At 40.5% G+C, this 121,644-nt stretch overlaps 6 protein-coding genes and 1 non-coding gene across 8 annotated transcripts; 3 read left to right on the top strand and 4 right to left on the bottom strand.

The window, feature by feature from the left end:
• The first annotated feature begins 9,266 nt into the window (after nt 1-9,266).
• On the top strand, nt 9,267-32,990 carry LOC137183267 (ETS domain-containing protein Elk-3-like). 2 transcript variants are annotated; one of them, XM_067590186.1, is made up of 8 exons: nt 9,267-9,497; nt 10,967-10,994; nt 11,143-11,414; nt 19,279-19,465; nt 27,810-28,018; nt 28,387-29,184; nt 31,122-31,244; nt 32,171-32,990. In XM_067590186.1, exons 5-8 carry the CDS (start codon nt 27,812-27,814, stop codon nt 32,267-32,269), a joined length of 1,227 nt encoding a protein of 408 aa, XP_067446287.1. In that variant the 5' UTR covers nt 9,267-9,497; nt 10,967-10,994; nt 11,143-11,414; nt 19,279-19,465; nt 27,810-27,811; the 3' UTR covers nt 32,270-32,990. The 2 variants fall into 2 exon arrangements, with proteins under 2 accessions (XP_067446287.1, XP_067446286.1); XM_067590185.1 differs by lacking the exons at nt 9,267-9,497; nt 10,967-10,994; nt 11,143-11,414; nt 19,279-19,465 and adding an exon at nt 24,759-25,090.
• trnay-gua (transfer RNA tyrosine (anticodon GUA)) lies at nt 9,856-9,943 on the top strand. Its single transcript is given in 2 exon segments — nt 9,856-9,892; nt 9,908-9,943. It is a non-coding gene; the product is annotated as a tRNA-Tyr (tRNA).
• Nucleotides 15,788-22,662, bottom strand: hal (histidine ammonia-lyase). The gene is made up of 20 exons (XM_067590182.1): nt 21,917-22,662; nt 21,648-21,708; nt 21,378-21,405; nt 21,201-21,275; nt 21,044-21,116; nt 20,842-20,908; nt 20,698-20,735; nt 20,448-20,573; nt 20,164-20,303; nt 19,928-19,975; nt 19,525-19,672; nt 19,300-19,395; nt 18,937-18,995; nt 18,632-18,712; nt 18,413-18,478; nt 18,139-18,304; nt 17,885-18,019; nt 16,591-16,699; nt 16,393-16,462; nt 15,788-16,260 (listed from the first exon to the last, which is right to left on the bottom strand). The coding sequence occupies exons 1-20, from the start codon at nt 22,161-22,163 to the stop codon at nt 16,129-16,131; spliced, it is 1,965 nt and encodes a 654-aa protein (XP_067446283.1). The 5' UTR covers nt 22,164-22,662; the 3' UTR covers nt 15,788-16,128.
• LOC137183266 (cyclin-dependent kinase 17-like) lies at nt 32,745-66,010 on the bottom strand. The gene is made up of 17 exons (XM_067590183.1): nt 65,561-66,010; nt 54,380-54,528; nt 49,007-49,171; nt 48,033-48,166; nt 41,518-41,643; nt 39,084-39,140; nt 38,801-38,915; nt 37,797-37,891; nt 37,492-37,554; nt 36,892-37,015; nt 36,517-36,637; nt 35,843-35,940; nt 35,573-35,678; nt 35,084-35,126; nt 34,770-34,860; nt 34,523-34,600; nt 32,745-34,419 (listed from the first exon to the last, which is right to left on the bottom strand). Exons 2-17 carry the CDS (start codon nt 54,504-54,506, stop codon nt 34,382-34,384), a joined length of 1,581 nt encoding a protein of 526 aa, XP_067446284.1. The 5' UTR covers nt 54,507-54,528; nt 65,561-66,010; the 3' UTR covers nt 32,745-34,381.
• A 1,923-nt stretch (nt 66,011-67,933) lies between these two features.
• On the top strand, nt 67,934-74,568 carry ucmab (upper zone of growth plate and cartilage matrix associated b). Its single transcript, XM_067590188.1, has 5 exons — nt 67,934-69,141; nt 69,329-69,391; nt 69,499-69,594; nt 73,208-73,306; nt 73,385-74,568. Exons 1-5 carry the CDS (start codon nt 69,084-69,086, stop codon nt 73,459-73,461), a joined length of 393 nt encoding a protein of 130 aa, XP_067446289.1. The 5' UTR covers nt 67,934-69,083; the 3' UTR covers nt 73,462-74,568.
• A 163-nt stretch (nt 74,569-74,731) lies between these two features.
• Nucleotides 74,732-98,685, bottom strand: LOC137183268 (calcium/calmodulin-dependent protein kinase type 1D-like). Its single transcript, XM_067590187.1, has 11 exons — nt 98,041-98,685; nt 87,659-87,790; nt 86,369-86,443; nt 84,138-84,276; nt 83,640-83,766; nt 83,293-83,368; nt 81,424-81,536; nt 78,614-78,692; nt 77,796-77,883; nt 77,491-77,653; nt 74,732-76,614 (listed from the first exon to the last, which is right to left on the bottom strand). Exons 1-11 carry the CDS (start codon nt 98,133-98,135, stop codon nt 76,463-76,465), a joined length of 1,239 nt encoding a protein of 412 aa, XP_067446288.1. The 5' UTR covers nt 98,136-98,685; the 3' UTR covers nt 74,732-76,462.
• Nucleotides 98,686-101,982: 3,297 nt separating this feature from the next.
• On the bottom strand, nt 101,983-115,009 carry dhtkd1 (dehydrogenase E1 and transketolase domain containing 1). The gene is made up of 17 exons (XM_067590189.1): nt 114,636-115,009; nt 114,197-114,349; nt 112,424-112,635; nt 112,116-112,310; nt 111,664-111,933; nt 110,617-110,788; nt 110,262-110,460; nt 109,010-109,322; nt 108,836-108,920; nt 108,605-108,744; nt 108,302-108,452; nt 107,981-108,087; nt 106,688-106,852; nt 106,525-106,607; nt 106,160-106,326; nt 103,085-103,170; nt 101,983-102,980 (listed from the first exon to the last, which is right to left on the bottom strand). Exons 1-17 carry the CDS (start codon nt 114,805-114,807, stop codon nt 102,879-102,881), a joined length of 2,772 nt encoding a protein of 923 aa, XP_067446290.1. The 5' UTR covers nt 114,808-115,009; the 3' UTR covers nt 101,983-102,878.
• Nucleotides 115,010-121,644: the final 6,635 nt, after the last annotated feature.

Consider the following 121,644-nt stretch of genomic DNA (forward strand, 5'->3'; position numbering starts at 1 on the left):
ATAGATATTTGACCTTGGAGCAGCTTTAACATCTTACTCCACATTCCTAAATGAGCACAGATAATGAAAATAGCACTGTTGATGGTCTAACACAATAAATAAGACTTTTAGATCACCTCCACAAACCACCCGGACACTCGAGCGCTGACCAACAAGTGTGTCATTGGGTTGCATTCCTGCCACATATCACCACTTATTTCTAACTGCCACTCATTAACCATGCTTTACCTGCCTCGTCAGACAGACAACAGCCCTGGACCTGAGGGATCGCACAACCCTTGACCCCACTAATCATCCAGTTGCATGCCCCCCCCACCCCCCCCCCCCCCCCCCCCCCCCCACCCCTCCCCGCTTTACCTCAACAGTGACATCACCTCATTTAGTCAAAAGAGACATTTCAAGAAAAGAAAATGGCTATATGATACCACAGCTGTTGTGCCAGTGGCTAACAAGATTTAATGTACTCATTTGATACCGTGTAAAAGCTTTAACATGTGGACAGAGTGAGAAAATGGAGTAGAGAGCAAGAGACAGGACAGGTTGATGAGTGAAGATGAAAACTGAACCGTGTCTTTGAGAGCATACATCATACCTGTGAACACATGAGGTCAGGAGTACTCTGCGCTTATTGTGAGTATGGTCTGTCATATGAGTCATCCTCTGCTGTCATATGCGTGTGTATGTTCAAGGAGAAGACGAGTGTCATGAGCATTTTCAGTCTCTTCCCTAAGGCATCCCGGCCCTGACGGATCAGGACATTCCTGGAATACTGCGACTCTCGTCACACTGCCGGCCTCTTCTGTTTTAGAGGGGACAGGGTTCATGTCTGTGTGTTTTCAGATTTGCATGGGTTATTTCAGTTGCCTCCAGATGATCTACCGGGGCAAGGGTGATGCACCTTGAGCTGTTCTCTTTGTACATCACTTGCGTGTTTTTCGATCCTCAAATCCCAGGAGTCACCATGAAAAATGCTGCAGGAAGGATGTCTAATCTCGGCCAGTCTGTGGTGTATTCCCCTGGCAGGATGAAAGCAACGCACATTACAAACAAATTCCTTTACTCTCTTTTAACTCCAGCTGTTTGTTGTTTTTCTCTGTTACGCAACTTGAATTCTATTGAGCCATATCCTTAAAGGGTCAGGCTGACAATCTTTTTTTCAATGTCAACCATAAAAAGATGAAAGCCAACAATGAACTGATCCTACTAACACTTTCGCTTGTGTAGCCAGAGGCTGACATATCTTATTCCTTTATGCCACGGAGCTCCATTGTTGTCCAAAAACTATTAAAAACACATCAATGAGCCACATCATTGCTCTGGGTGACACATTCTTTTTGTTAACATGAACATTGGCATTGTAATTTATTTTATGTCCGTCCTTCATGCACATTCTGTTGCCGTCAATATTCACAAATGCACCAACAAATCCACTATTTTCTCCTGTTTGAGTATTGTTAAAATACTATAGTGTCCAAAAATTAAACGAAATGTATTATGATATATAAGAAGAAACAGATGCACTTCCCCTGCACTGAAATTCAGTTGGGTGCTCTGCCTTTAAAAAAAAAAAAAGGAGTGCCCACATTCTCCAGAACAAAGTCAGACATTTTTTGTCAGATTTGTCAGCCTATTGTTTGTGACTAAACCTACAAAACAAAACATGAGGTGATTCCTTTTGCTGTTTTTTTTTTTTTAACTATGGAATGCAGCCTTTTTTCCTGACTTTGTTCTGGAGAGTATGTGACTCATTTTAAAGATGAAACAACCTCTTTGTTACTGCATACCACAGGCAAAGAGTCATGTATGTATGTATGTGGGAATACTGCAGAAAAATGTTATGAATGCGAGGTCAGTCGCTACAGTACAATCAGAAGAGTTACTTAAATATTCCTCCTCATATTTAATTACCACCTTGCCTGCAATAGTCCCAGTGCTGGACCTCAGTGGTACTGCTGTGGCCTCGTCATCTAATGGCCCAATAAGATGACAGACGTGGGGCTGTTCGACCGCTGCTGGCCTGTTTTATTTCCAGACTGTAAAAGGATATGGTTCCCTCCCCCCTCATGCTGCCATGTCACCTAGTACCTTCAGCTCAGTGAACCGTCTCAACCCTTGCAAGTAATCTGTCTACTCTCCTGTAAAAGCCAGACAAAAAGCCAGACATGCTTCAGGCAAGGAGGGTAGGTGCCTTGCCCACAGGCTAGGCATTAAACGGAGTGCTCCACACACCCTCTGTCACTGATTTCACTGCTTCCATTTTTATGATGTTTATCACTGCTATCTGTCTGCTTGTTCCTAGCCATAACATTGCCCTCACCCACATTTCATCAGATGGTTTTAGTTGTAGTGACCAAAAAAACAAAAAACAAACAGGGTCTGTGTAATGTAAATATTAGTCCTAAAAGGCAACTCCTCCCTGATGTAATTCATTTGGTATTAATGCTGTTAGTTTTTAATGTTATACAATGACAGCAGTAAGACTCTTGATACTACTTCACACAGCCAAATCCTCTCCTACCCCTCCTCTCAGACATTCCCCTCACCAGCCCCCTCCATCCAGACACTTCTGGAAGTTTATACTCTATATTTTGCATCACCTTTTGACACAGTCTCTTACTGCACAGGAAGAACTCAACAGATGACTGAGCACAAGCCTTGAATTAACAGCAGGAGTGGACACAGAAACAGGGGAAATGTGGGAGTTTCACCTTCATAAAAGCCAGGCAGGCGGATGTGTGCCATTTTTATTTTTTAGTGTTATGGGAAGGGAACGGAAGGCTCACAGAGTGCCCCAGATCTAAAGTGTACCTGTGTCATGTCATCTGCCTAATGACGTAAATAAGAGCAGAAAAAAGTATAATTGTGGGTATCAAAAAAATCAACAGTGGAAAAGGAGACAAGACACTTTGTAACACTGTATAAACTGCAGGTGTGAGTTCTTCTTTTGTGTATCTGATAGGTGACAGCTGAAAAAGCAGACCAGAAGCCAAAGAGGTAAAAATGACAACTATTACAGATCATTTTTCACTGTAGCTTGTCATGAAGAGTAGCAGGAGATGGACCCAAATGCAGGACACAGCAGCCAGAATGAACTGAAGAATGTCTCTTTAATAAAGATTCAGGCGTGCAGGCACAGAAAAACAGAACAAAACAAAACCAGACTGAGCAGAGCAGAACAGTACAGAACAAAGGCGCCAAAAAGACTGAAATGAAAACCAGGACTTAAATACAAACTGAACTAATGAAACAACAAGGAACAGGTGGCAAGAAACAAGGTCAGGCTGGGAGCTTGATTGGCCAGGGAAGACACAGGGAGCAGGGCAAGGCTTAAGAGACTGATGCAGGGCAGGTGTGGAGGGAAGTGTGGAGAGAAATTATATGCAACAAGCCCATCTAAGAATATACATGGATAAGCTTAAATACACAAGTACACTATAACCTGCAAACTCTTATTTCATAATGATGCAGTTCTTCTCACATGGCACATAGAGGCTGTAATTGAATAAACACCTGTCAGTCTCTGGATAAGAACGTCTGCTAAATGCCCTAAATGTAAATACAGAAGACATGTGGAATGAACTGCCTGATGTATAAATGTTTGCATCTTTGATGTCTAGCAAGGTGTGTCAACCTCCTCAGTTACATTTCACAACTACTGTGAAAGCAAACTTCAATTTCATATTCAAGGACCGACTGTACCATTCAGTCCAGTTCAACAAACAGGGAAAAAGTCAGAGGGCACCTGGTGGACTGGTGGAGGGACATAGAGCCAGACTGGGAGAGAACCAGTCTGCCCCCCAGGGACGGATTCCAGACGTCCCACCAAGCCAGTCAGGAACACTGAGCAGAGTGGGTGGAGGGGGTCCAGAGGAGGGATTCAGGAGCAAGAGTCCTGGGGGCAGAACAAGGGTGGAGCATGAGACCTCAGGTGGGCGGCCTGGTGGCTGGACAGGGGCAGAGCAGAAAACCTCAGGCAGGCAGCCTGGGGACTGGACAGGGGCAGACCAGGAGACCTTAAGACCAGAAGGCAGGACAGATGGCCGATATTGCTCGGGAGGGCGACCGGAAGGCAGGACAGATGGCTGGTGTAGCTCCGGAGGGCAACCAGGAGGACGACCAGGAGGATGACCAGACATTCTGGAGGTCCACAAGGAAGGCTGGGCCATTGTGGAGGTCAGCGATGAAGGCTGGGCCATTGTGGAGGTCAGTGACGAAGTCAGAGGCCAGGAAGGGCAGCCAGCACCAGAAGATTTGGCTGCAGGTCAGGGCAGGGTGCAGGAGAGGCAGACCACTGAAGTGCAGAGCAGGATGTGGGCAGCTGGAGATCTGGCTTGGTGTCGGCGAAAATGGCTGACTGACGATCTGGGAAGTCTAGCTGTGGGTCGGTGGAGACAGCCAACTGGAAGTCTGGTTGAGCATCGGCAAAGACTGCCGACTGGAGGTCTGGCCGGGTGTTGGCAAAGATGACTGACTGATGATCTAGGAGGTCTGGATGGGTGGGTTGGCGGAGATGGCCAACTGGAGGTATAGTTGAGGGTCGGCAAATACAGCAGACTGATGGTCTGGAAGGTCTGGCTGTGGTTTGGCTGTGGGTCATCCAGAGGTCTAGCTAGGCATCAGCAGGGACTATCAACTGGAGGTCTAGTAGTATGTCGGCAGAGGCCGCAGGTGCAGGTGATGGCTAAGAGTATGGCAGGTGAGCTGGAGGAGCCAGGGAAACAGGAGGCTGCTGCAACTCAAGAATAGGAGATTGTTGCAACTCAGGAACAGGGGATTGCTGCGGCCCAGCGGGAACAGGAGATTGCTGCAGTCCAGCAGAAACAGGACATTGCTGCGGATCAGCAGGGACTAGAGACTGTTGCAGCTCTGCCGGGACAGGGGATGCAGGAAACAGGACATCAGGGAATGCTGCAGACTCTGGAGGTGGGGGCCGCAGGGTATCCAGGCAAGGGGCATGGCAGATCAGGTGCAGGACATACAGGAAGGGTAACAGCCGAAACGGGATCAGCAGCAGATTAGGCAGAAGTTCCAGCAGCCACAGCTTGGAAGAACAAGGACAGAATATCAGAGAAAAAGTTGCATTCTTCTGCCTAATGCTGGAGGTCTCGCTCAGTGGTAGGCAGAGAATTGCTCCACAGCACACAAAACTTCTTTTACCTCCTTCAGCATGTCTACTGGGTCCATGTCTAGCCAGTTTGTACTATCAACAGTGTCTGTGGGGACTGGGGCTGGACTTCGAGGGGCATGATCAGGCTGGAGGCTAGCCAACTCAGGGGCAGCGGTAGATCGGGGGCTAGCAAGCCCATAGCTGGTAGATTGAGGTGTAGCCTGGGATTCACCAGTGTTCAAAAAGACCTCTACCCACCCAGGTAGCAATTTTTTTGGCCAAGGCCTTGAAGTCACTTCCTAGCATGCTGACAATAAAACTGCTTCTCTGTCCTCACTACTGGAGGTGTGCTTCCAATCATTGCGAAGGGACAAAAAATTTAAAGTCACCTCATGTAGTTCGTCTGCTGGGTCCATGAGTGGTTGGATCCTTCTGTCATGAAGAGAAGCAGGAGATGAACCCAAATGCAGGACACAGCAGCCACAATGAACTGAAGAATGTGTCTTTAATAAAGATTCAGGCGTGCAGGCACAGCAAAATGTAACAAAACAAAACCAGACTGAACAGAGCAGAGCAGAACAGTACAGAACAAAGGATCCAACAAGACTGAACTGAAAACCAGGACTTAAATACAAACAGAACTAATGAAACAACAAGGAACAGGTGGGTAAAGCCAGAAAGCCAGACTGGGACAGAACCATGACATACATATGTTCAAGTGTATATATAATGAAAATCTTAAAATTTTTTTAAGTATTGGAAAATGACCAAATACAGTGTTCCTCTTTCATTTTATCTTTAATTTCAAATGTAATGTAATTGCAATTTTAAAAATAAAATTGTAGGTTTTTGTTTCTTCTGGCTAACTAGGCTAACTTCCAATAGGGTGCCCTACAAAGATTACTACTAAGTGTATACTTCAGTATTGACGTGCAGTATGAAAATGGGACATGATGTGGTTGGCATAATGTCAGCAGGTTATGAATAAGTGTTATGAGTTGTGTGGGGCTCTATGACGATGTGACGGTCATGGCGACTTTGGCAGTTGTTAATAATGGTCATAGTGACCTTGGCAGTTGTTAATAATGAGGATGCCCTTTGGCTGTTCTAAGCAACAACTTTGCTGAAAGAAAATAGCATCATTACTTGGATAATAACTGAAACTTCTGTTCCATTACTGCTTTTAAACACACTTAAATGAAGAAAATAGCACAAAAAGCCATAAAACACTTGGAAAGTTTGAGCTAGATTGAAGATAACTATAACATGTGTGTTGAGAAGCTGTCTATTAGAGTGTATGTGATTGATGGTAATGTGTCTTGGAGATTCAGTTTTCAAACCTTTACCCTAGGCAGGTGAGTAGGGGCAGGGGAGTAGGGGTTAAGTAGTTCCCCTTTCGATGCTCAGTTGAGGGGCAGACAGGATGATAGTCTGAGTAAAGGATGGAGAAAAGCTGGGGTTTGGAGCCTGTGTTATGAGAGGAATGTCTGCTGCCTCACCAGCATGACCCTGCTTTAGGCTCCACTTCTGTCCCATGTTGTTGTAATATACTGTATGTAGACCCGACTACACATGTAACACATTGCTTTACTGTCTGACAGGTCAAGACAAGATGAATAAATCTTCATTCTGGGCTTGTGAAGATATACAGGGAGCTGCCTGACAGCAGCACATCCTATTTATCATTACCAGCCTTTAATAAACCTGACTGAAAGTAATTATTGTCATCACTTTGCTGTTTGACAGATTCGTTGATTTCGACATTTCAGCAACTTTGTAGTGGACTCAGATTCTTTAATTCAGTAAAAGTACCAATGCCACCATGTCAAAATACTCTGTTAGAAGTAAAAGCATTCAAAATTGTACTGAAGGAAAAGTACACTCACTCACAAGCTCATATTGCAGACGTTTTACTACTTTAGGTCAACAAAGCATAATATTGTATTTGCTGATCATATGTTTTGAATTGTAACATCTAAATCTGCAAAGTCATGAGCAACTACAGCTCTCAAATAAATGTAGTGGGATAAAAAAAACATCCTGAAATGTAGTGAAGTAGAGGTATTAAGTAACACAAAGTAGAAATACTTTGTTCTTGAGTACAGTATTTGAGTAAAAGTACTTTCCATCAAGTCCATTGCAATTTTGTGCAGCTTGGGGCTGTGCTGTCATAAGACACTGGTATCTTTCCAGCAGAAACAGATGGAGAGGGTTTTCTTTTCTATGTCTCATTCTTCTGTTAATGATACCAACATCTTCTCAGACTGTACTTTCCCTCCCTGGTGAAAGCACAATGGGTTTAGTGAGCCTGGCTAAGGGATAATTCTGCAGATGGCATATCCTGTGATTGGTGCTGGCATGTCGCAATGTGTGTAATTGTTGTAAGTTAGGGGATTCAGAGAATCACAAGAAAACTAACACATAAATCACATTACTGGTGAGCTGATATGGCAATGTGACAAAAATGGAAGAGGAATGTGATACAACACCTGAAAAATCATCTGAATAACATCTTCTCTCTGTCACGGTCACATGTTTATGAATTGGTTTAAGCTGGTTTGAGCTGCACTTTGTTATGTGTACAAAGCAGAAAAACTACCAGACCCACGAAACTGTGAGAGCAAATGGATTTTGGATACAGAAAGAAATCTTGGCATGGATGTGTTGTCTTAAGGAGACTTTTAAAATGTCTCAAAATGAGGGAATATTGCCACCTAGTGGTCAAATGTAGATGAAGTTTGAAAGAATAGTGGGTACATTGTAAATGACTTTATTTGTTAAAAAACAATGTAGTAATTTAGTTTGTGGAAAAGGCATTACTTATGAATGAAAATGGTTGAGGTTTTATTAAAGGTGAAAATATGCAAGAATTTACCATAGACTTTGTGTTCAAACAGTATCATCTTGTAGACAATCTGTAACTTACCTGTGAATTTGCAACTTTCTCTTTGGTCATGTACATCTCTGTAATAGGACATTCTCCTAGACCCACCTAGATTTGATATATTATGAATTTATTATGTAGTTATGAATAGGCGCATCAGGTCAAAAATGTAAATGCTAAATCTTACCAATCATGCTGTAAAATATTGAAGTCCTGCAGAGATCTGTCACCGCCTGCTTATTATCAGAGGAGTTTGCTGTTGCTCATTGTAACTGCAGATAAAGTAATCCTGGCCGAGAGGAAATTTCACCTTTCAGTGCGATTCTTTTGATGTAAAATACCAAAGCTTGTATAAAATAAATAATTCTACAGTAAAATGCAGTTTTCTTGAATTGCAATAAATTAGACCCATGGCAGCTATCAGCAATGCAGGGACAACTACAAAGTGTTTTCAGCTCTACAGAGATAAACTCTCAGTATACATAACAACAGTACAATTTCCTGTTGTTTAGAGCACTGCAAGAGATGGCAGTGATGATAAGAGGATCTAAATTGCCCAAATGTTCAGTTGCTTAACCATTCAAAATGTGTTCAAGGTGTGAAACTGATGCCTAATGGCTCATTTGTCCTCTAGAATCAACCCCCTGTAATCGCTGCTTTTAGAGGGATCTTGGACTGATTGATTACAGTTATTTTTTTTGTTGATTACAGTTACAGTAACTCCCAAATGATGCTGTCAGGCAAAAATAGTGATGCAAACTGATAATCAGTGACACTTGAGTGACCTGGGAAGGTCTCATTCTGTATATATTACTTTGTGCTGGCCTCAGACATGGAGTTTTCACCTTCCTCTTCACTTGTGTTAGCTGGAGGAGGTCCGGCCTCTTCAGTGCAGTACATCTCAGTTCTTAACAAACACACATTACAAAAGGCATACACACAATTATAACTATACTGTCGCACATATGCACAGATATACACAGAGGAAGAAATGACCTACTGAAGAGCCAGTATTGTTTCATTGCAGTAAAAACTACCCTTTTAAATTGTGCTTGAGTAAAAACTTGGAACCATCATAACATTTATGTGATCGGAGGATTGCGGGTTCGATCCCCGGCTTGGCAACAGACTGTGGATATACTGTGATTAGCTTCCAGGTGTGAATATGGGCGTGCAATACTTTGCTGACTCATGCACAGAAGATAAAAAGTTCTAATGAACAATGCCCCATGATTGTTTGCCTTCCTAACAACTTCTCAAATTACATCGGCCAGACCCTGCAGTCACTGACAATGAAATCTTTGTAGCCTGTATTGTTGCTGTTTTCTTTCATTAATTTTAGCTACAAGTAACTTCAGAGCGTGATTTTATTTATTTATTTATTACAAAAACTTTAAGAGTAGTTTATTTGGTGCAACGATTTACTGACATGGATCCTGCTCATTTTAGTCAACACGGACCTCGACATCCGTCACACACCTGTTTGTGTTTGAACAGAGGAGGGAGGTAGGTTTTATGTTGCTGATTTATTAGTTACCCTATCGTGCATAGTTAGCTGACTATGTGCTACTCTGTGCAAATTAGCAGAATTATCAAACTCTTTTTCTTCTTTCTTTCAGTTTTTGAAGCAAAAGTGATGTCGCTGATTGATAACCTAGCTACTGGTAACGTCAGGCTACTAACGCTTTGCTAGGCAACTGCTATTCGGTAGCACGCGGCCGCACTTTCGTCATGTAGCTGTTAGCTACATGTGCTAATGCTATCGGGGCCATATCACTAATTATTAGATAAAAGAAATATTAAAGTTGTGACTTGTATAGAGTTCAGCTTCGAATACAGTATTTTGATGATTGTGTTCAGCGTCCCTTCGATAGCTCAGTTGGTAGAGCGGAGGACTGTAGTGGCAATACGCTGAAATCCTTAGGTCGCTGGTTCGAATCCGGCTCGAAGGAGACATGTTTTTTTTTTCTTCCTTGTCTCAAACCACGATACAGATTTGGCAAATCACATCACGAAACCCATCGTTTGAAAACCAATCATGTAGCGTGGTCCATCTTTTACAAGCAAATCAAATGGCGAAGTTCATAATTTGACAACTAACCACGCTGCGTAGTCCATCTTTCTAAACGCCAATCAGATGGCGAGATCCAGGTTTGATGAGCCAATCAAATCACAAGTTCCATTTTGGAACGCCCAATAACGCAAAGCGCTGTAAATGTCTTCGTCCTGTTTTGGAAACGCTGCTGCCGCCATTTTTCGTTGAAATCTTTATGTCCTTTTCTGAATTGATTTGAATTTGATACTTATGAAACGGTCTGTGTTCATTTTGATCGCTCTTTTTACTAGTTTCTCCAGGTGTCCAGATCATTCTAAAAATATGTAAATATGTCCCAATTAGCTTATCTTGTTAAACTAATTACTTAAGGCCCCTTGTAGTTTTATGAATTATTACAGAAAACATTTAACAATGCCTAAAAATAGAGAGATCCTTAAACAGCACTAACAATTAGTTGGACTGAATAAATAAAAAAGTCAAAATTACTTTGCAGGAAACGGTAGAGCGGTAGAGTACAGTCATCTGCACCAGTGAGACTTTAGACTTGTATCAGCTATAGAGTTTGATTATACTGGGATGACTGAAGTGTTTTCATCTGGTGCAGAATGCAGTGGTTTAACTCCAACGTGGATCGTTTGTGTCGGTGTCAGATAATTGAAGCTTAAACTAACCAAAACACCCTAACACAACATATTTATTGTTTTAAAATATGTATAGAACAGGCACCAACTGGAAACTAACCAGGCACAGAAGGTGGTGGTAATCTATTTATAAAATCACTGGCTAATTATGCTTTACATCCATGTAAGACAAAAGGATTGTTAAAATGTATTAATGTATTCACACTCTACACATAACTTCAGTTAAATGTAAATGCACCCTGCAAATATTGATTATTGTATTTCCTGTGACTCCACAGGTTCCTCCTCCTCTTCCTGCTTGACCAGGTACTGCTGGCTAGAGCACACATTCATCCACCAGTGATGTGTTGCAATTCTTCAATTCAGTCTAAAGTCCATAATTCTATGTGTGTGTATATGTGTGTATATATGTGTGTGTGCTGCATTTTTCAAGTGCCCTCTGTCGCTCCGCAAGTGCCCCTTGCAGGTGACACATCACCTACTTCTGCTCCCAGTTGCTGAAGCAGATAGATGTGGAAGAGCCTATGGAGGAAGATGAGGGATTCAAGGAATATGTGGGAGGAGAAGCCACACTTGCAGATCTAGTGGTTTCTGATGACACCATAGAGGTCTTCTTCTCCCAAGACCCCAGTGCCTCCACTCCAGCCTACACCTGCAGTGCCTCCTCTCCAGACTCAACCTGCAGTGCCTCTCCAGCCTACACCAATGTGCTCTTTGCAGCAAGTCGTAAGTGATAATTCACTCATTTCTCTTTTTAGACCAGTAGATCTATGCATGAGCAGCAAACTCATAACTAAAGCCTAAGTAGACACAAGGAGACTGTGATGCTGCAGAGCTGGTCTTAAAGGTGCAGTGTGTAGAATTTAGTGGCATCTAGCGGAACAGACTCGGCAGAAATGGAATATAATATTCATAAGTATGTTTAAATTAGTGTATAATCACCGGAAAATAAGAGTGATTCTATTTTTGTTACCTTAGAATGAGCCTTTTAAATCTTCATAGGGAGCGGGTCCTCTTCCACGGAGGCCGACATGTTGCACTGCGATGTTTCTACAGTAGCCCAGAACGGACAAACCAAACATCGGCTCTTGGGAGGGCCTTTTGTGTTTTGCGCAAGATGACATTAAATCCTACACACTGGTCCTTTAAACTTATGTCCATAAGCCTCAGAGCATGCTGGGAAGTGCCGCCCATCTACCCCCAACATGCTACAATATCACCATATTTTCCTGTTTCTTTTGTTGCCACAAAAAACAGAAAAGAAGATCCCAAACACATTCACACTGTTAATTGTCTGTTTATGCACCTATTACTCCTACTTCTTGGTGCGTAGCTGTGTACTAGTGGAAGGTATCCAATCCTGCAGTTGTGTCCGTGCGTGTGTATAGCTCAGCTAGCGAGATGGTAGAGTTCACGTCGTGGAAGTATTTGCATTATCATGCAAGGAATCACAATGGAGTTTTCATTTTTGGTAACGCAAAAGTACTCTAACGAGTTACTTTTCTCAGCAGGTAACACTGTAACGTAACAAGTTACTTTTTAATGGCAGTAATGTTGTAATGTAACAAGTTACAAGTTACAAGTAATGTTACCCAACACTGATTATAAATAATCAAACCTTTATAAGACTCGTCATAGGCTAACTGTGTTTTAAATTGTAATGATTATAATTTGTTGCACTTATTAGCTAAAAATAAGTTTTCATCATTACAATGTTTGTGAATTCTGCCACCGAACACCCACAACCTTACATTGAAATACTGAATGGATATTAAATAATCGCAGTTATAATTAACATTTAGATCTCAAAAATGTAAAGGTTTCGTGTAACAGTACAGTATTGTAGCACTGCTGTTACCTGTAACAGATATTCCTCTCTGTTTAATCAGGCAGTAGTGAACTTTAGCCTGTTTTTGTGTGCGTGTTTGTGGTCTGTATAGGAGCATACTTTTGCCTTTGATTCAATCATAAGTGTTTGTTAAGGTCACAAGATGCTGCAGAAAAATGAATTTAGCGGTTGTTAAGGAGGTTGTGTTTGGGAAAGGCCTGAAATGGCAACAGCACAAACTGACCTGTTTGGTGTTCCTAACAATTTCAGTTGGGGTGAGCACAGAATGACACTATCTTTATTGTAAGGTTGAACTATTTGTGTGCACAATAGATTTCTGCCACATGTGCAACTATCTGTTATAAGTTGTTTTTGTAACCTTTGAATTTGTTGACAAAAACCTGCTTTTCCAGGTCTGTGACATACCAAATTATCTTCCTCAGCATTTTATTCACAGCACCTCAAGGTGGCAGAGTGGCTTCTCAACCTGGACAGGTAGGTGCTGTTTAACTTGAATAGGAGGTTTTTAAGAAGGTTTGACTCACAAACATCTGACTATAGACTTAAAAGGACATTCCTCCTTGTTTACATCGAGTGTTATTGTATTGTAGATAATGGACTGACAAAGACAAGGAAATGGCTTTCAGACTTCAATCTCTACATCACTGAAAAGGGCACACTTCACATACAGTACTAATGATGAAACCTAAAACACATAATTTACAAACTAGATGGTATATTTAGACAGACATCATCAGGTGTTTCATATCAAATAAGTTGTTTGATTTCTATATTTATAGGGGGAACAAATGAAAAAGAAAGTATTGACACTGTTAAAAATCTCAGGAGTAAGAAGACCACAGACCGAAATGAAATTGACATGTCCACGGTTAAAAATAATATTGAATGTATAGCAAAAACCTCTGACCCATATCTGTAACCAGTGTCTACAAACTGGTGTATTTACAAGAAAAATTAAAACAGCCAAAGTCATACCAATATATAAAGCTGGAGACAGGTATGTACTCTCAAACTACAGACCTGTTTCCTTGCTTCCACAGAGCTCAAAAATACTGGAAAAAATATTCTCTACAAGACTAAATGATCACAAAACATAACATACTGTAAGAACAGCAATATGGATTTAGAGCTAATAGGAGAACTTCGTTTACACTTATAGAATTTGTAGAAGAAACAACAACGGCAATAGAAAATAAAGAGTATGCAGTAGAGGTATTTCTAGATCTCAAAAAAGCATTTGACACGGTAGACCATGACTTATTATTGAAAAAAATGACAAAGATATGGAATTAGAGGGATAGTTCTCTCCTGGCTAACCAGCTAACTAGAGAATCAATACGTTCAGATACAAAATGTCAAATCACAATTAGTGAAGGTTACTTGTGTGGTTCCCCAGGGCTCAGTGTTGGGACCGTTGTTGTTTGTGTTGTTTATTTTGTACACAAACAAGATATGTGAAGTGTCCAAAACACTGAAAACTATTCTATTTGCAGATGATACAAGTTTTCTATGTTATGGGGACAACTTGGAACAACATTTGGAAAAACAACAGTGGAAGAGGAATTAAAAACGCTGAAGAGTTGGTTTGATGCAAGTAAACTAACACTGAATTTAAGTAAAATGAAATTTATAATTTTGGGTAAAAGAACTCAAGGAAACTCATGATATATGATGTCGAAATCGAAAGAGTGACTGAAATTAAATTTCTCGGAGTGATAATAGACAATAAATTATGCTGGAAGCCACATATAAATTATATTAAAATACCAAAAGTAGTTGCATTACTATATAAAGCCAAAGATCTTCTAAATCAAGCTTCATTATACACCTTATACTCTTCCTTTAGACTCCAATATATAACTTCTTATTGTGTGGAAGTGTGGGGAAATACATATAAAACAAACACTAATCCAACCTTCATCCTCCAAAAAAGACCCATAAGAATCGTAAACAAAACTACTTATAGAGAACCAACAAATCCACTCTTTATTAGGTTAAAAACACTAAAATTCAAAGAACTGGTTGACCTGTAAACTGCCCAAATCATGTACAGAGAGAGTAAAAAATCAACAATTACCTAACAGTATCCAAGGGTTGTTTCAAATGAGAGAAAATAAACATGACCTTAGAGGAACTTGTATGTCCAAAAAGCATTTAGTAAGGGATATGGGATGGACTGGTGACGTTTTGATGTTTTCAACATGATTGATTTGTTCTTGTGCTGTTTGAGTGTTTGGTTTGTTATTAATCTGACTGTTTTGATCTTGTTTTGTTTGAATTTTTGTTTTTTTGTTTGATTTGATAGAGAGGGCTATCATGGACACTGGTGGTGGATAGTTGAGTTTTCTTATTAATCATAAAAGTTTATTGTTAAAGCAAAAAAAAGAGGATAGGACTAGATAGGTTTTGAACCTCTTCCTGCTCCTTTTCGAACATGGAGTGCCTTATTTGAATTGTCAACTGGGATTTTGATTTATGTTTGCTGATGATTTTGTTTGTCTTGTTTTCTTAATTATATTTTTTTTCTTTTTTTTTCTTTTAACATGTTTGAAATAAAAATTGAAATTGAAATAAACCTGCTGGCATGAAATAGCTCACCTACATTAGATAAAGATATATCAAATAATGTTCTGTGCCTTCACCACCTATTGTTTTAATGATAACCCTTAAGAGAGTGGTGATTAGAGCTGCAACGATTAGTCAATTAATCAACAACTATATTGATAATCGATTAATCATTTTGAGGGATTTTGTAAGGAAAAATGTCAAAATTCTCTGGTCGCGGCTTCTTAAATGTGATTATTTTAGTTTCCTTTATGATAGGAAACTGAATATCTTTGGGTTGTGGACTGTTAGTCGCATCTTGGGATTTGGGAAACAACAATCTGCGTTTTTCACCATTTTCTGACATGTTATAGACCAAACAACTAATCGATTAATCGAGAAAATAATAACAGACTAATTGATAATGAAAATAATTGTTAGTTGCAGTTCTAGTGGTGATTTTATGGCATATAAGTTTTAAAAGTGATACTGGAAGATCATTTCACTACTGCTATAACAACTACTGTTAATACTACACTATCAGTACCACTTCTAATACTAAAAATATATAATGATAAAGAAATTAATAAACCAGGAATAAGATACTATCAATGTGAAGCCATATAACTGTCCTAAACAGACAGAAATAAAATCAGAAAGCCAGTGAACCAAACGCAGACTTACATCACTATCAAAATAATCAGAGTTCATCTTTAAATCATTTTATTGTTGTGTTGTTTAAGTTGTACAGATGACAGTCATTAAAGATTTCATAAATTACTCCAGAGAAATCTACATATAATGATAATAATGCTTGTGCTACATCATTAAAAAGATTTGATAGATAGGTTGGTACAATGGCTGAGGTAGTCATGAGGCAATAAAAACTCAATTAAGTACATTTTAAAGTGACAACAAAAGTGTCGATAAATACAACTCACACAGAGATGTGTGGTTGGTAGTCATCCAAATCTTCAAAAGTGTAAATAAATGATGGTTGGTTGGTTTGTTTGTTTTTTAATTTTAGCTGTTGCATTTTCATTTGATTCACTCATGACGAATGCGCTTCCTCGGTGATGCTGGAGGCTCCAGAGAGAAGGCAGTAGGAGAGCCGGGACGTGACTCGGGGATGTACTCTGTCTGATACTTGTCAATATAAGGTTTGGCCACGTTCCACACCTGAAAATATACACACGTCATTCAAAAAATCACCATTTCTCTTCAGTTTGGAGCTTATATGTACATTGGACACATTTTGCAGTAAGAATTAGTAGAATTAAAATTGCTTCTTTCAGAAGAGTCGGCACTTGCCTTCTGGTCAATCAGTAGACGATGCACAGCCTCAATGTCTGGGGACATGAACCTGTCTTTAATCCACGGTCTGTAAAAGGCAGAACAGGAGAGGGAATGAGAGAGTTAGAAGTGGACCAATGGATAAATATTAACTATTCAGCACATCATTTCATTGGACTGAAAGTTGTGTAACTTGGCCACATCTGTTTGACTTACTTGACCACACTGCGCACAAGGTCATAGACCTTCTCCAGTGGAGTGGTGGTACGGAGCGGGCGGAGGAACTCAATACCCTGACAGGCTGCCAACAGCTCTATCGCCAGAACTGATCAAAGATAAATAACATCAGTTAACAAAAATGCGTAATATTGCAAACTAATGTCTCACTAATTTACAGTTTGAGTTTATTTGCAAAAAGATACTTAAAAAATCTTACTTAAGTCTCTTTTTGGTGGTAATTATTTGACCTAATTATACTGATACATAACATCTGACGTCACTACTGTTGGCATATTACATGACAATCCTGTGTTTGCTGTAAGGTCACAATACGGTAGCCAGCACTGTATATTGGACACAAATATTGTAGGAATATCAACTCACAAATAGAGCTGTAGAAAAGCTTCAGCACTCTTGTTCCTCAAGGAGAAAAGCCTCCAGTACTTTGAGGAAGATGTACAGATCGTGAAGATGCTCAAGCTTATCCTGGGGTTATTTAACTGCTCTTGATTTTGTTTTGCAACAGTTGTTGTATATATGTTAATATGTTAAATAGCCACTATATGACACAGGTGGCAACTAACCCAGCATTGCACACAGTACTCTTCCAGTAAATCCACTACCATGTTCAACAGTCAGCAACAGACATGTTGGGGTGTTCTGCTACTTAAACACATCTGGATGTAAAAATGTAGATAGACTTAACTAAGATTATTTCTCTTTTTATAAGTAACACTTACTTTAGTTATTATTTGACCATATTTTATATTTTCCTGTGAATATTTCCATGAAAATCAATGCAGAGTAAATATATTTTGCCACAGAGGTGTTGTTGTAGTTTAGTAGTTAACCTCTATCTTCATGTGTCTGCCTGTTCCTCTCAGTGAGCTTTGATTTGAAGCCATGTAAATGTTTGCTGATTCAGTTTATCCATGGTTGGTTGGTGTACGCTGGCAGGGTTTTCAACACTGCTACCTTTGCACTTCGTTGCAGCAGCAACACCAGGAACAAATTGTTCAGCTTCTTTGAACCAGGGGCAGTTGCTTCATGTTGCTTTGAAGTATATTTGAAATTCAGTGATTATCTGAACCTTTTTTTTACGCTGTCAGTGTAAATAAGAATTGAACTTTAGATAACTTACCTGTGTAGCAGCTTATGTTATTGTGGTTAAGTTATCACTATAAAGTTAGTTATTTACATGTGGTGATTCAGTAATTTTGTCCTTTGTCCTGTTATAAGAACTTTCATATTAATAGTAGCAGTAATCCAGTCATGGCATGTATTGCCTTACCTTGCTCCACATGTTCCACAACCCTCAAGGCCTTCCTAGCAGCCCAGCCCCCCATGGACACATGGTCCTCAGTGGCAGCGCTGGTCGACAAGGAGTCCACAGAGGACGGATGGCACAAAACCTTATTCTCTGAAACTAGACACAGTTAAAAAAAAAAAAAAAATCAGCATGTTTATGCTCAAATGTTGTAATAAGACAAAAAATACAGATTACAGAAAAATAAAGAATTTAAAAAAAGAAGAATTCACACCGACCCAAGGCAGCAGCGGTACAGTGAGCAATCATGAAGCCTGAGTTGAGTCCTCCTTCATTGACAAGGAAGGCTGGCAGCTCACTCAAAGATGGGTTACACAACCGCTCGATCCTCCTCTCACTGATAGAGGCCAGCTCATGGACTGCAATGGCTAAAAAGTCCAGAGCCTATGAGAAAGAACATAATAATAAAAGAGAGGGGAACGAAATCTACTGTCTATCATCTAAAGATGTTTTATGAGTCACAAATATCTCAGACTGAAGAGTTGTACATACCTTAGCTGGGTATTCTCCATGGAAGTTCCCACCTGAAATAGTCTCACCTCTCTCCGCAAACACCATCTTTCACAGCTGTTAAGAAAAATGTTTCACTCAAAGCTCCAACAAAAAACAACATACAGTTTGTGGCAGAACGTAGAACTTGTGGTTGAAAAGTGTCAGATCTAGATTTACATGACAGACTAATCCTCTAGTCTACTAGTTAGCAAAGGATACAGGGTTGTCAGTGGCACTGTTGATTTCTGTATTGATGATGCTTTGGACAAATTTTATTGTGTCATTGGTGACTCCATGAACCTGCGTACAGAGAGGGAATAAAAAAGCACTCAGACACAGCTGAACAATACTTAAACATAGTCTCCAGCTCCAGCTCATATGGGATCCACACGAGAATCAACCACAGGGTTTTTCCTTTTCCAAATTGAGAGTCTGCAGTTAGAGGGTGCACAGATTGTAAAGCCTTGAGGGGCAGACTTGTGATTTTGGGATATATAAATAAACTTGGCTTCACTTGAGGTTACCTGAGGACAGCAACGCATGGTGTAGGCATCCTGGACTCTGTCACAGAAGCGGTGGCTCTCTGGAAAAACACACTATATTAGCAAAAGCTACACTTTTATTAATCCCTGCAGGGAAATACACCCTCTGCATTTGACCCATCCTAACTATTTATGAGCTGTGAAGTGCTCCAGCTATGAAGGCAGTGCCTACAAGATGGTAGAAGTATTCATAATACATGTTTTTGCATACAAACTCCACACGGTGTGATTGGTTTGAACACAATAATGCTGAACACTAGATGTGATGTGTATAACAATAATTACACTATTATTATGTAATGCTCTGTAACTTTTCTGTTTCAGAATATGGGTGTACCCTCAGACCTGCAATCTCAGATGGATGGTGATCAGAGTCCAGCAGCGAGCGGAAGCGTAGGGCCACCTCTACCTGTCCCGGGTGGGCCCTCAGTGCATGAATGTCTACACAGAAGGAGACCACAAAAAGAGGAGAGATGAAACAGATAATCTTGGAGAATCTTGGGAGTTGAAGGTAAATTATCTCATCTACGTTTGGGATTTTCGTTCACCACCACTGTGGCTGCTGCTCACCGCTGTCAAAAGCTTTGGTGGTTCCCTTCAGCACCTCCAGGGTGAGAGCAGCAATGATGTCAGCCTGTTGGGCGATCGACTGGGCTCGCTCCACGGCCTCCGCCCCCAAAGAAGTGATCATCTGGGTCCCATTGATCAAAGCAAGGCCCTGTGAGGGAAAAACATAGTAATTTGGCTTGTATTTCCTGGTTTCAGAAGCCACTTGGAGAATGCTGAGTGAGTTAATAAGTGCACGTAACAGCTGCAAATGTGATTAATTTGATGATTTATAGTATAAATGCTACCACTGTGCTTGTCCTGTACTTGAGAAAGATGATGCAACTTATTCCCACTTAACCCTGGGACAATTTCTCTAGTGCAAGCAAATCAAATATAAAAGAGCGTGGTGTGTTTTTAACATTACCTCTTTAGGCTTTAGTGATACTGGCTTCAGTCCATGGGCCTCCAGGACCTTGCCAGAGATGAAAGGAGAGAAAACATGTTAAAGGGCAAAGGGTCATCAAAAAGCAAACATGTTTTCCTATTGGGCCCTGCAACCTTTCACCACAAGCAAAAAACACAATTCCTGTAGCATTAAGCAAGTTGTTATTGTTGTACCACCAGGGAGAAGTTATGACAATTCTGTCTGTAAGTTCTTACATATTTGGCATCGGCCCATCCGCTCTTGGGAGACCACATTTTACCCTCTCCCATCAGCCCCAGGGCCAGGTGAGAGAGGGGTGCCAGATCCCCGCTAGCACCCACCGTTCCCTTCTCTGGGACAAAGGAGAGGCAGGAAGCTGCAGGGGCAAAGTAAATTGGAGATTAAGATTAGTCATATGATAGTTAGCTTCCCCAATACTGACCTGAAGTGAACTCAACTGAAGCTGATAGTCCAGGTCAGCCAAGGTAAAGTGAGGATGATGGTTCCAGCCGTGGCTTACCGTTGAAGGCCTGGATCATGGAATGAAGGGTCTCCAGAGAAATCCCACTATATCCTTTGGCCAGAACATTGATCCTCAGAGCGAGCAGCATGCGGGTCCTCTCCGGGCTTAGTGGGTTTCCCACACCTGCACACCACAACGTAACATCAGTGATGCAGGCATAAACACGGAAAAACCTTAAACACCTTGTCAGTAACACCAAATGTATGTGATCCTTTAAAATCTAGACCGAAAAGGTATCTTTTATTACCTGCTGAGTGTGACCGCACCAAGTTCTCCTGCAGCTCCCTGTGGAATAAAAAGTGCCCAAAAGTGACTATCAGCACATTAAAAAGCGTTCACTCTCCAACAGGAGATCTACAGTTAACAAAGGAAATGGAAATATTGTCTTTACTTGAGTTTGCTGACAGGAATGACAGTTCGGGCAAATTTGCCAAAACCTGTTGTGATTCCATAGACAACTAGAGGAAGGAAGAGAGAAAGAAAGAGAACTGAACACACGGTACAATTAATTTTAATTTCAGAAGTACTGTAATTACTGGTAGCTGGTTAACGATAAGATTAATCACATTCTTTATTCTTAAATGTATCTTAACCTTTGTTTTCTTTGACAATGGTGTCCAAAAGCTCTCTGGATTGCACAACTTTCCTTTCTGCCTCCGGAGTCAGCTGAAAATAATTGTAAAGGGAATGATTACGTCAAAGATTACCACAGAAGAGCCATGACAACAAATTCAGTGTGTTGATCATTACCTTTATCTTGTAGAGTCCTCTGCCTAAGTTGACCAGATCTGTCGATGTCAGGCTGTTGCCATCCAGGGCAATATACTGCACAGGGAGACGCATGTTACAAAAAAAACCAGTCAATATATATGTGATATGCATGTAATCTTCAAATTTAAACAGATAATGGTTGAAATATACACTTACTTCTCCAGGTTCTCTGTATGCTGCTGTCCTATTTTACATAATTTAATTAAGGATAACATTTAGTAAAAAATCAGTGTTGCCATTTTTACTGAGATTATAAAACCCAACAATTTAACCCATTAGGTTTTTTTATAAATAACACAAATTCTTATTTAACCTTTGAGAAGTCATTGTTGTGGCTTGTAGTGGTCTGAAGAAATTGAAAATCTGACTTAATTAGATCAAAAGTAGCCACTGTCTGTTTGGCACAAATAACACGTTTAAGGATACAGATGAGAAACTCCAGGCTCACACGGTATGAAGTCAGGAGACATGGTATCTCCTTCAATTGCTGTAAGTAGAAGATAATAATACACATTGAACACATTTCCTCTCATTTGTAGATAATGTAAATATAGTTGATGTCTCGTGTCGTCAGAACATGACTCCCCATGCAGAAATACGCACACATTACGCACAGCTAATGGTACAATATCTCCACTGTCTCCCAAACGTGATGCACAAATATATGTTATATGTTTGCATGCATACAGTCATACCAAGCTCGACAAAGTCATTATCCTCCAGTACATCATCGATGGTGTCATCCGCGTCCAGCAGACCCAAACCCTGGCACCTGCGCACAATAAAACGAGTGTCCTTCACAGCCGTGATGCCGCCGTTGTCCGGTTTGTTCTTCACGTAACGTTTGAGCGCCTCTTCTCCGAGCCACCCGATATTCCTGGTGGTATCTCGGCAGGGCACTGCCAACCACTCATCTCGGATGTGGACAGTAAAACGAGGCATTGCACTTCAACCGGACTCTGTTACCGCTCTGCTCTGCTGCTCTCCGCTCTCCAAGGTACCACCTTCAGCCGCCGAAAGTTCCGCCACCAATCAGGCGCAGCGCTCGGGGGCCACGCCTCACCGGTGTCACACCTTGGACCACTGACCTCCACTAGTCTGTCACACGGATGTTTGGACGTAATCCAAACGTGATGAGTGAAATCTGTTTTACTCTTTGACTCGCTGACTTTTTTTTTTTTTTTTACCCTTGCAGACAAGTAACCTATATTCACTGAAAGTGTAATCAAACCAATTACTGTTTTTCCAACAACAGAATCAATCATTTATTTGCTTGTTACCATAGTAATGATAAATTATAGTTACAAGATAACTTAATAAAAGTTTGACCTCAATATGTTTAGTAAAGAGTGGAGAGAGAGGGTTTATCATTTAATAGTGATGCTTTCACTTGCTGTCAGACATTTCAAGTGCATATAAATAATGCAACCTAATATTAAAAAAGGGGGGGTTGTTGATTCAGCAAAATGTTAGATAGTAGAGTTGCAACAATTTAATATCATGAGTCTATTTTAATCCAGTTCTTTGAGCAAAGACTAAGTGCATCATCAAAGCATCACATTCGACCCATGATTCACTGGATTTGTTTAAATCTCATTCTTCCAAAAAAGTGCTAAAATATAAAATTTTAAAAATGACTTTCACCACTTGCTTCCACACTCAGCCAAGTGCTTTACCTACACAAGTAGACAGGTTCTAAAATACACTTTGTGGGTTTACTACATTAGATCCTCGATGTAACATTACCTGTGGCCTATACTGAGAGCCCGTACTCCTATTTAACATACTGACCGACTGAGGAACAAATAAGTTCTGCAATCTAGACTGTAAATCTTTTGTTTGATGGAAAAAGCTGATATTCAGAATAAAACAGTAGACGCGTCGGATGCAATGCTACCAATAGTTTGTCTAAATCTTCAAACCTAAATATAACCATCTCTTGGAGTCCCCTTTGGACAACAAGACACAGATGTCAACTAATTAATGTCATCTCTGGTGCTCTTCTACTATGTTTCCTCTGTTTCTATTGTCAATGATCAAAATAGGCAAAAATGCCCAAAAAACTTTTAAAAAATGCAACCATCTCAAAGCTACATATTTAAGATGTCTATCATTGTTTGATATTATGCTCAAATGGGCTAATCAGTCTTTGTTCATATTGACAAAATATTTTAAATATCATGACAAAAAAAATAAATGTAAAACTCTAAATGTAATGCAGATTACATTGATCCAGTCAAAAGTGTTTCAGTAAATTTTAGCTGCTTTATTTTATTTAAACAGTTCCTCATCTGATCTGTTTTCATTCCTCTTAGTGTGTCACTTGTACTTCCCTCCCTCCCTACCCTCTGTGGATCAATAAAGTCTGATTACGAAAGCTGCATTTCTTTGTCAAGAAGTACAGAATTGGTTGGGTGTTTTAGTGTCAAAGTAATGCATGACGTGTCCCGTGCCCTGATGTGCCCTGATGTGCATTTAATCCACTTCACTTCACTTCACGTCACACAAAATACCCCAATTATGAAACATCCCTTCCACACATGTAATAAGACATACAAAAATACTCTGCATGGAATGTGTGTCTAATGTGTGTCTGACAAGGTTTTTCCAGAAAAAAAAAGCATTACTGCATTAAAATCCTTAGAATGGCATCGACTCCTTCTCCCTCATTAAAAATACCAGAATCTCTGAATATGCAATTATTTTTTCATTTCACAAGTTGAACTGCCGGACACAAGATGTCTCCAACTTCACTTTAAAGTCCATTCTCAGTGTTTGTGCACCGGAGGCTTCAAGTTTCCAAATCACACTTGTGTTAGTTGAATATTGGACCAGAATTGGCATCCAAACTAGTAATGATGTCTCAAATCCTGCTTGTAGGCCCCCCTCTTAAAGGACCAGTGTGTAGGGTTTAGTGGCATCTAGTGGTGAGGTTGCAGATTACAACCAACTGAATACTCCTCCCCTCACCCTCCCCTTCCAAGCGTGTAGGAGAACCTATGGTGCCCGCGAAACTTGCAAAAAACACAAAAGGCCCTCTATAGAGCCAGTGTTTGGTTTGTCCATTCTAGGCTACTGTAGAAACATGGCGGTCCGTAGAAGGGGACCTACTCCCTATGTAGATATTAAGGGTTCATTCCAAGGCAACATGAATACAACAATTCTTATTTTCATGGTATTATACACTAATTAAAACATGCTTCTGCCAAATCTGTTCCACTAGATAACAATAAAGTCTACACACTGCACCTTTAAAATCAGATTTTTAATGAGCACAGAGAAACTTTCCACTTTCAACAGATGGTTGTGAAAACAGCCTTCTGCACATACATCATTCTGCACAGTAAAGCTCAAACATCCAACTGTACGAACAAGAAGAAAAAACACATTTTTGACTGTAGGGGGGCTTTAAAAATAGATGAGACCTAAAACCGCATGACTTTTTTTGGGCCCGGGAATGGAGGTGTTTGAATTAACGAGGCGTACCTGAAAGCACCACAGTGGCCTGCTGCGGACTGATGATGTCAGTTTACGGGCTGTAGGAGTTTCTGTATCAACATGTGTGCCGACTCAGAGTAGAGTAGGCCTACTGCTGGCCGTCAGCGGGCAGGCGGAGAAGAAGAGGAGGGGAGGAAAAGTGTGTTTACACAGACGGCAAACTGCCTGGGGAATCGTAGGGGAGAGGAAGTCAGCCGGCTCTGTGTCTGCCTGCTCCAACTTCCTGCTCAGAAAAAGAAAAAGCCCAGGATCCTATTTCAGTCCAGCACAACTGTGTAGACCAGAAGTAAGCATGGAAAAACAAGGAATCACACAAGCCTCAACGTAAAGTTTCGCGGAGGGAAAAAAAAAGACCAAGTAAGAGATCGCAGGTAAGCTAAAAGAAACTGACATCTTTCTATGAGCTGCGCTTTGTTGGTTAATTGCTGGCTTGTAGAAAGTGAAATAGCGCACGATTAGTTGTATTAGCGGGGGCATTCACGGTTTATATGAATTGTCTAGGTTGTGAAGTTTTCTACTTGTGTAAAACTATTCGGATCGAGCGTATTTTCAAGTTTAATGCAAGAATAGTACAGATTTAGATTCGGACACCATCTTCCGGTCCGAGCAACATCTTGAAAATGAGTCAGTGGCTCAGACCTCTGTGCGTAAAAGTCGCTGCAACTTTTAACTGCGGATAAGACTGTAGCCTCCCCCCCCTCTCTCTCTTTCCCTCACCCTCACCCTCACCTCCCCCCAAAAAAGAGAGGCAAACAAAAGCAGAGCAATGCAAAAACAGCAACCGAGTGTAGAGATGCTTTTCCTATGGGCCCCTGTTGAATTTTCCACCGTCTGCGAACAGGAAGAGAGCAGATTTAGTCATGGCTAAGTAATGTCTGCACACACACCATCTAATCTCATTAGGAGTTTCCGTTCAGCCAACACACTGGATGGCTTTGTGCGCGCAGCGAGACATCTCAGCCCGAGCATCCGCAGCAGGGCTCCTCATCCCCCGACCCAAACCACCACAATGCTCCTGAGATATTCCTAGAAAGAGGACTGTGTGTGTGTGTGTTGTCGCCTCATTGTAGGGCTTTGGTGTGGGATTTTACCTATGTGTGGTAAACCTGTCAATCCAGTACTCATTTAGTGTATCATTAGTGAGGTTATTATCACTTTGTTGTACTTTGTGACATTTCAAAACCCCTGCCGATACATGCAGAAGGTGTTCCTGACATACAGACACACCGTGCTGTTTCAGCGTCTTGCAAAAGTTGAATGTTTATAAGTCTGACTGACCTAATTGTTGACCTGTCAGCTCAGGGATCATGTATTGGCAGACTTCAATATTTGCTTCAAAGTGTTTTAAAGCCGAACTGAAGTCTGAGTTGAAGGGGTGGAGCTGGGTGGTGGGGAGGGGGGGGGGGACGACAATGATTTGATCTTTTGACCCTCTCCCTCTGGGATTTTTTTGTGGGAAGTGTGGCAGGACTGGGGAAATGCTCCCCTGCTGTGGGATCCCCTCTCCTCACCATTTGTCCTTGGAAGTAGAATAGGAGGAAGTCCTGACTTTGACAGGTTTGTAGTTTCACATGGCAGATAGAAAACTCAGGGGATAGCTTGTGTCGGAAACGAGTCCAACCCTCCCTCTCCCTCTCCCTCTCTCTCTCTGTCTCTCCTCTCCGGACAGAGGCACGGAGAGGTTGATAGGCCGCTCTGTTATCATTGTTTTTCAGCATCAGTCACCAGTTACTCCGCACATCCACAGATAAGACGGCGAAGAATACAAGATGCCAATACAGTCCAGTCTATCAGTGTTTGGACTCTGTGTTTTTCGAAAAGTTTCAATACTGGTGTCAGTAATTGAGTTTTGGCAGCGATTTCTCAAATACGTTCTTCACTAGCTTGCTTTTTGTCAAATAAATCCTTTTTTTTATTTAACAAAACAACCCAAACTTTTCACACAAGCAGACAGACAAGAAATCTAAATAACATGAAGTCCAAAATCATTTAAAACAGTAAAATAGTACCTGATGAAAGAAGAAATATACAAGAACTGTCAGTTTTGGTACATCATGCGCTGACATATTACAGTCAGTACCATTAAAATATTGAAGTACAAGCCTTATCAATATGTGTCTCACTAGTGTAGGATTGCAACTAATGATTATTTTCATCATCGATTAATCTGTAAACTGCTTTTCAATTAATTGTTTAGTCTCTAACATGTCAGAAAATAGTGAAAAATGGCAATCAGAGCTCCTCAGAGCCTAAGATGACATCTTCAAATTGTCATTTTCCAATCAAAAGATGTTGAAATCACACTGATGAGAAACAGCAAATCCTCATTTCCTCGTTTCAGATGATGAAACCAGTGGGGGTTTTTTTGCCCGCTTAATAAATGATACATCACTTATCATAGTATTTGCCATCAGGCAGTTGACTAATTTGTGGTATTGCCTAATTGTTTCAGCACTACTCTGATGTTGCTTGTCTGTGGTGACAGAAACAGTCCCCCCCCCCGCCCCCCCCGTTAACGTGTGAGCTTTGAGCTGGCAGACAGGAGCTTCGAGGCTGCACATTCCTCTATTAAAGGAATAACCCACCCTGGGCCCGTCATACTTCCTGTGGAGAGAGGGCCAGGTTGAACCGCAGCATATTTCTGGCTTGAGCTGTTGTTCCTCCTTATATTTTTTTCTCTCTTCTCCTGCTGCTGCTACATTACACTACACTCTTTTAACACACACTGTTCTATTCATCACCGGTCTACTCTTCCTTACACCACATGTTACAGCTCAGACAGGCTGTTCCCTTCTCAGCCAGTAACCAAATTTAGTCTGTATGGAGTAAAAGCACACTGGCAAGACAGAAATAAGGAAGAAGGAAGGTATGTTTTATTGACTACTAGTTTACACAGGTAGAAAACATAGAAAGTCACGATCACCGAAGAGAAAAAGGCCAAAGGTGAAAGACCTCAGACACCATCATGAAGATTTTAAAAGATAACCAGCGAGGGCTTTGATGTTTCACGCTCCGCTCCGTTAGTCAAACTGTACCGCTGGTTTCACAAAATCTCTCGCTGACCTTGTCATCTGTATGTCTCGTTTCTAGGTATGGACAGCGCCATCACTCTGTGGCAGTTCCTGCTTCAGTTGCTGCTGGACCAGAGTCACAAGCACCTGATATGTTGGACGTCCACGGATGGCGAGTTCAAGCTTCTGAAGTCAGAGGAAGTAGCCAAGCTGTGGGGGCTACGCAAGAACAAGACCAACATGAACTACGACAAGCTAAGCAGAGCCCTGCGCTACTACTACGACAAGGTGAAATGAAAAGTGACTGTGGTTATATGTGCAAAGAGCTGCTTCCGTCTTAAGTAATCCTGCTAGTGCAGCTATTATAACTGATAGGACATGAAGGCATGTGAAAGTAGTCAAACGCCATAACTAAATCTTTGTTGTTCTGCTCTTTAAACCAGCAATCTCCCGTCAGAGACACTTCCACTTCCTCTTTCTCACACAGTAGAGCTGTGGCTATGATGTAGCACTCAAAGCTGTTTCAGTGTGGCAACTTGCCTCGGCTGGGCAGACTGAAATGCTGCCCAACATCTCTGTTATACTGTATGTGTTATATTTAGATTGATCAGCCTGTTGTACATAACTTAATTTACTTTGTTTTGTTTGTTTTATAGAACATCATCAAGAAGGTGATTGGCCAGAAGTTTGTCTATAAGTTTGTGTCCTTCCCTGAGATCCTGAAGATGGACCCCCAGGCGGTGGAGATGGGCCTGGCTTCTGGAAGGTTTCCCCTCCAGGAAGGAGAGGCCCCCGAGCTGGAAGTAGAGGAGGAGGAGGAAGAGGAAGGGGAGGAGGAGGCCCAGAGGAGGACCCTGGCAGCCCTGGGGGCTCAGCAGTGTCGGAACGACTACCTTCGCTCAGGTCTCTATTCCTCCTTCAGCATCAGCTCCCTTCAGAACCAGCCCGAGCTGCTCCGCGCCCTGCGGGAGCGCCAGGAGGAGCCACGCTCAGTCATCCGCTTTGGCACCAACGCCCACGAGAGGAGCTCCCCTCCATCTGTCAAACCCGAATCCTACGTCTCCCCCAGGCCATCCAAACTCCCCTCTCATTCCCACTCCCCGTCCTCCCCCCACACCCAACCTGGCCATAGCTGGAGCCCTGCAGCCAAAGAGGAGGAGGAGGACTCTGACCAGAGCGCTCAGCCCCTCAACCTCTCCTCTGGGCACAGGGAGCGAGCCCTGCAGCCTCCTGAAAAGAGGAGCAGCAGCAGCAGCAGCAGCAGCGGTAGAAGTAGCTCTACTTCTAGTAGTAGTAACCAAGGAGATGGACTCCCACCAAAAAGCAAAAAGCCCAAAGCTCTGGAGATCTCCGCCCCGTCCCTGCTACTTGCGGGGAGTGACATCGGCTCCATCGCCCTAAACAGCCCGGCACTGCCATCTGGCTCCCTCACTCCTGCCTTCTTCACTGCACAGGTTAGATGTTTTACCTGAATAATACGCAACTAGAATTCCCTCGGGACAGCACAGTGGACGCTGCACAGTCAGTTCAGTTTTGACACTTTCTGCATGAAAGGTTGAATATCCTGCTTGCTTTAGATTTGCTCCCTCTTTACAGACATGAGTCAGGCGGTTTAGAGACTCTAAATTGTGATTTTTATGAGCCTCTGGGGAGCATTTGGGGAGTGGTAATCATTCGAGGCGTTCCCACCCTTTTGCCCAATCAGCTACATCTTTTGAAAACGACAGTTAGCAACGGTAGGCCCTGCACACACCTGAGACTGCTCCAAAATCTGCTTCATCTCGATCCAGTCGAGACATGTTCACACACCCGACTGTTACCCTTTGACACATTTTTACATGTTCTCTTATTTCTGCTCTCGATAATTGAAGTAGTTGTAGAGACCGTGTCACTGTGTGCCAGACACAGCTGAAGCATATTGAGCCCGATAATAATCAATTCTCAGAGAGAGAATAAATCTGTCCCCTCCGTGCGGTGGCCTGGCTGGCCATGGGGAGATGATGGGATCTATCCAGAGTATGATGTCAGTGTCCCTGAAGCGTTCAGAGAGCAGCAAGAGACATCTGACACAGCCTGGCATGTGTTGGTGGAAAGACTACCACTATATTTATTTAAGTAGTTACTGGAGCTGAAATTCCCTCAAGAAATAGAGAGTGAAAAAAGGTATGAAAAAAAGGTAAACATGTATGATTTTAGGTTAAAAATTTGCTCAGGCACTTGAAAGTCATTAAGGCATTTTAAACAGCCTAAATTTGCTTGTTTTTGAAACTAATTTAGTGAGTCATTGTCTGTGTTTGATAAACAGTTCTGCGGGTTAAAGGCAGAAATTACTCCTAGAAATGTTTATGTGCTGCAAATAACAGGCCTTGTAGAAATATGTCTATACTTAAATAAAGTCTGAGGCATAAAAGTTAAGGTGAAATGTAAATTTGGTAAACACAAGATGTTATAATGCCTCGCTTTTTTACAACCATTTTTTGTGTAGTCTTAAATGCCCTGAATGACTCTAGCAGTATAATTTCTAGAGTACTTTCTGCCACAAATTTAGAGCCAAATCCACCCCGCTGTGACATTTTGGTTTGTTTTGATCTTTGCCATAACCCCAAAGGCTGTGCCTCAAGCCTCAGCTGGTATTTAATAATCTATTTCAGTTAATGTGTTTACACAGGAATTTTTACAAAGAGAAATTACTCTGCCACATCTGAAGTTTGTCCAACACATTGAGAAAGGCATTAATTCTGCACTCACACTGTCTGTTTATAAGGGTGCAAAAAAAAAAAAAAAGAAAAAAAAAAAAGTGAGATCAGAGGAAAACAAGAGATTAACAGAAATCTTCTGCAAGTTCAACCTATGAGAGAGGGGGAAGAGGCCCTAAGTGATGCCATATGCTCCAATAATTCCATTAATAATGGGAGCAGGGCTGGGTCCCTCCGCAACACTGGCTCACTTCTCTGAGGTGACACAGGGGAAAGTGGGGGGAGGGTGAGAGAGAAGACCAGGAGAGAGAGGGAGAAATTGATTTCATATGTTTTCTCTCGAGTTGGCGTTCCAAGTGCTTAAGGACCTTCCCCCCCCTCATCCCCCCCCCCCAATCAACAACAACCCCCACCATCCACCTCCCTCCCTCCCTCTCTCTCTCTCCTCCCCACGTCACCCCTGTATTCTCGGGGAGAAACCACAGACTTCCTTCCTGCTCCGTTCAGTTTGTTTTTCCAAACGCCAATACACGTCCATTTACCATTTCAGCATGTTTCGCATTACCGAATCCCTTACAGCAACACTCCGCAGCCAGTGGGTCTCTGCATTTCTCTTGTTGTCCTCGCTGGTTTCTCGTATTTACACAACGCCTCCTCCTTCACTCCATTTCTCTCCCCCGGTTTCCCCCTCGCAGACTCCTTCTGGTTTGCTGCTGGCTCACAGTCCGCTGTTGTCAGGCATCCACTTCTGGAGCAGCCTAAGCCCCGTCGCTCCGCTCAGCCCCGCCCGGCTGCAGGGCCACAGCTCCTTGTTCCAGGTAAGAAAACACACACACACACACACGCATACACACACAGGTGTAGATGCAAAGAGGAAGAAAGAGGGATTAAAATAGCTGATGATAATAGAAGGTGTGCTCAGAGGAATACTGGTGGCGTTTGAGAGCAGAGGAGGAAGTTGTGAGGCTGTGCAGGTGAAATGAGTTTGCTGCTGCAAAATCGCTGCTCTACTTAACGGTTGCTAAAAAAATCAGATGAATCAACATATTTGAAGAGATTTAACAATCACCACAGCAAATAAAAAGGATTGACTCCAGTTTTAATGCCTGTTATAAGTTATATTAAATATAAAAAATATGCATGTAATCTCCATTGTCCCTCTATTATGTTCTTAAAGTGTCAGAATGTATCTTTATCAACTTGATTTGTTGTTTTTCAAGCACATACTTGACAGAAATAACACATCAAACATGAAAACAATATGTTTTTGTGATTCGCAAAATAGCAGACAGCAGTGGTTGTGAAACTAGTCGAGACTTAGTAAGCAGGTCCAGCAGAGGTGTCCTGTTTCAGCGCTTGTGAGAGGGAGAGGAAATCCTGTGAATACTTCCTGTTTGAGCCCAGGGGAGCCAGTCTGAACAGGGTGGACTGGTTTGAGAGCTGCTCCTCATTTGTGAAACACACACACACACACACACATTTACACCACACCCCCTCCACAGGCATATACATACACACACACACACACACACAAACCATACCGGATTCTTTGTGCACAAACAGTGTTGACTTCTCCTTCTGTTGCGGAGGTACAGGGGACAGAGACGAAAAGGAAGAGGCACAATGAATAAAAAAACAGGAAACCAGAGCAGTGACAATGCTGTAGTTCCTCACCGGAAAGCAGCTTTCATAGAGCCTCCGTCCCCTCCTCGCTAACTCTCAGCCCCTTTCTCTTCCTCCACAGTTCCCCAGCCTAATCAACGGACACATGCCTGTCCCCCTGCCAAACCTGGAAGGAACACCCTCCTCCCTGCTCCTGTCCCCCACCACCCACAAATCCTGATCCAGGGTCTAGTGAAAACCCTCCCATCTTCACCCATCTCTTGTTTGAAAGTTTGTCACCGTCGTCAACATCATCAGCAGCAATCTCTCGTCCGTCTTGTCATTAAAAAAAAAAAAAAAATTGCTTCAGAAAAGTCCGTCGAGACAGTATGTGACCTCACTTTTTTGCACTTGAGTTGCTTCAGATTCCAGTGGTTGAAAGCACTTGGTAAAAGCCATATGCCACGATGTCTGTGAGACGTGTGGACCTTTGTGATAAAAGTACAGCACATTTCCACATGACCCTGTCCACGATGGACAGTAGCGACGTGTAGCTAGCTGTTAAAGACTAGCTAGCTGCTCCTTCTGCGCAGAGCTTGGTTTTAATCTTGTAAAAAAAAAAAAAAAAAACAGAAAAAAAACAAACAACTTTTTTCCTCCTTAAATGATCATCACAATGTGAAGCTGGTTGTTTCACTTGTGGGGTATTGTATGTATTGTATGCACTATGCTTCTCAGATAGTACCGGCTGTGCCTTATTGTCCTATTTTTTCTTTTTTTTTTTTTTTTTCCCAAATCTTTTAATGAAGACGAGATTATCAAATCAATGAAAAACCTTTGTAACACTTGTAATGTTCTTTTTTTTTTTATACTGGACTTGGTATACAGTATGTATTCTGTATAATTTTGTATTGTGAAGAATGTCTTGTCATTTTCAATAAACAAAGCATTGAATGCTTGAACGCAGCGCCTTCAAGTTTTACAGGAGCTGAAATAAAATGTGAAGCATCAGGAGAAAAAAAAAAAAAAAAAAATCAAAACCAGTTCATATAATTTCTGTTTAAACTTTAAATTTAATTTTTACTCTGGAAAAAAAAAAAAAAAAACTCATGGGAGGGCATCTGCAACGGAATCCCACACCAATAACAATTATCCACAAATAAAGTTAAAGAATATCATACAAAACATATCTTGTAACACTGTTAAATAGACTGTGACTCAGTATCGTATTCACTAGGGGCAGGACTATAGCTAGTTCTCCCTGAATTAGGAGTTCAGTGGCTGTGTGCTTCCTCATACAACAGAGCAGGCATGCAACACAATAATGGAGGCAATCCAGAAAAAAAGGATTTTTTTTTTGTTTGTTTTTTTTTAAACAGTTGATGGAGATGGGAATGGCAGCAAGGAGAACACCAAATTCACTTTGCACCTTTTCTTTGTAACAGATCGGAGGAGACTTGAGGTGGAAAAAGAACAAGGACGAGGAGGCCGGGCACTGCAGTTAAATATTTAGGTTTTCTGAAGAATTTAGGAGGCGTAACCATCTCTATATTGCCCATGTTAATTCTACTTTGCCTTCTTTTCCCCCTGCATTTGTTCATTGGTCACAACAGAGACCACAGCATCCTGGAATGATATGCCAGCGTCTGACAAGGATGTGATCTGTTTTCACCAAGCTTGGCAGCACTGCTCTCATATTAGCCTCCACTTAGGGTAAAATTATCAGTTACATCAAAGTTGGCCTCAAAAACCTTCAGAGTTAATGGTCACAAATGATGGGTGCCTGCTGAGAAACAGCATCGTGGCAACAGAGACAGAAAATCAAAAAAAAAAAAAAATCTTTTTGAGCTGCTACAGAAACATTTCTCTCTGTTTGTCTGTGCGCCTTACACACCTACACACACTGAAGAGCTTTGAGGTGGAGTTTTTATGTATGAAAATGGAAATAATGACAAAAAATAATCACTAAAAATATCACCACTTCAAAAAAAAAAAAAAAAAATTTAAAAATCTATACACATTGCATGTACTCATTAAAGTGACTGAGCCAGTTAGAATTCTAGACAGTAGTTGGATTTAGCAGCAAATTCTCTTCTCAATAAATATAGATGTACAGTATATAAATGTCTCTTTTGGGCCAGGTTCAGGCTAAACCTGGGAGGGGGTTCGCACTGTGGACAAGTACCCCAAGTGGTTGGGGGAGTGGGAGTGGTGGGAGTCATGATGATGATGATGATGATGATGGTGCTCCACGCCAACATCCATCTCAGGTTACTGATCCATCGGCGAGACTGTACAGCTAGGAGATCCTTCCCAAATAATAAAAAAAAAAAAAAAATACAGTCCAGAGAATCTAAAACAGCATGCTTTGCCTTCTGCTCTTTCCGTTGCCTGAAGGAGGGAAAGAAGAAGAAAATGTAGACATGAAGCTGGTTGCATGAAGTTTACAGTGATAACGAGAAATTAAAGTGTTGATTCCTGCGTTACTGCTCACCTGACTCGGGGTACGATGAGTTCCGGTAGCCGGGATCTCTCTGCAGCTGGACCTCCTTCAGTGTGAATATGGATATGTCTGCCAAAGACACAGAGTCAGTCAGTGCAACAGAAATCATCTTGCCAGGAGAATAGTGTCTTTGTTACGAGGCTGTAACTGATCCTCGCTGTACGCTGCAATATCCTTCAAGTTGTACCCAGCAAAGACTGCCAAGTCTGCATTACTGCGTTGCCATTTCATTACTCACTCTCTGGCAGTGTGTGCACACGTGGCCCCAGGCTCCTGAAGTACGGCTGTCTCATTGCTTCATCAGCAGAGATCCTCTTTTTTGATTCATACTGAAATTTAGGGCAGACAAAAGAAACACACACTCATTAAAGTATGACTCAAACAAAAAAAAAAACAAAAAAAAAAAAATGGGGTCAGCGATGAATGATTGCATGTGAACGTGTTGGCGAGACCTGATGCAGTTCTCTCCAAAAATGCAGTCCTAACATAGCTGCAAAATGTGTCACATCGCTTTTAACATCCCGTTAATGCGTGGCAGATATATTCACTCACTTTTAGGAATGACATCAACAGGTCGATGCCATCGGTGTCCAACCTGCAGGGGGGGGGGGGGGAGAGAGAGAGAGAGAGAGGGAGCGGGGGAGGGGGGGGGTCAGTGGAGGTGGGGTGACTCACAGATGCTGGCGAGTGTAAGGAAGGAAACAGAGTCAACTATTCCACAGGATTTCCTTACAGGAAGTGACAAAAAGCACCCTCTCCTAACTAAACAAACCAATAACACTAATGTCTAACTCTCTATAAAAGCTACAAAGCTTTACGTAGCAGCTCTTCTCATATACCTGGGTCTGATAAGAAATATTTGCTCATTTCCATCTCCAATGATTAGAGGGCTAACAGGAGAAGTGAGGGGGACATAATAGCAATACAAATAAAAGAACATGTTAACATTTGAAAAGCTCTAACACACTATGTCTGATGTAAAAATACAATCCAAGACAGAAAGTGGTAATAAATCCAAGAGTGTGAATATCTCAGCCGTACCTGGGTGCGTGATTAATGAGCGGCTGGGGCTTGTATTTGGGGAACTTGTAGGATTTGAACTCTTCGATAGAGGATATCCCAGGCCAGCTGTCTTCTGTGGGAGTGCCTGTGGAGGGACATTCAATTGACCCTGTTAGGAGTCTTGCTTTACCGCAGCAGCTGGGGAGGGTTTTTCACGCTGCCACAGGGGCTACATGCCAGGGTTAATGCGATTAAAGGCTCGTTTGAAAAAGTTTGACCACTTCCCCGTCAGCAGGGGGCAGCACTGACCTAGCAGCCTGAAGATGAGGTGCAGCTCGTCCTCCACCGTGGAGCCTGGGAATAGGGGCCTGCCGGCAGCCATCTCGTAGAATATACAGCCCACACCCCTGACAGGGAGACACAGACAGAAGGGGTTGGGTCATAAAAGACGTGTCAACAAGTTGTATCTATCTAAACTACCACTGAAAAACAGGGATAACTTTTTTTGGATCTAGCGCCCTGAATTCACTGATCGGTTACAATGTGTCCCACAAATGAAACATCAAAAGGCAGAAATTAATTGAAGAAAGCAGCAGGGCACTTTGAAGTTTAAGGAAAACCATCCATAGTTGAATTCTGTAACAGCGCGGGCATGTTCATCAGCAGCAGCCACATCAAAGTCTCTCTACTGTGGATGAGGACACCTGCCTGCTCGCTTCATGTAAATTGCTCAATGTAAGAGCGTCGACTAAATTAAAGAAGCCCCGAACACATCTGTACTTACCCCTACAAGTCACTGAAGCAGCAAGAGACTTCAAACAAGAACAAGAATTAGCAATTCATGACGGGGAATTCTTTGGATTATATTCATCTCTGCGCCCTTCAGTGTGTTTAGTCATATGGACAGAAGCAGAGAGCGGCCAGGAGTCTGATTCGTGTTTTCTAACAGTTGTAATCACCCCTGTTGAGTGAGGCCCACTCACCACATGTCTATCTGCGTGGAGTACTCGGAGGAGCCCAGCAGCACGTCAGGAGGCCGATACCAAAGTGTTACCACCTCGTTAGAGTATGTTTTAGTGGGCACAGACTTGGCCCTCGCCAGGCCTGTGGAGCAGAAATATGAGAAATAAGAACAGATCCAAAGGACACATTAAGTAGAGCTCACGAATAGTTTCATATTTTAAAAAAAGAACTGTTCAAACAATCATGCAGTGTTTGTAAAAATGTAGATGACTGCAGCTTAAAAGATTGAATTTCTAAATCCAAATGCTAGATAATTCACTTCGAGAAAGATCCCTGACATGCAAGAATCTTAACCAACGAAACTATTCAATCATGTTTTTATTTTTTTATTTTACCAAAGTCAGCCAGTTTGAGCTCCCCTCTGTCGTTGATGAGCAGATTCTGGGGTTTCAAGTCTCTGTGGAGAACTTTCCGTCTGTGACAGTACGCCAAGCCTCGCAGGATCTGGAATAGAAAAATCTAGAGAAAGAGATATTTTGGTGAGTAAATATAATCGTGTTGGTAAATTTACATTCAAATAGTGGTTCTGAATAAAAACAATTAAACCGTTAAATTCATCAAGACCTCACAAGAATATAGATAATTCAGGAAACTAAAATATTATGAAATAAATGAAATATATTGAAATTATAGACCGATGCTTAGATTAATATAAACATTATATACTGTATGTTTCGTCCACACAGCCGGAGTCAAATTCAAATATCCAGATTATGTTTTTTCAGCCCTGTTCAAATGGACATTAAAGCAAAATTTAAACAAAAGCGTTCAAACAAAATAGATTTTTGTGGAAAAGTAAACAGATTCTACTTTTCTCCACATTGTCCACATTCCACCACCAGGGGGCAGACTAACAGTGTTTCTTGCACCAGCAGCCACAAAGTCTTGACAGTTGATGAAGTTGGCGTGGGGACAGGCCGCCTGCGGAGGCTCACCTTGACATTCTGCATGCTCAGGATGTTCCCGCAGTCGTCCATGTACTGCTTGAGGTCTTTGTCCTAGACGAGGGAGAGAGAGAGCGAGAGAGACAGAGAGAGAGAGGAAGGGCTTTAAGGGAAGAGGAGAAAGGCTGCAGGCACAGAAACTACAACAGTCGGACTGTGTTGTTCCTGTTAAAGCGTCCTCTACTCTGCAGGTTCATGAATAATAATGATGTAAAATATATTCATTTTAGCATCTGTGCACAGAATAACATGTGAGTCATGGAGGAAGTGAGGGCAGAGGTTTTGTTTTTCCTCACCAGGTACTCAAAGACCAGTGTGAGCGATTTGTCTGTGTGGACGATGTCATGCAGCGTCACAATGTTGGCGTGTTTTAGGTCCTTCAGTAACGACACTACAGACAGAGAAAAAGAAGACAGGTGTGATAGTGACACAGTTTATTTTCTTTGATCTGAATTGTCGAGTTTGCTGTTATATTTCTGACCTTGTTGTGTCTGAGCTCACACTGATCGAGCCAAGTGATGTTTATTTATGAAACTTTGCGTCATACAAAAATGTCTCAGACTTGACAAAGAAAGCCAACACAGATTTAACTAATCAACAAAGTCACAAAACAAAAAGATAACACATAGTGCTCACAGAAGAAACACAAGGACACAGAAGGCACAAGATTAGCATGTTGGAGTTTGTATGACGTTCTCACAAACTAACTATGATGCATTTCTCTTGGAGGAGGATGGAAACAGTGTCCAAAATTAACTTTTTGACTCATCTGCCAAGATGAAAAAATCCACAGACCAAGCATATTTTTCAATGGCCTAAATTGCCTTTTTTTGTGTCATATATACTGCGGCAAGTGACAGTTTAACAGAGAGCTGCGATGTCCAGTAGCTGATGGCCCGTACGGTAAACAGTGCCACGATACTAGGAGTGCTCGAGACAATCTGCGGCTGGCGCTCCTATAGTTTCGCGGCACTGTTTAGACGCGCATAAAAAACACATATATGTATGTCTGCACTGTATAGGGACAAACATGAGTATTTTCCTCTGAGCCATCATGCCAGATATCTGATTACATCACTATTTAGGTACAAACATTTATACGCCAGTGCAGTGATTTAGCGTTTAGTGGGTGTTAATTTCAGACTCAGGATGGAAACCTGCAGTTTCAGTCATGTTTTGGTCGAAAGGTTTTATTAAATGTCCCAAACATGCCTAGTGAGTGACAGAACTAGATAGCTGCTTATTATAAAATATTATAAGTAAGTGGAGGAAGTTGTGGGAATTGTTGAACACTTCGTACCTTCTCGGATAGCCGTGCACGGTGCCCCCTCCTCATGCTCCAGCCTGATCTCTTTTAGCGCCACAAGGTTGTCTGTCAGCTTACTCCTCCCCTTGAACACTGTAGCGTACGTACCCTGGAGAACAGCAGGAGAAAGGAAAAGAGCTGAAAGAGCAGCTCTGCCGGGCTGTCAGGGGTTAAAAATAAACTCTGCAACTGTGTGTGTGTGTTTTATCGCTTTCTCTGAGAACATCAGCACCTGAAAAGAAGTCAAGGTTACCAGTGAACGCACACTCTTACATACCTCCCCCAGTTTGTCCAGTTTGATATAGGTCTCCAGCTTCCCGAATCCGATTTCTGACTGGAGGAGAGAAAAGGACAAACAGTATTAATGAGGGAAGCATGTTTATTAGCACTGACAAGCTAACAGACACCGCGACAAATCCTTATGACGGCCTCGCAGCAGCAGAGGGGGGATGTAAGGAGGTCACACACCCCCAACGACCATCAGAGCTAATCTCTTGTGACAAATGACTGTTGGCTTTTGGCTTTTACAATGTGTTTGTTTATAGGCAAGGGAGGGCAAACTTTATTTATATAGCATTTTTAATACAGAGCAGAAAATTCTACATGCTTTAGGGCTCCAACAATTAATCGATTATCAATGAACAACAGAAAAATATTTGATATTTGTTAGTTTCAACTGCTCTAGTGTCATTATTTGATGCTTTTCTTTGTCTTGAATGACAGTAAACTGAATATCTTTGGATTTTGAGCTCTTAGTCTGTAAGTTGAGGGAAATTATAATTAGCATTTTTCATGATTTCCTGAGTGAAAACATGCATGAAAAAAAAAAGCATTTCACACTTCACAACCACTCGCTTACAATAAACTCACATACAAACTATTTAATAACTAAGATGCAACACTTCTTCATGAAAGGCAACAGATGTGAGTCTGTTTTTAAGAAGAGTTACAGCCTGAGTGGATCTCGAGAGTTCAGAGAAGCTTTTCAAGCACTTTGGAGCATAAAATCTGAAGGCAGCTCCTCTAGACTTTAATATGACTCTCGGTAACAGCATGAAGACCATTGCCAGATGCCTGAGAGGTCTGGGTGACTCGTAACGTTTAAGTATGTCAAACACATATTGTGGGCTAAAGCCATATAGTGTTTTATAAACAGCTCTGCGGGGAAGCCCGTATTTAAATGCAGTGGACTGGGGTTCACACTTTTCCTGTGTTCTGCTTTGGACAGATGCATATTCAAAGTAAAACCACAAGCCAATTATTCAGGCTGCTGACAAGTGAACGCTGAGGTGCAATGTAAACACATGACAACAGGCTGAGAGGGTGAGATTAGACAGTCTGAGGACGAGGCGTGAGCTCTCACTCTCTCACTCTCTCTCACTTCTGTTTGATGCGCATATAACATAACATAACTCTCACTATCTTTATAGCCGTGCAGCCCCCTTTTCTCTCTCTTTCTCTCATTCTGCATGATTCTCAAATCACTGCTCCTCACTGTAAGACGTCAGCAGCAAGAACTGTACATTATGGAAGTACAGTTTGGAGGTATTGCCGCTTTCTTTAGACTTTTCCTCAACTACACCTTGCAGGAAAGTATTACAACATTTACCTGAGAGCTGTGGCTATTAGTTACTTTGCAGATCCAGATTGAAGCTGCAGAATGTAGATAAGATGATGTGACAAAATTGATCACAAGACAACATTTATTTATCAACGGTCGCAGAGTTAAACATACTGTTTATACTGAGATAGCAATCGTGTAAATAACTTTGGGTGTGTTGGACCATGTTGGACCATGTTGTAAACCGACTGCTTTATGGCAGTATTGGATTATTGCATCAATGTGTTGAAGTGCCTTAAACCTGCAGGAACTTTTACATAGAAATGAACGTCCGTTACATTCAAGCTCTTGCCAAATGAGTTCACACGATGCTGATTAATCCCATCACCGCCAGATCAATCTCTCTGTATTTCACAGTATTTAGTAGTTTTTAAATCTCATGTCAGGCAGGACATTCACACTCTGGCTGTTTGAATGTGCACGCAGGCTAACTTCAAGCAGGCTTTTATAGACTTTCCAAAAAGTTATCGGACCAAAAGGATCAATTTCTGATGGTGAAATGAGTCATTTCACTGGGGTTGTGTGACAATTTATCTACCACTTTTTACTTTCCTATGACGTAAGTGCATGTCGACAGTGTTTTTGTAATGACTCACTGCAAGAAAGGGGAGACAACAGTCCTTCACTCCAGCCTTACTCTGTCAGGTATTTGTCAGACATAAACTGTTTCTCAATTTAATTTCCGGAAAAAACACAACACTTAATCACACTGCATATACAGTTGGAGGATGTTAGCTTTATTGCTTGAATCTCCATATAATCTCCATATAATCATAAAATCAAGGCCTTGTTGGAGTTTTAACTACCCTGCAATGTTTGAAGTATTCTGAGCTACCATCACATGGTACAATGTTAAAATACTGTTAACAGCAGCTCTCGTTTTCTGATAGTGTAAAGGATAATGACAACTGCTCAAGAGGCACTTCAGCAAGAAAACTGATTTTTCTTGCTGAAGTGATTTCCCTTCATTTCCATTTGTCTCCTTTCCAACAATTTGAAATGTTTCTTCTCTTTCCCAGCATCACACTCTTCTCCCGTTCCCTCCCTCACCCATCTCTCCCTCTCCCTCTGCACCCCCTCTCTGTCTCACCAGTGACGCTCTTCGGGAGCGTCGGCTCAGCGGCTGGTCGAAGGGCGGGCTGCTCAGCTGCAGCTTCTCCAGGTAACCGTCAGGTATCCGGATATCAGCCGGCAGGGACAGACGTTTGTTCAGGTCCTGCACATACACACAAATGGATAAAAACAACAGAGACGCGATTTAAAAACAGTGTCAACACGGTGTAAAACCCTGAAAAAACAGGAGTAAACCTTCAGCAAACAGCGAAAGCTCTGAATAAATACCAATGATTGACAACAAAATGGCAGAAATCCAGAATAAACAAGCAGAATCCGTAAGAACCAGCATTAGACGGCGTGCTTTAGAGCTCACTGGTCAACAGAGAGGGCAGTGTGTGTGTGTGTGTGTGTGTGTGTGTGTGTGTGTGTGTGTGTGTGTGTGTGTGTGTGTAGCAGCATGAGTCTATACAGTTTTGTGCACATAATAAAGGCCATCTGTGGAGCCCTTTAAGAGTTCAGGGTAAAGTCTTTTCCACAGCAACAAAGTACTAAAGCATGATCCTAATGACTTGTTATATAAAATCAAAACACTCACAAAACAACGTCTGGATTCTTCCCATCATGCATTTCTTCTATTTGTTAGATTACTGTTAATCCGGCTCCTCTCTAGCTGCTTTAAATCTACTTCCACCCCCTCTGAGGTAACACTGGACACTTAGTGACACCCCACTGATCCAGCCCTCCTTCCTAACAACAACAACAACATACAACAACATACAACAATATGCAACTTTGAACTCTCCACATTTCAACATCCAGCTCATTGATGAATCTGTAACCGAGGGCCACTGACTTCTGACCCTTAAACAGGACAGTGACTCAGCTTTTTTCCCCAGTGGCTGCCTACATGCTGAAAAATGAGTGATGTTTTTACTACAACTTGAGAAAATAAGACATACATATCGGTTAAAAAATGTGTTAATACATACACACATATTCTTAATCTATATCTCAGTGTATATTGCTGCAGACCTGAAACAATGACAACAAACAGAAAATACATCCACAACTGTTTTAATAATCAACTCGGGGAAGCAACTAACAATTATTTTCATCGATTTGTCAGCAGATTATTTTCTCGATTGCACAAACACACAAATGGATAAAAACTAGAGACACAATTTAGAAACTGTGTAAATGTGGTGTAAAACCTTGAAAATATGGGGAATTCAATTAGTTGCTTTATCCAATGAATTCTCATTCATTCAGAAAATCTGTGAAAGTTTCCATCATAATTTCCCAGAATCCAACATGACATATTCAAATTATTTTGTCCGACCAACAGACAAAAAGAAGGAACCACAGAATCTTTGACATTTTCTTTTGAAAAATGAAATCGATAATCTAAATAGTTGCGTGTCAATTCTCTTAGAGCTGCAACTGATGATTACTTCCATTATTGATTAATCTGCAGATTAATTTCTAAATTGTCCGATTTGTCTGTAAAATGTCAGAAAATAGTCAAAGGTGACAACTTCAAATGTCTTATTTTGTCTGAACAGCAGTTCAAAACCCAAAGATACTCAGTTTACAATCATGTATGACAGAAAAAAAAGCATGAAATCATGACATCTTAGAGGCTAAATGCTTTTAAAAAGTGACGTAAAAGGACTAGTGTGTAGGATTTAGTGGCACTGGTGAGGTTGCAGATCACCGTCTCCTTTCAAGTGTGTAGGAGAACCTACGGTGGCTGGAGAAACTCGTGAAAAAAGTGAAAAATATGAAAAACAAGAAAGGCCCTCTGGTTTGTCCATTCTGGGCTACTGTAGAAACATGGCGGTGCAACATAGTGGCCTCCGTGGAAGAGGACCGGCTCCCTCTGTAGATATAAAGGGCTTGTTTCTAAGGTAACAAAAATGTGAATATTTGCTGAATTTCTTGGATTTGTTGACACAAACCTGAATATGTTTGGGCTTTGGTGCGTTGATGGGACAAAACAAGCAATTTCAAGATGTAATTTTATGAATGAAACGATTAAACTCATTAAAAAATCTCTGGCAGGTTAATATTTTGATGCTGCGTTTCTTGGTCCAACAGTATGTAGGGTAGGACTGATGTGCAAACTGAATCTATATATAAAGTCACATGAATTATAAATGTTTAGTTTGGTCACCGGCTCCCATGATGTGCATCTATGTTTTTGAATGACATGATATCCACTTCTACTGGTCTGTGGTTTCTGTGTGCTGCGACAGGATTGGCTGTTTGTCCCCAGAGCATGTGATGCCATCCATCACCTGACCTTTGCACCCCCCCCACCCCCTCCTCCAGTTGTCCAATCAACCCATCCTAATCTGTTACAACAGGGGCCCATCTGGACCGTATTACAGTAATCCCTGTGATGTAATTCCAAAACAGCGCTGCTTCTTCTCCAGTAAGAGAAGGACAATCCACTACCTGACCACAGATGGAGGGATTTCCTCACTCTTCCTCCTACTTCCTTCCTCCTCCTCCCCTTCTTCTTCTTCTTCTTCTTCTACTCTCCCTCCTCTGAGTGTGACAACAGCACAAAGACAAAGAACGGGGCCACACAGTGATTTCACTGTTGGATCACTTCATCAACAACGAGCCTGCAGCCAATCACGCTGCTCATACCAGCACAAACAATGAACAGAGTGTTTGTCGGGCTGCAAGAATATAACCAAGTGTGTGTACGTGCGTCTGCCCAAGTAAACTCTTTCTGGTTAGTCTGCAGTGAAACACAGGAAGTGTGAGGTGTACTGCTTGCACACCCTGTCAATACACAGCGAGGGGTGATGTGTCATGTTTCTGTGCGTGGGTAGCCCCAGAGGGAGTAAGCTGCTTAACCACTCGTTAAGGTTTTTTTTTTTGGTTTTTTTCCCCATGCAGTCTTGCATGCTTGGTTTGTCTGTGTAGCTACTGCTTTCTGCTTGTAAATCACCAGGTCCTGCAATCAAACCAACCAATAAACACTGTCAGAGGAGGGAAAAGTTTGTGTTCTTCAATCGCAAGACCTTCCCTCCCATGATCACCCAGCAGGTACTGCGCAACATGTGGTGTGCACTGGCAAGATGTCAACATCAACCGCACATTAAAAACACACATTCAGTACAATCAGGAAGTACTACTCTACTACTATATTTTTTTTTTTAAATGTGCTGATTTCTGACATTGAATTAGCTCAAATTCTTTTATCTCTGGGATCAGGCAATAATTTATTCATTCAACATTGCAACATTTTAAATTGGTCAAGTTTTAAAGAATAATTAGTGTGTGTGTGTGTGTGTGTGTGTGTGTACATGTTTTTCTATCCTTATTGGGGCCGTTTCTGGTATAAACATTGACTTCATTGGGACCAAAGCCCAGTCCTAACGCGGAAAAACGTCACTTCTGAGGTCCTGGTTAAGGTTAGACTTAGGCTGTACAGAATGAATGGAGTCAATGTCCTAACAAGGAAAACTGTGCAAACTTGTGTGTGTGTGTGTGTGTGTGTATGTTTGTTTTAATACAAAGCAACAACCAGGTCTCTTCAAAGCTCCTGGTATTGCAGGATGTTCACTACAGCTCACATCACTTCACTCAAACTCAGTATTTTCAGACTTTTATCAAGAGGTTTAAGACCTTTATTTGTGAATAATAATAAGTAAAAGAATTATTATTATTATCACAGACTCAAAACAGTAATGCTGAACATGAAAAGGACAACTGAGTTTTAACAAACAGAATGATGGCTGATTGTTTTGTATGTTAGTTCTGTATGTCTGAGAATAATGAACTTAATAAAAAAGTAAATAAAAATGCAGAAGGTGGAAAATTGACTAACATTTTACTTTCACTATTTCACCATCACTATGAACAGTTAGTTGCACTGACTAAGTTGTACATCCTCAAATCCCATTAGGAGCCATTAAGATGGATTGAAAGGACCAAGTCGCAGCTTTGTAGTAAAGAAAAAGTTAAACACACAGTAAGAAGATATTAAGTACAAACCAAACGTCACATCACGGATTTGTTTAGATGAGGTCTGTTTTGTTTGTTATTAAATTAAAATAAAGCACAGAGGTGAGATGCATTTCACGTATTAGGATTAAATTCTTGATTATGTTGCACATTAAACAAATTCATTATGGAAAGCATTAAACACTGATGTCATTCTGTGGAGCAGATTTTCTGTATTTAAAACTGGAACAGAAGAATTTAATATAACTCAGTGTCAGAAATCAGCAACTTCTGGCTGGACCACAACAGCGGGGCCAGCCCTATAAATGCAAATGTCCGTGACTGACTGTCTGACTGACCCCGCGTCTAGACAGCGAGCGTATCAGATGCGTTTTTCACGAGCACGTCACACGCAACAGATAGGCTCTCGTTGTAATCTATGCAGCTGTCTGCACCGGCTCCATGTAGGCTCGTCTCTCATGGGTGTAACCATGACCTGAAGCATTCATTTACGCTTCAAGTACGTTTTCCTCCATTTTATGCGCGTCACTACAGTCATGTGTATTGGGTGACCTACGCTTAACACTGCACCTGAACGCCTCCAATGTAGATACACAGATAGAGCACTTGCTGCTGCTGCTGCTCTGCTGATGTGCTGCTCACACTACGTTTGCTGTCTAGACACGCGGTGAGTGACTGAGTGATGAAGTTACACCGTTGGTCAGCCGAATGCAGCTGAAGCGAAGTATCCCAGAATGCATTTTACACCAACTGGCAGTGATGGCGGAGATTAGACTGTTGTAATTTTCATTGTGGGACAGTTAATGTCACTTCCCAGTATGTTGTCAGTTTATCCAATTAACGCCTATTTGGAAATGTGCTCCAACATTTTCCGGCCGGTAATCTCAGCTGCTAACAGCCTGACTCCTGAGATGATCGGCAGGTCAACGTCCATCGTCATCTTGCGTAGAACACGATCTGATGAACATGATCTGTGCTGTTCTTTGGTGATTTACCGCTGGCTTTAATGTCTCATGTCATTTTGATATGACATAATTCTTTTTGCAGGATAAATCTTGGTCTCACAGATGAAATCTAATAATTGTAGCTGCCACATTAGTTTGTCTGAATGTAAAGTAAAGCTTCATGTTTTTACTGGACAGAACAACAGCGCTGCCTCTGAGGCTCTATATGTACGTATGTATGATGTCACCACATTTCAACAGAAATAAATGTGTTAAAACAAACAGATCGATCTATATTAAATTTTGTTTTATTCTATTAAGCTACATAACAGTTCTGATTTCTATTATAGCTACATTAAAGACTGAATAACATAATTTGCTGTATCTCTCTGTCAATGAGGTTATTTTTTTGTGAGAAAAAGATGTTAGTTTTGCTTTGATCGTACTGCGGTCTCCTGTCCTCTGAGGTTTGTACTCCCACGTCAAACTTGCCAGCAAGTAGAAAAATCCGAAGTCAGCGTACTTGGTATTGAGAAAGGCGCTACGTCATATTGGCTTCAGTCAAACCAGGCCACTTCCTGTATCTGTCGTTTCAATTTCAAAGCCCTTCAAAGTTTATCAGTGAGCTTAAGATACAGCCATGTTTTATTTCCTCTTGTTTCACGCTGCCTTCCATATGTCCATGTGAGCCAGCTGGATTAAAGCTTTCACTCTTGATCGGGTTCTGCATTTCTGTACACGTCCGTCTTTCCGTATGCTCCGCTGAACAGAACTCAGCGTGCTGTGGTGCAAGCCATAACGCTTTAATCTTTACAATGGCTTGTTTTTGTTTTCAACCGTTTTCAACTTTATTTTTATAATGACATCATATTGTATTTATAAAAATCATACATCCAGGATTCAAGAGATGTTTGTGGTGAAATGAAACCGGGTGTAGACAACAACAAAATAATAATAATCCCAGTGAGAAGTCTTTCCATAATGTGTTGACATTATGTAACCACCAGAGGAATGTCAAAATCTGGCTGCCCATGACCGTGTGTGTGTGTGTGCGTGTGCGTGTGTGTGTGTGAGAGAGAGTGAGAGTGAGGGTGTAAGGGGGTTAGGTGGGTGGCTGCGACTGTGAAACCTTTTTAAAAACAGATTTCAAAAAGTATGTTCAGAAGTGCAGTATGTGTGAGCATGTGTGTGTGTGTGTGTGTGTGTGTGCATGTGTGTGTGTGTCATGCTGAGATTATGTGGGCAGCTAAAGGACTTTTGCGTGTTCATAACACATTACGAGAATACGCCTACGCTGAGTTACAGTGTGGAGCTGTAATGCACACATCGTTAAATACCACTTCTTGGAGAGAAAAAAAAATATTGCATTGTGCAACGTTCAGGTTCCTTTTGCTTTACCGTGAGTTAATCAAAACACACTTTTAACAACAAAGTGGAGGCTGAACCGCTAAGCCTGGTGGGAACACAGACAGATAAACGTGTCACGATTCATGAAGGTAACGTGTTCAAACGTCAGAGCTTGTTAATAGTAGCCGATGACTCACATCCGACAACGTTTCCTCCGTTTAAAAAACAGAGAGGCAACATAAGGACAAAGAAAGTCTGGAAACGCAGGGGAGCTCACCTCCGCAGAGATGCGTCGGTTCCCTCTGTTTCTCAGACAAACACCCGTGGGCGACTGCACCTCATCAGAGGAAGTTCCTGACGCCTGATCGCTTTCCCCGTCTGACCCCATTTTCAGGTTCTCATGGACGATATCTGGGGTGAAGAAAGAAGAGGAGGTAGAGAGAGAAAAAGGAGGATGAGGGGCTGAGTATGACGGATGGATTCAGGTCTGTGGAAACAGGGCAAGGACAGAGCAGCAGCAGCAGCAGGTCGGACAGAGAAACACTCTCGGACACTTTTATGAGCCGCTCTGTTCTTATCAAGCTCCTGGATGTGTAAAGCAGAGAATATACACAAGAGGTATATTAGGTTTAATACATTTGACTGATAGATTTAATTTATTTCAATGCCAAGGGGCATTACAAGACAAATCCATAAATCATCTTGTAATTTCCCCATGAATAAACAAACTCAAGTTTAATACATATGAAGCATGTTGCTATTTCCTCCAGGCTCTATGTTTCCTATGAGATAATATTATGAATTTAAATATTGTACCTGGGCTGCAAATCCAGGCTGCTGGTTTGCAGGAAATGACCAAAATCATTATTTTCAGTCTCATTTTGAACAAACGGCTTATTGTGTGACTGACTGTAACGCTGGAGTGACTGAGCTGATATGTAGATGTGTGTGTCTGCGCTAAGATTTGCCACTAGCGGCGGTTTGTTTTCTCACATGATGTGCAATTCGGTGTGTGTGCTTAACAGATTCAAAATGTTTTTTTTACATGTAATTTTGAGGATATTCTACACGAGGACAAAATTTTAAGCAAAAAAAAAATCTGGCATTAAAACTCGCCACTGTTTGCCACAAGATTCTAACACAAAACACATGTTCTGCACTGAACCGCTTTTCACAGCCAGAGGAAAGACAAATATCAAATGTGATGACGGCCGATGTTGCGGATGTGTGGAGAGTGTGTGCGTGTCTAACCGAGGCGACTGCCGTTGCGAGGCATGACCATGAGAGAGCCCAGGCCTCCACCGATGACGCTCTGCGGCCGTCGCAGCGGCGGCTTTTTAAAGGAGCCTGTGTACTGATGTAGGAAGGAGTGAACGCTGTGGGCTGATGGAGGACGACCATTCCTCACTATGGGCTCTGCAAGAGGAGAGACATAAACATATGAAGAAAGCAACAAGTTAACAGTATGCATTTCATTGTCCAGATATTTAAATACTTTCTCTCTTTCCTTCCTCGGTCGTCATGCCTGATGAACTTGACACTCTCAGTTTATGGTGTATGAACACATACAGGAAGTCAGTTTTACTAATTCTGAGTATATCTTTGACATGTAAACCATTAAATTGTGTTTGTTGTATGAGAAACTGTACGAACAGAGAAAAATGTTCGTTTAAATGATTGATTATGATGATTATGTTCTACAAGTTGTAAACTTGAGGTTTTAAGGTTCTGATTTTATTGTTTATCCACAAATTTCATGCTTGTGTTATTTTCTTCATAACTATGTTAGAGTTCATTTTTAAAAGACCATAAATTTTTACTTCAGAAAATATTACAAAGCTAATTTTTCTACCAAATCAAAGTTTCATTTTGCACCAATAAAACTATTTGAAAGAAAATCGAACATTTTCATTATAATTAAAAGATAGTGAGGATATTAGGCATAATTGCTTACTAACCAACTAAAAGCTTTCTGATTCACTAGTTATAGATAAGTAGGAATCCAGACGGAACAAAATAAACGCTTGTTACATAAGAGGTTTTATCTCTTGATCTACCGAAACGTAGATTTGCATGTTATATATGTTAACTGCTGGGAATCAGGAAGATAGTCAACTGCATGCTAAGCAAAGACAACTTGAACCAGAGTGTGCTGTTTCCGTAAATGGATTTAAATAAGAATACTTCTTTATGGCAGGTTTGAAACAGAGAAACCAAAAATGTAAAACAGTGAGACTGATGAGAATGTTGAGAACATTCAGAAGCAACGAAAATGAAGAAAGAAACTGAGACAATTGACGTGAAAGACTGATGAGGAAATAAAAGGACAGTGTAATGTTTCCATACAGGTATGCTGTAGTTCAGGGCAAGTTATCAACAGCAGTGTAACATACAGATCACTTATATGAACGTCAGTAATCAATGTGAGTTTTTGTAGTTCTGAAATGTTTTTAAATCCACATGAAAATCTTATCATAGTTTGTCATATTGTCCTATTTTTATTATCGTAATTGTTCCAAAATGGAGTCGAACTTAACAGTAACAAAGCAGCAGCAATGTGGTCAGTTGCCTCAACCAGTGTTGCACTCATGAGTCGCCAATACCAAAAGTAGAGAAGTAAGAGAGTCTCTAGTTAAGTAAACAAAATGTCTCGAAGTCTTATTCATGTAGCTTGGTCAGAGAAAATGGCATTTGTCCAAAAGCAAGAATGGAGTTGACAGAATTAAAAAGATTTATTATGCAGTAGCGCCCACTAAAAACACCCACAGTGACAGTGTGGAGAAAAATGGAGCCACAGTGAAGCAGTTGAGCAGAGAGTCAGTGCTCGGACAGAGGGATACTGTAGGACATGTGCAACCAGGGCAGTGAGGATTAGGACGGGATGTAAGGCAACAGTTAGAGAGTAAATATTTCCATCGGAGACATTATGGAGCACATAGTGTTAAGATTTTCTCTTTTAATGTGTGTAATGATAAAAATAATATTTGACAAAGACAGACTCTCTGTCAGAGGGCTTTACAGTCCACTCTAACTCATCTCTGTCTGGTTAGGTATGGCCATTAACATGATGAACCGTCCACACAAACATGTAAACAGAGGTGGAGTGGTTAGGTAAGTGTGTAGAGGCTGGACTACGCACATATCATACATCAGAGGCTGCAGTGGGAAAGAGTTAGTAGTGGGTGATTATAGTTTACATCATGGTAACTATCCCTTTAATATCTGGTTATATTCAACCATTGTAAACAACGCTGCAAATCAATGAGCTTGACTGATTGATGGCAATATTGGATTTTTAAAAAGAAATTTAATTTGCTGGACATTCCTCTCTGGTTATTTCCCTTGATTTTCAATAAAATGTATCAATATCACAATATAAAATTACATAAACTATGATAGATGATTTTATCCTCATGGGTCTCCTCTAGGACAAGTCAGTGAATCTTGCAGGAGAGGAATCAAACAGACTGTGGACAGGTGCGTTATAAAAGGTGTCTGGGCTTAACAAAATAAAAAGATAATCATCTTTTACAGCCAGCGTATAATTGTGTTTCAGTCAGTGTAGTTTAACAAGGCCAAATAGGTATTTGTTCAGGCCTGGCGTCCTATCTGGTAGGCAGTACAATAGGTGAATGTGTTTTCCTTCAGTGAGACGTCACAACAACCCGTCCTGCACCTGATTAGACAAACGCACCCCTGAATGGGCTGTCATCAGCCATCTGTCCTGATCTTCAAACTGGAAAAACATGGCAACCGCTCTGTCAAATGTGTTGTAAACTTTCCCAGGCAGGAAATAAGCCATGTAAGTTGCAGCGTCATGCTTCATTTTATATCCACAATGCCTATTATAGATAGTTAACAAGATCCGTGAGCTTTGAGAGGCAGCAAGCCGCGTCATCATCTAAACCAACCCCCCGTAGCTCGCTCGTTTGTTTGGCCTCCGGTTTCCAGGGTCATTCAATTTCTCGGTGCATTTTTCAGACTTACATTTTATTGCTGAAATTAAGCTCACAAGGCTCAGGCTGCCTTTTCAGGATGGACTCAGAGCACTGTGGGTGTACAGATCTTGTTTAGCTATAAAAAGAGACTTCACTACGTAAGTTCTGCCAGCAGTCAAAACTTAGGAACGTTTTTATGTCCTATATATTAAAAGCTGCATCAGAACTTTGTGTTTATTGTTGTATTTTTGCTGCACACACAAAAATTCCCTCATACGCAAATGAAGTATTTCCTAGATTTGACATGAAAATGGAAATAACCCCCCCCCCCCCTCTCCTCATGTAATATCCAGGTCCTGATGCCACCTCTCCCTTATCTCTCTGCAGCTGCTGCCGCCGCTGGCCTGAGTTATGAGTGTTACATAATCAGATCAGGACCAGAATGCTTTCCCCAATCACAGAGTTCAGATCACATCTCATCTGGCTACTACATTCTGTCTCCTCTCTACTCTACTTACTGTTACACAGGCTGCTAAAATCCCCTCACGCAGGCTCGCTAACACACACACACACACACGATTCTGTGTCCCCTCTCACCAAGCACAGAACGCTCTGGCCAAACCTGGTGTTAATCACTATACAAAAAGCTCTTTACAAAGTCCAGTTAGTTCTCAGAGGGAGATTTGGGGAGGCGGGGGGTGGGGGGGGGGGCACTTGGACGATCTGATTGATGGAAGAAAGGAAAAAAAAACACCTCATTTGGACAAAAGACAAGAGAGAAAAACTGAGGAGAGGCCTGAAAGAAGTTTGGAAGGGAAAGCTCTGGGTGGGCAAAAGAGAGGAAGAAGAGCTGAAAGATGCAAAAAAAAAAAAAAAAGGGGGGGGGGGGAATGCATCAAGATGCCTGGCTGGTTTCATCAAGTCATCCAAGTCGCCGTGGCAATGTCATGGAAACTCTAGAATTCTTGCAGACCCTGGGCACCATGGCAACGATGTGGTTGCATGCTCCCTCCCTCGCTCCCTGCAGATTTTGTGAATATCAGCAGAGATAAGCCGCTGTGCCACCCTGATTCTATTTTGACGCCTTGAAGGCCGCAACCTTCAGCAGGATCCATGTGAATGATGTAACCGACTGTATCTGCGCCCGTGGAACAGCGCGTTTCTACAGTAAAATAAATAGTCATGTCACACATGATGACCAAAGTCAATACAAAGTTGTGAAGTGGAAGGATCCCTGAGGTAAAAGTCTCCTTCGTTTTCTGTGTATACAATGTTAGATGACCTAAACAACCTGTATGCTCTGTCAGAGCGGCCTGTCTGAAGGTTGACTACCATCTGAACCCCCCCCCACCCCCCAATACCTTTCCAACAATCAGATTAAGGGAGCTATGTATAGCCATTTCTGTAACTTTCCAACATTGAAATCCACTTCTCACCGTGATTGGCCCGCTGTGCGGAGGTGAGAAAGCAGCCAGGCCCGGGACGTTAAATTCTCTCTCTCTACCTCTCCTTTTTCATTATATTTTCACTGAGCAACCATGTTAGAAATTATCTGGTTCTTTGATAAACATTCAAGGGTAAAAGACAGTAAAAATGAAGGACAGGAGTCAACTACAAATCCAGATAGAAACGTTATGTCGGTGTACTGCTAACGGCGAGCTGAAGATCGCGCCTTGAAACCATATAAAACATTCAACTCTTTCACATTCTGAGTCGGAGTCAGCTAAATTGTGGATACAGATTTGAATAAAAGCACCATATAAATGCAGTACATCAAAATTCAGCTGCTAAATCCCATTTCAGACACGCACTTAATCACATAAATGTGCTGTCAATTTTACAGTCTGATGTTTCAATAAAACCCTGAGACGCTTTCCTGTAAAAGTCACATGGTAATGGTTAGCCTAAAGTGTCCCTTGTGCTCAAGATGGCCATTCATTTAGTGATGGAGATAAAAAAGTTATTCGACTGCAGCAAGTTTTAAAATACATAACTCATGCGGCTTGTCATCGTCATTATTTTCCAAGACTTATTGGTCTTGTCATGTTTGGATAAAGCCATTATAGAGCATTAAAATAACAAATACCTATGAATGTAGTAGTGGGGGGTGTTTATAAAATCCTCTATACACATTTTTATATTGCAATATCTATAAATATGATATTGTACATGTTCTGGCAAATTCAACTGAGAAACTGCTTAGGGGTAAAATAGGAATGTCTGTTTTTGTCTAATCCAGACAAATAAGTTACATCATCAAATTGATGCAAAAGATCATAAAAATCCAATATTGCCATAAAGCAGTGAATGCAACATTCATGTGCAACACTGCAATGGTCTGATACACCCAGTGTATAAATGGAAAAGATACCACTGTACTGTATACAGAGTATAGCAAAATGTCCTGTCACAGTATATATTACCATATCACCTAACCCTATATAAAGGCTAAAAAGCCGTAGATGAAGTCAGTTACGTGGTCACTGTCATGAACTGCGACATCCCTGTTTTGCCCAAAAAAGGAAAGAAAACTGAAAAAAAAATAACAGAAATAATCAAATCTGATGACCATGACATAAACTTCTACAACCGTTTATTTATCCAGGAGAAATGCTTCCTGAATGAGCGGCTCCTCCTCCAACTCTACACGCAACAACCATCACATAAAACTGCTCATAAAACTCACCGCTGTCCTTCAGGCCGTTCTCCTCGATGGTCATCTGCTCGGCCAGCTCAGACAGTGACTCGTCGATGGTGTGGCTGCCTCTTAGCGTCTGAGAGAGACGTCGCTTGAACCGCTTCATCTTCTCCATGGAGCTCTCGGGAAGGGGAGGCCTGGGGGGGGGATGACAAAAGTAATGCAACGTGAAGAAGAGATGCAGCTTTGTTTCAGTTTTTTGTGCATAAAAACGACAGTCCTACTATCAGTAAGCTGTAGTGCTGATGAGGCCTGACAAAATCTGTTACATAAACTGCCTTTAATTCAAAAGAACACACCTCATCCGCCTGCAGCCATGTTTCACAATCCCACATCAAGAGTCAAATAGAAAACCGAAAACTTGTTAGATCACCAGGTAACTGATTAACAATGACACGGACCAATCAGCGCTCTGACGTTAATTATGACTCAGCTCATTCAGGCACATTACTTTACATTCCTCCCGCTGGGAAAACATGACAAGTCGGTGAGAGATTCTTATGGGTGAGTTTAGAGTACAGTCCCTGGCACACCGGACTGTAAAAGCAAATCCTAAACCAGGGGGATTTGCTGCTGAATGGAGCAGGACTAGCCTGGGCCACATCGAGTCCACATCACACATTCCAGCCGCATTTACTGCGTGTATGAGAGTGACTGCCTGTGAGAGCTAGAGACTGTATGAGTGTGTGTGTGTGTGTGAAAGAAAAATCACTGGGAGAAATTGTGTTAGGAGCGGAAAGAGATTTGAAATCAAGACAAAAGACATTTGGAGATGTTTATTACAAGCAAGCCTCTCCCTGTGACCTCAATATAGAGATCATGACTCCACTGCTGCTGCAGATCTGGACATGTGTCTGTCTGTGATGCTGATGAGTAAAAGCCTTGACATAAAAACATGAGTATTACAGCCCTTCGGGGATCTCCGCCTGTCAGATATTCCCCACTGACAGCCTTTTGTCTTCCAAATATCACTCATAACCTGAATTCTGTTCACAGATGCAACAGCTGACTCAGAGCCAAACAGCGCAAAAGTCAAGTATTTTTTTGCTTTTGGAAAACATGGTAACAGAGCAGAAGAAGGCTGACAGTCAGGCTGCCCTCGAACATTCATGCTTTGAGTCATCATTCGAGGAACCTCTGATTTGAACTTAACACCAGTCTGCTTTGATTTCACTGTGTCACTGTATACAGAGCAACACAAGATAAAGGCATGGCAGGCCATAAAGTTTTAACAGTCTTGCCTGAAAAGAGGACTGGAACAAGCAAACTGAGGGCATAATAAGCCTCTATCACATGTGAATTACTGGGATAACCTTTCAGGCAACGCTAGTGATTTTCACTCTTCGCACATGCAGCTACATTCAGGAACATTTCCATCTTGCGCCTTTTCACACATGCCATGGCAATGCCAGAATAGATGGGGCAAGGGAAAGTCCAGCAGACACTTATAGATGCCAACCGCCATAAAACTCAACAGAAGAAGAGATCGAAACTCATGAAGCTAAGATTCAACTTTCAAACTCTGCAGTCCTGATTGCCTATTTCTCACCTGAAATGTTTCCAGAGATATATGTTAGTGTACTGTTTAGCTGTAATATGAGAATGTGTGTGACACGGCCACCATGTTGAAAACAGACGAGGCGAAACCAACTCGTCACCAGCACGTCAAGTCTTGTGATCGGTTCACTTGCTTGACGTGAAAGCGTCTTTCGTCAGACGGACGTAACTCTTTACGTGCTTGTCCCTGCAATGTTACTGCTTTCATTCACAACACAGCTGTACAAACACTTTCCCTGAAATGTTACTAGGTCTTGAGGTTTGGAAATTGGCGGAACAGATTTCCTTGAATGTTGATCTCTGCTCCCATTCACACATGACCCCATTCTGGAAATGTTCCTGAACATCTCAGAAACAGGCTGCATGTGTGAAAGGAGCTACCGAGGGGCTCTAAAAATTGTTTTTCACAATATTTCAACATTTCATAGACAAAATGATTAATTGAGGGAATAATCATATCACTATGTTTGCCTCTCTCTCTTTGTGTTGTCATACTATATAATAAAGGTCATTACATTAAAAAAAAATGTTTTAAAACTGCAACAGGCAAACTCATGATTACAAACTCGTCTTGACTACTTAAAAGGATGTCAGAAAGACAAGAGAAGCGCTGTTTATAATATAGGTGAGTCCTACTGTAATTTGGTTTCATGTTCTGAGGTGGCACTTCCTGTGAGAGGCGTATCTGACGAAAAGTGTGATTTCTGCAAAGGATGGGACACCTTTTTCTACTACTTCCTCCTTTTTCTGTTCAGAATTTTTACATAATAGTCATGCACAGCTTTCATCTTACATTCATACATACTTCCCTCGTGTGCTTTTTAGTCCAGCGAAAAAAATCGATCTAATTATTCCAGGAACCGAGATGAGGCAGAACGTCAACTCGACTGTCACAACAGCTGCACATCAGTCAGTTCCGCCTCATGACACCCTGCAGCTCCAGCATGGGCAAGCAGTCTGTCATCTCCTGAACAGCTCACTGCGTTACAAACACTCCTGCTGCAGCCTTACACACAGCCTGCAACATGTGCACGAAACAGAGAAACTACACTCATCACTCTGATAGAAAACTATTTATTCACCACTGTTTCAAAGGGTTCCCTGAAGGAGACGACTTACCCATCAAAAACACTGGTGATTTCATTGTCTCTGCCTCAGAGCGATGACTTTGCAGTTACTCTTTTCTGTGTGTTTTTTGGGATTTTCATGTAAATTTACATTCTAGTTAAAGCTGAAGCAATCAGACAACTAATTTATTAGATGCCCAACAAAAAAATGAATCAACAGAAGAGTCTTCTGCAAAAATTTTGGTGATAAATCAATAGTTTCAGTCATCTAATAAGGCAAAAATGTGTTTTGTTGTTCCAGCTTCTTCAAAGGTTAGGATTTGCTGCTTCACTCCGGTTCATATGATTGTAAAATAAATATCTTTGGAACTGTTGGTCGGACATAACAAAACATTTCAAGATGTCACACTGGGCTCTAGGAAGTTTTACGATTATGACAAAACAACTGACAGATTAATTGATAACGAACACAGTGGTTGGTTGCACTAATTGACCTTAATCTGGACAACCAAAACACCAACTGTGTTTACATTAGTTGGGATGAGCGCATATCAGGATTATCTGGCACCAAATTGGGACAAACTGTCAGGCCATTCACTGGTTGGTTTTTGAAGTCAACCTCTCCTCAGTTTCCATTAATATCCAGAATCCTTTTTTTAATTTATGAGCGTATATGATGAAGATATGAGGGGGTACATTAACATCTCATAAATAACTGGGATATGACTTACTATTCGGCAGACTCTGTGAGTACAAATCACTTTTTGAGAGCTCCATGGAAAGTTAATAGCAGCAGTAGAGAAGAGAAGAAGAAGAGGGAGGGAGGGGGGGCCATGTTCCTGCTCTGGGATCGAGTGTGGAACTTTGGACATGATCCCTGTTCCTAGCCTTATCCCTGCTCCCCTTGCTCCCCTAAGTAGGCCGGTCTGAAGTCTGAGCTCCAGATCCATTGGGAGGTGGTGGTGGAGGAGCAGGGAGGGAGGTGATGTGGGGTGGAGGGGTCCGAGCAGCGAACTGATTCGGGATTTGTTGCCACGGCAACCCCGCTGCTTTTTCCATGCTGGAAATGCAGAGCACGGCAGGAGACTGCATGCATGCTGATTTTCCGTCTTCCTCCATCTCACAACCTATAGCAACCCCAACCCCCCCCACCACCACCTCCACTCTCACCGCTACCCCCTTGACTACGTCTGCATTTTTTATCCCCTAAACCAGCCATCAATACCCGCCATGGCTCTCACCTCGTAGACAAACTCTGACATCTTCAGCTGTATGCTAAATATCATTTTCCACCTCTGTTCTCCTGGCACATAGTGTGCATGAGATAGATAAGTGGATGCAGAGGAAACAGGAGAGAGGAGGGGGCTGAGGCATAATGGGTGCTGCAGCGGAGACAATAGCCATATGCTTCATATAGATTCTTGTCCTTTTCTTGCTGTAGCCGTGAGCTAACAGTGACTGCGCTGATGATGATGAACAGAGGGGCTACTGAAAGGGTAAGGCCAGCGTTCCTGCTGCGAGGAACCATCACCCCCTACGGCAGGCCTGCGATGCCAGACTAGAGCTCCATGAGCCAACACCACTGCATATGTGCAGCATGTGCAATTGTCCCATTTGTGCTAGCCAATAACACCACAATCGCCATCGCTGCCATAAGGTTACTGCAGTCTGGGCCACCCACAGAAAGAGGAAATGCAAGGTCATAACCTTTCTGTGAACCCCACAGGGTTCAGTAAACCCCCCTAACATCCCTGCCTTTTAGAGGACGTAGGTCCCAAAAAACACCTCCCTCTCCTCCCCGCCTGCCTCGCTCTCAGAAGGCAGAAAACAAGCGTGACTGTTGGCATGATTCACGGGTGAGCTCAGCCTTGCTTTTCTAAAGAGCAGCCTTTTCTCATCCTGGCCAAGACAATGAGGACATGAGTGAAGGAGCTGGCTCCATTATGGGGGCCTTACATAAAGCCTGCATTGTGCACAGTAAAAAGTAGGCTTTTTCTAGAGACGCAGGAGGTAGTGGTGTACTGCGTGGTGCTGAGCTGAGCAGTGCTGAGCATCACAACCAGGCAGGCGTGCTTCCCCCACACTGCAGCAGGTGAGGCTTCACTTTAAACACTGAGATCTGTATGAACGTCAGAGCTGCAGGTTCATTGAGGCCAGACACGCAAAAAAAGTTGAATCATATTTGCTTCTTTTCTTTACTCCTTTCCATCTTCACTAAGGTAAATTCTTTTCTCACTCTGCTTTCACACTTGTCACACGTGTCACCTGTGTCCGCGGGGCTGAGTGTCGCTGACAGACAGGTCAGTGCTGATGGGGGTGTGTGTATGTGTGGGAAATTCGACAAAAGCAGAAGCCTCAGTCAGAGCCTGTGGCCGAAGGAGGACAGGCCAGACCTGTGACGCACAGCCACAAATCTCAAAGGCAATAAGATTCAACACTGGCTGATTAACGCTGCTGCTATGGTTACGGCGGCTTGAGTGACAGCCCTGCTCCTCTCTAAGCTCTCGAACTGCCGGCGGTTAGATAGTGGACACCCAAGTTCAAAATTGCAAGTTAGAAGCTGCAGTTTTATAGCGTACCACGCAATAACATAGCGTTGTAGCCTCCAGGAAGAACAGATGCTACTGTCAAACAGCCTAAAGATTTATAATCTGTGTTGTGAACGCTATGTTTCAGTATTTCGGGTTGCGACTGACGACCATTTTCAATTAATCTTTTAGATAATTAGTTATCATTCAGTCAATACAATGTCAAAAATACATAAGAATAAATCAAAAATGCCAGAAATCAAGTCACATCTTCAATCACTTGTTTTACCTGAAAACACTCTGAAGCCTTTTCCCACAGTGTTTTATAGTGGAGGCCTGAAACAAAGACCACCTAACATCAGAAAGCACAAGGGAAAAGAGCAGATTTTTCACACAGCAAATTTTTTATGAGTGTGGCTATTGTTTAGGCCCTCATCTAACAACTAAACTGATCACTAGACAAGATATGTCAGGATCTGGGTATCTTATCACCTCACATAAACAATATTCTGGGGAAACCCTGCAGTCCAAAACCCAAAGCTATTAAATTTCCAGTGATGGGAGAAGCAGCACATCCTCGTATTTGAGACACAGGAGCCAGAGGAGGTTCTGCATTTTGGCTTAAAAAATGAAATTAAAAAGCTTATCAGCTCTCAAGATTGTTTTAAGAACTGACTAATGTTTTCACCGGTATTGGTAGTTGTTTTCTTCTTGATAATGCAGCACATTATTCTGCAGTATTTATCACAGAAATGCCAGTCAGTCAGACACATCTTTGCTATTCAATATGCTATTTACATGTAAGCTCACAAATGTGCACAATGTGGAGTATGTTTGAGATTTGCCCTTAATATACAAGTATACCCAGAATTATCTTAAGAAAAAAAAGAATGAGTGAGGGAGGGACAAAGCACTGAACTTTCATTAATTTCCCTTCATAAATTTGTCATGAATAGACCAAGAATTACTAGAGCACCACTTACAATGAACATGATAACACAGTTTGTGAATGAGATGAAAGGCCTGCGTGAATTGTGACAGATAAGCGTTGTGGAACCAGCTGGGTTCAACACAGGACGCTGATTTTATCTGGCAGGCGGCAGACTAGTGTCACTCCAAAATAATAAATAATGTTTTTATCCTCTCTGATGTTGTGTAAAACATCCAACATTTGCGGCTGTAATCCTGATGACCAAACACAACAATTTTAAAGAGTAGATCCTGGCAATTTTATTGCTATGTCCCCATAAATGAACTTTGATATTTTGATATATTTAATTCATTTATTCTAGATAAAAGGCTGCGCGCTTATCACAGACTCCTGTTTGGCTCATTATGGAGATAATTGTCCAGGCGTGGACTCATCTGATCTGAGCCCTGAGTCAAGTCACCTGGCCGTCGTTTGTGAGCGAAGCATTAGCATCAGAGAGAGCCACCATTAGCCGCCCCCTCACTGCTAGTCTGCGCTCGTCCTCGCACCAGCAGTGGCCTCAGCGGGTCCTGATAGCCTTTCATGGCTGTTAGAAGGGGAAAAAAAAGACCAGGCTGCTATCTAACTGAGGGCAGGCAGCAGGACGGGGTTATCAGAATATCAGTTTCCATATCAAACTGCAAACACAAACAGTTCTCAGTAGCCTTTGTGGTAATTGTACGCACCCTGCGGGAGGTTAAGCAAGCATCTGGTTTGTAACCAACTTTATTTTGTCTGTGTTGGGGCTGCGTTCAAGTAAAGATTATATTCCAATTTATCATTTACAGGGCTGCAACTACTGATTATTTTCATTAATTGATGTATCTGCTTAGTTTTTTCTCGATTCATTGATTATCCAGTTTGAGTCCCGATGTTTTCAAATTGCTTGACTGTCAATCAACAAATTGTTTCAGCTCTGATCAGCTTTAGCTTAAAAAAATGTCAGAGGATATTGAAAAAAATCACAAACTCAATTTCCCAGAACCTGAAGTTTTGTTTTCAAATAGTTTGTTTTGTGTGAAAAAGTCCAAAGATGTTTAATTTACACGGATGTAAAAGAGAGAAAAGCAGCAAATGTTCACATTTGAGGAGCCGGAGCTAACATATATTTGGGATTTTAAACTATAAATCAGTCATAAAAATTTTCTTTCAGCACTGGTCTGGGTTTTACTGTGTTGTGAAATCCAAGCAACACTTGTCGTATAGAGAACAAATGTCATGAGGCCGACACATTTACGCTTGTGATCTCACAATAAAGTTGTTTTTAAACTTTTGACCTCTTCAGAAAATCTTGTTTCCATCTTACTCCTTGTTCTTTCCCCACTGGTGAGAGTGGTGAGAAGCTCGCAAAGCTTTAAATTAGATGGAAAATTGATCACATTATTAAGAAAGACTTTATTTTTAGCAGTTCAACAGCGGTCTACTTTCTCAATCCCTGATTAGTAAAACCTACTGAGCCGAGGTGGAGTGAGCCTGGGGGTTTCTAAATTCAGATAATTAAAAAACCAAACACACAGATTTAACACAGGTTTTTATTAAACCAGCGAGAACTTAATTATGAACACCTCAACTCAAATATGCAGAGCTATGCTGGCTGTAATAACGTTGGTAAGGGTGTGTGTGTGTGTGTGTGTGTCTGTGTGTCTGCTTCCAAATAAAGATCAGACAAGTGTTCAGACAGCTTCTGCAAATCCTGCCAAGAGTGACGGGAAAAAAGGCAATATTTGTCCCTCACCTGTTTCAGACATTAATACTGCAGATGACGACCCAGATATGTGGTTTAAGTTATTACTGTATAACTCAATCAAACAGGTTCTCGGCCAGCTGACTCAGGGGTGGGAGGACGTCTTCAGTACCACCAGTCAGAGAATCAGGGAGTGGAAGCTGCCAAACTTGCAAGCGGCAGCATTTGTCTAGTGGGGCAACTGCATGTGAGAGGCCTGAGCTGCATGCCGGTGCCAGCGTTCTTGTGTTAATGCAGCAAAGAAAAGAGGAAGAGTTTGTATTCATGGCTATCTATAGACGGGAGTGGTGCCTGTGACATAGCAGCTGCTCCCCGGAGAGCAGCGACACATTAACCTTCAGCCAGCTGTCTTGGCCTGCCGTTCAAACATGAGCTCACACACTCAAAAAACACACACTTGTATGCAAAATACACGTGAAAGGAGGAGGAAGGAGATAAAATCGCACAAAAAGTGTATGAAGTTTGGTTTGAAATCGTTCTGTGTACAACAGTATGTTCAAAAGTAGAGAATGAATCACTGGCAAACACACATCCATTCATGTGTTCACTTACACACACACACACACACACACTGGACCATCATCTGATCTGCACGGGGGCTCGAGGGATCAGCGCCGCGTGGCTACAGCTGTTTCACAGCGGGTCAGGTTACCCTGCCACCTCCATCCCCAAGGCCTTCACCAAGGGAACAACCCCACGTCAAACCAACACATACACACACAGGCATGCCGACCCCCCAACAGATCCTTGTCCTCCTGCAGGTACCAGGCTCAACGGGAGCCCAGAAACCGACACACACCTCCTGGCGCACCTGAATGATACACACGTCTTACGTGTGAGATCAACAGCTTGTGGCCGTCAGACTGAAACCTGCTCACAGGAAATGAGAGAAAGTGCTACAGCAGCATTTTCATTCAGTCATCAAGAAAACAATGAAAACTCTGAGCAGTGATATGTAGGGTCGAGATTCAAAGAGTCACAAATGTTTCCGCATTGAAGACGGTCAAAAGCTGGAAGTTAATGCAGGTACAGATTTGAACTCTTCTTTACTTATATTTTTAATAACAGAGTTTCTGATTTAAAACATATTTCAGCCAATTTCAGACTGCATTTTTAAAATTTCAGATCAACAGAAAATGAATTGTTGACTATTTTGATAATCAATTAATTGCAGGATCGTCTGTGATAGTAAATTAATTATTTTGGACTGTTTGTCAGACAAAACAAGCGTTTTTTTTTTTTAAGACGTCAACTTAGACTTTAAGAAGCTGTGATGGGCAATTTTCACTATTCTGTGACATTTTATAGTCATTAATTAGTGAAAGAAGAAAAAAACCTTATTTATTGATCATGATATTAATCATTAGATTCAAGCCTAATGTTATCGTTGTGGAATCATCTGTTGTCCAAATAGTTTTGAGTAAGCCATAATCGAAAAACGAACAAAAATTTGTTGTTCAAGTTTTTAATTACACATATAAAGAGATTTGGTTTGATGTAATTCATTGATTTGAACATCAGTTTGATTATTGGCCAAACTGTGATCTCTGTATTGGAAAATATCCTTATAAATACTGTGAAAATGATTTATATCATATCAGAGAGCCCTAGTTGATAGTTTTTATAGCATGCTGATCAGTAGACTTTGAATAATGCAACAAAACAACAACAATAAATGTGGCAACAAACACAGTATGTAACCACAAAATCTCCTGAGTGTTTTCACACCAAAATGAACTTCCTCATCAGTTTGCCATGAGAAACCCTCCCACCAGAACAATGATGTCTTCCTTTTGGATATCCTGCTGACTTCACACTCATACCCCTCTCTCTCTCTCTCTCTCTCTCTCAAACACAGCTTAAAAGGACAGGTTCATAATTTTTCAAATCTGTCTTAAAACAACAGTCAGGTGCCCCTATGAACACTGAAACCAGTTTTCCTCACTGTAATCATTCCACATGTTCATACTGGCTATTAAAAGATCCCCTTCAAATGCACTTTCAATGTAAGTGATGGCGGCCAAAATCCACAGTGCGTCCACAGTCATTTTGTACAAAAATGAATTTAAAAGTTTATCTGAAGCTTATAAGAGGCTTCAGCAGTCTGAGTTAGTCATATCAAGTGGATATCTGCCACATTTACAGTCTGTTAAGCATAAAATTCCCTCTTTGTGTTTCCTCAGACAGTGTTTCCCTGTTGAGCTGCGGTGGAATACAGTAACAAAAAGAGAGACTTTGGCAGTAAAAAGACTGTAACGTTGAAAGATATCGACTTGATTTGACTCATTTGAGCAGCTGAGGCTTCACATAAGCTTCGGATAAACTTTTAAATACATTTTTGCACAGAAGGAGGCTTGTGGACTTTGGCGCCCATCACTTACATTGTAACTGCAGTATGAAGGGATCTTCTAATGGTCAGTATGAACAGGAGGAATGATTACAGCAAGACGAAAACTTACTTTATTGTTCATTTGTTTTGAAACAGACTTGAAAAACTTTGAACCCGTCCTTTAACTCCTTGTAGGAGGAAGACAGACGTACAGGAGTGTTTTGAAAAGCTTGTGTCTCGGGGTGATTCCTCGAAACTGTGCAGAAGTGTTTCCCATGCAGGCTCCTCCTGTGTTGCTCCTGTCTTGGCCTCCCTTACAACAGCTGAAACGGCTTAAAAGCAGCTAATACTGGACTATGTGTGTGCAGTCTGCTGAGAGCCTGGTACTGTTTGCACGGTGTTTCAAGTAGTTTGTGTTTAAAAAAAAAAAAAAAAGAAAGTGGAACAGACAGAAAGGACCATCACTGAAATGTGGGTCAGTAAATGTTTTGGTGGCAACTATGCAAGACGATACATGCAGAGCAGCCTGCAAGCCCCAGCCTCGTACAGTTTGTGACAACCAACCAGCCCGACTGTTGTGGGGTTTATTTTTTAACTGACACAAATATGAAACTTAAAAAGAGGGCAGAAAGTATATAAACCGCTCTGAACTTACTTCAACGTTCATTTAAGCTGCCATATAGCTAACCTCACTTGTTTGTTTTAGCTAAATGCAGCCATTCACCGGTGAATGGGAGAAACTGAACAAACGGCTGCATTCACACTGTCACAGTAAACATTGCTGCATTGTTGAGCTCGTTTTTGTGTGTGTGTGTGTGTGTATGTGTGTGTGTGTCAAACGCAGGCTGGTGAAAATGTTTCGTGTGTCAGCGCGGCTCTAACTGACGCTTCAGCTGCTGTTTCACTATGAAACTACACCGACATTTTTTTTTTAAAGGACTTTATATATATTTAGTTGTAACAACCGCTCTCACCAGAAACGATGAGCGTTGCTCCGACCGGAGTCCCCGACCTCGGAGCTTCTTCTCAGGCCGGATGCCGTCTTTCCCTCCGGGCGTGAAGAAGAAAAAAAGAACCCCTGCTTCTTCTTTGTGGTGTCGGTGGTGTGGTGGTGGTAGCTACTTTCTGCTCCCTCGGAGTCGCTTATATCCGCGGGGTTGTTGTAGCGTCCAGCAGCATGGCTTCTTTTTTTTTTTTTTTTTTTTAAGGAGGAGGGGGGGGGATGGGGGGGGGGGACTTTAAAGTTTCACTCCGGGTGGAAAATAGGAAGCGCCGTTGTTGGTTTTGCGAGCCGAGACCATGGCAGTGTGAGACCCGATGGTGATTACTGGTTGATCTGACTGTGTCCTCTCTCTCTCTCTCTCTCTCTCTCTCTCTTTCTCTCGCTCTCTGCCTGCCTCCACGCCGCCGTGTCATCACAGTGTCCGCTGGGAAACAGCGACACCCAGCGGCCGGTGCTGGTAATGACAGACAGCCGGCCAGCGTGGCCCTACAGCGGCCCCTAATGGAGGAAATGCTGCATGTCTACCAGTGTACCTCCAAATATTTCAATAAATATTAGACACTGCTTAAGCAGTGGTGGAAGAAGTATTCATCTCCTTTACTTAAATAAAAGCACCGATACATCAATGTGAAAATATTCCATTAAAAGTACATAAGTATTTGCAGCAAAATGTACTTAAAATATCAAAGTAAAAGTACTAATTTCATCCCTCTGACTGATATATTATCATATATGACATCTTTAGATTATTAATACTGGAGCATCAGTGTGTAAGCAGCATGTCGTAGCTGCTGGAGGTGGAGCTAGTTTGAACTACTTTATATACATTTAGCTAGTTTAGTTCAGTGGTTCCCAACCTAGGGGTCGGGCCCCTCCAAGGGGTCACCAGATAAATCGGAGGGGTCGTGATATGACTGTCAAGTCTGTCTTAAAACATCAGTCAGTTGCCCATATGAACACTGAAAGAGGTTTTCTTCGCCGTGATCATTCCTCTTGTTCATGCCGTGCTTTCAGTGTGAGAGATGGGGGGCAAAATCCACAGTGTGTCCACACAGTCATTTTGGGAAAAAATGTATTTAAACATTTATCTGAAGCTTATATGAGGCTTCAGCAGGCTGAGTTAGTCATATCAAGGTTACATTTACAGTCTTTTTAGCATCAAATTCCCTCTTTGTGTTTCCCTGTTGAGCTGTGGTGGAAGTATAGTAACAAAAAGAAGGACTTTGGCACTAAAGAGACTGTAACATTGAAAGATATCTACTTGATTTGACTAAATTGGGCTAAAGTACAGTGGTGGACATTATCTGAGTAAATTTACTCTAATACTGTAAGTACAATTTTGAGGAACTTGTACTTAACTTGAGTATTTCCATTTAATGCTACTTCATACTTCCACTCCACTACATTTCAGAGGGAAATATTGTATTGATTTGTGTATCAGATGTCGGATTTGTTTTTTCTTCTTTCCTCTCCCGTTAATCATCTCAGGACCTCTCAGTCCTACACTTCTACTTCATATAGGGAAAAACTATACTTATATTTATCATTATCATTATTTTAAACCCACAATATTCCACACACATGCATAAAATGTAAATTGCATGGCAGCTTATTCCCAAAGAGAATTTGTTTTTGGCAGGTGTTTTCTCTTCTTCCCCTATTTTATCTCAAGGACCAAGGATTGATTTCACTGGCGCTGCACTGCAATCAATATCATTTTATTGCTGTCTGTGTGTGCCTCAATAACGCTGCTCTTTCTAATAAAAAAGAAAAAAAGATAATGATAAATATATGTTTGAAAATATGATACCAATAATATAAAAACTAAAATTAGTTCCACATTGACCATCTTCAACATCAAAATGTGTTTTACATGTTAATGCATCAGTAATATAATACATAATAATATTACATGTTCAGGATCCAATCTGCTGCACAAGTAGTATTTTTACTTTTGATACTTCACATTTTATTGATAATATTGCTGTTACTTAAGTAAGAATGTAGAACTTTTAGTCTAAACTTCTCAGCACTTTATACACATTACATATTTTATACACAAAAGCAATTAAAAGTGCTTTGTTTTCATGCATTAAAAATGTTAAATCAATAATAATAATAATACAGAAAAAGAAAATTGAAAGGCAATTTAAAAATAGAAACAATCAAAAAGTGAAAAAAAAAAAAGAAAATTAAATAGAATACAACCACTCAGAAAGTCCATCATTAAAAAACATGAGGTGGCTGTAGCTCAGGTGTTAAAGTGAGTTAATGATCAATTGTGAGGTTTGTGGTTTGATGCTCAGCTTGTCCTCTCTGTGTGCTGAAGTGTCGTTGAGCAAAACAGTCGATCCCAAAATGTTCCCTGAATGTAGGTCACTTTGTATAAATGACCGTAACATAACATAAAGATGGGGTTCATTACAAAACAGAGAATATATCTGAAACATGACACATCTTACATGTTAAGGCTTCAGATCGAAACCAAAAGCTATTATATAAATATACTCATTCTTTGGCCAATTGTTTCACTTTCCAATAATTTCAGTTTCAGTTAAAAACTAACAAACTCTCTTTCGAATTCATCCCTCACTTGCTTCAAGTACAATATTCAGCTGATCCGAAATAGATTTTCTTCCTCCTGTGTGCCCTCCTCACTTACCTGAACAACACATCCTCACTAACCTCACATATTCCTCAAACTCTCCCTCCAATTTCCTCTCACTTCCCTGAGCAACAATCTTTCCACCTCGGATTGCCCCACAAAACAATTTAAACATTCACTCTTTTGTGGGGCACAGCCAGAATTCAGGTGGGAAAAAAACTCAAGCAAACAGAAGGCTGCATACTTTCCAGCAGGAATTTATGCCGAGCAGAGAGAGAGAGAGAGCAGCCTTGTTGAGGGGGCCCGTTTCAGCTGCATCTGCAGAGGAGACATGTGGCTGAAAAAAAAAGAAAAAAACAGAAAACCTGCTCCAGCTTCGGGGCCTCGGTTGTTTTCTATCACGTCTTTCCAGAGACGTCAGTGTTTCTGTTATTGGTCATCCATCTTTTTTTCTGATACAGTAGGTGTAGTTATTAAGCAGGAAAGTGTACATTCAACCTCCAGTGTAATTTCTAGTGAGCTCTTGTATGACTAATGAAAAAAGAAACAGGCCTCACAGGCTCATGACTTCACAAATTTGTGAATGAATTTATGGCGTATGCTTCTTTAATTGTACCTGCAATGGCTGAAAATGATTAGTACACAGAACACGGTAAGTTTATAAAGTCATAATTAAATCCTCAGCGTCTTTGTTAATCAGCACCTTCCTGACCTCTGCTGTTTGTTGGATCCAGCCTCTTATCAGACCTGCACGGTCACTCCCTCCCTCTTCTGACAAGCAGTCAATATTCAGGCTCCCACCCCACCTCTCACATATGTCTTACTCACCTCACCCTCCTGCTCTCCCTCACTGCTCCAATCTCTCAGCAATTCAGACACAGAGCTGAAGATGTCCTGGACATACACAACCCTCCTGGCGCTCCTCACTGTGCTTCTTGCACTTTCCTGTGAGTCTGATGCAGGACAATGTGGGATTTGAGGGGTTTTTTTTGCATCTCACTTGCATGTGGATTTTTATATCAGGAGTTTCTTTACAGGGTATAGAGTTGTTTTAGATGTTTGTTTTCTTTGTCTTTCATGGAGAGGTAAACATAAAAGCTAGTTTCTGTGTTCCTGTTTTGTCCTCTGACCCAGTGTCTCCAGAGGCCGACTCTGCAGCTGTATCCAGCAGCACAGGCAGCGGTAAAGATCCACAAGGTGAGGAGCCGCATCAGCTGCATCTCTTCCACTCCGCCTGCAGACAACATCCTCTTTTTATCTCTTTATGTTGTGAGCTGAACCTCCTGCTCCTGCTTGCACTGCAGGTCCACTGAAGAAGATCTTCATGAAGGAGGCCGATGCCTCAAACTTCTTCCAACAGCGCAGCAGACGGGGTGTGAAGTCTCAGGATGAGATCGATGGTGAGTTCACTCTCGGTTTGTTTTGTAGCACTAAACCTAACCCTAAACCCTGGTCAGCCGAGGTGTTTTGTGTGGTTGTATGTTTGTGGTTATGGTTGTTATCTGTGCTTCATTGTACATATAAACACTTGTTTCTTCATAACAAATGTGTCAATATGTTGCATCCAAACTGCTAATGATATTTATGATTATTCACTACAAAACCAATCATCTTAACACATCATATAGTCTCAATTCAACATTCAATGTTTATTTTTTATTCATAAAAGATCCTGTCAATCATGTGTACTCGCGTTAGTATTTGTGGTTTATTATTATAATGACAGCTTGTGGGATTATTTGGTTTCCTCAGAGCTAAGAGTTGTTACAAATCAAGACCTTTGTTGTGATTGTTACGTCATAAAACAAGAAAAAAAAATTCCCAGTGAGGTCTCTCACATTTGAGAAATTTCCAAGAAAGCAGTGTAACTGTCTTGAAATGAGTCATAATAGGGCAAAGTTCTGCAGTCGATATCAACAAAATGACACTTGATTCAAGAGAAACTGATGTGAATTGAAATGAAAGAAACCTTCACAGCCCTTCAGGGAATTTGTTTTGCACAACAGGCCCTTGAGAAAGATATGCATGAAAACAGACATCAGACATCACCAGAAAATACTGATAAGACAAAGAATTGATAGTTTTTACAAGGTAAAAGCTACTGGTGCAAAGTAAGGAGTTCATTCTACTTCTTGTTCTTATCTTGGTCATAAATTGAAGTTACATGGTAGTGGAAGGTAATATTATCAAATCCCGCTGACAGATTTATTTCACTTGTTGACAAAGATGGAGGGGTTTTTTGCAGACTGAATGGACGTGTGCAAACAGGTTTATAGCATAGTCTGAATGGTTTTATGAGTTTGGCAGCCAGCAGCTGTTAACTGTCTTCTGGACCTGGTTTGACCAGACACCACCTCAGACCTGTTTGGTCACACAGTAGCACCAGCTCCTGCTGGAGGCTGCAGCAGGAGCCACAGGGCAGCATGGAGCTCTCTCACACACACTTCAGTGAGGAACTGTGAATATTCTTCGTACAAGTGTTGTGAAAATTCACATACTGTATGATGGTTGACATTCTCAAATGATTTATCTCCACTGTCATGTACAGTTCTGCCAACAGAAAGGTAAGAGTACACACGACAGCGAGACAGCCGTCGTGAATTGGAGTTGTGTAACAGGCTGTGGGTCTCTGAGTGTGTAACAACAAAACATTTATGCCGTTAAAGGAGGAATATAATGAACAAAAAGCAGAGCACACAGTGAAAAGACTGAGATGGACAAGTGAGTGGGAGAGAAATGAAGTGAAAAAGTGAGACATAAATTGTGCTCACTTTGAAGAGCCTCTCCTGCTGCATTATGACAGAAAAGCACAATATCTCACTTGCAGGTGGGTGAAATCTGCAGAGGAAAATATCTGAAATATGTATTAGCTGTTTCAGTAGGTGGTTGAGGTGACATACAAAGTTTTTACATCTAAGTGGAGACATCAGACTCCAAACAAACGCTGCTGTTTGACTTTGTGGGAGCTGCTGAGCCTCAAGAAGCAGCTCAGATGTGCTGTGTCAGAGAAGAAAATGATGTATGATTAAACCTGCTGTGTAGAATTTGTCAGGGATAACAAGCCAAATATAGCAGTTAGATGAACTCAAAATGCATCCTGTTAAACATGTTTGATTTGCAGTTCAGCTGTGAATCTCATAAACTTTATATTTTGTAATTTACAGCTAAGTGCCGTGAACTCCCAACATGAATTCCAGTGTAGATTTGTTCTTGCTGCATGCACAGACCTGTGCTGGGAATCCCAGTGTAGGTCAAAGGTCATGACCTGACTTTGGAAAGGTTAAACCTTGTCCAATCTCAGCTAAAGTTACTGCAGTCAGTGTATGTATGTAGTCATTCCACTGACACTAACTTTCCCACACATGTCAGACAACTACTTTAATGTGTCCTGGTCTTCTTCATATGTCCAAACCTGCAGGTCAGAGGTCACAAGCAGGCTTTCTGAAATCCTTGGCCTCACTCCTCTCTGTATTTGTATCAGTACACTTAAAGGATAAGTTCACAATTTTTCAAGTCTGTCTATATACCAAATCCAGCCAAACCTTTCATACTTGGTTTACTAGAGATTAAAGCAGTAATAGCTAAATCTGTCCCTCCAAGAAAGCTGAAGTTTTTCCTTTTATAGATGACATCAAAATTTTTATATGACTCAACGACAATGTAAACACAATTCATGTAAATCCTAATAAATATCACCTCTTATAAACTTACAGGATGAATAACACAGGTTCCTAACATAATTTGGCCAGAACAGATTTGTGTCAACAGCACTTTGCTACACCCATAGATGAAGCAAGCCTCTGTTTATTGTGTGGATAAGGTATTAATTACATTTCTAGTCACGTAGTGTAACTCGGAAGAGTTTTTTTGCCGGATGAGTGTAACTCTGTTAGCCCTCACTCACTGATGAGAGTCTGCCCCATTGATTTATAAATTAATTTTATTCTTGAACGAATTAAAAGGAATAAACAAACAGAATATTTAAAAACATGAGCTGTGTTTTCACAGCATGTACGTGCATTTACAATGTCGACCTCCAATAAACAGTGCTGAAGAAAACTAGCACATAGTCGACCCTAGAGGTAATTGCTGACGCCAGGCTTAAAGGATAAGTTCACATATTTTTAAGTCTGCCTTCGAACAATACTTACATGCTCATGAGTGGTTATCTGCCAGAGTTACTATATTATTTGTAAGAAATTCCCTCTTTATGTTAATATCGTGGATCACAGTCTTGTGAGTTTCATATTAAAAAGAAGATACCCACCCACACCTCACCTTCTGAATGCATTTTTACACAAATGGAGGGCTGCCTCTTCACAGCCAGCATGGACAGGAGAAACAACTATAGAGACCAAAAACTGTTTAAATATAAATCTTGGCATGTGAGTACAATAATAAGATGGACTTATTTAAAAAATGTGAACCTGTTCTTTAGTTTTTCTTTCTTCATACATAAAGGTTTCTGGATCTAGTATAAAGGGTGAGACATGACTCATTAGACTTCTTTCTATCACCAGGTTTTTGTGTCTTTGTGTGTTGGTCTTGGACACAATCAGCTTTTGTGAATCACAGCTTCACCACAAATATCAGCTTCATTAAGTTCACAAAAAGCAGCTTTTGTTCTGACACGGTGATTCAGCTCTGTGGTATTTTTTCTTTTTTTTTGGAGTTTGTCGTGTGGTGATGTTTAACGGTTATTGTTTCGAGTGTGTGTGTGTCTATACTTGTCCCAAATGAGCTCTTTTAGTTACCTCATCCCTTAAAAACCCCTCAATAAAACTGATCTTAGTCAGGCCCTTTTTAAAGCTGACACGTACCAGTGATTGCACCCAATTCTGGTGTTTCTGTGCATCATAAAAGAGTTTGAAGTCAGTTAATTTGTCTAAAACGTCCTTTATATCAGATGTTTGGTCTTCAGCAAATAGTGGCCAGATCAATATGATAATTAAGTACTGAATCTAAATTGTTCATCATTTTATCAATTCATCCTACTTCTCCTCTTGCATACAGCTGAGCAGAGGCAGGTTCTGGCTGCAGACGAACGTAAGAGAGAGTTCCACGAGAAGAGGAGGAACGAGTTCGAGAACTACGCTGAGGAGGAGAACGATGGTATGTAAACTCCTCATATATGATGTAACTGAGAGGGATGAGTTCATTCACACTTTGAGCTTTCTCATAATCTTCCAGAACAAGATGAGAGGACCAGAGAGAGCAGCGAGCAGTGGAGAGAGTTCCACTACGATGGGATGCATCCTCCACAATAATACGACCGTCACTCCATCGGAGACTGGAGGGCAGTAAGAGAGGAGAGATGGCAGGATTTTAAGGAAACATCTCTTCTTGTGCATAACGATGCTTTTCTCCACACAGCTACAGTTAAAATGTTTCAGCCATGTTTGGGCTTGTTTTAAACTCATGTTGCTGATATTGGCTTTGCTTCCTCGGTGTTTGGGGACTCACAGACCCAAATTCTTTATGTGTCAAAGTAATAATAATAATTGCAAAATATTCCAAATTTTTTCTTTCAAACTCTGACCATGTTAAATCTCACTATGTAAAAAAAAATACAGAAGTAGTACCTTTCCCTTTGCCAAAAACTGGGTTTCACATTTGATGAAGTTGATAAAAAGCATTGTGATTACACTGTGATGAAATTGAATGTTTTATATATTAAATTCACTATTCATGGACATATATATATAAATTCTGTTAGCTAAAAAGTCATTCACAGACAAAGAAATGTACATATTGACATTACTCAATGTTTGGAGTCAATTAGACCCCAGAGAGGTGTAACTCCCTGTTAGGAAGAAACTGGTATAAAACTCCAATAACAGAAATCAAAATAGACTTATTTAAGATTTGGGAGGGGGAGTGCTGCATAAAAACGTACTGTCACAGATACACAGCATAATGAAAATCCATTGTATTAACCATGTTTTACAGCTGGGATCTCTGAGACCCCAGACAGAAGTAAGGTGTAATTTTCTGTGTTCAACCTCTGAAACATGTCATCAGTTTAAAATCATGTTTAGATGCAATTCTAATCAGGAAAAGTCATTAAGTATCAAGCTGATACAACTATGTTTAGTATGTTTTTGGGCTGTTAAAAAGGGCCCAGGACCCCAAACAGAATATAAGGGTTAAACAGATGTGCAATGTTTTTATATAACACATTACCAGAAGCAGAATAAGTGTGAATATACTGTATTTACTCATATATACTTGCTTTATATTTACTCAAGTCTAACAAAATCATTTTAAAATCTATATTCAACTATTTTTACAATGTACAAACTCTAACTAACTTGATAATTACTTTGTGTCAAAGAGGCAACGACACATGCAGCGTCTCTTTTTTTAATACATGAATCTCTACAACTTCAAAGCACATTTCTGCAATAATATGTAATACATGCATACGGAGGGGATTTCACTGTTTCATGTTTTTGTTTTCTTTTGAAGTGTTTTTTGGGGGATAAGGAGGAGAAAATATAGAGAAGACCAAAATAAACACTCAAGAGTCAAGCAAACTGTGTTGTTGAGATTTATATTTACAGTAAATGAAGGCTCAAAGTCCTCGTCATTATTCACCACGACACTTTTTAGATAATTCAAGATGGCAAAGCTTTGATATCGGGCATGTTCAGGTGAAGTGTTCTTTCTTTTTTCCAACCATTCATGTTGAGTGATTTAAATTAAATAGAGGTACCACAGAAAAAAAACACAAAGACAGATCCCTTCTCTGCTCTGCGTGAAAGTCTCTAGAGAGCGAGTGGGAGAGAGAGAGAGAAGGAGAAAAGGAGAAAAGAGTCTTTCTGCTAAATTCAACAGGCTGGTATGAAAGCACAGTGATTAAACACAGAGTGAATGAGCTGTTTTGAGACCAGCCACTTCATGTGCAGAAGCAGAACACGATATTTCAACTACTGAACTGTACACTACTGATTTGACGAGTCTGCAGAGGGAGTAATAGATAGCAAGATACATTTGCAGTCTTTTTCCATCTTTACTGCAGATATGAATGCACTCACATACACTTTCTTTAAATCCAAATCTATAATTCAAGGTTTTTACAAGGGAAAACAATCCATTCAGTATGTTCAGTCAGTTACATGATATTCATACTGTGAATAATTATGGATTTAAAGAAAGAAAACATCTGTCTAACTCTCCCAATGGCACATTGGAATAATATGCAGTATATGGAGATTTTATTTTTCTACTATTTCACCATCACCATCCCCAACACCAGTGTCTGATCTGTCTGAGAGGGGGTTTGGTTAGCTTCATGTTGGAGCACATCCCTGAGAACTGGTCACAAAGCGCCAACCCATGGTTGCCCTCCTGTGGTGAAGGAGGACTTCACAGTCAAAATTAATTAATCAAATAAAACAGCGATTACAAATTAATAATTATTATATACTGTGTCTTTATCATTCAATGCAATAGCTTTTCAGTCCGATCTAATACACGTTTACACATTTTTGCAAGTGGTATTCTTACAAAAGTCATAATATATTGTAAGAAAATAAATAATCCAATACATTAGTGCAATGCACCTGCCCTCTCAGCAATCACAGCCATGACTAAAGCACATGGTCCAGCTCATATTTCAAGTCCACACACCTTAAAGCAAAGAGAAAACACATAACGGTCATACTGTTGGGATTTACGACCCTGTGAACCATTGTAGCAAATACCACAGCAAATTAACAAGAGCTGTCAAAACGACGAGAAGTTCAGAGTGCAGATGATGTCACGATTATTTTACCACAGCTTGAAGCTTATATTTCACTTGCATAACATCACTCCACTCAACAGTTCCAGGTAGGATATTTACACAAGGCATTACAGCGGAGCGTCCCATATCTCAAGACGTTCACAGTCAAAATTACAGCAGCTTCAATAAAGAGTTCCCTTTAGTGTGGCACTTCCCAGACACAGCTGCATTTGTCTGCCAGACAACCACGATCCAGGCTGAACATGGCTTCCACAATAAACATCTTCTGGTGTGGAGACACTCTGAGCCTCTCCCCCTCTGTACTGTACTTCCACGTCTGTATGACAGTGGGAAGTGCTGAGCCATGGTAAATGGAGCTGAGCCAACGCTCCTCAAATTCCTCCCGAGGTGGCAGAAACAGATGGGAGGTGGCGGGATGGGCGAACTGGGCAACGACGTTGAATCATGAGGCCTGGGATGGTTTAATCCCAAAAGTCTCAAAGCTCCGTGGTCTCCCAGCTCACCTCCCGCGGAACCTGGCGTCATTTAGTCCCCGTGTGGATGACGGTGACAGTGGAGGGTCGGGGCCGCGATGGCTCTGCAACCACCGGTGGTTCCTCCCGTACAGGAGAAGAGGCATCAGAGTCCTGATTGAACGCTTTAACAGGAGAGGGCAAAGAAGCTATTGGAGGACCTGCAGGGGGAAAAAAAATGTTAGTAGGATCAATTCATTAAAAAATATAAAAACATCATCAGACTTATCATTTAAGTTGAGCTATGAAGTTCATTCTTCACCTTTGAAATAATAGAAATAGTCTTTCTTTTTTTCAACCCCTTTGTTTAAATGTTATACATCAAACATTTGCAGTGAAAAAGTGGTTGTAACTATAGAAATACCCCTGAGTAGAAACAGTAGGAATTATACTGAGCCATCTCCATGACAACTGAGCAAATCCCATCCGCTGCGGGAGACGGTGAATGTGGTCAAAAGCTCCAGAAAAATAGATACTGAGTTTTGAGGGAGATGTTGAGTCTGTGATATACTGCTGTACTAGACTATAATGAACTCGTTAAAGCAGCAACAAATAATTATCTTTTATAACAGATTCATCTTTTCTTTTAGTTAATAACATGTCAGAAAAAAAGTAAAAAGGTGCCATCACAACATCCCAGATCCCAAGGTGATGTCTTGTCATTGCTTGTTTTGTGCAACCAACAGTTCAAAATCAAAAACATCATTATACAAAATCATATATTCAATAAAAAAGAAAGGCAATGCAACAATTTTGCAACAATATTTGTTTAAATAAGTCTATCAGCTCAGCACTTGAACACATGGATAAAATAACATTAATAGAGTGTTATAACGAGCTTCATTTTTAAAGATCTTATCAAATTAAATGTCATCAGAAACGTCATGACCATATGGCTGATGAGTCAAACTAATCTGTTTAAGTAAAAATGACGCCTCAAGAGCTTTTAAACAGTTGCCAATGAGCAGCAGACTGAGCGGAGTACAGAAAAGTTGGACATGTTTGAGTCCACAGAGTATATCTGAAGTGTCACTCACAGTCCTTCAGGGAGAGCGGGGCGCAGTCCACAGACTGGCTTTTGGCTGGAGTTCGGCTCTGAGGGTTGGACACGGAGTTGGAGCTGTTGATGCTGCCGCCAAAACTGGTGCCCAGCTGCAGGCGCCGCATGTGGCGGATCACAGCGGTCGCATTAAAGGCTTGCTGTGGTTGCAGAGGAGAGAGGATGTGCAAAGACAAATGTAATACCAAAGACACAACACTGTATGATTTTACTATTCAACAAGATACATATTATGTGTTCACTACTAAAGATGTTTGATTTGAAAGATAAAGTCTTACTTACCCTCCATTTGCTTTTGGCAAAGTTTTTCCGGATCTGCCGACTGACGGATTCATGTATGTTCTTGCAGAGAGCGGTGTCTCCAGCGATCCTGAAAATTAAAGTCAAGTCCTTTCAGATCATGTGAATAACATCTCACACACACAAACACAGCCACACCCAACTGATTTATATTTGTATGTGTTAACACCTTGGGAATCATGCTGTTTTCCTATTTGCTCCCATCGTTTATTTTCATCCTGCTAAAACACCTTTGATTGATGGGCTGAAGGTTTTGCAGGAGCTGTTTTACTTTCTGTCACATTCATCATAATATCTCTGTATGAAACCTTGTCAATGAAAGCTATTTCTCTCTGTTATGACACCTGTTACCGTTGTTACAAACCACATATTTGTATCGGAGGGACCACCTGCCCAGGACCTGAAAGGCCCATTACCGGTTAACAGACTTATTCATATTGGCCACCTCAGCCGGAGACAGCAGCCCACACCAGCTCGCTCTCACTAGCTCGGGCTCAGGCCTGGGAAGACATCCTAATTGTTCATTAAAGCTTCTACATTCTTCAAGGATCCTTCAGGACGCCAGCCACTAATTGGTAGCCATTTATTCAGCAGATTTCTCTCTGAGGGCTGTCGGTGCTGAGCAGAGGTGGGTTTGCGGCTCGGAGCCATGGTGACAGATGACAGTGGGAGGACATGCTCTCCATGACAAATGCGTAAGCCTGGCAATCTGCGTCATACTGCTGTTTAATCACATAGAGATGTGTGGTTCCCTGTGATTGTCTGGTTGGGGCGCAGTGTGGCAGCGGTTAGTTTCTCACCAGGGGTGCTCAAGAGCCTGATCACATGTGAACCTCTTCTCTGGGTCCTTCTCCATTAAGCAGCTGATGAAGTCTTTGGCTGTGGAGTGAGATGAAAAAGGTCAAGAACACATCCAGCTGAGAACATGTTGTATAATTTGCCACAGCCAAGGACTAAGGATTTTAGGGGTCCTGCAATTTTTTGATAATTTCCTAAGACAGTTTCTGGAAAGAACCTTGTAATTTGGTTCCAATTTTAGAGAAATTGGAGACGATGTTCTGTGACAGCAGTCATAGTAAATACCTGGGCTTGTATTAATTAAAGTTAGTTAAAGGTCAAATTTTACTCCTGGACATAAAAGACCTACTGACCTTGATACTAGACCACCACATCTTTTACATGAGGTTAAGCATTTTACTTATGATGACCCTGTCTGTTGTCCTTTAGTCTATTTGTTTTGTTTTTGTCAATAAATAATAATAATAATAATAATAATAATAATAATAATAACAAAATAAAGTTTTAAAAAATTACTCCTACTCACAAACTTATAAATATATATCTATCTATTTATCAAATTTCTTATGATTTAAAATGATGATCTTAAATTTGAGCTCCAGAGGTCTCTTACGTTGGTTAGGAGTAGATCCTAGATTAACACACCATGTTCTGCAGTTATTGTACAAAATAATCTTGGTAATGATGAATAACATTAGCTGAAACAACATGTATAATTTAGAATAAGGTGTTGTGATTGTCCCCCGGGGTCATCTGGGGTTTCGATCTGTTACTAACCTGCGTCTCTCATTGCCCTGCAGGTGGTTGACACGAGTAACCTGGAACACCTGGCCCATTTGGTTCGGTTACGTTACTTCAGTTATTCACTTTGCTTTTATGCACCTTCACACACACGTCTTCCACTCATGCCCATCACATACTACTGACTTTACTGATTTCCACACCCCATACTTTATATATTCAGTTAATTCTTTAATTTGGTTCAATTTTGTTTAATTTTGGTTTAATAAAATATCTTTTTGTTAAAACTTAACACTGGTGTGTCTCCCTTTTGTTGTGGCCACTTGAGCCAGGTCATAACAAATGGTTATGTTGGTAAAAAGTTTGTTTTGTACCTAAGGCAGCAGTTCGGTGCATGATGAAGTGATTTAGTCCAGAAGATTTGCTGGTGAGAAAGTGTGAAGTGAGTTTTCAGGTTGCTGTGCCAAATAACTACAGTGATGTGGTGTTGCAAATGGTGCATGGTAGTCATGGGCATTTGAGAGTAAGGAAAACTTATAACCGTGTCCTGCGCTATTTCTTTTGGCTTCTGTTAAAACGTGATGTTTCCAAATGTGTCAGGATGTGCTCTACTTGCCAGCTATCCGGGAAACCGAGTCAGGTTGTCAAGCCTGCTGCTTTTTGTCCTAATCTGTGATGCAGGTGACTCTGTAGCTCAGGAAGTAAATGTTACTCCCACACTTATGATTGCTTTTGTGTTTTTGGGATCCTGCAGTTCATGCTGTGAGGAGGGACCTTAAAGCTCCTGTTGTTCTGTCACATGTGGTGGGATAAAAAAAAACTAAGAGTCTTTGTGCAATCCGGGCAGTTTGTTGGCTGGTTCAGTGCCATGTTCAACACCTGTCCACACTCTGTTTCACTCAGCTCTGCTGGATGGGATCTGTCACCAGCTGCTAAATCCTCAGATCCTCCAGTTGCGGCTCAGCTTTGTTAATCATCCCCAGTGGGTTAATTATAGTAAGGGATTGTTTTTTTGATTGTTTTTTTTTGTGTTTCGTAATTTGTTTTGTTGTAGTTAGTTTGTTTTGATATGATCCCGTTGGTAACCGTCTTAAGGGGGGAGGAGGGGGGGGTCATCTGGGGTTTCGATCCGTTACTAACCTACGTTTGTCCTCACCCTGCAGGTGATTGATTGGAGATCATCACATACTACTTACTTAACTGATTTCCACAACCTATACTTTATACATTCAGTTAATTCCCTAATTTGGTTCAATTTAATTTAGCAAAATATCTTTTTGTTAAAACGTTACACTGGTGTGTCTCCCTCTTGTTGTGGTTACTTCAGGTCATAACAGTATGTTTAGATGTACCTTGATGTACTTTATCTACCAGCAGCAGAATTTCTTTCCTGCACCAGTTTAGTTTTGTGTTTGTTTCTTTTTCAGCCATTTTTTTTCTATCATATCATCCCTATTCATGCATCCATTCTATAACCATTATAAATGTGATTATTTGTTTGTATCGCTGCAGGAAAGATGGCGTTTTCTTCTCAGTTGGCTCTTTAAAGCATTTAAGTGTAATTCTTAGAAGTTTGATACAGTAAATATGAGCCCTGCTCTCTTATTTGAAAATTTCAGGAGGAACCAGGAAATGTTACAGCAGTTGTGTAGAGTTTGTAGTTAATGATTTCCAGACTAATTTAAATTAAACAAATGCTAACACTTTTATTACTAGATGGACAGAGGTCCATTTAAACCCAAGTAAGAACTGATGTATTATTGGAATCTTAATTCATAGTAGTAACATACAAGTACACAAAAACTATTTTTTTTATGTTAGACAGCTAAAAACTCTTTGTCATGCAGCAATTAAATTAAATTATTTATTGAAGGTCAACCAATGGGACATTAATTAATACCAAATTACATTGTCCTTTTCAGGAACCTTCCTAAAGAATTCTTATTCTGTATCGGTTCCTTTTTAGGAAATTATTTGGAAACTATGGGACCTATAAAATACAGTTTTACCTTTTTTTTTTTCTAACAGCATAATATAAGCACACACAAACATACAGCATATCATAGCTCACCGGAGTCTGATATGTCGTCCCAATACGGTGCATCAAACTCATAGTCTGCCTTGAGAATCTGCTCAAAGAGCTTCGAGTCATTCTCGTCATAGAAAGGAGGGTAACCGCAAAGCCTGAGAAGATGGATGATTACACAACAGTCCGTGTGAGTGCCGTCATCCAGCTGATGTTAGAAACTTTAACCCAAATCTAAAAAGGATTTGCTGTGGCCTAATCTCATTCTCTGGCACTTAGATTTTTTTTCACATAGCATACAGCAGAAGGTTCAGAGGGATTATAGAGACTACGTGACTATTAAGAGGAGAAAAATATGTGATAAAACAGTTCATTTTCATATGATCTGGAAAAAAGCAAAGCGAAAATCTGTAACATAAATCCATGCTGTGTTTTTAAGTTGTGCTTTTCATCATGAAACAGTATAAATTATTCCATAACCACCACCAGGCAGAATCAGAAATTCATCACACCTAACAAACAGATAACAAGACCAGAGATTTTTTTAATGAGTTTGGCAGCTTCATGTAACACTTTCCACTGAAAGCTTTATAGGCGCTGTAGAATAAGAACAGCGGCATTATATTGTGAGAATCTCTCACACTACAATCTTAACCCTCCAATAGTGGTTCAGCATCAAATGGAGTACATTACAATCCGAATGTGAGGGTTTAATTTGGTGCTGCAACTAACGATTATTTTCATTATCAATTAATCTGAAGATTATTTTTTTCGAATAGGTGAGTTGTTTCCTATATAAAATGTCAGAAAAAGTGAAAACTGCCTGTTAAAACTTCTTAAAGCCCATGATGACGACTTCAAATGCCTTGTTTTGTCTGATCCGAGAGTCAAAAACCGAAAGATATTCAAGTTTACTGTCATGTGTGAAACTTATGATTTTATTATCATTCACTTATGACCTAAAAAGCTTCAAATCCTCACATTTGAGAAGCTTCAACCAGCAAATATTTGGCATTTTTTGCTGGAAAGCTGGCATGTTTCCATTTTTTGTTATTGTCAACAAATCCCATCCCAAAATCAAAACCAACAATGTGTTAGATCAACTCTAAATACTTTCCGACTTCCTCAGCCGGTCTGTTTTCCTTTAGCCCAAAGCCCATCAGATCCTAGTGAAGAAATAAATCTTAAAACTGGTAACAAATACATAGTTTCATTTGTAATAAAGACTCAGTAATTTCCTTGAACAGCTGGACACTGTAGTTTTTTAACAAACATGAAAACATGAGGTGTAAATAGTTAATTTCCTAGGGACTATTTTCAGCCACGGATTAACACACATTTTCGTATTAAAGCGAGTATTTACAGAGTGGGATCAACTCAAGATAAACAACCACACCCATGTTAATCATAATGAGGAAACAAGTCACCCAAGTGCAACAGTGTGGCTCATTTATGTGTTTTCGGTCTAAGACACAGAGGAAAAGGCTCCATCGGGCTCCGGCTACGCAGACAATACTCGTTAGTAGGATCAATTTGTCGACAATAATAAAAAATATAGAATATCACCAGCCTTTAAGGTACCAATTTAGGTTGTTTTTTATGATGTGATCATTTATCTGATTCTTATTTTACTATTTTAATTTTTCAGTTCTGCTCGTGACATATATTCTGTGTTGCCTGTTTTATGTAATATGTCTGAAACTTATTATCTTAGCTGCCTATCTTGGTCAGGACACTCTTGATTAAGAGCTTTTTAATCTCATTGAGGCTTTCCGGGTGCTTTTCAATCTGGCTGAGGCTTTCCTGTTCATATTAAGGTTCAAAAAACAACAACAACATGAAAATCAAGCAATCAAATACACAAAAACAAGCTTCAGGGAATGAATGTTTTTATGTTTAAAAAGGAGTACTTACAGAATATAAGCTATGACCCCGATAGACCAGCAGTCCACAGCTTTACTGTAGGGCTTTTGAGCTAAAACCTCAGGAGCTGCAACAATGAAATCATATTAAAAAATGGTCAGAAAAAACAAATATTCATGTAATTTATTCATGTGAAACAATACAAACAGTTTTAGGCCACACAGCATGACGCAAAGGCTGGAGAAGAACGTGACTGTTTGGTGCTTTGCCTGTAGCAGATGGCTAAGATTAACCTGTGGCTACTGGCAGATTAGATTAGGTCATGTTGTTGGCCAACTAGTGCATCTAATTATCTCAGTTACTTTCCACCACAGCCGCAGCTCGGAGGGCATGCTCACCCACATATCCTGGAGTTCCACAGGCGGTGGCCATTACGTCACCTGTTCCCTCCATCTTTGACAGGCCAAAGTCACTGATCATGATCTTTGATTCGTCGTGAGGACTGAAGTATAGCAGGTTCTCAGGCTGAAAAGGAGAGAAAAGAGTCACAAAGTGTGCCTGTGTTTGTCTATGTATTCATACGAGCTGTGCGGATTCAATTTTATTCATCCAGACAGTGAGATGTCAGACAAAATATTTAAAAAATTCAGGAGTTGGGGGAATTTTCCGGCTTATCCGAGAGGCTTCATCACTTTTACTGAGAAGGAAATCCCCGATATTTAACCTGTGTGGCTTATCCACACCAAGCGCACGACATCACTCACACAGAATCAATATCAGGGATTTTCTCCTCTCAGTAAGACTCAAGAGTTCAAGTACAAAAACATTTTTAACTTTTGTGTTATAAATTTAGAGGAATTACAGTCTATATGTATGAATGATACACGGTGTGATACCTTTAGGTCTCTGTGGACTATTCCCATGGAGTGGAGGTAGTTGACTGCATCCAAAACTTGTCGAATGAGCCGACTGGCATCCATCTCTGTGTAGAAGCCCTTCTCTACGATGCGGTCGAACAGCTCACCTCCAGACACCCTGTCAGCACACAGAGAGGATAACAGAGAAACTTATTAAATAGTACAAAAGTCATTTTATGAGGATTTGCTTGTTTTTGCTTTAGTTATTAAAGGTTTTGATTAATTTTGACAGTCATATTGAGTCTGTACGTTCACTGTGTTGTTGATTCAGTCTGTGTTGCCAACTTTTTTAACAATTTCCCAATGCAATTTTTGGAAAATTTTCTTTGTCATAATGGTTTTTGAGACTTGTCCTTTTGCCACATTGTGTAACTTTGCAGCGTTTGACACTGAAGCACACACACAGGCAATTCTTCTCAACTACTTTAAAATCACAATTACAAAATGCAGCCATACAAGTGACTCATATTTAGTTGAACATCAATTATGAGTATATGCCTGCTTTCACGGACGGCTGGCAATCACTGTTTTGATAAGTGAGACTTCAAGGCAACATTATGCATCTTGCGGAGGTACAAAGAGGCCAGATAATCGCTGTCTAAATTGCTGGTGCATTAGTCACAAACACTGTGAAATTATGTGGCGAGGGGAAAGGTCTCAGATAAGCGTGATGACATCGTGTATGCAACACAAAAGGAAAGCGGTAATGGCAAAGAGTAACAGTTACCACATGCACACCTTCATAGACACAGACTAAAATACAATCAAACAAGATATTTGCTACATAACGATAGTTTAAACTACAGCCTCAAAAGTGACCATTAAGCCAAATCAACAGCCTCAACACAAGCTGTAAGATCTTAGATTACTGGTTTGACATCTTGGGGAATACGCTTATTTGCTTTCTTGCAGAGACTTAGATGAGAAGGTTAAGACCACTTTCACATCTGTGCATTAAGTATGGAGCTGGAGCCAGCAGCCGGTTAGCTTAGCTTAGCACAAAGACTGAAAACAAGGGAAAACAGCTAACCTGAGTCTGTCTGAAGGTAAAACAAATCCACTCAACATCACCTCTGAGGCTTACTAGTTAACATGTCATATTTGGTTTGTTTAATTTGTAAAGTAATTGAATCGTAACAATGTTAAGTGGCATTACGGGGGTTTATGTGCCAGTGCCAGTCCCCACTGGTTGCCTGGCAACCTCCAGGTGACAACAAGGTTTAAGGACTCACTGACTCACTGCATCCAGCCAAGAAATAGTCCGGCAACAGCCTCTCATGTATAACTATTACATTCAAGTCATCCGTTTTTCTGAAAAGTCCCATAAGGTCGTTTAATCACTCATACTTCAGTTCTGGACATATTTCCAGAATCATCAGGGACTCTTCTAGCAATCTGGATGTTTTTATTGTTTGCAGCACAATAAAACAGATTTTTTTTAACCCGTTTCCAAAGTTGTGACTGTGTTTCCTGATCCAAACAAAGATAGTAGCCTGAAATTACATGCTGTATGTGTTCAATTTGTATGTCAACCAAAATTTAAAAAAAATGTCATAATCAGTAATATTTGTCTACTTTCTATTATTTTATATCTTAACAAAAAAAAGTGGTTATATTTTCGTTGTGTCATTTCTGGCTACGTGGATTGGGTATATAAACTCAAATTGGGAAGCAGGTTAAAAAAAAAAAGTTTTTCTTGGGTTTTCAAAGATTTTTTTTTTTTTTTTTAAATTGATGCCCAGCTCTGTGACTCGTAATGTTAATACATGAGAGACATAAACTGGAGCTAGTCCAGCACATGATCCCTGCATAAAGCCAAAACTTGTTTTTACAACAGTTCACATGTTAGTAAGTGAGCTTTAAAGATGCTGGAAGGGGTTTTTCTTCTTAACTTTAGACAGAGCCAGGCTAGCTGTCTTTCCCTGTTTCCAGCCTTTATGTTAAGTTAAGCTAACAATCTCCTGGCTCATATGTTCAGTACAGATATGACTCTTCTCATCTATACATATATTTCTATATATTTCTACTGTTAAAACAAAGACTTGTACATCTTTAAAGCCTCGCTGTATTCAGTCAGATATTCAAAATGCCTCAAGGACATTACAGATGCTTATTCAAGCAAAAACACAACACATTATCAAAATGACCGACCAAATGGGCGGCAAAGAGCTGACCTAAACGCAAACAGCATGGTGGGCTGATGTACTTACAGCTGCATTATGAGGTACAGGTGGTTTGAGCTCTCGTAAATGTCCTCCAGAGCCACAATATTCTCATGCTTTATCCTGGAGAGACAGAACAGAAAATTCAGTTTGCTTGCTGTCAGCCTCTGTTCATTTCAACACAGGCCACTAATGAGGTGCAATTAGCCAGTTCTTGTTAAAATGATGCCCTGCCAACTAAAAACGAATCATGTCTTTTTTTGGTTTCTGGAAAAGCACTTTGCCTGTATTTATACTCTTTTGTGTGTTTGTGCACATGTGTATGTTGTCAAAAAATGAACCTGGCAAAGAGTGTGTTTCACACTAAGCAGACAAGCAAGGGAGAAAACCTTTTGTGCGTGAAGGAGAGCAAAAGGGGGAGGAGGCGGGGGTTCTTAGCGAATGCTAATCAATGAGTCATGAAGCGGCAACCCCCGTAAGCAGGAGTACCTAAAGAAAATAATATAGGGCGAAGCAAGATGCTGGGGGTCTGTGTCCAAGCAACCAACCAGCAAGGTTTTAGTTAAAAAAAAAGAAAAAAGAAAAAAAAAAGCCTCTGCAAGGAGATATGCAGATGACAACGCATGTTCAGAGGGGCAGGTGGCTGAAAAAGAGAAGGTGGGGGTGGAAAAGGAGGAGGCGGGGAGAGTCTCAAAGGACTAAACAACCTTCACAACTTCCTCCTAGAGTCCAGAACAAAAAATGAGGTTGCAGTCTAAGGTCGGTTAGATTGAAACAGAAGTAAAAAGAGCGAGCGCTCGGGAAGAGGAGAAATGGAGAGAAAAAAGAAGAAAAGCAGAAGTCAAAAGGATAGCAACTGTAACCAGGCAACTACACCCAACAACTGGTGTGCTCACTTCAGGAGTGACTGATAACTGAGCTTCTTGGGGGAATTACCCATCAGGCCCTGGAGGAGGAGTGTCACCTGGTGTCAGTGCAATCCTATCATACCCTGTGTGTGTGTGTGTGTGTGTGTGTGTGTGTGTGTGTGTGTGTGTGTGTGTGTGTGTGTGTGTGTGTGTGTGTGTGTGTGTGTGTGTAGACCAGCGAAGACCCAGAATAGTGACATAATGGATAGATAGGATTCGACAAGGAAGTCACTTAAGCCTGACAATGCCTGTTAAATAAACTGAGTGGCGCTTGCATCCTGACTATCGAGTCATTACTCAGCGGAGAGAGAAAGAGAGACACACACAAGCCTCCCACAGGATGACGCAAGGTGGTGACCCTTTTTAAAGTGACCTTCTTCTTCTTCTTCTTCTGCAAACTCCCCCCATGGCTCGGTCATGCGATACCTACTTCCTAAGCACGGCGATTTCATTCTCGATGCTCGTCTCCTTCCCCTTCAGCGCTTTTTTCGGGATGCACTTGATTGCCACCATCTTTCCCGTAACCTTCTCCCGAGCCATCACCACCTCGGAAAACGCACCGCTGCGAGAGCAAGAGAAAGAGAGAGAAACACGTTAGATGCTTTATATGCGCTCGGGCAATATTGACACAGAAAACCTATCCTCGATGAGTAGATAGAGGGCACTCAGAGGCAGACAGGCCAGAGTACACAAACAGCATATTGTGAATATTTACTGAGAACTGGCAAAGTCCCTGACTATGGCCAACAGCCTTCTGTGTTGGCTTACGGCTGGTGCTTGTGTGCAGCCAAAAGCACAGCAAACACTTTTAAAACCTCTAAAAAACACCCATTTAGGGCAGCAGATAGCGTGTCTTCCTTGGCCATCTGTCTTCATACATGAGAGCCTTAAAAAACAAATACGGAATTAAGCGAATATTTGCTCAAGCAATCTGTATCTGTTGCTATGATACCACCTTAGTCCACCTTAATAAATCTCGCTGAGCAGGCAGCATGATTGCCCCCCCCCCTTCTTGTTTTCATTACACACCTTCACAGGCACCTTTTCCCTTCGTGCACCGTCAGCTGGGCTTAAAGTGAAGATCTTAAAAGGATGGATGATTTGAAACTCTGTGGGTCATGTTCGCTGGACCAGATCCACTAATGTCAAGTCAAAGACTAAACTAATCTTTAATCAACTGATGACATGACAGCTCTGATAAAGGGTTTGTTTGCCAAAATGTGTCAGCACAGAGAAAAATGGTAAGCTGAGGCCTTAGTATTGAAATTTTTCATGTTTTTGGAGAGCAACTATACTATTAGAGCTCATTAAGTCTTGATCAAATCTTCTGCTCATGTGTAGTTTTTGATGTATATTCTCCACTGCTGGTTTAAATTAATCTTTTACTTTTTCCCTATTTGTTCCTTTTCTCCTGTCTTAACCTCAAAAAACTGACTACAGCTTCTCTTTTTAATTGATATCTTCATTTTTATTAATTTTTTTCAAGCTAAGGGAGCGTGTTAACATGGGCAACATAATACTTGTACAGAAACAGGGCCCTTATAGGCCCATAAATAACATTCATTTTCTCCAATATTTCACATGTTCATATTGCAGTCTTAGGATAAAAAGGTACATTTCTCTGGGGTTTTTTTTATTGACAATTGGACAAAATTTTATTCTACAGATCTATAATTTTACCCTGAAAAGAAGTAATTTCCAGGAGACTTTGATCAGAAACTACTGGTTAATTATAGACCTGTGATATAAAACGTCACTGACAATTTGAGTCAGTCGTCCCTTGTTGGAGGATTTGACTGTTGCTATTTCTGTGTGATGGCTTTCTTGCTCGCTGCCAAAAGTATTTTAAAGAGCTATTTAACCCGTGTCACAAGTTTAAGCGGGGATTTCGCCCAGGTATAATGTAACAGAGGAACAATCAACTTCTAGTCCAAATATTTTCATCATCTCTTCATTAATGTCTCACCAATATGAAAAAAAGTAAAAGAACAAGCCCCCAAAAATATGAAAATGGCTGACACACTGCTTCCTGCATGTGCTTTGTCCCTTTCGGACATGAGGTTTAATTAAGTTATTGTTGGAAGAACGTCATCGGTCATACAAAAGTAAAACTGATGTGGAGACACCTTCACCATCTTTCAAAGAGCAAAGCAGCTAGCACGAAAGGGTCCATTATGTTCTCAAAGTGTAATCAGTTCCTCCCAACAGGCTCTAAACTCAGTGCCGCTTGCTGCACTAAGTCCCACCGTGGCCATCAAATCCACGCTAATCCCTCACTCCATCAGTCCACGGGGGGGTGGAAGGGGGAGGGTCACTCAGAACCACAGTACACAAACACAGACTGTGCACAAACACACTACATGGTCACAAAGCCAGGCCCCAGGTGTGATGAGGTGGAACACACCACTAACAAACAGAAATGAGAGAGCTCGGAGCATACGCCCTCCTGACTTTGACCTCATTCTGACACATGATGTGGGACGATATGTAAATTCAAGGGCTTGTGTAAGTGAGGGAGCTGGTTGCACTACTTCTGTGTCTCCTGTTACAACACTATCTTCCCACAGCAGCTGTTGCCGTGAGGACAATGAGCATCATTTCTATTCAGCGCATGCGACCAATTTCCACAGCTGCATGGACATTAGGAGGAGTGCAAAATTCCTCCACCAATGGCACGCCGAGCCTGTCAAGCGAAACTCTCTCTTGCAAGGTTTTTCAGAGCAAGCTTTCTGCAGAATGAGACACACGAAGATCAAAACCACAGGAACTCGCTGAGAGGGTGGTTAGGGCTTGTAGCACTGTTTCTGTACCCCCTTCTCACGAAAATGACAAGCAGCAACATCATTTCCTGTGAATGACAACATGTCAGAATCCAGCCCTGTGACTTCCCTCATAGTGTCGATGCATGAAACACAAACTGTGCTGCAGGCTCTGATAGCGTTTCATCTGTTAATTCATATTTCACAGGAAAGAAAAGGTGTGATGTCTGCTAAAGACATGCATATGGTGGTGCTACCACCTACACACCGTATTTTCACATACATATATGACACAAATATACAGTCACACATCCACCACGACAAATCACACATAACTCAACAACCTATGAGGCTACCGGCAAACCAAATTCATCCCTAGAATAATCCTAGATGGGATCTGGAGCAGCATTAAGTAATGAGAGACAGCTCCATCTGAATTGGACCCTTGATTGAAGCTCATCTGAATTTATTACGCGAGATAAATATGACTGTATGGCTGCGAAATGTTCCTGACCCAGAGTCACAGACTGCACAATCAAGTCAGCACACTGACTCACTTGGCTGAATAATGATAGTTGAATTTTTAAGTTCTTCCCAGAGAAACTGAGCTCCCTCTTTGCGGTTCTTGGATGACAGTATGAGCTGTGTGTATGTGACAGTCTGTAGTCACACAACACCAGCACACTATGCACAGGATGGCCGAGCCAAAGCGGCTGACTAATGTTAAATGTGAATGTGGGCTGCTCTCTGTGTCAAACCAGCGGCTGATGCTGCAGATGCAATGTGAGCGCTGCATCCAATAATCACCCAGAAAACTTTTCCAGGCTGCGACCTCAGCCGGTCACCCTTGGCGATTACGAAAATGTTGATGGAAGAAGTTTTTTTTTTTTTTTTTTTTAGACAGAGGGGGTGGGGGTCTCGACAACCGCGGCTGGCTTATTGACATTCACAGGCGGTGCATGTATTGTGCCGCTGAGTAATCACACTGAATCATCTTGTGTAAGATCCATTACAGCGGCCTGTTATGCAACATATGGGATGGGAAAAGTCAGAATTTAATAATCCAGGTAGAGCTACTGCCGGTATAAGCTACTGTGTTCAAAGTCACCCTTCAACTGTGCGATGACAGCTTTTATCAGAAATATGACAGCGGAGATGATCTGTGATTGTGAAGTTAAGTGGAAGTTTATATTTGGTGAAGAAGCACTAATGGGAAAACAGATCATTTATATGTGTGTATATATACATAATTGTACACATTTTTAGTGCAGGTCCCGGAAATTTGGGTATCAAACAGTAACATTGCTCGAGGGGCATTTTACAGTCACACAAACACTTATTTTTAAACAGACTTAACACCATCTGCTCAGCTGTGATGTGCTACTCTGTCTACAAAGAGTTTTGTAAACTAAAGTGTCAGCTGGACAAATTCAGTGAAAATGACATTGTGTCTTATCTCAGGTACTACTTCCTGATTATGTATTATCATCATTATTATCACCATCATTATCAGGGAAACACTAATAACTAACATGGGATGATACTACAGGCTTTTCTCTTGCAAGATCATTTTTCTTGGATTGCTCTCATGCATCTTTATAAGAGGGAAGTAGGGAAAGTTTAGATCCTTAACTTAAGTAAATGTGGTGATGCAACAATGTACAAACCCCAAATTACGAGAAAAAGTACTTCACTCAAAATGTTAAAGAAGTATCGTCCACAAAATTACAAAAACCGGAGGCAGAAAGAGCCCTGTCAGTGTTATATTATTATCTGATTATTCATGACGGTTCAATAACAATTAAACAGCATTTTGAAGATGTAGCTGGTTGAACTCATTTCAACTACATTACATACTGGTGGGTGGTTTAATAAAAGCTGATCATGTGTGCACTTTGTAAAATCTGAATCTTTACAGTATAGAACTGAAAGTACAGACAGAGTAATATAGTGCAGCTATTTTGATAATCAAATGATTGTTTGAGGCATTTTTCAATCAAAAAAGCCAAACATTTCTTTGCTTTTCTTTGTCTTATCTGAGGTTAAACTAAATATAGTAATAAGTTTTGGGGTGTTGGTTGGACAAAACAATCAATTTCATGATGGGCTACGGAGAGCCTGATGAGCATTTTTCACTATTTTCAACAACAATCAAGAAACACATCAGCTGATTAATCGGTAATCAAAATAATTCCTAGTTAAGTATCTCGTAACTTTAACTATCAAATACATTCAGAGATAAACAAAGTGCAATATTTGTCTCTGCCATGTAAACAAGTCGACAGAAAATGAATCAACTATTTTCATAATCGATTAAATGCTTTGAGTGTTATTTTAAAAGAAAAAATACAAAAATTCTCTTGTTCCAGCTTCTTAAATGTGAATATTTTCCGATTTCTTTAGTCTTCTATGATAAGAAACTGAATATCTTTGGGTTGTGGACTGTTGGCCAAGAGAAAATATGACATTTGAAGCTGCGCTTTGGGAAACCGTGATTTTCTTTATTTTCTGACATTTTATAGACCAAATGACTATTTGATTAATCGAGAAAATAATGAACAGAATAATTGATAATGAAAATAGCTGCTAGTTGCAGCCCTACAGTAGGTAGAAGTAGAATAAAATGGTAGTACTGAAGTTGAGTGCCACAGATTGTTCTCGAGTTATTTTCCACCACTGCGTCAGGGTGAGGTCGTACATTTAGTTTTGGTTTCTATTTCCTTGGTGCCACACAAGCCAGCATTGGTTTACTGTCCTTTCGGGTAGTAAACATCCTTGATCAGGTGCTGCATTTAAATAAACTCTAATAATATGACCTGCACGAAATCCAGCAGCTCTCACAGTCCCAACGACTGGTCCTGATGGGAACCATTACCCAACAACACACTGGACCTGAGGCTACTTTCCAGGAATGTGCACTTTGTGGTCACCGCCAGACTGTTGATTAAAGAGAGAACGATGGTCAGTTCACAGGCTGATAAACTAAAAAACAAAAATATGTGACACTCCAGGGACATGTTTGGCATGAAATCTGCCTGAGGCCACAGATCAGCCAGTCAGAGAGAAGCTGAATTATTTTAATAAGGGTGATTACTGCCTCCTGTGCACTGATACAGTCTGGTACAATTCAACCCGTTGAGTGCCCTGGATGACACACTATGGCTCTGTAGGCATTCACTGTGCTGAGAGCGATATGAATACGAATGGAAAACTCAGGAAATTACTACGCATTCAACACACTACGCATTATTTCGGTAGATTATTTGACTCTCCATTAGCAGCTGCCATGACAAAGTATTTCCTCCCACAGCGAATGTAGCTGGAGGACAGTGGTGGTGGGAAGTGGTAGGTAGCGTCTTCTTCAGAGGCAGCAACCAAGGACTTCCATCCTCCTAGTTGCCTAGCTGCCATTTTCACTGCATCCAGGCTGCTTTCAAAGATCCAACTAGTCTCTACACGAGCTGTGTTTCAGGATGTGATCAATGCACGGCGGCAACGACAGTCACTTAAATGCATCGCAGACGAGTAGAGAGGTTTGTCAGAGCCGGAGTCAGTTCGATATCAGTTGTAGAGGCCTGTTAATTCATTCATATCAAAGTCAGAGAAGCTCATTTTCATCTTTATAGGCAATAACGTGCAAAGATAACAACAGAGATGTGTTTCAGGGGCAACAAGTGACATGAATGAGTCAGCTCCAGCTAAGCTCTGTTTGGCCCTTCAGGGGAGGTAAACAGCGGACTTTGGTATTTCAACCTCAAAAAGTGGGATTCTGGAAAAGCGTGACAAAGCACTTGGTAGGAATTCAAGTGAAGAGCATAATTTTTCAGTTGCTTTTAAGCCACTATATCCAAATAAATATGTTGTAGAGCCTGACACATACTGACAATACTGATAGTGATATTTGAGAGTTAAAATCCAATTAACGATGAATCAGACGATATTCTTTTGTCCTACATGAACACAAACATTTTGATAAGGAAAATAAAGATTATTTTTTAGAGTTATAATATGTAACTATTCCGCATTACAATGTCTAAAAATAACTAGACCTATGTTATATATTTTGTTGAGTTTTGTACTTACATTATCCGAAATGTTTCCAATGATTTTTAAACCCAGAGAAATCAGTAATTTTAAATCAAAGCAAGGGTCCGTTTCATTTGGTCGCCTGTCATCGCGTCATACCCCCTCTACTATAGAGCGTACGTGTACAAGATAATACGTTGGTGTTGTGGTTGTCCGCCAGAAACTGTCATAAATTGACTTTTATCCCGTTTTAAGCCACATTTTTAAAATAAACAATGAAGACAACAACTCCCATGGTCCAACGCTACTTTACAACATCATCAAACTCCATCTTTGGTTATAGTTTTGATTGGGAGACCCCTAGCAGCAGAAATAACATATTGTGTGTTTAATAACAATAGATTGAATGACTGTGTAAAGTGAAAGGAGTCATTTGTAGCGACAAACCCACAGGGATTTATCACCTGATCTGCAGTTCCCCTCAGCTCATCGTTTTGGTTTTCCAGCTTGCAACTTTACCGTTTTGGTTCACTCCATCTGCTCTCGCTGCGTAATTTTCAGCCACAACAGGCAGCTGTTTTCAGCAAAAAAAGCTCTAGAGCTCCACTTTACACTACCTGCCCAACACCAAATGGCAGATACACACAGCAGCAATTTTTAGGGTTTAAAAATAAACTCTTCCTTTGAACAAATGATGTAACAGAGACACAGTTTCTAAATTACCTCAAACGTGCTGTATCTGTATTTCTCTGCTGCGGTTTCTTGTTAACATGTATGATGAGATAATTACAGGATATATCAGCCTGTTGTTTAGGGTCTAGTATCTCAGACAAGCATCTCAAAATCCCCACTGTGAGTGGCAAACCCACCTTATGCTAGACATTAACAACACTGGGATCTCTGAAGGTCCCAGTGGCCAGGTTACTTAATTTGCTTCCACAGAGTATCAGCAGCTTACTGGTCTGAAATTAGCCACAAGGGAAGTGGTCAGGTAGGAGGACTGGCTTTAGAAGTGAAGATCTCATTAGCAACAGCTACCGCAACAAAACACGGGCCAAGAAGTGTGGCCAGAGCATTACTGACACTGCCGCAGGCTTCCTGCTCCCGAGCTCCTATCAATATCCAGTCAGTCATAACCTTCACACACAGAGATCGGCCTCCAGCTGCTGCTGGAATCAAATCTTTTCTCTTTGTAGGGTGTTCACGCCAATATGCACTTCATTTTTTTTAAATTAAACATTCTTATATTTTAGTAAGTCACATTTCACAGTCAATACAACAGTCAACAACTGTCTCTCACGATCATTTCATCTCAGAGGTGCAGCAGTAAAAATGTATTCAGATCCATTACATAAGTTACATCATTAAAAGTAAATCCCCTAAATTTAATAATTTTACCTAAGTAAAAGCACAGAGTTATTAACATCTGAATGTACTTAAAGAATAAAAAGTAATTATACACAGTACAGCAAACAGAACGACCCCCAACAGTGTTATATTTGATATTAATAATGTAACTGGTGGAGGTGAAGCTCATTCTAACTATTTTAGACTGCTGGATACTAGTTTAATCTATAACAATGCATCATATTTCATGAGTTCATCATAGTTTTAGTATGTGAAATCAATCTGAAAAGCATCTACTGCTGTCAGATACATTTATAGTAGAGCTGCAACTAAATTATTTTCATTGTCAATTTATCTGTTGATTATTTTCTCAATTAATCGATTAGTTGTACAGAAAACGGTGGGTTTTGGGAAACAACTGTTTCCCAAAACCCAGCGTGACGTCCTCAAATGACTAGTTTGACCACACCAGCAGTCCACAACCTAAAAATATTCAGTTTACTGCCATAGAAGACTCAAAATAACCAGAAAACATGCTTATTTGAGGAACTAGAGCCAGAGGATTTTGAGCAATAATGTTTGGCTCTGAACTGTACTGGAGTAAAAGAACAGAGTTTGGAAATACTCAAGTATAAGTACCTTAAAATTGTACTTGAGTAAATATACTTTTGGTGTGTGGAGAGCAATAGATGAGTTTTTTTTTGGCACGAGGAAGCTGCAGAGAGATGATCCCTCTTGGACACTGATGGGGAAACCTGACAAGGAACCTACATTTGAAAGGAGGAGGAGGAGGAGGAGGAGGAGAAGGAGGGGATAATCTATGTCTCTTCCTCTGGCCAACAATCCTTCCTCGTCCATTATTAATCCTCAGCCAAAGCTGCGGTGCCACTGGGCTGCCTTTTCTGCCCCAGGCGGCCTGTTGTGAACCCCGCTGTGCAACACTGGCTGCTCAACAAGGTACTCCCATGATTAAGACACACAGGAACTAGTAAACGGGACTTACTTAAAGTCACTCAGGTACACGTTGTACAATATACAACATGAAGCCAAACAGTCGCAAACTGGCCCCGGAGATATGCATTGGGTTGTGGGTGAGGGATATATATGCTCCTCCAACCTGGCCATTATGTGGACAGAAAATCATGATGATTCATTGGTGTTATTCAGAGGCTCTTCACACATAAATGAAAGCCTTGGGGAAATCAGAACTGCCTCCAGGTAGGAACGTCTGACTGTTTAGTACAACAGCTGAAGTGTCGAGAGAGCTTTATGATTCATCGATCTGTAGGAGAATTTTATGATCCTACTACTCAGGAAAAACAGGTCTGCGGTCACACCGAGCAGCTTAAGAGTTTCACAAAATTAGATGATCATAACAGCCAAGATGACGCTGATTGCTCAAAGTTTACACAAGATAAGGCTGCATATCTTGTGATAGCAAACCACAATGTGTCTGTTTTATTGTTTATGAATGACTTGCTTCCCATTTAGCTACAGTCACAGTGACCAGAGGCCTTTTTTTTTTCTTTTTTTTGTCCAGCATGACGCCAGTTTCTGAGGCCAAAATTAAAAAAACAAACATATTTCCCAGGGGGGAGACTCCTTCCTTGACATAGTGGGCCTTTCCCCCCGAAGACCCAACAATATAAACATCACCACATTAAATTCCTCTCAGTCAAGAGAGGAAGGACATGACTGTGGGGGATGAAGCACGCCAAGAAAATGAGAAATATACTCTATTAAACATGTGATAGCTTTCAGTTCAGCATCTAGAAATCTATCCACAAGATTGACTGCTCAAGCCTTTTTTTTTTCAATTTTACTCCTTTCATATAAGCACCACCTAACCTTGACCGCTTTACTTTAGCAGTGAGGGGTCTTTTCTTTCAGGGAACACTTTTTTTTTGCAGCATAACTTATTCAGAGAAGAAAAGCCATGAAGTCAAGCAGCACTAACAGCGGACCAAAATAAACTCTGGAATTTGACTGCTCTGTGGCCAAGATAATAACTCCAACTTAAGCGGCTCCTAAACTACAAGAAAAATATCTGTGACAGTGAGATGAAATCATAAACCCGCACATAATGTTTTAAAATCTGTTCCTCTTGTGTGAAGGAGGAGAGAGAAAAGATTGGAGCTCAAGAATACATAAATTCACCACACAGATGGTCCCTTCATTTGGGATGATTTCATCATGTGTGTATGCAAATTATAAGCTCTGCTGTCTTTGTCACAGTTATGTTGCACAAAACGACCCCAAAATAAATGGCTGCCTGCACAAAACCTCATACAGTCATGTTTCATGTCTGATCTGATCTGTGGGAAGAATTTAAAAAGAAAGAGCTGCAGTAGTTTTTGAATGACATAATAAGAGAAACCCTGTATTGAGTCTCATTATTTACACTCTCTGAACAAATTAACTGAGGATGATCCTGATTGGATTTTTTTTAGCAAATGTCTCTTTTAGCGGGCTTTAACTTCAAAAAACACAAAGGCCCTGTCTCTGTGTGTCACCGTCGAGCAATTCTCAGTTGATTCAACAAATATTCAACAGCTGTCAGTCGGCTTTTCATTTCCGTTTTAAACGACACAATGTGTGTAATTGTTGTCTGGCGCTAATTCGCAACAACTGGATACAAAGTTTCTCGTCGCCTGCACGGCTGCGTTATCTTGTTACTCACGTCCCAAGGACTTCCTTGAAGTCAAATATCTTCTTGATATCATCGACATGCTTTTTCCAAGATCCATCGCTGGACTCGCCGTTTTCTTTCGCCATTTCGCAGCGGGGTGGGGAGGGGGAGAGGAGGAGGAACAAGAGGAGAGACGCCGGAGGAGCTCACTATAGTCGTCTGCCAAATTTTTTTTTTTTTTTTTTTTTTAAAGAGAAAAGAAAAGTAGTGCACTTCTGTTTTATCGTCAAGCCAAGCGAGGGTTTCCTGGCTATATGTCAGTGTTGCTTCCTCAGCCCATGCATGCAGGCAGGCAAGCCCAAGGAGGGGAGGTATGTCCTACCCCCCGAGAGGTTATTTGACTAATCTGTTTGACGTAGCGGATCCCGAGCCTGAGCTTCCCCACTGTTCAGTTTCTCTCTGACAGGGAAACACGTACAGGCTCTCCCCCCCTCCTATCCTCCTCCTCCTCCTCCTTTCCTCCTCCTCCTCCTCCACTACCACCACCACCTCCTCCCCGGGCGGGATTCAGTCAGTGTCAAGCGGCGACGCGGTGAGGTAAAGTCGGACTACTTGCTTGCAGGAAGAGGGTGACACTTGGCAGTCGCATCCGAAGCTCTTGTGTGTGGCATCGAGTCACACAAACCGCCCTGTGGTTGTTATAGCAATGGGAGGAGTGGGAGGTTGCTGCTCCCTCCCGCCTATCTATCTGACAGCGTGCACAATGAGCGGTTTAAGTGTTCGCATTGCACCAAATCACCGGCCCGGTGGAAACTCTGCCGGACTGATCAGTGTCAGGGGCTGGTGCCGCTCAAATACACTCACAAGTCTTGTTTATTTTGTCCCTGGTTGTCTCTCTAGTTGATGCCCTCATATTCAAATGTTGAAACGTGAATGACAGGTGCGTAGATATGAGCTGTGGGGCCCATGCACAGCCCCCCTTACACGTTGCCCCATCATGGTTTGCAGTTTTGTAGATGACAAAATCCTTTAAAACAAGCATTAAATATGCAGAGATATACAGTGCATTAGGTGTTACAATATCCTAGTTTGATAATCATACCTTTTAAAGGTGCAGTGTGTAGAATTTAGCGGCATCTAGCTGAACGGACTTGGCAGAAATGGAATATAACATTCTTAATTATGTTTTAATTAGTGTATAATCACCTGAAAATAAGAATAGTTGTGTTTTCGTTAACTTAGAATGAGTCCTTTTATATCTACATATGGAGTGGGTCCTCTTCCACGGAGCCCGCCATGTTTCTACAGTAGCCCAGAACGGACAAACCAAACACTGGCTCTAGAGAGGGCCTTTCACGTTTTTCGTGAGCTTCACGGAAGGGGAGGGTGAGGGGTATTCAGTTGGTTGCAATCTGCAACGTCATCGCTAGATGCCACTAAATCCTCCACACTGGTCCTTTAATTGTGACGTTGATACAAGTGGTAACGATTATGACTTGAGACTAAAGCCAATGTGGAAGTACCATAAAGTGCAATACCACCGACAGCCACTACATGCTGGCTCCAACTGAACTTAACAATTGTGGTCTCAGTTGCTAGATTTGTGCCCTCTAATAAGTGTGCAGGTGGTCATTTTGGAAATTAAGATGTGAAGACTTGTAGTACTGTAGCTTTGACATCAGCTCAGGATGGCGCTGCTCTAGTGGCCACCTGTTGCAGCAGCTCCTGTTAACTTTTTTCTTTGTTTTTTAAAAAAAAAAAGTGTTTATTTTATGGCACTTTTTAATATTTGAATTAGTTCATTTAGTTATTGTTTCGTGTTTCGTGAAAGGAAGGTCCTAGCTCCAAACGGAAAAGATGACGTTGACCATAAGCAGCAACTCTGGGCTTCAAACTGGACTCTGGCTTTCTTGTTAGCCATTTTGTGTTCTGAAATCCTAAATCGATTTTAACACAGCCAATATTAAGTTTGCCTCAAAGAGTTTCTTACAATCTGTACAGCATACCTCTACCTATACCTCCATCTTTAGACGCTTTTTCTTTGGATGAAGAAAACCCCCCAAAAACTCTTTAACAGGAAAGAGAAAGAGGGAAGAAACCTCTGCAGGAGCAACAGCAGAAGCATCACTCTTCAGGACGGACAGACATGAAATACATATACAAAATAGACAGAAATAACAATAGTAACATGTATTATGTCAACATTAAGTACATTATTAAGTGCAACACGTGAGGAATATGGATCCAGGAAGAAGTTGAGCAACTTCCAGGTGCCGCCAAACGCTGTTGGGACCTGGACCAGGATCTGACCAATTACTGTGACTGATGTATCCCATGATGCACCCGGTCGACACAGAAGATGTGTTGGCAAGGAGCAGCTACCTTGGCATTAACCAAGTGGATTGAAACAACATTTTGTTTGTAACGCAGCCAAGAAGTCACACCTCTTTGCATTTTTCACTTCATCGATCATCAAAGCGATGAAGTGATAAACAAACTAGTGTTGAATCTGCTTCTTCAAGTATACCACGGGGGCATTTTTCCAAAATCTAGTGGAGAAAACAGTAAAAACTAGAAACTAATCTTTCTTTTGAGGAAATGCCTTCAATGCACTGTGTTGGTCTGATTTAAGTGCTGTTATTTTACAACAGGTTCTGTAGCTGCATTGATTTCATCCACATTTTTCACCGCATTTGTTTGGACTCTGACTCTGGTAAAGTTAGATATTCCAATCTTTGTTTCACCTGCAAAGATGCTGATTGGCTCAGTTACATCACCAGCTGGGAAACAGCCATTTGTGAGAGTACAAGACCTTTTCAAATCACTCGGTATAATCTGAGATGAGGGCAGCAATTCAGAAGTCAGATTGAAAATATCATAAAGCTTTTTTTTTTGTTTGTTTTGTCAGTGATTGTATCTTAAGTGTTGATTATTGTTTCTTGATAAACTCATTCACAGAAGAGCTTCAAATCAAGCAGTAAAGGATATCTCAGAATAATTGTTCGGTACTTGGACTGAGGACACCTGAAGCAGAAAAGCAGAATCAGTGATTTTTATAATGCTCTCAAATTACAAAGCACTTGGAAAAAGCTTCATGAGTACCTACTTGAAATTACTTCACCCCCATGATGATGACTAATATTCTTGCTTGGTGATCATCTCAAGCAAACAGCAGGCAGTTTCGACACATTACAAGCAAAGCTAAAGATTTTTTCCCCGCTTGAATAAACATTATATACTGAAACTTAGGTGTGACTGTTCTCACTTCTTCTCAAGCTTACGACTTTTCTGTTTCAAATGCCTTTTATTAATTATTTATTCATATCACGCACTACACTGTAGCTGCACTTTTACTCTTTATTTAGCTTATTTTTATTCTCTTTTTAACTCTTTTAAGTTCTATTCAGACACCTTTTTATAACATCTTATGCTTCTTTTACATCCTGTCTTGATGCCCTTTATCTTTTAGTCTATGTAAAGCACTGCCTCGTTGTTGAAAGGTACTGTACAAATAAACCTGCCTTTCCTCACACAATCAAACCACACTCTGTATTCACGCTTCAAACTGTGGGTTAACTAAATTTACTCTAATAGTGAGTCACACCGAGGGAACTTCCTTCAGACAAAACGCATGTATTGTGGTTTTCTGCATGTTTGCAGCTTAGCAACCAGTTATATATTTTTTCAAAGACCTTTCACAGTTGTAGATCCCCGTGGAGATCATGAACTCTAGGTGTTAAACTGTGATCTCTTTTTAAATGAATTTCAAGATTTTAACTGTTGTTTTAAATTGTCTGCTTTGGGAATATTTGTTAAGCTGCATTTTGTGCATACAAGGTGCTACATAAATGTTTATTATATTATTATAAAGCAAAAAATTATCAAAGGTAACAAGTACTTAAAGGACACTATCTCCATATTACCATACTTCATGTAAACCTTGACATATATCTCATATAATCATAAAATGAGGTGAAAAGAAACACTATGCACAACCGTGAAAATAGATTTATTTGAAAATATTTCCATGTGAATATTCTGATTTGGTTTATTTACATCAGCCCTTTAATGCCATTACTGTGAGTTCAAACCATAATTAAATATTGGAAATGATTATGTACTTCTTAACCCAAATGCGTACCATGAAATGGTAAAATATACTGTACCTAACTTAAGGTAGGCAAGTAATGGCTACACATTTAACAGTCTCAGTGGTAACAACTCTCTTTGTTTGCAAACAGTTTCACATCCTCATTTAATGCCAGTTAATGTCCTTTAAAATACTCCCACTCTTATATAAATATTCCAATGAGGTTTTAAACAACTTATACTGATATTTTCTTTTCAGAGCAGTATAAAAATGAAGAACTCTGACTAAACAATTATGATTCCTCAAACATGGAGCCCGTACAGACACGAGCGAGATAACATTATCCGGTGCTAGAAACACGACGGTCAGCTAAAAGTGCTTCTTAACTACAATCATATTGTAAACGTTGTCTCTAAGGCCTCGATTCAGATCTGAATCAAATGAGCAGTTGTCTTTTTGTCTTGTGACTAAACAAACAAAGAATATAGGCATGTCGAATGAGAGAAAGGGGAAAATAACAGATATGATCCTTCAAACAACATAAACTTACAATTAAAACCTGTATTTGACTATAAGAGTACAAATAAAATTATCAACCCTACTCTCTTTAACACTTCCTTTTAATCTATATATTATTGGCCAACTTATTTCAAAACAGCACATCCGCATCGTCTAAAGGTCCCGTGTATCTGCCGTGCAGCAGCCCTGCACTTTTAGCAACGACAGTGGGAGGATCACAGCAGATACAGCTGGTAGTGTAGCTCTGATCGTTGTGTAGTGTTTATTTCGGCTCCAGGTCTTAGGAGAAGGTAGCAGTGAGGATGGCCTCTTGCTGCTGCTGGTGGAGGGTCCCGATGCCCACAGCGGGGGCGGGCAGAGCCGGTCGGCTCACTAACCGGAGCTGAGAAGGACAGAGGAGACAGTCTGGCAAGTTTAATATCAACAATTCATTTCCAAACCATAATGCTTTATACTTTATATTGTATTATATGAAACACTGCTCACCCTGCAGGCCAGCTGCTTCTCAAACCTCGGAGAGATAAAAGACCAGGGACCCATGTTCTGAGGCTCCTCCTGACTCCAAACGAACTCTGTGGGAACATTTTTTTATGAATTACAATTGAAAGTAAAAGAGGACGTGAGTCACAGTGTTTTTCCCAGTGAAAGACACTGGATTTGCTTTACTGTATTTGAGCAGGTGGAAACAACGCAGCAGAGATGAAGTGAAACCAGAACTTCCAGGTTTTGTTTCAGAGAACACGAAACCTCGTATAAAAAAATCACACACTTATTTATAATAGTACAAATTACTAAAAAAACCCACAACATAGACATACTTTACAATATTTAAAAACAATTCAGACTATTTGTCTTGACAATTATTGTAAACAAACAAAAAATATGCATAAAAACACTCTACTTTGACTAATAATTTGTTAGGTTTTATGTCTCATATGGTTTGTCCACAAAAAAGTTCAACTACTTCCTTAAAAATCCTTAAAATGACATTTAGGTCAATTCAGATCTTTTCTTTTATCGGAAAGCTTTTTGTAATATGTGTTTTATTTCTGTTTCTTTCTTATATATTTGATTTTATATACATCTGTATGTATATATGTAGGTTTGTTTGTGTGTATGTATTATATGTATGTACATATATACTGTATGTTTACATATGTATGTGTACACATATTTGCTTATTTTATATGCATTAAAAATCTTTTATTTCAGTTTTTATTTATATTTGTGAAGCACTTTGAAAAGTGCTATATAAATAAAGTTTATTATTGTTATCATTATTATTTACTCCTTCTCCCTCATTGAAAAGGATTCATCAATATACAAATATTTCAATGACATTGTTAAACGGCAGAGATTACAACTAAAAGAGTTGGAAAGACGAAATTAGAAGGTTTTAGTGGATATCATTGATAAGAGAGAAACTGTTGACGATGATGATGTATAATAAACTCTCTGTCACACTGGTCAAACTTGATGGGAGCTGTAGTTTTTTGAATGCCAAAAAAATAACTGTTGTTTAACTTTGTTTAAATCACAAATTATTCAAACTGATGTCGGAGATGCTCATTCATCTTAAAATAAGGATAGTAGACTCAAGGAACCCTGTTCTGCTTTTTCAGGAATACTGATGAAAGAAACCCTCAATAAGAGATTCAATCACATTCAATTATAAAACTTAGTGAAGCTGCGATGAGTCCAGAAGTGACGTCAGGACTTTGGTTTTCTAATCTTCATTCACTGTTGTGCTGTAACTGTGATGCACTTCATCAGAAGAGTGAAAATAATCTGCACTGACTGCAGTTAATGATTCACTAATGCACGTATTTACAGGTAAGGAAGGAGAAGGATATTAACACTGTTAGTCAGAGTTAGGATGAGGTTAACTCAGCTATTGTGGGTGGACAAAATAACAAAAACACATAGACAGCCTTGCAGTGAATACCACTCAGGTGAAGCTCATAATTTAATCTTTTTGTGCCTTGTGTTGTCTTTAAGAGTCACTTGTAAAAATGTCAGACTGTCTTTTAAGTTGACACATATTGCTGAGCGGCATTAAGCTTACTGTGACTCACTTGTGTCGCTGCCTTTGTTGTTGTTTTTCTGCCAGACGCTAAAATTTCGACGGCTGTCTCATTGAGTGACTAGTCCCACTGACTCTCTAAACAAGCGCATTGAAGGAAATCAATAAAATCTTTCCTCCAAAATAAGAGTGAAGTAACATTTTTTGTTCCAAAAGATAATGTCAAACATCAGAGTTCACTTTAAGCCTCCTTTTTTCAAGATTTTAACAACCTAATCTACTAAATCTTTCAGATGTTTTGTGTTTGACACAATTCCAAAAATGATAATATGTCAAATTGTCACCAACTGAAGGACTTTTGTCTAAGCAAGACCAGGAAAAATAAGTTCACATATGTATTTTTAGTTGGCCAGACTTCTGTAACAGTGGCGTAGAGTTCTCAAAAGGACAAAGTTAAGAGGATTCAAACAAAACCTGGAGAAGCAGCTTTTAAATTCTCTGCGTCACATAAGTATGTGGAACAAAATTTCAATCCAGATCTGAGGCCTGATCCAGCTCTTAACTCTTAAATCACATTTCTGTTTGCCGCTGCTTTCTGTTTCCTCTCTGGCAACTCTCTTCTACATTGTACCTGCAGTACAACATTTACTCCAGTTACTATTATTATTTTGTGTTGTTTCATTAATCAAATGTCATCTTTATGATTTTTTTTTTAGTTCTGTAAGTAAAGAACAACTGGCTTTCTTTGGTGTGTGAAATGTGCTGTTGCATCAGTCACAAAGACTACAGTATTAGTATTACGTGATGTAGAAAAGGGAAATGCCTAAAAAAAAAAACATGTTGACATATGCAAAACACAGGAAAACTAAACAAAGAGGAAGCGTGGTCACAAAGACACTGACCATGTTGAGCTGAATAAACAGTACACTGTATCTCTTTCTATCTCTTATATTTACATGAACACATGGTAGTGTTACTGTAAATACAACACACTGGGGTTATTTTTTGATTTTCAGATAAGATAATTAAGTTAAAAATATCACTATGGGTTCTTAAGGCCACATGATTAGTTAATAGACAATATAAATCCAGACATTAATTGATAAAGAAAATAACTGCTGAAGAAAATCATCAGTTACAGCTCTAAAGTGTAAATAATCAGCTTCAGCAGATTAGTATTTATTGTGGGTTTATTGTAGTGTGTGTTTGTCTTTGATGCTTCATTGGTTTTTAAGTGATATGAAGACCAGAAATCAGACCAGTCAAGTCCTTCACGGTTTGTTAACGCTGCACTGAAATGTTCACAACTATGTAAACAGAATGAGGAAGTGATCAATTAGATTGGTGAAGGTGTTAATTTGTTCATAAACAAACCCTGTCTGTTCTTCTTGTAACTGAGTAGTGAAAACCTAAAGAAAATATACTGAAATTAACTTATTTAACTGTTTGTAGCTCCCTATGAAGTCAACATGCCTGCTGGGATTAAAAAGTGGAGCTGTGTCAGTCAGACAGTGGGGGTCGGTGGAGGGTCATCATACCTTTGGCATTGGTGTATTTTTTGAGCTCCTGCTGCAGAGCCTCCAGTGGGAACGGACACAACTCCTCCAAACGGATGAGCGCTGTGTCCTGGTTGGCTGCGGATGTCTCTCTCTGTTTCAGCAAGGCGTAGTAATGCTTCCCTGAGCACAGCACCACCTTCTGGACGCTGCATGGAATAACAAAACATTGGTCTAGACTTTGATGTTTGGGTTATTTATAGGAATCAAAGTATCTTCCAGGTTTTAGCAGGTTATAATGACAACTATTTAAAAAACTAGTCCATGCATTGAAGACACTGAAAACCATCAGATTAAATAAAAGGCTCAGAGTTTTCATGATCACCAAAACGTTGTGACTTTTGTACCTTTGTGCCGAGACTGAAGTATCACCTATCACTGGTCTGAAAGATGTTCCTGGTGCCATTTCAGCCAGACTGGACGCAGCCCCCTGGGAATATAACAAACATTATTTAGCCTCTTGAGTTGGACATAAGATGTTGGAAATGTTTCTTCATTACAATAACTTACAGAAAATCTCAACAGCATCTTGGGTCCGACCACGATGAGAGGTTTTCGGAAGTTACGGATCATCTGTCGCCTCAGCAGGTGGAAGTACTGGGCAGAGGTGGTGGGGTTGACCACGGCCATGTTGACATTGTCGCCGTCCACACCCTCCTCTTTACTGTCACACATCTGCAATCATTTACAATTCAGCTGAAGTTTTAATCTCCCACTTGTTAAACTGCAGCCTCTGTAACATTTGTCACAACATGTGGATGATATAATTTTTAGTAGCAGAGACTCCTGGTTGTCAGATAAAAAATAACAGCAGAGACAGAGCTGTGCTGTGAAAACAATAGTCTAAAAATGTCCCTCTAAACACAGGCGCACTGTTTTTTGATAAGTTCGAGATCAGAAAAGTGGGACAGTGTCCTCCCTCGGCTATATATGATATTACAATTTTCACTTAACATTCACACAACAAACAGAGAGACTGTGTCTAAAATCACACCCTGTTTACTATGAATTGCACTATATTTATTTCAGTGTTAAAATTCTGACTGTAAAATTTACGCACTGTGCACACTATCTTCTGCTAACAATCGCACAATGCAATGTGTCACATTTTATTGATGTGAAAATGACTTCACCTGTCACTGATGACGCATGGTGACAATGACTCATAAGCGAAATCTGGATTTACCACCCACTACAAAGTAAACTGCGTATTATATAGATAAAGAATGAGAGAATAAAGAAGTAATTTTAGAAAAAGCCTCAATCTGAAGTTTTTTGTCTGCTGATTAAGACACATTATCTCTGTTCTCTTGATTTGCTATTGATTACACCTGTTAGTGGCCTGTAAATACAATCGCATTGCCTTTCTTTGTACTGAGGATAGTTCACACACAACTGCATTATGGCACTTATCTAATCGATCATAAAATCAAATAGCAATTTTATTTGTGGAGGCCATTTTACTTATTTCTTCGCATCTGTACATGAACAGCGTAACAGTTGTGCCTAAAATGATCTTAGAATATGAAATGTTTTCTTTGTGGTTGCTGATCATTTATTGCTGTTTTCAAAGCCAGCTTGTCCTTTGTAATGAGGCAAATAATAGGATAAAAAAACTGAATCATTTATAAAAACATGAATTAAAAAAATATATAAAACTGAGCTTATATGAGTGAAATGATACCTCTGCGCTGGAGGTTAAACATTAAGTTATCATTACACTTTAAAAAAGGTATTTTTGGTTGATCATTAATCAACAGGGAATTAGTATGAATTTCAGCATGTAGTTACTGTCCAACAGACCTGGAGGAAACGCTCCATGCGGCAGGACGAGTGTTCGGGTCCTGCTCCATCGTAACCATGAGGCAGCAGGATCACCATCCCGCACTGTAGCAGCCATTTAGCCTCACCTGGAGACACAACAGTTTGACATCTGATGTACGAGGATTCTCCAAAGAATATTTGTTGGTCAACAAACAGACTCAACTGAATATTTTTTAAACTATTTTAGAAGTTTGAAAAGATTTTAATCTTATTTTCGTAATTACCAAGAGACCATAGGCCAGGATAATGTTAGTAACTGTGAATCTGTTGGCAAACATGTCAGAATGGTGAGGAGTTTACCTCCAGTGATGAAGGTATCGAAGATGATCTGCGCTCCGTTGAAGAAATCTCCAAACTGAGCCTCCCAGATGGGAAGGAGCTTCGGCTGTGCGATACTCATCCCATATTCAAATCCAAGCACCGCCTCTTCAGACAGCGGGCTGTTACACACCTAAACACACACAAAGACATCACAATACGCCACGTGAAAATAAGTTATTCTGTCATATTGCAAAGGCGGGTAAAGGTTGTAAGAATGAACGAGCTAAATATGTCATGATTTAGACACAGATTATGGTTTAATCTGGTTTACAAGGATGTTACCTCCAGGAAACCTGTCTGCTGGGGGCTGATGTGGTTTAGAGGGATGTACATGTCATTGGTGTCTTGACACACGACCATGGCATGACGCTGACTGAATGTGCCTCTTCCCACGTCCTGTCCACTGATACGAATATTAAAGCCTGCAACAATAATTTGAAATCTGCAAATCTATATCTTATAAACATCCGATAACATGCAATGATTCTCAGAGGTGTTTTCCGACGCACTGACCTTGGCTGAGGAGGGAGCCGAAAGCCAAGGCCTCTGCTGTGGACCAGTCCAGTTTGGTTCCCTCTTCCAGCTTTTGCAACCGAGCCTGAGAGCAAAAACCGGAAGAACAAAACGTCATCTATCCGCAGCTGCAGCTGAAACAAACGACAGGCACGACATACACAAAGGCCTCACCTGTGCATGGGTCTTCCCGAGGTGGCTGTGCAGCTGGATGTGCTCCGGGATGTCCACAGACTTGGCTCCTACAAACTGCAGCAGAGGGATAGGGACACCCGTGTCCCAGGTGGTGACTCTGGCCTGGGGTTCGGCCAGATCCCCCCAGCGGCCCTGCAGGTTGGTGGGTGGAGGGCTGTACAGGGTCATGTTGGCCAGCTTGTCGTTGAGCGAGCTGTAGTATTTGGACTTGATTTCGTCACGCTCGGCATCAGTCATCAGACCCTCAGAGATCAGCTGGTCTGAGTAGGAGTCAGGGACGCTCTTACGGGAGCTGCAGGGAAAATACAAGGTTTCTTTCTTTCTTATTATACACTTTTCTAGTGTTGTTCAAAGGAGAAGTAATATTGTTACAGCCATAGAGCACAATGATTCAATTCAATTCTGCAGGTAGAGATTTTTTGGTGCTTTTAAAACTCACTTTCTTGCCTTCTACTCTGTTTTGGAACCAAATACTGACTGCACTCCCACCAAAATGCCAGTCTGGATGCAATTTCTGGCAAAACTCTTACTACTTGACAGAATAACACTGGTGGAACCAAGTGGTAGCAGAAACAGCATCAAATCTGAAGAAAATAGTTGGGGTTTTTTTTTGTTTTTGTTTTTCACATAAAACCTTATATGCCATGATGTGGTTTTTAAGAGTTTATGGCTCCCAACTGGTATTATTTCACAACACTCAAAAAACTGCAAAGGGTTATAGACAAATTACCCAGGTTTACTTCCATCAGACACTTTCAGACACACATCAGAAACATAATTTCTTGGTAAATGCTACTTAATGAGCAAGTTACTTAAACAACATTTAAGTTCTGTATGATATATGTAAGTATGATAAGCAGCTCTCCAGTTTTTTTTCCCTCAATGTGAAGATTTTGATGGTTTCAACAGCGGATTGACAATTAAAATATCACTATTTAAAAGAATATAACCTTTCACAAAAAAAACAAATATCACAATATAATACATGATAATCAGTCTGCATTAAATGACTGATACTCAACACATATTGATATGGACACTAGAATAGATACTGTAATAGTATGTTAGTACTAATGTGGGTGCAAAACAGGTCAAGCTTTGCAGACATACCAAGAAATACTATAATATAATAATATTACTTTTTAAAAACCAATATGCTGATATATATTCTATATCTCTCAGGACAATTGTTAACCTCAAAGTTAATATTTTGAAGATAAATTTAACTGACCGGATTATCTTGTACATGGCTGGATTAGTAAAGAAAGGCTCATCCAGCTCGTTGTGACCCCACTGACGGTAGCAGATCAGGTCCAGAATGACGTCTTTCCTGAAACGCCGCTGATAATCTACAGCCAGCCGAGTGGCCCGCAGCACCTCCTCTGCATCATCGCCGTTTACGTGGATCACAGCGCAGTTCACCATCTTACCTGTGATACAGATGAGAGCGTTAGTTTCCCGTCATAAACACAATCCATGTCTCGTTTTTATACAAACAGAAACTCATGCCATCAGAATCATTTAAAATATATAATGTCATCTAAACTATGAATCAGAAACTGATGCCGTTTACGAGTTTCACTGACCAACGTCACTACAGTACAGAGAGGATCTCCCTCTCTCCGATGGAGTAGTGTAACCCACTTGGTTGTTCACGATGAGGTGGATGCTCCCACCGACTCTGTAGTGAGGAAGGTTTGAGAGGGTCAAGGTTTCTGGAACAATCCCTTGACCAGTAAAGGAGCCATCGCCATGGACCTGTGGAGACGAGAACAACCGAGATCGCCATGAACTTTTGGTAAAAACTTAATTATGCAGGAAGGTTTGACGAGGACGTCTTTAACAGCTTCCTGCTTCGCTTAGTACAATTATACAAATTCAATCATCCTACAATGATGAACAGAGAATATAAACTCAGGGAGGCGTTATGACATTTGCTTCCGGCCGAAAATGAAGCTGGATCAGAGCAGGATAGAGAACATGGCTTTCAGCTGACGTATCTTCTGGTGCACACAGTCGAGCTGTTTATCGACTGACATGATAATATTTTTTACTTGTTTCTGACAGCAAATTTTGTTCTACCACTGTCATATCTGATCATTTTGTTTAAAACATGCTTGCTAATAAACCATAGTGTCTGGTCAATTAGCGGTGTCCATCAGTTGCATGTTAGCACTAGAAACTGTATACCTCCACCAAGGCTGCATGGTTTTTGAAATTAGTTTTTTTAATAATAAAAATGTTTAGAAATGTCCAATTTGTATTTGCATCAAAATACACATGTTTGCACTTTACATGTGCCAGATTGTCTTCAGTAAAATAAGTGCATTGGTTAATGAGAAAAGAGCAAAGATGTTTGTTTAAAAGATGCTTAATTAGTTAATCCCACACATTCCTTTTTTCTTTCTTTTTCTGTTGTTGTTTTTATTGACATGTAAAATGTACAAAGACTCTCTGGGTGATGTTCAACTGAAGTTAATTTCTATGAATGTTAAAGTTTTGACAGTTTTATCAATCACTTTATATCAGACTATAGGTCTGTAGTAAAAGTTCTGACTGGCCAAGTTTCCTTACTTTTAAAGTATAGTTTGACTGTGTGACACATCCAAGCGTCAGTGGTTGTGAACCAGTACCTGCAGACAGATGACCTGGTCCCCTGGCTGGGCGTTGTCTTCAGGTGAGTAGTCTCCTTCTTGCCTGAGCTGCTGCCTGGCTCGAGCTTTGCCCTGAGCCACGGGGTTGATGGCCTCGAGGTGAGACGGGTTAGGCAGCATGGTCACATGGAGAGGGTGTCCAGCTCCGAGATCCAGCTCCACCGAGGAGGTGAGATGGGAGAGGACGTCACCGATGGCGGGAGAGGTTTCAGGGAACTCACTGAGGCCACGCATCTTACGGAACATGAGCTGGAGAAAGAGAGATTGTGAGAACAGAGTTGTTGTCAACTTGTCAAGACGTGAATAAGTTGAGAACATATATGTCTCATTAGATGCAAAACACATGACTTGTTGCTTTGGAGGTTGATTTTTTTTTAAACTGTGCATTGGCCTTGTGGGAGAAGCAGAAGTGACATTACTGGTTGTCTAACCTCTGGTGGGAACTTCAGCAGGCCTGTCAGCAGATTGAGTCGGCCTCTGTGGGGCATCCCAATGATGATGTCGGTGACTCCGCTGTGGGCCGACTGGTGGAAAAGCTCATAGAAGAAGCCCATCATGCTCTCTGCTCCTTCTCCTCCGTAACGCTTCACAGTTGCAAACTTGGTGGCCAGGAAGTGGTCAAATTCCTGCAGATCATGAGAGAAAAAAATAAGAAATAGTCAGATGAGAAATACATGACATTCCCATATGAAACATTTGCTTTTGTCGTTGATGTCACCCTCCTCGTTCTGTGACCTACCTGAGACTCCAGCATGATCTTTGCCAGGTGCCTCCTCTCCTCAGTGGTGAAACTCTTCTTCTTGAGCCCCTCAAAGTGGTCAGCAAACCACTCCTGCTCCTCCAGGCTGCTCAGCTGGCTGGTCTCCACTGACAAGTGGCCACAGTAGGCTTCCTCCAAATAGGCCTGAACCTCTTCCACCGAAGCCTCCGTCCTGCCGAAGTGCTGTAGTCCTGCACGATCACATGCAATGAGCAGCGGTAACAGCTACATGTGGAGATTTGACCGCATCGTTGTAAAATTCTCTGAAATTTTTTGACTGATTTACTCAGTAGGTTTCTTTGACTGCACAATGTTTTTTGTTTTGTTTTTGTGTAAAGAACTATTATTTTAACCTGAGTAGAAGGAAAACATGATCCTTTTAATGTTTTCCAACCCCCAGTTTATAAAATTATTTTAAAAAAGAAAATAAAAATAATATTACTGTATACAGCACTATAATTTACACTGTAAACACGAGAATACACAGAGATATTATTATTAGATAATCCAAATAAGAAGTAATAAATTATAAAGAGAAAATGAGTAACATAAAATGTTTTGAAAGAGAAATGAGGAATAACCTCAGCTTGTTTCTCTAAACTCGTTCTTTCAGAGATTCATTTTTTCACTCAACGCAACAGGAAAAAATAAATTTCCTCTGAATTATTTAAACTAAATTTACATATAAATTTATTACAATTATATGGAAGTGGATATTTTTATGCTATCCGTTCCAATCAGCAGTGATGGACTTTAACTACACATATTTACTAAATCAGAACTCTGAGGTGCTTTTTTACACCACATTACAGAGCAAAATGTGACACTTTTTACTCCACTACATTTATTTAAAAGCTGCAGTTATCAGCTGGTTTGCAGATTTTTACAAATGAAACATTTGCTCTTATAATATATGAAACATTGTTATGGATTAAACTCCCCAACCATATATTCTTTCCACCTCGATCAGCTTCAACTTGGACATTAACACAATAGCAATAAAAACATCTGAATACTTTAGGGCTGCAACTAACGATTATTTTCATCATCAATTAATCTGCTGATCATTTTCCTGATTAACCAATTAATAATTCAGACTATGAAATGTTAGAAAATAATGAAAAAAAATAACTTTCACAATTTCTCAGAGGCCAAAATAATGTCTTCAATGTGTTTGTTTTGTTTGACCAAGAGCCTAAATGTAAAGAAATTCAATTTACTGTCATATGAAAAGGAAAGACAGCAAACTGTAACATTTGAGAAGCTGAAACCGAAGAACATTTGGCATTTTTGCTTGAAAAAAAATAGAAACGATTAATTGATTATCAAATTAGTTGCTACGTTTATCCTGCAACGCATCTGAAAATTTGAGTGAAACTGACTCTGTAGGTGCAAATAAAAGTGATTTACACAGTCTAGGTTACATAATGTTGCATTTATAAGTAACAAAAAGACTAGAAATGATTAATCGACTATCAAAAATGTTGCCGAATAACTTTCCATCGATCAACTAATTGATTAATCGACTAATACTTGTTTCACTGCTGCCAATCAGTGAAGTTTATCTTGCAATGCATCTGAAAATTTGAATGAAAGTGACTCTGTGGGTGTAAATAAAAGCCCTTTAACCAGTCTAGGTTACATAATGCTGCATGTATAAGTAAGAACATATGGTTAGAAGGAGTAGACATTGTCATCATCTCAGCCTCTGATGGATGCCTCCTGCAGGTGTCTGTATCAGCTGGCAGTTACCTGAGGTGTTGAGCTGTCCTCTAATGGTGCCAGCCAGCATGTTGATCTCCGGGATACTGTCAACTACAGGCTTTTGGGGCAGTAAGGGGTTAATTTTAGCAGCCTTGTGTCCATGTGCTCTGTATGCCCCCACCAGACGTACAAGACCATGATCTGAGCAAAAAAGCAAAACAACAGGCCGCTGTCAGGATGATCTGTCCCAAAAAACACACTAAATGTCAGACTAACTTAAACTGATGTGAAGTTATAACATCATGAAGTCAAGTGATAAACAGTTACACGAAGAATCATACATTTATTTAATAAAAGTTTACAACAAATACAGGAAAAGTAATGTGAAATAAGAGGTCTTCACATTATCTTAACACCACCCAGATTGTTTTCTTCTTCTATCAGGTGATGTGAAGTTGTCCACACTGCACATTTGTACCACACTGACCTTGATTCAGAGCAGCGATGCGGTCGCTTTGCGGTTTCTGGTCCCTGTCCGAGGGTTTGGGTCGGTACCCGTACACACCTTTCTCCGTGTGGTAACAACAGCCGACGACCTGCCGAGCGACACTCGGCGGAAGTCTACTCACAGACTTCTTCAAGAAAAGTACGGCCGACATGTTTATTTTAAAGTGTGAAGCTAGAAATGTTACATATAACAGCAGCACACACTAACGGCTACTGCACGGCGGCCATACTGCCAACAGAGGGACGATATGGGAGGAGACGCCGCATCGGAAGCTTATTGGCTGAAACGAAGGCAGGAGAGATCCTGGACTCGTTTCTCAACTCTGTCACGAGGATAACTTTTTGTTTTTTGTTGCTTAAGTTTATATCATAAATGTACAAGAATATTTTTGGAGTAATGGTGCATTACTTTTTAGCTACTTTTAAGCTAGTTAAAACTTCCGAAGAAATTGAAGTGGTCCCCGTGACGTAGCGCAACAAGTGTCCAGCTACGGGATTGGTGCTGCGTTCAGGTACTCTTTGTAAACTGCACACCCCATCGACAGTAAGGAAAGAAGGATTTCAAGTGGTTTTGGTAAGAAATTATTTCACCCATGCGTTTCTGTTTTTTCTATATGTTGCCTTTTCTAGTTATTTATTGTTCTAAAATATCCCTTACTTATAAATAGTATATGGTCTCAATATTTTATACATTTCATCTCATTCTTTTCAATTTAACATTTAAACCCGTAGCAGCTCTTCTCACTTAGAATGTATTTTACATATTTTTTTATTGTAAATTCTTTCTTTTTTGTGCATATTTTTGACTGTTATGCATCACAACGCCAAGGCAAATTCCTTGTATGTGCAAACCTACTTGGCCATAAACCTGATTCTGATTCTGGTATGTAGACAGTAACTGTTGACAATTAAAGAAAAGACTTGAATTAATGAGTGGAGAAAGATAACAAACGCTGTCATGGACCCAACTTTCTCCACTTCCAATCTGTAATTTCCTTGAGTCAATGTTGGTATCCATGTCTTTCTGCTCATAAAGGCTTTAATTCCCTGACCTGCCTGACCCTTTAAGAACGAGTGTACTTCCCCTTTAAAGTTCCAAAGAAGGGAATGTTTACTTGTTTATCAACCTCACTAACAATATGTATACTTTGATAATGCCTCTTAAGAGGATAAATGTGATTAATATTGTTATCAAAGTACAACTGAGAACCATTTAGCTCCATATGAGGGGAGTTTATGCCACCTGGGTCAAAGTGGCACTAATTGCAGAGACCCTCCCTGATTGGCCACAGACAGCAGGTGACAGGGGATAAAGAGTATTAGAAGACAGGAAACCAGTTGATCTGTCTTTCCCTCTCCAGGAAAACGGAGGGGGGCCAGTGTTTTGTGGACTGCGAAGGTTTTTTCCCACTAATTATCTGCAGAGGACCCTAAATGATAAACCTAATGAAATTGTTTTTGTTTCTCCTTTTTGTCTTCTGAAAGATCAACATCTGCATGCTGGTCCATCCTTCCCACTCACACTACCAACCTTCCTCAAGTACAATGAACACTGATGCTTCTATACAGGGTATGGGGGGTTTTACTTTTATTTATTCAGGCAAGTTTTAATCTCTTTTGCAGGAACACCGTGATCACATTCACACCTGGATTCTGTCCAGTACAACAATAGTCCAACCTCCTGGCTACTGATTCGCTCCACTGGAGCATTTGAGGTTAAAGGTCTGCCTAGTCTGTCTTAAACAGTCAGGTGTCCAAATGAACATTGAACCTGTAATCATTCCTCCTGTTTATACTGGCCATTAAAAGATTTCTTCATAACACACTTACAATGTAGTTGATGGGGGGTGGGGGGAAATGCAAAAATGCATTTAAACGTATATCTGAAGCTAATATGAAGTTTCAGCCGTCCAAATGACTCAAATCAAGTAGATATCTTTCAATGTTACAGTCTTTTTAGTGCCAAAGTCTCTCTTTTTTTTACTATACTTCCATCGCAGCTCAACAGGGAAACACAAAGAGGGAATTTGATGCTAGGCAATCAAATTATGAAATGTAATGTAATGTTATCCCTGAAATAAAGAAACTAGTTTCAATCTTTGTCTTTTAAAGGACGGACAATTCTCACTTAAATATTCAGAATTATTTATAGGAGGAAACAATCGCATTTTATTTGCCTTGTAATGGTACGATTTGCCTGTGATACAAGAGGCGCTTCGAGCTTTGTTTCTGTTTCATGAGAACAGCATCAACTTTATTTTGTCAGCATTTAAGGACAGTCTGAGCTCACACAGCTGAGACTGAACTCTGTCAACAGTTAACTGCAGCAGTGCGCATGCCTCATTAACTGTAAGCATAGTATGAGTATGTGATGGTCTGATCTGTATATATGTGAAAATCAACATTTCGACCAATGTTGAATAAATAATAAAGAAAAGAGGATAAGTCCAGAATCTTGAGGTGCACCTTTCTGACACAGGACTATAGTTGTTTATTCAAACCAGCCTGCTGCTTATAAAGATAATCCAGTGCTCTGACACCTGATTTCCAGTTTAAAATGACCAGCGGTATCAAATGTCTCAGATGAATAAATAAAAACAGCTAAAGCTTATCAAGAGAATCAATATTATCATTTAGCACCTTTACAGTTTCTTTAATTGTGCTGTTTTCTAAAACCAGTATAGTACAGTACAGTAGGGCTGTAGCTGCCCCACCTTTCAATAGTATGAAGGATTAAAAGATGAGACAGTGGTTGAGCAAGAATATCAACAGCCTGTATTAACATGATTAGTCTTGATCATGTTTCATCAGTTTCATGATCAGAACTGTTGAGAGTCAAATAAGCCACCAAAGCCAACAAAGTGTTCATTAATATATAATATATAATCTGCGTGATAACAGAATCTTAAAACCTTTTGAAGTTGTTGAAAGGAGTTTGGAAATGGCCATTTTATAGCCATTTATTGCAGAATTTTAGTAATTAAATAATTAAAATTAAGATATTTAAACCTTTTACCCTTTTACTGAACAATTGCTTTCATGTGAAACTTAATCCTTCTGTTAACATTTTGTATAGAAATCACAACCTAATAAAGAAACGTGCAAACTGGAATAAATGTGTTCTTGTGGACATCACCTCAGAGTCACACTGCCTAAATATAGACAAATCGTTCTCTAAATGTTCCTTCACTCCAGCTCAGAACAAACTGAACAGCTACAGAAATGTGTTTACAGAACTAAGCAATCATCACTGTAACACTGCCATGGATATACCTACTGTGTGTGTGCTGATCCCACATCCTGAGAGCAGAAATACCTTGCATACAGTATGTTTTGCATTTTTAATGTTAGTGTTTTATTTTTCTTCATCACACTGTGATGTGCAGTGATCAGAGTGACAAAAATGTGTTTGAAGATTAGCACTGAAGATCACTTTCACACAGGGAATTGGGATTTATAGTAATCTCATGGTGGTAAATGGCAAGTGGACTGCATTTATATAGCGCCTTTCTAGTCTTCCAACCACTCAAAGCTCTTTACACTACATGCCGCATTCAGCCATTCACACACCAATGGCACAGCCTTCGGAAGCAATTTGGGGTTCAGTATCTCGCCCAAGGACACTCTGACATGTGGACTGGAGGAGGATCAAACCACTGATCTTCCGATTAGTGGATGACCCACTCTGCCTCCTGAGCCACAGTCACCCCGTAGTAAAAACATTTACATATTTACAGAATACTATCAATGTAATGCCTGTTTTTTTATGTTTATATAGAAATATTCTACAGATTTTTTTCTCTTATATTACTCAAACTATTACCTCAAATGCATCATTTAATGTTTCCACATTGTCAACATTGCTCACAACATTGAATCAACAAGACTTTGGTATTTTCTGATACAATGTAGTTTTTCCACCACTGGGTGGAGATATTTCACAGCACCTCCTGTTGAGATGAATGGTTTTTAAAAAGGCAGAGATCATTTCCGCATTTCTACACAAAACAGACATTGAGACTCAACGGAAGTAGGACTCTATGTTGCTTTCAGAAGTCGTATTTTACGTTGGCCTAGGTATGTGTTCAGTTAAACTTAACTGTCATTTTATTTTCATGTGAGAGGATGAGGACTACATTCAAGGGGAAAATACAGTTTCACTTGAAGGCCAACATGTTTAAACTGTGGAAAGCTTCCTGGTACAGTTTTGACTGCCTGGTGAACTTCTCTGAAAATACAATGTTTTCAAGAAATGCTCACAGCGACTTCATCTTCTCAGTAGACTCAGTAACCTTGATGTTAGTCAACAAATTTCAGGACCAGTGTAAAAAGTGAGTGTTTTAACTTTTTATTTTCCTGCCTGGTATGGTCACTTAAATTGTAGATCTAAGAATAATCTGCCATCATTATTCTTAACTCTGCGCAGTGACTGATGAGATCTAAGCCACAGACATGAACTGTCTTTCATGTGTTATGTGACCATGTCTCTATGCTCTATGTCTATGACTGCTTCGCTGTCTCTTTCTTGTAAGAATCATGTGTTTTCTTCTTCATCTGCATGTTTTGGTGAGCTGAACACAAGTTTCCACCCTGGTGGACAATAAAGATCTATTCTAAAAACAAAACTGGAGTGTGTTTGTTTCTGGATAATTCTAAATTAAACTGACTTACCAAGTCTTTTTTTTTAAATAATATTTTATTAAGATTTTAAACACATACAAAAAATAATCAAAAATGTAAAGGAAAATAAAAGCCATGTAAAATACTCACACGTAAAGAAAACAGGATGCACAAAAGTGTGAAATATGAAACAAAGGTATAAAAGAAGAAAACTAAAAGCAGCAGTAGTGGTGATGACATTCATGGTGGGATATTATCATTTTCTAAAAATTCTAAGAAAGATTTTCATATTTTTATAAATTGTTTTATTTTTCCTCTAACAATATATGTCAGTCTCTCTAAAGTGAGGCAGGTTGCTTCCTTCAACCAGAAGCTCGCAGAGCGCATTTGCATATTTTTCCAAAAGAGCGCAATCATTTTCCCGGCCTGGAGAAGTCCAAAATCTATCAGCACTGACTGATTAACACTGAAACTAAGTTCTTTGTGTGTATATCTAGAATGCAAAGCTTCGCTTGCAAGGGGAAAATTCTCACCCACCATCCAGGAAATGTTCTGCATAATGCTTCCCCAAAAGGAAACAATGTTCCCTTTTCCTCTAAACATTTACAACAAATATCTGGAATATCAGGGAAAATTTTATTCAGTTTTACTGCAGTGATATAAGTGCATTAAGCCGTTTTTATTGTAATAATTTTTTTATTGTATTGATCTGCTTTATGTGTATCTTCTCAAATATCTGTTCTCCATGCCTCTAGTCTGTCTTTAGATGATTCCTTCTCATAAGGCACCAAAGTCCAATAGAATAGGGATACTAGACCCTTTTTAGTTACATATGTAATCGTTAGGTTTTCAAGATTTGTCAAAGGTAATTCAGACATTAACTCCTTATATTTTGATGGTATTTTTTGGTATATCATATTTTTTTAGTTAGTTAAAAGTTAAGTAGTTTTCCATCTATGTACATCAAAGCTTGAAACCTCCATCAGCTCTTCCTGGCTTAAAATGATTGATGCCCATATGGGATAGAAATGACATATAGCAGGGGTGCCTCCAATATGTTGGTGTACACAATACCAGATGTTAATGGTATTTTTAAGTAAAATGTAGCAGAGTGTAACTGGGCAGAACAGTAGTACTACTGTAGATTTGGAAGATGGAAGTCCTCCTCTCTAATGAGGCAAGTAAAGCAACTTCAATTGCAGCCTAGCTTTTATTATTGTTCCAAATGAATTTGGTGAAAATGTTATTGATTTTATTAAAAATACTTGAAAATTGGGAGAGGGAGTGACTGATAAAGGTAGAAGAACTTTGGCAGTATATCCATTTTAATTATATTTATGCGACCAATCATTGATATTGGCTTTACTGTCAAATGGTTTAATGTGTCCATTACCCTGTTCATTAGTGGGTCATAGTTTGAGGGTATGATTGTTTTGACTTTGGGTGTAATTTTGACCCCAAGGTAGGTAAAACCATTTTTTGTATTTGTAAATGGTGTCTTTATGGGTGGTGTCAGACGTTCATCCTTATTTAGAAATAATAACAATGATTTTGAGTAATTAATTTGTAGCCAGAGAACTCTCCGAATTGTTTGATTAGGTTTGGAATACTGTCTTTGAGACGAGTCAGGAAAAGGATCATATCATCAGCATATAGAGATATCCAATGTTCTTGTTCACCTAGTTGGATGCCTGAGAGATTTATCAAGTCTGTAATAGAAATAGAAAATCATCACACAGCTCTTTAAAGGCTCAGCCTGTGATTTCTGTGGCTCGTAAATTCTGAATTTTTGAGATAAAAACAGAGCTGTACATTAGCTTTCACTATATGTTTTGAACCTGTTTTTCAACATTTCCGTGTCTTAAATGTTGGTCATGATGTCTTCCTGTAAAGGTGGTCATGACAGACTTAGGATGGATCTAAAAGGGATGCATTTGATAGTTCTAATCAATGTAATGACACCTTAGTGTGTATTTATTGATAACAGAACTTTGAACGAACGTCAACATCTTTCCATGTAATCTTCTTAAAGGATAATTCCACCCAAACACATTGAAGCTGAAATTGTACTTTCCGCATCCGTGAGTACACAAGGGTCCGCTAGGGTCTGTGTGACGTAATTTTCGTCATCAGAGGGTGTACACGTAGGCTCTGCATGGACAGCCGCATACCTCCAATTTGTTGTGACAGCGCGGACTTGTCTGCACCAGTCCACGTGGTCACAACGCTGTCTTGCTGCAGACACTGATCTACTCAGCATGTGTGGAACGTTTCCTCCAAGCGGACTCCAGAAAGTAGTATAAACAGAACTACTACGTGTCCGTGTACACATCCTCTCGGGAGTATATCAGTGGCTTAACTATATTAAA

Source organism: Thunnus thynnus, chromosome 5 (assembly GCF_963924715.1).
Source record: "Thunnus thynnus chromosome 5, fThuThy2.1, whole genome shotgun sequence".
NCBI lineage: Eukaryota > Metazoa > Chordata > Actinopteri > Scombriformes > Scombridae > Thunnus > Thunnus thynnus.

Coding starts and splice junctions, on each gene's coding strand:
- hal (XM_067590182.1), bottom strand. CDS start 22,163: ATGCCTCGTTTTACTGTCCACATCCGAGATGAGTGGTTGGCAGTGCCC. Junction 21,406..21,647: donor GAGCCTGGAGTTTCTCATCT/GTATCCTTAAAC, acceptor TATGTAAAATAG/GACAGCAGCATACAGAGAAC. Junction 18,020..18,138: donor CTGTACCGCTGCTGCCTTGG/GTCGGTGTGAAT, acceptor AACTGTGTCTAG/TTTCAGAGAATAAGGTTTTG.
- dhtkd1 (XM_067590189.1), bottom strand. CDS start 114,807: ATGTCGGCCGTACTTTTCTTGAAGAAGTCTGTGAGTAGACTTCCGCCG. Junction 114,350..114,635: donor CATCGCTGCTCTGAATCAAG/GTCAGTGTGGTA, acceptor TTTTTTGCTCAG/ATCATGGTCTTGTACGTCTG. Junction 108,921..109,009: donor TCGGGAAGACCCATGCACAG/GTGAGGCCTTTG, acceptor TTTTGCTCTCAG/GCTCGGTTGCAAAAGCTGGA.
- LOC137183267 (XM_067590186.1), top strand. CDS start 27,812: ATGGACAGCGCCATCACTCTGTGGCAGTTCCTGCTTCAGTTGCTGCTG. Junction 29,185..31,121: donor CTGCCTTCTTCACTGCACAG/GTTAGATGTTTT, acceptor TCCCCCTCGCAG/ACTCCTTCTGGTTTGCTGCT. Junction 31,245..32,170: donor GCCACAGCTCCTTGTTCCAG/GTAAGAAAACAC, acceptor CTTCCTCCACAG/TTCCCCAGCCTAATCAACGG.
- LOC137183268 (XM_067590187.1), bottom strand. CDS start 98,135: ATGGCGAAAGAAAACGGCGAGTCCAGCGATGGATCTTGGAAAAAGCAT. Junction 86,444..87,658: donor GAAATCGCCGTGCTTAGGAA/GTAGGTATCGCA, acceptor CTGTCTCTCCAG/GATAAAGCATGAGAATATTG. Junction 77,884..78,613: donor CAGGCTCTTGAGCACCCCTG/GTGAGAAACTAA, acceptor TTTAATTTTCAG/GATCGCTGGAGACACCGCTC.
- ucmab (XM_067590188.1), top strand. CDS start 69,084: ATGTCCTGGACATACACAACCCTCCTGGCGCTCCTCACTGTGCTTCTT. Junction 69,392..69,498: donor CAGCGGTAAAGATCCACAAG/GTGAGGAGCCGC, acceptor CTTGCACTGCAG/GTCCACTGAAGAAGATCTTC. Junction 69,595..73,207: donor GTCTCAGGATGAGATCGATG/GTGAGTTCACTC, acceptor TCTTGCATACAG/CTGAGCAGAGGCAGGTTCTG.
- LOC137183266 (XM_067590183.1), bottom strand. CDS start 54,506: ATGGAGAAGATGAAGCGGTTCAAGCGACGTCTCTCTCAGACGCTAAGA. Junction 41,644..48,032: donor ACCGACGCATCTCTGCGGAG/GTGAGCTCCCCT, acceptor GTGTATGTGCAG/GACCTGAACAAACGTCTGTC. Junction 39,141..41,517: donor GCTCCCGAAGAGCGTCACTG/GTGAGACAGAGA, acceptor TCTCTCCTCCAG/TCAGAAATCGGATTCGGGAA.